The sequence below is a fragment of the Periplaneta americana genome, chromosome 2 (assembly GCF_040183065.1).
Source record: "Periplaneta americana isolate PAMFEO1 chromosome 2, P.americana_PAMFEO1_priV1, whole genome shotgun sequence".
NCBI lineage: Eukaryota > Metazoa > Arthropoda > Insecta > Blattodea > Blattidae > Periplaneta > Periplaneta americana.
The window spans coordinates 8,890,498-9,027,739 of NC_091118.1; the positions used below are offsets into that span (position 1 = coordinate 8,890,498).

Consider the following 137,242-nt stretch of genomic DNA (forward strand, 5'->3'; position numbering starts at 1 on the left):
TTAATGAGTAGGTGTACTTTAATGACATGCATTAAAGGACTGCTACCAGGTGTATAATTAGTACATTTCGGCATGGTCGAGCATAAAATAAATTTAAAAATCTATTATGCGTTTTATAGTTAAGTGCATGGTTAATGACAAAATTAGGCAGTGTGCCTGCGTAGTTTAGCAACAGCGCATCGGCGACTCACATACGAATATACACACGAACTCAGTCTGAATAGCAGCGTTCCGTCCCTTAGCCATTGCAGCAGGGTTGCCAGACTTCCTAATGGAAGGTAATAACGATACGTATTAATCTTTTTATTTAATTTGCAAGGAAAACGTCCATTTTATTTAAAAACTGCAAAGGAATAAATCATTTCTTGTCAGTTTCTCCAATAATGAGTAAAAATCAGAATCATGCGGATAGAACTTATGAAGTAAAACAGTGTTGACATTTAGGGGAAAGTATTTTTCTTGACAAAAGTATTAATTTGGAAATAATATTTATTAGAATTTTTTTTGTTCTAAATTTATTCAAGAAAAAAGCTGTTAAAATCTGTGCAATATATTACTTCCACCCTGTATATACTGTATACAGAATGTAAGCGATACATCTGCAAATATTTTTAGTGGTAAATAGTGGTGACTTGCTTGCAGACTCTCCATCAATCCTAAACAGATGGAAAAACTATTTTGCGCAACTACTAAATGTACATAGGCCAAATAGAAATGATCGGGACGAAATTGAAATACAAACTGCTGAGCCATTTATACCCGAACCCACGCTTTCAGAAGTCGAAATTGCGATAGAAAATCTGAAAAAGTACAAGTCTCCAGGTATCGATCAAATTCCAGCAGAATTAATACAAGAGGGTGGAAGTGCATTATATAGCGAAATTTATAAACTTGTACTTGCTATTTGGGAAAAGGAAATTGTACCAGAACAATGGAAGGAGTCCATAATTGTACCTATTTTTAAAAAGGGGGACAAAACCAACTGTGGTAACTTTCGAGGAATATCACTTTTGTTGACGTCGTACAAAATTTTGTCCAATATTCTTTTGAGGAGATTAACTCCGTACGTAGATGAAATTATTGGGGATCATCAGTGCGGTTTTCGGCGTAATAGATCGACTATTGATCAGATTTTTTGTATTCGGCAGATAATGGAGAAAAAATGGGAGTATAAGGGTACAGTACATCAGTTATTCATAGATTTCAAAAAGGCTTATGACTCGGTTAAGAGGGAAGTATTATATGATATTCTTATTGAATTTGGTATTCCCAAGAAACTAGTTCGATTAATTAAAATGTGTCTCAGTGAAACATACAGCAGAGTCCGTATAGGTCAGTTTCTATCTGATGCTTTTCCAATTCACTGCGGGCTAAAGCAGGGAGATGCACTATCACCTTTACTTTTTAACTTCGCTTTAGAATATGCCATTAGGAAAGTTCAGGATAACAGGCAGGGTTTGGAATTGAACGGGCTACATCAGCTTCTTGTCTATGCAGATGACGTGAATATGTTAGGAGAAAATACACAAACGGTTAGGGAAAACACGGAAATTTTACTTGAAGCAAGTAAAGCGATCGGTTTGGAAGTAAATCCCGAAAAGACAAAGTATATGATTATGTCTCGTGACGGGAATATTGTACGAAATGGAAATATAAATATTGGAGATTTATCCTTCGAAGAGGTGGAAAAATTCAAATATCTTGGAGCAACAGTAACAAATATAAATGACACTCGGGAGGAAATTAAACGCAGAATAAATATGGGAAATGCGTGTTATTATTCGGTTGAGAAGCTCTTATCATCCAGTCTGCTGTCCAAAAATCTGAAAGTTAGAATTTATGAAACAGTTATATTACCGGTTCTTCTATATGGCTGTGAAACTTGGACTCTCACTCTGAGAGAGGAACATAGGTTAAGGGTGTTTGAGAATAAGGTGCTTAGGAAAATATTTGGGGCTAAGCGGGATGAAGTTACAGGAGAATGGAGAAAGTTACACAACACAGAACTGCACGCATTGTATTCTTCACCTGACATAATTAGGAACTTGAAATCCAGACGTTTGAGATGGGCAGGGCATGTAGCACGTATGGGCGAATCCAGAAATGCATATAGAGTGTTAGTTGGGAGACCGGAGGGAAAAAGACCTTTAGGGAGGCCGAGACGTAGATGGGAGGATAATATTAAAATGGATTTGAGGGCGGTGGGGTATGATGATAGAGACTGGCTTAATCTTGCACAGGATAGGGACCGATGGCGGGCTTATGTGAGGGCGGCAATGAACCTTCGGGTTCCTTAAAAGCCATTTGTAAGTAAGTAAGTAAGTAAGGTAAATAATATGCTGAACCACATTATGTAAAAAAATTGCTTAATTTTCGAAATTATTTCTTAGACGTGAAAAAAAGAATACCATGTTTTAGATTCGAGCTTGCCACGAAGGTCGTTGTGCAGTAACAGGTAAACAAATAATTTAACGTGAATCCAAGCAGAAACAGACCTTATGATACATTTTTATGTTACCAATTGGGATCAAATTCATTATTAATTTTGTATATACTGCACAAGTTTGAATTGAGAGTACAGCTAGATTTTTAATTTTGTAGGAATGGTAGATTGCTATTAAATAAAAACATTTGAAGTTATTGTTACCCAAGTGATCAAAATGCTTTTAAAATACTTTACGAAAGATGTGGCGTTCATCTAAACAAAAGAAGGAATTAACAATTAAAATTATTATTAAAATAAAAGTGACACAGGAAAACAAAATTACAGGTACCTCTCAATTATTAACAGAGAGTATTATTTGTTTAACCAGTATAGAAAATTATTAGGAAAGTTCAATCACTTTACGAAATGAATCAGCATCAAGTTACAATCCAGGATTCTCGTTTCGAGGACAGAGATTCTATCCCGCAGTCTTTGGTACACAGCAACGAACGACGTTTGTCTATTTGGAATCCCACGATTTGTAAATCGTAGCCAACAGAGATCCCTAGCCACAATTGCGGATTCTCTTGCTGTTACTTACATTAAATTAATATCGACTAATTCAGCATCAGAGAATCCTTCATTACGTTAAATATCGGCGAGTTTCCTGTAAGGTTAATGACCTTCAACTCACTGAGACAGAATCGAGCTGGATAACATATGATCGAAAGACGTGCGTGTAGTCTAAACTGAAGGCGTTTCACATCTGATGGTAAAATCGTAACACATTTATGGAAAAACTATTAAAGCTAGGGAATAGTAAATAGGGTGTTGTTTTACATGCATTTCCCCTGAATAAATATATTTGCTCGTATACCCCTTACATTCCGTATACATTCATGTGTGTACCTATATAAAATTATTCTAAAGTTAGTTCTCAGTTTCAAATGGCTGTATCTTCTACATATAACTTATTAACAGTTTTATTCCATACTAGCCGTACCCGTGCGCTCCGCTGCACCCGTTAGAAATAAATATAAAGTAATTACATAATTAAAATAGGACATTTGATCCAGGGAAGATTCGTGTTTGATAGAAGGATAAATCGTTTAATATGTTACTTAATTTAAATTGTATTTAAAATATTAAAATGCGATCATTTTGATCCCGAGACCAGTCATTTGGTGCAATGACAATTCCTTTAACATGTTTTTTAATTGTTATTACCAATTATTTTTGGAAAAGCGAAAATTAACAGAAAAATTTTGGCTACAGATTTATTATTATGTTTATATTATATTATGAAAAAGTGTGTTGATAACGGATGTACTCGAATTAGAAAGTTTTTAATTTGTTGTGGGAGCTCTTGAATCTCAGGAGGAACAACTTTTACAACATAATCTGCTTGGCTCATTACCCAATTTTTTTTTGCATTGCATTTATTGCATATGTATTTTATATATTTTAACACGATTTAATTGAGCATAGTTAAAATTTGAATTATAAAATAATGGATTGCTAAGCTAATGTTCTATTACTGCATACTAAATCAATACACTCTCGTTGTTCGTTAATACTCTGAGATAAAAATGAATATGTTCATAAACATTATTATAAGAAATACAGGAAATGAATATACAGAATAACCTATCAAGTTTTCTGTGCATAAGAAGCTATTTTAATCTTACCTGTCCTCAATTCACTCACAAGTTACTGTAATAACATTATAGCATTATGTCCATCCAGAGAAACTACACTTTCCAATGATGAAATAATAATTAATTATACAAATCGGTTAATTTAGCTTCCGATATTACCATACAAACACAGAAACATTGTCTGCAGGCTATGTTTCATAGCTTTCGATTGTTGTGTCCAAGGCCCCTTATAGACGAAGTCATTTGTTTTTTATTTCAATACACCGCCTTAGATGGCAGTTATTTTAATTTTAAAACTCATTTATCTCATTAAATATCAGTCCTATCAAAATGTTTCAGAGAATAAAACTTATCAGAAATCATTTAAAGAAACTTTTGTCATGTAACATATTTCACAAAAATCAATAATAAGCGAGATATTTCGATTTATTTAATTCAGGCCCCCTTATAACCCCCCTTTTAAATAACGTATTTTGAATGCCATATAGCCTATAATCTAAGTTACAACGAACTTATTTTATATTCCAATTTTCATCGAAATCGGTTCAGCCATTATCGCGTGAAAAGGTAACAAACATAGACAGACAGACAGACAGACATACAAACAAAAATTTCAAAAAAGCGATTTTCGGTTTCAGGGTGGTTAATTATATATGTTAGGACCAATTATTTTTGGAAAATCGAAAATTACCAGAAAAATTTCGGCTCCGGATTTATTATTAGTATAGATTATATTCCATTATGTTTTGGAGGGATTGGAGTTTTTCTTTTTTTTATACGCATATCGTTCCTATGGCAACTGTGTCACGTTTGTATAAACAATTGCGGTTCAGAATACAGACAGCAATAATTTTTACAATGGCTTTGCTTTTACGAGATCGTATCGGCCTCGTTCAGTGCTATTACGAATACAATAAGATAATATCCCAAAGCTCTGAGAAGATTTCTAACGTTACATGGATTGGGAGATGGACCCTGTTCTGTAAAACCATTTCATAAACTGAACAAATTTGAGGAAACAGGTGCAGTTGTCGTTAAATAGCGATCAGGTAGTCATATTTAAGTTTTATGCTCGACCATGCCGAAATGTAGTCATTATACACCTGGTAGCAGCCCTTTAATGGACCTCATTAAAGTACACCAATTCATTAAAGTTCAGGTGTTCCACCTATCAGAAAATACCGTTGTAGCAATATAAAAGCGCAAGTATCGATTATTCTTGGATATGCAATCGAAAGACAACTAGCGAAACGTCACGGAGGCTGGAAATCCAGTACTGTCGCAGAAGGTTATGTTCTGTTACTATAATAATTAGCGTTAATTGTAAATAATATTCCAATAAATTCAATTTGTCATCTCGTTTTTCAATGTCTAAATCAATTTCAAGGTTATATCAAGATTAATGTTTATTTTACTCTCTAGATTATATCAAGGTCAATGACATTTGTTCCTAGGAAAAAAATCAATACTTTCGCGTCTGCGCACATCTCACAATTTACGAGATATTGCACAAGGTCAGTTCCGTTCCCCAGTCAGATAAGAATAACATGAATACTTGTGAATAATTTCAAGTTAGAAATATGGTCGAGCATAAAAAGTCGTATGAATCTTGCCTATAATGGTACTTAAGACGCTCGTATGAAAATTATGAAACTCGTTTGCGCTCGTTTCATAAACATACTCGCGTCTTAATTACTACCATTATAGGCTCGTTGCATAATGTACTATTTTGTTTCCTCTTTGTTATAATAAGCTCTCATTTCTTTACGAACAAATCAGTGTTTTTATTTTAGCACAATCTAAAAATTTGCCACAGTTATGGCCATTTAAAAGCAGAAACTTTACAGTAACTATATATACAGGGTGTAACTAAAAAAACTGGGCAAAACTTAAGGTGTGGATTAAAGAGGAAAAATGGTTATATCATCAACGTGGATCCGTGAATGCTTGGTTTCTGAGTAGTGCTTGCACTATTACCGTAGTGCATTCCAGTACGTTTGGAATTATTATGATGCATTCTGTTTACATTTTCTTACACGAACTGTTCAAAATGTCCACCTCCTGCCTCGTCTCACTGAGATCCGAACATGCTCCCAATTCCTGGCATAGTTTTTATTATCTAACAGCCTCGGAGAATCTGCTGACAGAGGGTTCCCTCATTATCCACAGGAATCGAATAGGTACACCAGCAGCTTTAAGTGCCTCCACAGAAAGAAGTGCAATGGGTTCAGATCTGGTGAGCGTGGAGGCCAAGCATTATACCTCCAAACCAAGCAACAATGCTTTCAGCATAGATAAACTTTGAATTTCATGTAAATTAAGTGTTTTAAAAAAATAAGTATGTTTCCATGACTATTACACTTTTACTACGTCATACTACTACTGACCAATAAAACGGTACGGAATGACATTTTTCAATCAATCATAGCTGCTTATCCTACAATTTTTTCCACCTCCCTAGCATGTGTTTGTTTTTATCACCTCTCTAGCATTTGCTTCTTTGTTTGCCAACATTATACTTTCAATAATTGTACCTTTTAAAATGATTCATGTTTATTTCATCATCCTTAATTAAAACTTTTCTATTATTTATCTTGTTTATATTATTTAGGTTATGTTATAGCTTCTGTTGTATGAGATTATGGATAGTCACGTATCAGAGATTGTTTAATATATAATTGATAACTGAAATGGAATGCAACTGTTTTAATAAAAATGAAACTGAATCGATACAGCTTTCTTGACTAGTAATCATACATAGAGTTTAATGAAGATTGTATAGTTGGCACAACTGGTAACAAGAGAACAGCTGATCATAACACACTACTGCCATCTGGAGGAATATTTATAATGATGAAATGGTACAACAATAGAGTATTTTAGTAAGGCAATATTTTATTGTATTAGAATAGGCCTACTTTATTTCTTATAATATTTATATACTTCCTTCTAATCATGTAATAATCAATTAAATCCCAGTCGAGTTTTAATTTTCTCTAGATAAATCAAAACCTATACTGAGATTACTGTAGATAAAATAGTTTCATGTTAACATAATCTAGCATGTTCATTGCAGACATACTTCTTTTAATAATAATAATAATAATAATAATAATAATAATAATAAACTTAATAATGATGACATTTTCTGACTGAAAATTTTAAATATAATAAATAAATACATAATTATTACTATAAAAATTGACAACAAAATAACAGAAAGGCTATCTTATGAAAAAGGAAGCCATTTTCTTACATAAAATTCGTTTTATTGTCCCACAATGTTACAAGACCAAAAGTAGAAATATCGAATCCGTCATGCTGAAGAAGCTGTTAACATTATTTATTTTTTGTTTGTTTTTTTATTGTGAAAATTTTACAGCAAAATCGTGAACGATTGAAAAATATTACTAAGAATAAAAAATATTACAAAAGAAGTCTTTGAAAATACTGACTATGACAATAAGATGAGTATTTTCTATGTTTTCATCTACCAAAGACATTGATAATTCTAATAAAAAAAAAAAAGACAGTTGAATAACTAAAATTACACTCAAAGGCATTTATATATACATACGATTAAATGGGCCTTTGGAAGTGTGTACATTAATTCAAACTGTAAATTTTTCTTTTGTGACATTTCTTCAGCCAATTGTGATATGTAAGACTGAACAAGCCTAGTTTATAAAAACTTTAATTTGAACTAAACCCACCTTTCTACAACTGTTTGAACTTCGTTATGCATTTTACTACATATTTAGTAATGACTCTAAAATCAATAAGCTTCATCATTTCTGTACTAATTTCTCTTTTGTTTTTTCTGTTGTCATGGTTCACATATTCTTTACCGATTACTAAATATTATTAAAAAATAACATGTTAATATTTCTGAATGTAATTGTACTGACAACGCCCATGACATACTCTTTAAGCTCACTAATGTAATGAGGTTCTTAAATTTTTATAGATTAATATTTTAGTTATAAAAAAGACTAATACAGCATATTTATCCAAACACAGTACGAACATGAATCTAAGATGACCCCGCCTTTTAAAACATCGTTCTTTAATATTTGAAGAAAAATAAAATTTTTGTACAAAAATTGCTTGCAGAGTAAATAAATCAAATTACTTGTGTGTTAATTATAACACCAATTAAGAAAATTAAAGCAGTTCTCATGAGTGAAAAATTGTTATATTGTAAGCTAGAAATTAAACAAAAAAATAATAATGGATTTCAGTTACTTGGGTGTAAACATTTATAACATTTCATTCGCCATTTTATCTTATATTATAGTATGTGCCAAAACAAACAGTACTAAAATTATCACTCGGTTACAGTGCATGTCTGCCTAGCAATCAAGTATTTGTTAAAATATTTAGACATATTGTACATCCCATGCTTGGATTAGCACTGTAATTATAGTTCTCACAGTACAGAAAAAAATCTTTATTGTTGTGTATTATATCCATTCATACGGACTTGTCCACACCTGTGGAGTAACGGTCAGCACGTCTGGCCAGGAAACCAGGTGGCCCGGGTTCGAGTCCTGGTCGGGGCAAGTTACCTGGTTGAGGTTTTTCCCGGGGTTTTCCCTCAACCCAATACGAGCAAATGCTGGGTAACTTTCGGTGCTGGACCCCGGACTCATTTCACCGGCATTATCACCTTCATTTCATTCAGACGCTAAATAACCTAGATGTTGATACAGCGTCGTAAAATAACCCAATAAAATAAAATTAAAAAAAAAATTCATACGGACTTGGACGTACAAATGACACAAGTTTGAAACACTCTTCAGTTGGCTGTGTGAAATGTTTCACAAGCTTTACAGAAAGCAATCTCACCAGCCAGGCAACCATAAACACATTCGCTTTGTTCAAGAAAAACTTTGGGGAACGTATAATTTCCCTTGGAACACATTTTCCTTATTCACAGCATCCACCTGGCCTTGCATCACTTGATGTCTGCTTATAGGGTATTTTTTTAAATTCATTTTACGACGTTTTATCAACTGAAATGGTTATCTAGCATCTGAGCGAAATGAAGGTGATAATGCAAGTGAAATGAGTCCAAGGTCCAGCACCGAAAGTTATACTGCATTTGTTCTTAATGGGTTGAGAGAAAACACCGGAAAAAATCTAAACCAGGTAACTTCGAACAGTTTACTTGGGGGGGGGGGGGGGAAGCAAAACCATAGAATCCCCATACAACGGGGTTATGGGGGACATCATTTGCCTCCTCCCCCGTTATAGCTTGACCGTGGTACAGTATATTGGAATATGATCATTTAATAAAAGTATTTTCGAGGGTATGTTTCTTACAGTGTTACATACATATCCGCGATGTTTCGAACCGAGTTGTATAGGGCATGAACTGTTGGTCTACTACAAATTATAATAGGGCATAACTTAAAACAATCTCTCTCTTTTTCTCTCTCATACATCAATAAAACTACGTAACAGTGCTAACAGAAACTTTTTTATATGAAGCTTACATTCCTGAAGATATCATATGAAATGTAAATTCTAATTATTTTATTTAATCTCGTCTGTAAGTTTACACATTACACCGGGATCATTTTTCTTTTTTCTGCATTGTTGTGCAGTATGTCATTCATATTTCTCCAAGTAGCGGCCTGAACACCTGCATACTTCTAACACATGAGTACAGGCTGTTACAAAAGAAACATTACAGTGCTTCCATTCTCCCAATGAGGTATAGGAATTCTTATACATTCAGAAATTTAAAATAAATATTATAGTCCAGACACATGATCTGAAGACATTAATTCCTACATTTAAGCACAGAAACTTAATCCTAAACTAAAGCAAAAAATATATTTCGAATTCAGTACTTTCTGATGTTAATAGAAAAAAAAAAAAAAAAAGAGGTCAGACAAGTTTGAGGGGGCAGTGCACCCCCATGCCCCCCAAAACTCCGCCTATGATTGTCAGATATGCTGTTACTCCTCAGTGGTGGACTGAGGTATGTTGAAAGGACATTCACATTAAGGACAATGAAAGTAATAAGTTAAGTGAACTTGTGTCATTTGTACGTCCAAGTCTGTATGAATGGAGATAATACACAATAAAAACTTTTTCCTTTGCTGTAAGAACTATAATTGCAGTGCTAAGCCAAGCACTGGATCTACAATATATATAAATATTTAAGCAAATAAATACTTGGTTGCTAGGCAAACATGAGCTGTAACCAAGTGATAATTTTAATACTGTTTGTTTTGGCGCATACTGTATGGGAAAAATAATGGTACATATTAATTTCTCATAGAGATTTTAAACTGCAGTGAATGAAATGGTAATTTACGTCACTTGGTAACAAATGACTAGTTCACAACGTGCAACTGACATGATCGCCCACCATTTCAATACAATTGAAGAGTTCGCGAGAAAAACGATGAATTTCAGTTTTCTTAAGGTTGATGTCATTATCTAATTCAATGGATCACTGCGAAATTTAATGTTGTTCTTATGAAAAATGGTAAAAAGGAGAATTATCACTACGAATACAGTAATCCTTTCCTTTATTTTCTATAGAAACAGCACTACATCTTGCAGTTATAGACTCAATTAGATCATTATCTAATCCTTAACAGAAATGTGACATTCGTAGTTTTTCCCGCGAACTCTTCAATTATACCACAATAATGATTTCAGTTGAACACGAAAGAAATAAATCTTGCAAGGGAACTGTTAATCAACTTACATAGAAACTTCACAATTATAATATCTCAACAGCAGATGGGAAATACAAAACAGCTGTCCATACTGACTAAGTTTCAGAAATTAAAAGCTTCAATAAAATATTGGAGAAATTTGACAAGCCCTAAGCTGTAAGTAGATAATACTTACCCAGAAAGTAAGTTCATGATCTCATCTTGGTTTCAATTCTTCATTGATCAAACCAAATTCATGGCATTCATCAGCTTTCTATTTAAAACTCTCCATTTATATTATTTTATAATATTCACTTTTTCTTCCATACGTAAAACTTTTCTTTTCTTTGTACATTTCTGCATGGAACACCTGTTTGCAAACTGAATGTCTGGATTACAGTACCTTACACAATTTGGCTGCTATTGTTTCTAAAGGTTGTTGGCTCGAAAGAAGAAAGAGCTTGGTCTACCCCACACTACATCCTCTTTTCTTGAAATTTCAGTTTTTGGTCCATAAAATACTTGTCACAGTAACTAAAAATGCTATTGGTCACTAATGACTAGGGCTAGGATTTTCATGACCTATAAATCCTAAGTCCTAAAACAATGCAACTATGACCTAAAAATCTCTCAAAAATGCCCTTAAAATGCCCTAAAAGTTGTTCTTACATAATTGGCTTAGTAGGAAAAGAGGTTTTATACTACTTAATATTTAGACTAGTAATTAAATTAAATTCTACGAGTAGTACCAACATTTAAGTTTATTTAATTTTACATAATTTTTCTAAGTGGTACACTTTAATTATTTTACCTGATGTAGTTTCCATGTAGCCCATCACAAGGCCACTCTTATACGGAATTAGCAGGTATAGAGGAGTCTATATTGATGGAGTGGTTGGAGTGTACTACGTTAAAATGGCAATATTTGTGTAGAAAAACGATTAAAATATTATACAAAATAACGGGTATTAGCCATAGGCGTAGCTTGGTGGGTTAAGGCGCTTGCCTGCTGATCCGGAGTTGCGCTCGGTCGCGGATTCGACTCCCGCTTGGGATGATTACCTGGTTGGGTTTTTCCCAACTGTAAGACAAAAGTCAGGTAATCTGTGGCGAATCCTCGGCCTCATCTCGCCAAATATCATATCGCTATCACCAATTTCATCGACACTAAATAACCTCGTAGTTGATACAGCGTCGTTAAATAACCAAGTAAAAAAATAATGGTATTAATGGACAAAATATGTAGACAAATATCAAAGGAAATAAACATTATTTTACATTAATAATGGGGATTTGTGGCCGAAATTAAATGAAAATGCCTCAAAAGTGTCCGAATAAAACAAAAGATGCTCTTATGAGTTGAAACAGGCAAAAAATGCGAAAAAATGCCGTAACAAATATGTTTTAAAACACTCAGTTTATCACATAACATATAAATACTAAAGCGGCTATGTTTCTGGCTTACTAGAAAAAAGATGCAATTTCATCAAAATCCTAGCCCTACTAATGACATTATCAACTACCTCTGAAGTTCTCTCAACAGTTTCTGTTTAATGTACAGTCTTGGAAAAAAGTTTTGTCGCACAGATACTTTTGTAAGTCCCAGAAAGGAGGCACTGTGCATGATCAGACATACAACGAAACAAAACTAATTTGATTACCTCAACTAGTCCTTCTCTTGTAAACCAGGTCGCTCGTTCTATGATCATTCTGGGACTTATAAAGTATCTATGCAACAAAACATTTTTCTAAGACTGTACATATAACATGACATTTTCTAAGAATTTACACTATTGCTAAATATCATAAACGAGGTGTTTATTAAAGATACATCATTATAAAAATTAAAAAAAAAAAGTCAAATTTGTTTAATACAGATAAAAACCTTACTTCTTAATGATTACCATTGTAGCAAAGGTGGCTATAACCAAGTTCAACTGTATTAACCAAAGTTTTTTTAATTAGTAATTTATGAATTCCTCAAGGATCAATATTAGGTCCCCTACTTTTTCTAGTGTTCATAAATGATCTTGCCTCCCTAATGAAAGATGTAGGTCATCCCATATTATTTGCAGATGACACAAGTATAGTAATTACAGCCAATAACTCCAACACATTCCAATCTTCAACAGAGGAAATTCTCTTCAAAATATGTGACTGGTTCTCAGCCAATAAATTAGTATTAAATTGTAACAAAACTAACATAATTCAATTTAAATCCTGTTAAAATTCAACCTCGCAAATTTCTAGCACAATAATTAACAATAGATCCCTATTAGAAACAACAACAACCAAATATCTTGGCTTAAAAATCGATAATGTGTTAAATTGGAAAAATCATATTAAAGGAATTACCCCCAAACTAAATTCAGCTTGTTTTGTTATTAGAACTATGCAAAAGATAGTAAATATCAATACTTTAAAAACAATATACTTTGCATACTTCCACTCGGTAATGAGTTTTGGAATAATATTCTGGGGAAATTCCACAGATAGTAACAGTATATTCCTGCAACAAGAAAGAGTAATTAGAATAATAGTAGGTGCCAAATCTAGGGAATCATGTAGGGCTATTTTCAAAAAACTACAAATAATGCCCATGGCTTGTCAGTATATCTTTTCATTAATAATCTTCCTCGTATGTAATCGTGAAAACTTTGTAACTAATTCAACAGTTCATAGCATAAATACACGTCAAAAAATGACTTTCATACTCCATCGGCAAGTCTATCGTGCTATCAAAAAGGAGTGCGTTATATGGCAGTAAAAATTTTTAATAGCCTTCCTAGGAATATAAAAAATGAAACTCAAAACATAAGATTATTTAGGGCCAAATTAAAGAAGTACCTAATTTCTCACGCCTTCTATTCTGTAGATGAATTCATGACATTCAATAACGCTTCATGAAATTGATACTAAAACTTTGTGTTGTACTAGTAGACTATATTGTAAATCTCTTCTGTATATATTTGATCTAGACTGTGACTATAAATTAAGACTTTATAACAGTATTAAGTTTTTTGACTTGTTCCATATTCTAGCTGTAAAGCAATGTATGAATACCATGGAATGTTAATAAATACAATACAATACGACACTTTATCAATTGCTATGACTAGCTAGTGTCTGAATGTGATGAAGGTAATAATACCAGTGAAATGAGTACAGGGTCCAGTGCCTGAAGTTACCCAGCATTTACTCTTAATGGAAAGAGGAAAAAACCCCAACTTGTCCCAATTAGGATTTGAACCCAGGCCCATTTGTTTCATGGTCAGACATACTAACCGTTACTCCACAGTGGTGGACTTAACCAAGGTAACAACAGTTTTATGTAAATGAAGGCAAGGATGATCAAACACAGTAAAAACACTGTAAAAATTATTTTTTTTTTTTGCTTAAAATTAGTCTTTAATACTTTTGAACTGTTAAGTTATTTGAATAAATAAATAACAACTTCACTGTGCTAAGGTTATAAATTTTAGTGTTATGTTACCTAGTCTTTAACGTGTGAGAAACAATTGTGTAACTTTTCATGCATAAATTGTCGCTTTTTCTGCTGTTTTTCAGATATTTTTAGGGTACCAATCACAGTGGTTTTTAATTGGCACAGACCCTTGCTCCATCATACTTCATAATATTACGTTAAGTTTGTTTTATTCTAGGGAAAAAAAAATCTTTTTCCACAAGATATCACAATATTTCAGATTGACAGCATCATTAATTTTATATTTCTTGCAAATGGATAAAAGAATTTCTTGTTTTTTTTTTTTTCTTTATATACTAAGTCAAGCATGACGTGAAACTTTAGGAGAAAATCCACGAACGATTAGGAAAAACACGATAATTTTACTTGAAGCAAGTAAAGAGATAGGTTTGGAGGTAAAACCCGAACAAACAAAGTATATGATTATGTCTCGTGACCAGAATATTGTACGAAATGGAAATATAAAAATTGGAAATTTATTCTTCGAAGAGGTGGAAAAATTCAAATATCTTGGAGCAACAGCAACAAATATAAATGACACTCAGGAGGAAATTAAACACAGAATAAATATGGGAAATGCCTGTTATTATTCGGTTGAGAAGCTTTTGTCATCCAATCTGCTCTCAAAAAATCTGTAAGTTAGAATTTATAAAACAGTTATATTACCAGTTGCTCTGTATGGTTTTGAAACTTGGACTCTCACTTTGAGAGAGGAACAGAAGTTAAGAGTGTTCGAGAATAAGGTGCTTAGGAAAATATTTGGAAGTAAGAGGGATGAAGTTACAGGAGAATGGAGAAAGTTACACAACACAGAACTGCACGCATTGTATTCTTCACCTGACATAATTAGGAACATTAAATCCAGACGTTTGAGATGGGCAGGGCATGTAGCACGTACGGGCGAATCTAGAAATGCATATAGAGTGTTAGTTGGGAGGCCGTAAGGGGAAAAGACCTTTGGGGAGACCAAGACGTAGATGGGAGGATAATATTAAAATGGATTTGAGGGAGGTGGGATATGATGGTAGGGATTGGATTAATCTTGCTCAGGATAGGGACTGATGGCGGGATTATGTGAGGGCGGCAATGAACCTGCGGGTTCCTTAAAAGCCATTTGTAAGTAAATAAGTGAAATAATACACATTCTGTAATACATACTATCAGTAATAACTTTCTGTAGGAATGATTCGAGAATCCAGGTACGTAGCCAAAAACCATGCCGTAATGTTGTGAGAAATCAAGGCAAACTGTACAGAGAAGTTTGTGAAGTAATCATTTCAGGGAAAATACTTACTTCATTTTCATTCACTGATTTATTTATTTGTTTTTTATGCAAGGTAAAGCAAGCTGCAATTTTTTAGCCCAGGGAAAATAATTCTCTTTATTCACTGATCAAAAACATTACTCATTCTTACTTGATATTTTGTTTGTTTTCCCTGACCTTTGGTTCGAGGCTCGACATGCAATGACCACAAATGCTGGAACAGTTTGCTTACCTGTATTCTAGAGTTTAGAATTTTTTGGTGTGTAAAACATGTGTATAATAATAATAATAATAATAATAATAATAATAATAATAATAATAATAATAATAATAATAACAATAACAATAATAATAATAATAATAATAAATTAAACTCAAGTCAAGAGTTTTCCAGAATGGGCAATATACAGGTCTAAAAGTCTCCAGTATTTATCTTCTACGAAATGGACGTCTTAACCTATGTACACACAGTTATTACAACTAATATTTACATCGGAATATGTATGATAAGACTTTCTTGTGTTAAATCTTAACGTACCTTGTTTACATGTTTCGACCTGTTTATGGGTCATTTTCAGAACTGGTCGTTGTTGGTCTTGGCGCCTCTTGTTTCCTGTGTGGGTGCGTTCGTAGTGTAGAGTCAAAGAATGTATGTGCTTTGAAATTGAGTTGTGTGTTGAGAATTTCATTTGGATGTGTTTTCGTGTGTCTGTATATTTCATATTGTTCTAGTGTGTTGAGTTTCTGGCTTTTTGGTTGGATGTGCAGTATTTCCATGCCTGTGTTGATGTCTCTGTGGGTGTGGTTAGCATTTGTGATGTGTTCTGCATATGTGGAGGTGTTTTGTAATTTTGTTATGGCTGTGATGTGTTCTTTGTAACGTGTTTGAAATGATCTGCCTGTCTGTCCTATGCAGAAGTTGTTGCAGGTGTTACATTTGAGTTTGTATACGCCTGTGTGGTTGTATTTGTTTGTTTGTGTGTTGAGATGTTTTTGTAGACCACAACCACACCTACAGAGACATCAACACAGACATGGAAATACTGCACATCCAACCAAAAAGCCAGAAATTCAACACACTAGAACAATATGAAATATACAGACACACGAAAACACACCCCAACGATATTCACAACACACAACTCAATTTCAAAACACACACACTCTTTGACTCTACACTACGAATGCATCCTCACAGGAAACAAGAGGCGCCAAGACCAACAATGACCAGTTCTGAAGATGACCCATAAATAGGTCGAAACATGTAAACAAGGTACGTTAAAATTTAACACAAGAAAGTCTTATCATACACATTCCGAAGTGATACAGTGTTAAAAGTTGTGTAATCAAGATGTATAATATTTACAGCAGAAATTTGCTGACGTATGTGGAACTGAGATCTTTGATAAATTATACAATGTCTGTTGTTGCAGACTTTATCTTCCCAATACCTGTATTAATTCTGAGGCATGAAAGTTTCCAAACAAAGCTCGATGTAAAAAATGGGCGTCATCTTAAATCCATACTGCTAGGTTAACATTTTTACATAATTTACAATACCAAGAAATCTTTTTTCTTATAATATTATAGCATACTGTGGTCAAATACGTGAACTTGTATATCAATAATTCACTGAAATAGGGTTTTAACAAACTTTTAATTACATAAAACTGTTCATATCCAATAATTAATTACAAACAATTCTGCAGTTGGGATTGTTCATTTCGTCATTACATGGCGAGTATTGACACAATGTTGCTATTATCATCATCATCATTATCATCATCATCGTTATTTCTCATCATATTTAATGTTTGATGATACAATTATGAACAGAAACCACTAACCTAAGAAGTAGACATTTGATGTTCAATTTATTTGTAAATTTACTAGGCAGTAAAAAGATGGGTGTCAAATACATGAAACTTTTCTTACAAACAAGTCATCTGTGCCAACATAACAGAAATTAGGGTTGCCAGACGCTTTGTATTTACAGGATGTCTAGGTCTCTGAAAGCATATTTCCTTTGTCCTACAACAGTTTCCACAGGACCTATAATAATTATTCTGTATTTGGCTAGTAGCAGTTATTTCAGAAATAACTTGACTTAAAAAACAAAAACGAAACAAATCCGTTACTATGGCAACTAAATGTTTACCAGTATGTAAAAAAAGGAACATCTGCTGCAATGCTTGTAAAGAGAGAGTTCATATTTTCAAGAATGCATTACAATTAGCGAAGTTTTGAGCAATTTATATTATCTTCTAGATTTGAAAAAAAAATTCGTAAATAAAATACACACCATTTATAAAATATGAAAATAATATAACAATGTGAATATGGTTATGTTAAGAAATAACATTATTACGTATCTGTTTGATTACGTATTGCATGATTTCAGTCATGGAGAGTATTGGTACTTAAGCTAAACCATAAGTGAAATTTGGAAGTCTGAGACTATTAATCCAATCCTTTTTAAATTCTTACCACATATTCTTAAAAATTACAGTAAAAAGCTGACATTTTAAATCTGTAGGCTAAATACTTTGTGTCATAAAGTAATTTATACATTTTTTTAATTACGTCACAAAAAAATCCCCTGTGTTATAATTTTTTGTGTGTTGATTTTTAGTGAATATATTTCCCAAAGACACAGTTTTCAAATTCGATATAAATTTTGTATGTGTCTTGATTAGTTTGGCATGTAGAATTGTTTCTTCTCTGATTTTTTATAATCAAATAACAATAATCATACATAATTAAACATATGAAGTGTTCATTAAACTTTGCAACGAAACAATATATCTATTCTTCTTCCTCACACTTTTCTTAACTTGGTTACAAAATTTTATCTCAACAGGACTGAAAGTATGACACCTGAAACTTTTTACATGATGCAAGACTCAGAAATATTTTTAATAAAAAAAAAAAAATCATGCATATTGTTCAAAACTACCCTGTTGTATATTATGGCCCCTTACACTTCTTTAGACATTTTCTGAAGTGGGCATATGTAGCACTTTTTAAGACAAACCAAGTAACTTGAATTTTCAATAAAATTTAGCCCAAATTTCACTCATGGCTTGCCTTAAAGAATTCAACTCAGCATGGCTTCCATTTAACAACACAAGTACAAAATATTCCTCCATATTTTTAGTGCACCTCGAACCATTCATTGAAACTGTCATTTTAGGCACAATGAGCTCTTTTATCAAGATGATTTCACAACTAATGATTCCATGTTTCAGGCTGTCATAAAATGTGTTTTATTCAACAATAGCAACTTTAATTTTTTTGTTGTGACTAAATATAGTCAAATGCTATAACGACCTGTTAAAAACTGTAATTTGCTTTCAATTTCCTACGCTAATATTTACTGAATTAATAATTATTCCAAAGTAAACTAAAATTACAAAAGATGCTCCACAAGACAAGATAATTCACTGAAACTAATGCCATTTATGTAGAAAAGAAATTTCTTATTGTTAAAACTGAAATCTGGCAACCCCATTTTAAACTAAACTCATGACAAATAACTGACTGTATAAATGATCTTAATACATTAATTTCATGCTTACAAATCTCCACTCCTATTGTTTTTCAGTCATATTTTCTTACATGTGAGTTTTATTTGTATAAAATTCATTCTCTAACAACCAAAATATTATTTCATGGACTACATTTCCATTACTCAAACCCAAGTTCCTTTTGATCATGATACCTGTTACATTTCATTCAGAGAGATAGTAAATTGAAAGGATATGCAATATAATTTAATCTAGTGTAGAATTGGTCGGAAGTGCTTTATGCCAGTTTTTTTATAACATTTGGTGTCAAAAACTAGAGTCCTTTTATAAGGATAGTTGAGACATATGACTAATCAATTCTGATTGGTTGGACCAAAAATCATTGCTGACTTTAATTACAGCATAATCTATCACGAAATTAATTCACAGATGGCTTTGTAAATTACAAAGCTTTAATTAAAAAAATACTAAAACAAAAGAACAACATAATGTTGTGAATTTTTCCTGTCATGTAATAAATAAATAATAAATTGTAATAAATTAGTTATAAACACGTTTCTTTTCACTTAGTATTTACAGGATTTAAAGTTCACTGAGTTTATGCTAATTGGCACATACTTAATAGATAAAGATGTGTTTTGTTACATATTATGTTAAAGGTATGTTTCTGCATTTTTTTATAGATTTTATACTTGGCCTAACTGTATTTACATCCTCATAATATTATATTATAATATGTCAATAGTTTTCTCTGTTTATATTTTTATTTTACTTGCATAATTTAAATTCTTACCTTGTTTTCTGAAGTTATATTTATTTAAAATTATATTTTTAAAAGTTTATAACAAATAATTCAAGATAACAGTATTGTTATGTTGACTGGCCAGGTTCAAACTAAAACTGGCTTCCTGGGCATCTGAAATATTTATAGATAATCACATGAGATTAAAATGTATATGATATCCCATACCTCAGAGGTGAAACAAGAAAGTGGCAAAACATTGTCAATTTTCTAGCTACATAATGGTTAATTGATTGGAATAGAGTATTGCGAAAGTACGTCGTTATTTTATTTATTTTTCGTACAAGTAACATTTCTTTAAGTATTTATTTTCCTTTGTACCATCAATAAAAAAACACGTATGCTTTTAATTTTTTTTAAGTTATAAGTGGCTGTATGCAAGTACTTAAGCGGTATTCTGAAACTCAAATAAAATACCATTTCGGATTCCGTAATAAATTACATACATCAATACAATAAGTCTTGAGCATACGCACTTACTTTTATATAAATTAATATCGAAAATGTACACGTGGCAATGAGACCAAAGCACTGAAACGTCAAATGTCATGCCTTATTTCGCCTCTGACCACCTTCACTCAGCGTTGCCAAACATACCCATGCTTTGGCTTGTAACTGAAGATGGCTCTGGTTTCAACCAATCATAGTTGCTTATTGCTACAATTTTATCACTTCCCTAGCATTTGTTTTTTTTGTTTGCCAACATTTCAAACTGCAAATTCTTTATGGTACTATAAAACATGCTTTGCAATCGTCATTTGTTTCATACACAGACAGTCGACTGAAAATGGCAGCTCTTTCAAACGTTTTGGTGAAGGTAACATTAGTGAAATAGAATTTTAACAAGTCAATTAATATCTATTTTATTGTATTAGAATACTTTATTTCTTATAATTTTTATATACTTTCTTCTTTTTTTTATCACCTACCTACCATTTGTTTCTTTGTTTGCCAACATTTCAAACTGCAAATTCTTTACAGTACTATAAAACATGCTTTGTGATTGTCATTTGTTTACCGCATAGGTAGTCAAATGAAAATGGTGGCTTCGTTCAAACATTTTGGTGAAGCTAACATTAGTGAAATAGAATTTAAGTCAGTTAATATTTTATTGTATTAGAGTACTTTATTTCTTCTAATCGTGTAAAAGTCAATTAAATCCCACTCGAGTTTTGATTTTCTCTAGATAAATCAAAACCTCTAGTGAGATTACTGTTGATAAATATATCACATTGATTATTTTTATCAATGTTTACATCGTAATTTTCTCTTACATTCATGAGCATGGAAATTCTCATCTAGTCTTTATGTTATGCACATGAAAATAACAAATAAATTAAATATTTGCTCACAGCTGTGAAGTATATTAGTTTAAACCAGACTTTCAGTTTTTATCGTTCAAAGCACATCAATTATTATTGTTGCAATACGAATATTTTTATACCTCCATTCCGACACTATCTCTGACGTCACTCATTGCCCCAGCATGACATATGAGAAAGACAGGCTATGATGGAAATCCAGAGTCATATGGTTATCATTGGTCTAGTCATGGCCATCTTGACAATCGCCTAATATAAATACATGTTCAAAGTTCTAAAAAAACAAAGGAATTGCTATATTAAACTCAAATTAAACGTGTATTTACATAATATAAGCTTGTTCAATGTTGGCCATGTCGCATCTAAGCCTGTCTTTCTCGTTTGCCACATTTCCCCAGTAAGTACACATAAATGATTCTGTGCAAGAGCACAACAATATGCCGACCAATTCTAATAATGTGTGTATTTTCTGCAGAATAGTTGTTCTCTTAATGATATAGCAGTATTTGTCGCAAACAGTTAAATAGGTTATGTCAAGTCCATTTTAGACACATCCTTTACAATTTAATATCGACATTTCCACTTATTAATACATGATTGAATAAATTTTCAAACTTATGTGGAAGTCTCTGCAAACAGAATGCTGATCTTTGATTGTGGTAACCATGGTTACTAGTTATGTGTCACAATATTAAAATGTAGCCTATGTTATTATGAAAGACCAGTATGATATCAAACAACTCAGTTCAATGTTGTGTCATTAGATTGCAAACAAATCCGAATTTTATAATTCTTCTGTTAAGCAGCACAATTGCCGGCATTTTTGGACTAATTAAATAACTGAATGATAATCTACACATCATATCTATATCAATTCTTTTCTTCATTTATTTTCGGAGTCCACTGTAGCCTAATTACAGTGAAATCTCAGTATAACGAACTGGAGGGGGTACTGTAATAATTTTCGTTACAGTAAAATTTCGTTAAACAGAAAATTGATTAAATCTGCTTACAAATTATGCACATATGGGCGAATCCAGAAATGCATATAGAGTGTTAGTTGGGAGACCGGAAGGGAAAAGACCTTTGGGGAGGCCGAGACAGGTGGGAGGTGGGATATGATAGAGGAGTGATGTCAAAGCAAGCGCATTTTTTCTGACCTTGACGTCATGCTCGGGCAGCAAGCGCTAAGTATGGAAAGAGCAAGGGTTGTGTATATGAATAAGCAACCTGTTGGATTAAGAAAACAGTGGTGCACAAACTTCCATAACAAAACTCTTATCGCATTATGCTTTTAAGGTAATATTGATGAGCAACTTCCTATCATCAGAATATTAAATTATTTTCTCGAAATGTGCTGAAGCTATAGAGCTGACATTTTCACAACACATGGGCACGTATCTTTTGCTTATGATGTAACAGTAGTTGCTTTGTTAATTCATTTCCTTACAAACAATTTTCATGCGAATATTATCAAAATTTTCAATACACCATCTTCAGTAATATGTATATACGGTATATTAGATTTACGAAAACATTCTGTAAGGCTACTAAATAAATAGGCCTATAACTGAAAATTTCACTTTTCTATAAAAAAAAAAATTGAGAAAATATTTCTTTTGGATAAAAAAAATTAAACTTGTGAAAAATGAGCATTAAAATTAAAATGGATACAGTTTTAATAAGTTCTCTTCCCTTTATCCATTGAATCAGTGCTGGCCATAACTGAATATAGCTCGTCCAAGCTCAGGCTCTCCTGAGCTCTAAAGCGCGCACTTGCTCCTATGGGCATCAATTGACATGACTGTGATAGAGACTGGATTAATCTTGCTCAGGATAGGGACTGATGGCGGGCTTATGTGAGGGCGGCAATGAACCTGCGGGTTCCTTAAAAGCCATTTGTAAGTAAGTAACAAATTATGTCCCATATTATGTATAGGGATTGACTTCAGAATACCGTGTAAGTATATAATGTTGTAATTCTTCTTCTTCTTCTTCATGGAATCAGGCCTTTGACCTGTTTCCACATCAAGAGATTGTTTCTTTCCATCTTGTAATTGGACGTCCTACTTTCCTTTTGCCTTTAGGTTGATACTGAAGTGTCAGCTGTGGAAATCTATTATGTAGCATCCTTTCAATATGTTCTAACCAGTTAGTTCTTATTTGGTTTATTGTGTCATTTAGGTTGTATATATTTAATTGTGTTCTTATGTCTTCATTATGCTTTTTGTCTAAAAGTGTATAACCTGCTACGGAACACAAGAACTTCATTTCAGCTGTCTCTATTTTTCTTCTGTCTGATCTATTAAATGTCTAGTTCTCACATACGTTAACATAGGTACTGCCATTGTTTTGTAAAATTTTTGTTGAGTGGTTCTTAATGTTGTATTTTTTTATGTTCTTCTTATTGTTCCGCACATATTATAGTATCTATTTATTTTTATATTGATACCATTCTTTTGGCAGTAGGATACATTACATCCCAAATAGTTAAAGTTATTTACTTGTTCTGTTATTTTTCCGTTAATCACTATTTTGCATCTCAAGTGCTTTGTCCCTTCAAAAGCCATAATATTGTTATTGCTTTACTGAATTATTTGTTTTGGTCCAGGGGAAATATCTTTTTTATGTACTTATTTATTTATCTACCCTTGTGCCATCAATAAAAACACGTGTTTTAATTATTTTTAATTTGCACAGTCTTTGTACATAAGAACTTACGCGATATTCTGAAGTAAAGCGAAGTAATGAAATAACAGATACTGTACCTGGGTTAGGTTATACTGTATATCCATATTATATTGCAACTTCAATTAGAATCGGTACCATAGGCCTAATGATAATTATGCAGATTCGACAAGAGAATAATTATTCTTGCACATTTCACAATATTTTTCATTCATCATGGCCTTGTTAGGACAAAAAATTAAGTTTTACACAGCAAAAAGTACGTTGAACTTTTGCGACTTAGCTTTTCTTCTCTGTTCTGTTTACTTCTTCAATGATTTTTCTCTTCTCATCTAGCAAAAACTGTTTTCTTGTCTTTTTTTCTGCCATACCTGCTTCTTTACTTCTTCCCTCAACAACATTTAGAAACCAAGGGTGACCGTTGCCTAGCAATAACTCATTTATTTTATTTTCTTTCGAATTAATTTTAAGTAATTTTTAACAGCTTATTAGGCCTAATTTCGTTAAAATAACATTTTTTTTTTTTTTTTGGTATCGGGATGCATTATTATTACGTTAAACTGAATAGTTCGTTACTTATGCATTCTTTAAACTGAATATTTTTTACATGTAAATTAATAGCAAAATGGCTGGGACTAAAAAGTTATTTCGTTATTCTGAAAAATTCGTAATTGCGGCATTTCACTGCATTGTGCCTCCATTGAATTGAATTGAAAGAGGAGAATTGGGAGGACAAATTTAAAAGGTACGCAAAACGCGTCCTTGCAAGGGGTTCGGGGCTGTAAGAAACTAAATATGTGAGCTCCAAGCCTGTTGGCCACTTGTCTCACTCCGCGTTACGCTGCTCCACTGAAGGAGTTCTAGAAAATTTTGAAGGGGAAAAACCGAGAATGGACGTAACCTCTTAAGTACCACATTTTTTTTTGCTTTATTTTTATCTGCTTCGTCTGTCACAGGCCTCTACCACATCAACACACACTGTGCTGTAGGAACATACTGTCTACTAGGCAGAGAACTACATAGAATTCGTAGTTCAGAGTAGACTGTAGAAGTCATGGGTTCAAAAGCCATCTTTGTCATGCACACGGTTATTTTAATTGCAGAATCCCGAACTTTATTTTCCTTCTAAAAAAAAAAAAACTCAAGATTTTGTTCATCCTGGATACACTGCAGACTATTGGTTTTACTGCGCTCTCATTTTCTATCATGCATGTATCCTCTTGTCAGTCAAGATGCTTCCATAATCTAATGCATTTCATTTTATTGGGTTATTTTACGACACTGTATCAACATCTAGGTTATTTAGCATCTGAATGAAATGAAGGTGATAATGCCGGTGAAATGAGTCTGGGGTCCAGCACCGAAAGTTACCCAGCATTTGCTCATATTTGGGTTGAGGGAAAACCCCAGAAAAAACCTCAACCAGATAACTTGCCCCGACCGGGATTCGAACCCGGGCCACCTGGTTTCGCGGCCAGATGCGATGACTGTTACTCCACAGGTATGGACAAATCTAATGTATCTTTTTTGTACAGAGACATCTGTCTGCAAAGGATAGAATTAATTGTTTCTTAAGCTCTATTGAGGACAAGGTTACCCACAACATTGATCTCTCATTTTACTTTACTTAAAAATACATCCCATGCAAAAAAAAAACCTTTTGTCGCTCTTTAATAATTCTCAACCAGACTTGAACCACAGTTTAAACTAGAAAATAAATAATTGTCGCAAAAATGCACATATGAGAAATTGTATTTTTGCAATTTGCGAAAAGCTTGTGCAATATTCTGAGTAATTGTACAAAGAAGACAAAATTAATAAGGTTTGCATAAACAAAAAGTTATTTAATTTGTTTCTTGGAATTATATTACTTTCAATCCATCTTATCACACTCTAGACATGCTTATATAAGCAAATCATTACACGTAATATGTTTAGAATCAATTACTGCTGAATTTACATCACACTAAAATACGTTATTTTATGGGCACTCTAAACATTGAAATTCTTTACGAGTAGGCCCTTCGAGATTTATTGTTAGCAGAGTGCTAACTCTTTTTACTGAAAGCCCATTTCTAATTACAGTTTTTACAAGATTCATGTTAACTAAATCCTAGTTCACAATTTACAGTATGCGATAGAATTGTATACTTCGGAATATGTATGATAACAATTTTCTTGTGTTAAATTTTTTAACATGTTTCGACCTATTTTGGGTCATCTTCAGAACAGGTCTTGGCGCCTCTTGTTTCCTGTGAGGGTGCGTTCATAGTGTAGAGTCAAAGAGTGTATGTGTTTTGAAATTGAGTTGTGTGTTGAGAATATCGTTGGGGTGTGTTTTTGTGTGTCTGTATATTTCATATTATGGCTGCAAAAGGGTATCTGTCGGATACAGGGGGGAGAGCCATTAATCATTCCCATTGAAGGCTTTAAGGAACCAACCTGGACAAATACCTAAATGTCCCATCCCTACCTTCCCGTGGTGCAGCTGTTAGTAAGCATAATTTACAAGGGAGGGGCTACTCATCAATTAGCACTGGTCAGCTTGATGAGTTAATGACCGAATTTGGTATAATTTTCCTCTATTCAATACCTAACTCCCTCTTTACCCTTTCCTATCCAGTCCTCTGACTGAACTCTTACTTTATTCGACCCCGACGGCATCAGAGCATTTGAGGCCTAGGGGTTCATTTCCCTTTCCTTCCTCCTCTTTCTACTTTTCTGTTCCTAGTGCTGACCTCTATGGCACTAAAATCGTCCTCCAGTGGCTTAAGGAGGGAAAGCTGGTGATCAACAAGATCTCCCAGCTAGGTCCAATGGACCCGTCGACCAACAGCAGGTGTGGTCCTCCAGACATTCTGGGGGTTGTTTGTGAATGAAGTAGCCACCAAAATGTTAAAATATGGTGTTCACTTAAATCGGCTACAACTTGCCATTTAATCTCAAAATCTGTGCTTCAGTGGCTGGCCATGATAATATCTTTGAAAAATATTGGAGTGCAAGAGGTCAAATGACTTTATTGTCAAACGCCTGGCATTAGAAAACAACAACATATTTCATATTGTTCTAGTGTGTTGAGTTTCTGGCTTTTTGGTTGGATGTGCAGTATTTCCATGTCTGTGTTGATGTCTCTGTAGGTGTGGTTAGCATTTGTGATGTGTTCTGCATATGTGGAGGTGTTTTGTAATTTTGTTATGGCTGTGACATGTTCTTTGTAACGTGTTTGAAATAATCTGCCTGTCTGTCCTATGTAGAAGTATGGTCAAATAAAATTATACGTTTTAGTTTTATTCAGTCTTGTTGCTATGGAAACAATAGATTCAACTGTTATTTAGGAAAAGACATCTACTGAGGAACCTTGTAACCACATGATCCTATTGAAAATCTGATTTCAGTTTTGCATACACTATCTTCATCATTTTCTGGCCTTGGACAGTGACATAGGCTACACTGCAAACTCACCAATTTCCTGCACTGACATACTTTAAACAGTCTACAATCCACAATAAGAAAGTAACTTTATGAATATGTGACTCAAAAATGTTTTCATATAAAACATGACATTCAAACTCGATATTATGCCTTATGGTAAGCTTAAAAAAAAAATGTATCTGTGCAGAAATGTTGTAATACACATCTAATTCATGTGACAATGTTGTGTGAAGTTGAGGTTAGAAGATTTTATTTTTCCTTTTGATTTTTATATAGTCGTCTTAGATTCCAAAGTAGTCTTGCTTTTGAAAAACAAGTACAAGATAATTTTCAACATATCAAAAAACTTTCGTACTACAATACATTAGTAACTCTTCTCAAAACTTCACAAGTTTGAGAAAATTAAATCTACCTTCATCTCACCTAAAGTACAGAGATTTATTTTAACATGATAACACACGGGGAATGTTTTTTTATACTGTTACCAATTAACCTTTCATGACAGGTTTGTTTACTGATAACATTCAAACTGAGACAACTTACGTCATTACTTGTATAAACAGAGACAAATGTACATCACTTCAAGGTACCAACAAACCTTCACGCCACTAATTGACAATGCAACAATTATTACTTCAGAACTGGCCTTAGTACTTACATAACAAATGAACAAACATCTCCAGTCTTGTTTTGTCTCGCTTTAAATAAAGACATCAACAAAAAACATAAATATTACACTTTAAGAATCAAAAGCACCTGAGCAGAAAGTGTTTCTGATTAATAAATTAGGCTATAGAACAATAATTGTGATATATTCTACACAAGAAATGTAAATATCTCTCGTATAATAAGTTAAATTCAATATAACTGTGATACAATATCAAGAACCTTACAAAGAGAAGAGAAAAAACAAAACTGAAATTGCGTACTGATATCACTGGTAGAGTTATTAAAAAAACAGTTGAGATCACAATATTTCTTTTCAAATGTTTCATTTGAGTTGCTTTGACGACATTTACTCCGAAATACAACAAACAGATGAAAACCACAACAAACAGATGAAAACCAATCTGGTGTGGCAATTCAGGTCTACCAACTCTCCCAATCATAAAGCATCAGTATTCGAATCTCACATTCAGGGTTTTTTCCATGTGTCAACAAATTACTCTCGGATCAATTTTATGGGCTTAAATAGGAATAAATAAATATTTTACAATGAAAATCGTTGAATTTCAGTGAATTATGCCATGATTATTGAACATTCCATGAAGCCAAAGGGAAAGTTTGTTAACGCAATTTTATTTAAATATTCGTTGTTCACAATAATGCATCTGAAAAGTGAAAACTGTGTATCACTGAACCGACCTGATACTATAATTCATACAAAAATTATTAATATTAATATTAAAGGAGAAAAATTCGCTCCGGCACCAGGGATCGAACATGGGTCCTTGGTTCTACGTACCAAGCGCTCTCACCATTGAACTATGCCGAAGTCCAATCCTCAGCACCGGATCGAACTCCCCTCCTAGTGTTTTTCCCTTTGTGGCCTGACTCCAAGTTGGGCATGTATGTAGGACCAAAAAAATAATAATCTTTAGTATATTAAAAAAATATATTATTTATTTAATGATGCTCACAACTGCAGAGGTTATCAGCATCGCCGGTGTGCTGGAATTTTGTCTTGCAAGAGTTCTTTTACATGCCAGCAAAGCTACTGACATGAGCCTGTCGCATTTAAACACATTTAAATGCCATCGATCTCGGCTGGAATCGAACCCGCAACCTTGAGCACAGAAGGCCAGCACTATACCAACTACGCTACCGAGGGCGACTACTTCATACATGATTATGATATAAGATGTATATGCACAGACCTGAAGTATATTATAATATACCTGCATTTGTGCCCTAACTGTAACCTGCAGAATTTTTTCAATATTTTTTCTCATATCAGTGACTTTTTTCGAAGTGTAGAATTATTATTATTATTATTATTATTTATTTTTTATTTTATTGTGCTTCCTCAAATTAGAGGCTGCCATTAGACAAAGCATACAAAACAATATAAATGATGAAAGATAACAGAGTAAGAAAAAAAGTAAACAAGTACACAAACAAACAAACAAACAAACAAACAAACAATGGCAATTTACAGAATAAAAAAGTTACAATTACAGAAGCAATGAAAGCTAATAAGAGAAAGAAAAAAGATATAATGTTGCGTTAGTTTTTCAGTACACTGAATTAGACTCCATATAGGTGGTTTCGTATTATTACTATTACTATTATTATTATTATTATTATTATTATTATTATTATTATTATTATCATCATCATCATCATCATCATCATCATCATCATCATCATAGGATTAACTGATTTTGTTAATATGTAGATTACAAGGATAGAATAAATCTCTACATTTATAAGCAAAGTTACAATAAACAAGTACTATTATTATTATTATTATTATTATTATTATTATTATTATTATTATGCCCGCCGAGTTAGCATGTCTGCCTCCAGACTAGGCAGCCCGGGTTCAATTCCCGGCGGGGACATATATTTCTTGTAAAATTTCTACCTCGGGACTAGGAGAGATGGCACTGCATAACTTCTAATCACTAAACTGTGCACCAAAATGCCTGGGTTAAATCCCAAATCTCTCCGCAGTGCATATGTCACAGTTGATGGTCAGTTGTCTGTCGGATGGGGACATTAAGCCTGGAGGTCCCCTTGGTGCTATTCGACAGGAGTAGGCTATGTGCTGGCATAGGGTTTCCCCTTCTCCCTTCCTCACCTTCATCATCATCCTCATCCATTCCCTACACTACACTTACACGAACACTTAACACACACTCGCTCCTTCTCTTGTGAACCAGGCCGTTTGTCCTCTGATTATGCACACTGTCTCCTTTCTGGGACTTAATAAAGTATCTGTGTGACAAAACTTTTTTCTAAGACTCTACATATGTTGTTGTTGTTTTCTAATGCCAGGCATTCGACAATAAAGTCATTTGACTTCTTGCTGCAAAAGGGTATCTGTCGGATACAGGGGGGAGAGCCATTAATCCTTCCCATTGAAGGCTTTAAGGAACCAACCTGGACAAATACCCAACGTCCATCCCTACCTTCCCGTGGTGCAGCTGTTAGTAAGCATAATTTTACAAGGGAGGGGCTACTCATCAATTAGCACTGGTCAGCTTGATGAGTTAATGACTGAATTTGGTATAATTTTCCTCTATCCAATACCTAATTCCCTCTTTACCCTTTCCTATCCAGTCCTCTGACTGAACTCTTACTTTATTCGACCCCGACGGCATTAGAGCATTTGAGGCCTAGGGGTTCATTTCCCTTTCCTTCCTCCTCTTTCTACTTTTCTGTTCCTAGTGCTGACCTGCTATGGCACTAAAATCGTCCTCCAGTGGCTTAAGGAGGGAAAGCTGGTGATCAACAAGATCTCCCAGCTAGGTCCAATGGACCCGTCGACCAACAGCAGGTGTGGTCCTCCAGACATTCTGGGGGTTGTGTGTGGATGAAGTAGCCACCAAAATGTTAAAATATGGTGTTCACTTAAATTGGCTACAACTTGCCATTTGACTCTACATATGTAATATTCAATTGAAGCATTGGACCAAATAATGGTCTACATTACAATTTTTCAAAATCAACATTTTAGTCGAATAATGCTCTATATAGTCTCACACAGCTGTCATAAAAATTGTTTTTCAATATCTATATCAGAGACGCTTCTACACGAATTACAACCATGACTTTCTTGGTTGGAATAACGGTCTTTGTTCCTCCTGCACAGTTAGCAGATTGTAACATACACCGTTATTCAGTCCAACGCTTCAATTGTCTGCCTCAAAATCACCAATCAGCATGAGATCACTCTCTTTCAATTTCAGGAGAGAGCTATAATCTTTTCGCTGTAAGAAAAATCCTAATGTAAACAATAGCACGTGACTGAAGTGAGGCTTCATTGGCCACTGTTTGGCGCCATAGATTCTCAGTATGTGTTCCCGCCTACTGTTGTACATCCTGTTTCATGTTAAACACTTCCCGTTACTCGTCAAGTAGGCCTAACCTCACTACTATGCATTCGTTTGCTTAGGAAACATTTATTTTATAATTACTACAATTCAATTATTTTTAAGTCTTATGTTTTCACAATGTACAGTTGAGGATGCAGAAGCCATACTTCAGTACCACGTGCTTACGCGAAAAACTACGAGCTCAAGTGACGCCAGCTTGTTACATGAACAGACTACCTCGGTATTACTGTTGGTATTCATCCGCGTTCGTAGTACATAACAAAATATAAAAGTAGCTTTATTTTACACAGCGTTTTACACATGAGTGAAGTTAAATGTTTCATCGTATTTAACAACTAGAATTCAATTTTTTATTTTCAAATAATACAAGATTGTGGTTTCCAAATACGAACTATATTTTCCTGCGTCATGTGAGTGTTTCGACTGGGAGCCAATCACGGGTATGAGAGCAACGTGCTTATGTTTACATTAGGATTTTTCTTACAGCGAAAACAGTATAGAATATTTGTATATTTACAATGTCTTTGTATATTTTTGCAGCAAAAAATTATTATTATTATTATTATTATTATTATTATTATTATTATTATCCATCCGGCTGCTATGAATCATGTTATTTCAACTGATTTGTTTTAATGCTTTTCCAGTATTCTCGCATTTGTGCCCTATGTGTTTCTTTTCTTTCTTCAGTCCACATGCTACCTGTTTTCAGTTTAGATTTTTCCTGGAAGCTTTGAAGTGTTCAAGTTTCTTCTTAAGGGTTCGTGTTCTTGGATGTCCTGCTGAGTAATCCCCACCTCTTTGACCCAACTTCCTTTAGTTTTCTTACTCAAAAAGAAATCAAAGATCCTGTTAGTTAACCTCTCTGCACTCGTTCGGGCCATATGACCATAGAAAGTGATCCTTCTTCTGATTTATCAGTTATCTTTTCCATGTGTGTGTACAGTTCATGGTTATGTCATCTTCTATGTTCACCATTTTCTTTAATCGGCCCAAAATCTCCCTCAGGATTTTCTTTCCTTTCTTTCTTCATTATTATTATTATTATTATTATTATTATTATTATTATTATTACTACTACAGTAGAACCCCGATTATCCGTCAACCAATTGATGGATTATTCGACTGTCTTTCTCTTGCCTCCTCCTTTCTTTTCACATACTCTTTCTCTCTCTCTTTTTTTTTTTGCTACAGAAATATATGAAGTAGGTACTGCATATTATATTAGCAAGTTTTTCTAGACGTGTTATTACAAACACAGTATGGTCTACTGTTCCAGTTGTATTTCATAGATCCTATACCATATATATGAATTATTTTTCACGGGTATGAAAAGAAATCGTGTTGTGCTAAGTATCGAAAAATGTGCAAATCATTAAATGGTTTGGGGAAAGAGAAACTATGGTCCATCTCGTATCAGAATACCAGAGTTACAGCTGTGTGCAATTTAATATAAAATAAGGATAAGTGTATAAAGTATGTAAGTCTTCAATATGAGACCTCCACTATTCCTATCTTTCCATAAACAGCCATTACAATGAATTTCCCTGCCCCTTAAAAACTCGTTGTTGACAACCTGACTTAAATTAGTGAACTTCTGATCCTCTACCTACCGTGTTAAATACAACATCATGAAAGAAAATACGAAAGTGTAAGTATTATTTACTAAATTTGCGAAAATCTTTTATGGTATGGATTATCCGATTTTTTCGATTAACAGTTCAGCCCACTCCCCTGATTACCACGGATAATAAGCATTCTACTGCATTATTATTATTAAAATTTATTTAAAGAGGAAACACTTCTAGATTTTTTATTGATTTCTCACACATAGTATTGGAGCCATTTTGTATGAAATGATACCACCACTCTTGCTTGTAAATAGTCAATTCACTGATAGCCAGGACTGAACAATTCCCAGGTGCCCTGTTGCCATGACGACAAAAAAAAAATTGACTTGACTACTCAACTAGGTAATTTACTACTTAATTTTCATTTTAACATATTATGAAAGTTGTTATTATTAAGTGATACAAAAATGTTAAAAGTGTGTAATCAAGATGTATAAAAAAACTGAATTTGGTGCCTAAATTATTCAATTAGTGATTGCTAAAATTCCATTCTAATATTAATCCAATGTAACATTTATTTATTAAGTCTTCAAAACATTATCGCCACTAATAATTAAGTATATAATTAATACAAAATTATTTTGCTGACCTTTTACGGATATCAGTGATAAAAATTAGTCCTTCATAGGAACCTACACACTATTTTATGTTTCATAGGAGTAAAGGTGTATACCTGGTAAATCTTTATATTATTTGTACATTTCACAACGTAAAATTATGTATAGCAGTGCACTGTTAATTGTATTTTTGTTGGTAGAACAACTGTCTATGAACTGAAGGTTCTGGGTTCAATGTCAGATGATGGCAGAACTTTTCTTATTGCCAAAACTTTCAAAACAACCCTGGATTCAACACATCTGCTGTCAAATTGAGTACTGAGTCTTCCCCAGTTGTAAAACAATCAAAGCTATCACACCACATCATTCTAGTGCCAAGATCATGACAGCATGTGCTTCTACTTTCATGCAAATTCATGGCATGATACCTTTACAGTAGTGCATTATGTTGTAGTCTGTTTGTCCCTTCATTTTCCTGTACCGGTACCCATTGTTTGTCAATCTACAGATTATCTTATGATATCCTAAGAATAAGCTATAACGCAGGAATATGTCCCATGACAGCTGTGTTATATAGTCCGGGTCAGCTTACTTCATACCCTAAGAGTGAAACCTAACCATTTTTCCCCCATTACTACATATGCTAGTGGATTGTGGTGATTTTCTAGTTTGCAGGTTGAATTTTCTTTTGCCAACTTCGTTTCGAATTTCAATACTGACAAATACTACAAATGGTAGTGATTTTGTAACTAGTATCTTGGCAGCTGAGACAAATATCAACAATATTTGTCGGTACTGGAGTTCCATGAAATTGAAATTGTACTAGATTTCTGATCCTGTTACTGGAAGCTAGTGAAATTTGAACATATTAATAATTAATTAATATCAGTATTAATATTAATGCATAAGAGTTATTTTATGTGTTATAATTCAAACTATAGTCAGGTAAATTTTCGGAGTTAGTACTAATAATTTCATGTGGTCAAACAAAATACATTTTTAGGTTAGGTCTCGTCAGTCAATTGTTTAGTCAAACCAAAGAATTTCGTATTGCCAGACAAAATAATTGGCATTTTGATCCCTTTCTCAGATAGTTTGCCAACGAAAGTATGTTACAAATTATTGAATTATTTAGAATAACTTTCCAACATAAAGTATGGTAAGTAAATAAGTCATTTAGTACGAAGGATCGTGTGATATCTGGTAACAGTTGGCAACACTGACAAGACGGCAATATTTGCTGTATAGGAACTGTTCTTATGTGACCCTCACTATAACAGGCTTCTAGTATATTTCACTTGAACTATGATGTTTTTGGGTTATATTTGCCTCTCACGATATTACATAATGTTTCATTAAGGTACAAGGTAAACGCAAAGAACAATTATGCTGTTATGTTTATGATTAAGTCTGATTGTGAACAGAAATTACTGAAAGACCCACTACATAATAATAACCTCCACATGCATCAAACAAAGCTATGAAAAATTTATATCATATTAAAAGTAAAATCTGAAAGTCTTTTCTCTCATGTTGTTTTGGATATATTTATGTTGGAGTATTAATCGATTAAAATTCAAACCATGCAATTTTCAGGTTAAACTTGCTCCAACTTGACCAGGTTTAATTTTCATCATGGCAGACAGTCATGTAAAAACCTTGTGTATATGCGAGAAACTATACTGATAGCTCGTATGTTCCACGTTATATACAGGGTGATTCACTGCGACTTACGGAGCATATTCCCAAAGACATTTTAAGCAAAAAAAATGTCACATGAACATGGATCCTATTGTCAATATTTTCAGAGTAACACTAATTTAAAGTTGTTAAAAAATGAATTTTTACTTTATTTTTAAGGGTAAAAGAATATTACAAAAAAAGGAATGAACTATTCAGAAGTATAATTTCTTTAATTGGTTAGTATTTTGAAGCTAAAAATGTGTAGTTGCTTTCAATTTAATTTTTACTTGAATTTACTGATCTGCCAACATCGTACATTATATACTTATATATAGAACTCATGTTACAATACCTTATTACATCTGTTTATTAATACTGTTAAAAGTTAAAATATTGATAACATATAAAAAAATATCAATTCTATAGTTCATACAAATTTTTTTTTTTCAATTTTAAACTACAAAATTACATTTTTCTTACGCATTTATCACAACAAATATTGTTACAAATCATGTCACTCTTGTAAGCTCTAAAATAAAGACTGTACATTAGGATGAAAAATTCAAGTGTAAAGAATCAAGTTGCTAGCAGTCGTGTGATCTGTAGCAATTGTTGTGAAAAGTATGTAAAAATAATGTAATTTTTAGTTAAAAATTGGGAGAAAAAAACTCTACAAAGCAACTAAGGAATTAACAACACATTTTTAGCTTCAGAATAATAGCTAATTAAAGAAAGTATACTTTTGAATAGTTCATTCTCTATTTGTAATATTCTTTTACCCTTAAAACTAAAGAAAAAGTATTTTACAAACTTCAAATTACTGTAACTCTGAAAATAATGAGACTAGAACCCATGTTTGTATGATAGTTTTTGCTCAGAATGTCTCCAGAAATAAGTTCCGTAAGTGGCAGTAACTCCTGTAAATCACCCTGTATATATGATTCTCTCATTATGAAGCGAAATTACAGAAAGATCTACTAAATGAATCACATCTCTCACATACATCAAACAAAAACTCAAAATAATTGTACATCATTTTAAAATGGATATCTGGAAATACTTTCAACATTTGGAATTTGGCCAATATGTTGTAGTATCAATTCCTTAAACTTTGATTATATAATTTTTGCGTTACATTTCTTCTAGCCTGCGCTTAAATAATTTTCATCACTGCAGAAAGGGGTGTACAAAGTCTCACAATAATCTGAAACTACTTGTAGGAGAATCATAGTAATTAAGGCCAGCACTGAATGTAATCTGCTCTACCCACTGTCCCCACTGATACCTTGACGAACCTGAATGCCATACCTTCTGTGGCACTAATACATCCTTGAGGAGCCATGCGGGTGATGTCAGTCAACTGTCATTGCACTCACCACTTCAGTCTTGTTTCAGTCTCACTGTGGGCTACACCGTCTTCTGCCACGGCTTCCTGTCGATGCCTTTGTTCTCCGGGAGGTGCTTATAGCGACATTTATTGCCAAATGCACATCCTGTAGTCCTCCAGAAATGACATTCATCTCCGTTCACTGGACCTGTTAGCTTTGTCTGGCTGGCACTGCAACACATAACACATCTTCAACAATTCAATTCAATTTCATCACTGATTAACTGCTAAGGTATCATCGACTCTAGAAATGTCAGATTTCTTCAAAATGTCGGTAAGTAATGTGTTTGCGTCATCTGGAAGCTCATTTCTTCTAGTTCTATATTAATATTTATTCTTTTTAGCCTCATTTTTTTTACAGGGTGATTCAGACCACCCATAACAGTAATTTATTTCGGAAACTAATGCATGAAAATTTCCGACACAAAAATATTTATAATTAAACCACATGTGGACTTTCACTTGAGCTTGATTTCACCAATCAGCTCTAACAGGAAGTAGGGTCAGTGGCGTAGCACTTTAAAATTTCAAATGGGAGTTGGGGTCAAATAGGGTACCATTTGATAGAGCTCTTCAAAACAAACAACTTTCATACGAAACTTTTTATTAATTCCTACTCTGCCAGTCACTTGACCACGCCAAAGTATTAGGAGTCACTGACAGTGTTAGAAGAAGAGTACAGGTGTGTGCTGCTCAGATAGTTTGAAAATTTATAAAAAATTAATGGAATTGTCAAGCTTTTCAGTAGCATGTCAACATTAATTGTCTTGTTTACATTTTCGTCTTTTAACATTTCTCAATATTGATGACATTATCTTTTTGTACGTTTTCTCATTGAAAGAGTAGCAATTGATAAAAACGTTTCCTATGAAAGTTGTTTGTTTTGAAGAGCTCTATCAAACAGTACCATATTTGACCCGACTCCCATTTGAAATTTTAAAGTGATACGCCACTGACCCTACTTCCTGTTAGAGCTGATTGATGAAATCAAGCTCAAGTGAAAGTTCACATGTGGTTTAGTCCTAAATATGTTTTTCTCGAAAATTTTCATGCACTAGTTTCCGAAATAAATTACTGTTACAGGTGATCTGAATCACCCTATATTACAGAGAATGGATTTTGCTTCTACATTGACTGACACCATACTTCAATCCTTTTTCAATATTAAACTTGACTCTGATTGACTGGACGGTGTGACTTTTGGTGTTCCAAATAAGTACTTTAGTACAATTCTTGGCATCTCTCAGTGCAGTCCCTACCCGGAGATCCGATTGAGGGACTATTTTACCTCCGGAGAATTTTACACTGAGGGACTCCATGAAGGGAGTTATTTCAATGGATACCTAGTCATTGTGGTATACCTGGAAACGAGGAAGTCGATAACATTGCAAAACAGGCAACATATTTGCAACCAAGACCTCTTCAAGTGATATCTCTATCCAGTGCTTTTGCTTCAGTAAAGTCTCATTTTACAAACCTATGGATCAATAATTGGCTCTCTTCTGACAAAGGAAAAATTTTACAGTCTGTACAAAAGAAACCAAATGACCTGGAAATGTACAAAAACTTGCCCATACATGTTCAAATATTTTTAACAAAAGGGTATCTGTCGGATACAGGGGGGAGAGCCATTAATTCTTCCCATTGAAGGTTTTAAGGAACCAACCTGGACAAATACCCAATGTCCCATCCCTACCTTCCCGTGGTGCAGCTGTTAGTAAGCTAAAGGGAGGGGCTACTCATCAATTAGCACTGGTCAGCTTGATGAGTTAATGACTGAATTTGGTATAATTTTCCTCTATTCAATACCTAACTCCCTCTTTACCCTTTCCTATCCAATCCTCTGACTGAACTCTTACTTTCTTCGACCCCGATGGCATTAGAGCATTCGAGGCCTAGGGGTTCATTTCCCTTTCCTTCCTCCTCTTTCTACTTTTCTGTTCCTAGTGCTGACCTCTATGGCACTAAAATCGTCCTCCAGTGGCTTAAGGAGGGAAAGCTGGTGATCAACAAGATCTCCCAGCTAGGTCCAATGGACCCGTCGACCAACAGCAGGTGTGGTCCTCCAGACATTCTGGGGGTTGTGTGTGAATGAAGTAGCCACCAAAACGTTAAAATATGGTCTTCACTTAAATTGGCTACAACTTGCCATTTTCACAATATATCAGTCCCCTAACTGCCCATTGTGCAACTCAAATCAAGAAATGGATTCGGAACACCTCAAAATCTGTGCTTCAGTGGCTGACCATGATAATATCTTTGAAAAATATTGGGGTGCAAGAGGTCAAATGACTTTATTGTCAAACGCCTGGCATTAGAAAACAACAACAACAACGACATTTTTAACAAGAGCCAGAACAGGTCACATTGTCACTCAATTGTACCTACATCGATTTCACATTTCTGATACTCCTACTTGTCTGTGGTGTAATAATCATGATGAAGATCTGGAACACATTCTTCTATACTGTCCATCCATAAACCACAAAAGAAGTAAATTAAAATCATCAGTACCAGTTGCAGAAGACACAGCCCTGCAGTGTATATTGACTACACCCCACCTCTGGCTACTAGCAACAGGCATCTATAGTGAACACCGATCAAAATACCCCTCACTTCTCGTGAAAAACAACAACTGAATAGACTACAGTGGACTTTATGTTGTCAGCAAACAGCTGGATGCATTACGAAGACTGAACTGAATTCTACAGTTCTATATATAACTTGTACCCATTATCTCAAATAATTTCATAATTATTTGGGCATTTATAATATAAGCGCACTATACTATTTCTTACACCATCTTCAGTGACTGTTTTCTCCTATTTCACATTTTCCGACATAAGTTTCATATCCACGGTTCAAGAATTAAAACAGAAAATCAATACCCCAAATTTAAAAGAAAACTTACAAATTAAACCAAACCCTTTAACTCTATTAAATATAGAATATAATCTAAATTTAACAGGAGAAATACTGAAATCAGAAGTAAACATTGAAATAATGAAAGAATTGTCTTTAGAGACAATTAATATTAGGTACCCTCCACAAAACTGGCTTCATTTATACACTGACGGATGCTTGATCTCCAGAGAACAAAGTGCCGGTGCAGGTGTTACGTGCTGTCTCTTCTCACTTTATAGATCTCTTGGATATGGAACAACAAGTTTTGATGGAGAAATCATTGCAATAAGTGAAAGACTCAGGAATCTTCTATGCCACATCAATAAATTTAGGAATGCAGTTATATTGTCAGACTCCAAAGCAGCTATTCTATCAATAGTCTCTAAACACACACCTTCATCTCAAACAGCAGAAATAACTAAAATGCTCTCTCAATTAATATCACTCAATAAAAGAATTGTATTCCAATGGATACCATCCCATTGTGGAATCCTGGGAAACGAGAATGCGGATGCTTTAGCAAAGAAGGGCAGCACTGCTACTTACAGACCTGTTACTAAATCTACGTATTACTCTGTGAAAAGATTTATTAAATATACATACTTAGACTTAAACAAACAAAATTTGGTAACACAATCTCAAGGGAAAAAATGGAACTCTCTGCATCATAATCCACAGTTAATTCCCGATTTACCACGAAAATCGTCTGTAGCTGCATTTAGATTGGCAACAGGCCATGATTGTTTGGCCAAACACCTGCATAGAATTGGAATATATCAGTCCGCTAACTGCCCATTGTGCAACTCAAACCAAGAAATGGATTCGGAACACCTCAAAATCTGTGCTTCAGTCGCTGGTCATGATAATATCTTTGAAAAATATTGGAGTGCAAGAGGTGAAATGACTTTATTGTCAAACGCCTGGCATTAGAAAACAACAACAACATTTTCCGACATTTATTATCCTTTCGGACAAAAAGTAGACTTCCAATTGGACAAAAGACTTCACTGAGGTACCAAATTGAAGCTTAAACATGTGGCTATGTTGTAAACTAGAATTATTACTATTTTAGCTTTCAGTATTTGAAAGTCCTCATTCTACTTGTAGACTCTTCTGTCTCCATACTGTTCACTCTTACACGAGCTGAATCTCAGAGAGTATCGAACATATACCAACTCTGTCCAGCATGTTACTCACCCTGGAGGCACCGTCTTTTTAAGCACTATTTGCTCAGGAACTGGGTTGTTGGGGTAGCGGATCAGGAGGCGTTCTCCCCCCATGTCCTTGCCTTGCAGATGCTTCATGGCTGGACCAGGTGCTGACTTGTCCCGGAAGTTGATGAATGCACAGAACTTCTCTGGCAAGAGCCGTACACTCAACACCACACCAAACCTGTCCAATGGGCAGAGCTGGTTAGTATCATATTTTATCTGACAAACACATCAAATTAGGTAGATTACTTTTAAAATTTTAATTGCACAAACTTCTGATTCTCAAGTGATGTATCTTTGGAACAGATGCATTACAGGACCAACCCTGAGTATTCCATAGTATCGATTATATATTGTATATTTTCGATTATTATATCAAGTATGCCATCTTAACAATACTAAATACATAGTACTATAAACATGTGTAATTTAATGAAACCAACAATAATGATATTAAGCTCATATTAGTCACCTCTGTTATACAATATATTAAATTTTATTCAAAATAAAGTTGAAGAAACAAACCAAAGCCAAACTTTAAACACAGTAACATTAAACTTTCAAACAATACAACATTGGGATTAATACAACAGTGAAATTGAGTTCATATTAGTCAGCTTTATAATATATTATAAAATACTAATTCTACTCAATGTATACTGCATTTTTAGTCCAGGGAAAATACTAGTCTTTCACAAAAACACATTTTTACTAGTATTCCCTGGACCAAAGAATTAAAAACAAAATTGGTGTAAAATTAGCATTTTACCAAGGACTTCACTGGAGATGTTCCGTTTCATCTTCTCCGTTATCCGAGTGATTTCACAAAGTGCTACGCTACGGCGTTATATTACCGGTCGTTCTGTATGGTTGTGAAACTTGGACTCTCACTCTGAGAGAGGAACATAGGTTAAGGGTATTTGAGAATAAGGTGCTTAGGAAAATATTTGGGGCTAAGAGGGATGAAGTTACAGGAGAATGGAGAAAGTTACACAACACAGAACTGCACGCATTGTATTCTTCATCTGACATAATTAGGAACATTAAATCCAGACGTTTGAGATGGACAGGGCATGTAGCACATATGGGCGAATCCAGAAATGCATATAGAGTGTTAGTTTGGGAGGCCGGAGGGAAAAAGACCTTTGGGGAGGCCGAGACGTAGATGGGAGGATAATATTAAAATGGATTTGAGGGAGGAGGGATATGATGATAGAGACTGGATTAATCTTGCACAGGATAGGGACCGATGGCGGGCTTATGTGAGGGCGGTAATGAATCTTCAGGTTCTTTAAAGCCATTTGTAAGTAAGTAAGACAGTTTATTGTAAAAGAGAATAATTTCTTTTATTAAGTAAAAATTAAACCTATTCTACGCAGTAAGAAAATGCTTAATAAGTTTGCTTTTGAACGCTACTAAATTCCGACAGTCTCTGATGTCACTGGGTAGGGTATTCCACAAGCGCGAGAGCGAGATTGTGTATGATGATGAATACGATGATGTCTGATGTGTTGGTATGGCTAGTATGCGGCTATTTTGCGTGCGTGTGAAGAGATTATGATATGATGACAGGTAACTGAAACGGGAGGCAAGGTAGGTAGGTGTAGAGGTGTGAAGGACTTGGAAAAGGAGAACAAGAGAACGAAAAGTTCTACGTTCGTTAAGCCGTAGCCAGTTCAGAGTTTGGAAGGATGGGGTAATGTGGTCAGCGCGACGGACATCGCAGACGAAGCGAACACAAGAATTATGAACACGTTGTAATCTTTGCAACTGGTTGACATTGAGGTCAGTCGGTAGAAAATTACAATAATCGAAGTGGGGCATTACTAATGTTTCCACTAGTATTTTCTTCAGTGATAGCTGAAGGAATTTTCGAATGCTGTTTAAGGAATGTAGTATGGAAAGCACTTTTTTGGTAATATGGGTTACTTGGTTATTCCAGTTTAAATGCGTATCAAAGTAAACTCCAAGGTTTTTAACACAGGAAGCAAAAGTTGTTAATCAACAGTTAAAACCATTGTTAGTTTCTCTAAGAAGTTAAGGCCAGGACAACATTTTATAAGAATTATAAGGTGTCCCTAAACTTTCTAGCAACACTGTATAATAGTATAAAAAACTCGTTACATAAATTTCGAATCTGTGGCAATAAAGAACTATGCAATTCAGATTATATGCTTTGTAGTAATAGTATTCAGAAGCAGACTTCCAATATGGACACTGGTTGTGAAAGACTTCAATGTACGAATGTTAGCAAGCCATGGAAGTATGCATTAAAGTACGTATAAAAATCAATACATACCTTGAGAACAGTTCTATGAGTTGTTTTTCTGAAACATTCTGTGTAATGTTCCCAACCCAGAGAGATAAATGGCCTTCGGGATTTGAGGGACTGAAAAGAAGAAAAACAATTAAACGATTAGAGACATTTAAAGTAAAACAGTCAGAAGCAATGTTCCGTCTAAACTGTGCACAAACTTGGGAGAAAAAAACTGTGAAGTTCTAAATTTATCTTGTGAAAATTTTACTAAATCGACTTAACTCATTCTTCCTATCAGTCATTCCAGACAAACTGGGTATTCCAATGAAAAGCTTTTTTAGAAATATTTATTATTAGTGTAAGACATACGAAATGGAAATATAAAAGTTGGAAATTTATCCTTTGAAGAGATGGAAAAATTCAAATATCTTGGAGCAACAGTAACAAATATAAATGATACTCAGGAGGAAATTAAACGCAGAATAAATATGGGAAATGCCTGTTATTATTCAGTTGAGAAGCTTTTATCATCCAGTCTGCTGTCAAAAAATCTGAAAGTTCGAATTTATAAAACAGTTATATTATCGGTTGTTCTATATGGTTTTGAAACTTGGACTGTCACTTTGAGAGAAGAACAGAGGCTAAGAGTGTTTGAGAATAAGGCGCTTAGGAAAATATTTGGGGCTAAGAGGGATGAAGTTACAGGAGAACGGAGAAAGTTACACAACACAGAACTGCACGCATTGTATTCTTCACCTGACATAATTAGGAACATTAAATCCAGACGTTTGAGATGGGCAGGGCATGTAGCACGTGTGGGTGAATCCAGAAATGCATATAGAGTGTTAGTTGGGAGGACAGAGGGAAAAAAACATTTGGGGGAGCCGAGACGTAGATGGGAAGATAATATTAAAATGGATTTGAGGGAGGTGGGATATGATGGTAGAGACTGGATTAATCTTGCTCAGGATAGGGACCGATGGCGGGCTTATGTGAGGGCGGCAATGAACCTCCGGGTTCCTTAAAAGCCAGTAAGTAAGACATAGATAAGGCTCTAAATTTAAACACTCTAATGTTTTATTTTCAAAAGGAAAATATTTTACAGTTTCATAGGCATTGAATCTAAGTGGTCTTGGATAGGTAATAAGTATCTACTTTTTGTTTTCCAAAGTTTGAAGCACTTACTCATAGAGAAATCATGTATGTTTTTCAAGAAGCTACTGTTGAAGAAATATTTTGAGAGGTTGCACTGTTAATGCCAGAGCTCCAGGATCAAGGAACTTTTTACTCTGTACTATATTCTTTCTGCCATTTATTTTAAGTAGATTGGGTTAATAACAATTAGCACTCTTACAGTTCAAGCGAATATTCTGACTTAGAAATGTCACAGTTGTTTTGAAACTGGAAAAATGGAAGATATTAACTCATCTGTAACATCCGTGACATGAAGAAACAGCTATAAAATATTTACCGATTATGTTTTTGTAAACTAATTGGATGCCATGAGATTTGCATGAGTTCACATGGACACTATGAGAATGAATCTCTTTTTGCTTGAGGCAGAGACCTGACTTTTACACTTTTTGTTAGTAAGGTGTGAAGTGAGTTCACAAATCTTGTAACATCCATGACGGAACATTTTCAAACAGTCACAGATATTAACTGTCATAAATATATATATATACAACCTAGTCCTTTACACTCAACAAAATATAGACAATTACTCATTAATAGCCAATATACATGATCATGAAATTAGAAATAGTGAACAAATTAATATTCCATACTGTAGATTACATAAAACTAGTACAAATTTTTCTGTCATGGGGATGAAATTATATAATAAGCTTCCCAGTCAATATTATAAGTTACCAACCAATAGTTTCAAAGCTAGATTTTATAATTGGCTTTTAATTAATCCTTTCTACTCTGTAGATGAGTTTCTTAACATAAATTCATACGAAATTGTTTTTAATAAATAAAGTTATTTAGATTAGTTACAATTATTACATAAGAGTGAAGTGTTTTCATTAATTTTAGAGTTTCAAAATGTTTTGTGTTTTCAATCTAATTACTGTTTTCAATTATATGTGTATTTTCAAATATATGTTTTTTTTTTTTTTTGTGACGAAGCCTATCACTGTTTGTTTAATGGCTTAATAAATTGAATTGAATTGAATTTATTTTCTGCAATAATAATACATTTTATTCAAACAATATTTTTTCTGTAAAATGATAATGATCTTCTACATTGATTCTAATAATAAAAGTTGACAAAAGTCATTTCACTTCCGAAATATAGAGTTTGAAAATAGTAAAAATGTAACATCCGTGACAACTGAATGGCTGCCATATAATCTTCAAATGCTATTTCAGATGTTATTAAATGTCATTTTAGTTATGTTTTTCTCACCTGTATTTTTTTCTACAAACCTCCATAAAAATGTATAAATGACATTTTAGTGTATAACAGCATTATACTGGGAAGTCCAACAACAAATGACAGTAAAGATCTAAGGATTGAATTACTACTATATCATTAAGGAACATTCGACGCTGATATAAGTGTGAATCACACATTGAGCAGGTACGATGCATCATGACTTACTCCATTTTGTTTGTTTTCCCTGCTGCTTGAGAATTCTGTGCCGTGCGGGGTGCAGCCGCTGCAGAGGACACAAAGTTGTCCACCTCGTCGTCTGAGTAGTAGATCTCACTGTTATTGGTAAACGGAGTGACTGGGATTTCAGCTGTCAGCACCTCCACAGCTGCCTGCAATGTAAACCACACTCAGATGTGCACTTACTCTTTGCTTAGTACGTGTTATTACTTGATATCTACCTGAGTATTACAAACGGAACTGTAAATAATTGGTTCTGAATTAAGAAAACTAATTATTGTTAATATCATTAACACACATCAAAAAATTTGGGAAATGTTACAAAAAAAAAGCAGTTAATATGATCTGTGTAGTATTACCCGTGATGTAATAGGAAGCCAAGATGGCGTGTGTGTCTAATTTCTATCACAGTCACCGTGAAAGCCTAAAAATTCATATAACAACTGAATGGCTGCCTAGAATAACGTTATAAGTCACTTTCTACAGATTGTCAGGAAATTAAAATATGTTTATTCCATACCAACATTGTTAAATATCACAAAATATGACAGTGTGAGGTCTGTATTAATATTCCCATAAGTATTCACACCATTTATATACAGGGTGTATCTAAATTGGTGTCAAATATTTCGGGGACGTGTTCCTAACACCAAAACATTACAAAAAGTTCATATGAACATTGGTCTCAAAATAATTTATTTCAGAGTTACAAGACAAAATTTAATGTTACAAAAATAGCTCGAAGTGGCTTCCTTCTGCTTCAATGTGTCCCCTAAACCTGCGTTACATGCTCTGGCGTGCTCTGTTGAAAATTCCTGGAGTGTTTCGTATTTCGTGAAATCCAGTTTGGATACGCTCTCAGAATATCAACATTAAGTACAGGAAGCGCATAAACCAGGGACTTTAAATGTCCCCAGACGAAGAAATCCATTAGATTCAAATCAGGCGATCGAGCAGGCCATGCAATGAATTCCCTTCGACCAACACATCTTTGGGGAAATCGATCATTAAAAAAATTACGAACTATCAGACTGAAATGAGCTGGAGCAGCATCGTGTTAAAACACATTCATTGGATGACGTCCAGAAGCACATCTTCAATTAAATGATGCAAATCATTTCGTTCTGTTCGCTCACAGAATACATTTTCTTCTGATTTCTTTGCTCAACAAAATACAAACAAACAAAAAACCATCAAACAATCAGTGGTCAATGAAGGGACAAATCCTTTAATAACTCCCTAAAGAATGGTTTTCAGACCCATGGTCTTATTAACTTTTTTAATTGTTTTGATGTTAGGAACACGTCCCCAAAATATTTGACACCAATTTAGATATACCCTGTATATGTATTGCCTTCATCTTCCAAATGACACAACTTTTATAACATTTACAGTAGAAAAACGTTGTATGTCAATCCAGAAGAACAACGTTGTAAAGCAAAGAAACTTAAATACTGTCCATATTTCCTGGTAAATTCTTTATGGTTGTTACATTTGAGTACATTAAATAATAATAATAATAATAATAATAATAATAATAATAATAATAATTTATTTATTTATTTTTATTTATTTATTTAATGTGCTGTACAACAGCCAGTGGCCAATTACAGTTCAGCACAAATATAACAAAAACATAAAACAAAAATAATTATTACACATAAATATAATTACAATTAATTACAGTAATGACGATGAATGGATAACTAAGAATACTATGAGAGAATGTTGAGTATAATGCCTAAAAGAATACATAAATGATAAATCGTTGCCAAGAGCAAACTAAGTCTATACATTGAAGGGATCGAATTCGCAGCCATGCATGTTGGCATTTTTAATGCATCTGGAGACTGGTGAAAGAAATTTCGAATTTCTAATATAGAAAAGTTTGTGGGCTCTCATATCTTTTGTTGGAATACGTAAGGTAATATTGTTTAAGAAAGAGTCACAGGATATATCACCTTTGAGGACTTTACATAAGAGCAGGTAATCTAGCTCATGGCGTCTAGCATATAGATTTTGACAATTAAAATATTCACATTTTCTCTCATAACTATACCCGGAATTAATGGGCAGAAATCTGAATGAACATAAGGATATAAATTTTCTTTGTATATTTTCTAATTTAGCCGAGTCCGTAGTTGTAATCGAGTTCCAAACTACAGATCATATTCGAGTTTCGATCGCACCAATATATAGTATAGCATTAAAAGAGAATCGGGCGTGGAAAAAGAATAAGTTATTGACCGTATTATTCCTAGCATTCTGATTGCATGATTGTAAATGTAATCAACGTGACTATGAAAATACAATTTACTGTCAAAGAATATTCCCAAATCTTTTACGCAATCCGTTCTGTTAATTAGTACATTATTTAGATAATAATTAAATTTCAGTGAAGAAGTTTTTCTAGAAAAGGTTATTACATTAGTTTTGGATACGTTAATTGTCATACCATTGTCTTCCGACCATTTAGTGACTGAATTAATGTCACATTGAAGTGATTGACAGTCAGTACTACTTTTGATTGTACGAAAAATTTTTAAATCGCCTGCAAATAATAAACAGTCAGAACTTATTCTTTTGCATATATCATCTATGAATATAATAAATAGGAGAGGTCCTAAAGTAGATCCCTGCGGGACTCCGCAATTTATATTATAAGAATAAGAGTGTATATTAAACAGTCTTACACATGAAACTCTATTACTTAAATAATTTTCGAACCACTTTACGTAGCTTACAGAAAGGCCAATATTTCCTAACTTATCAAGAAGGATATAGTGCGGAACTACATCAAAAGCTTTGCTGAAATCAAAATATATTGAATCAGTTTGTCCCTGCGTTTCAATTATTGGTACAATTTGATTTAGATATGTGACCAGGTTAGTGACAGTGGATTTAGTTTTAGTAAATCCATGTTTGAAGAATTGAGCTTGTTTTTCACATAAAACGATATATGTCTGTGAATAATGGTTTCAAAAATTTTTGAAAAGTTATTTAGGATCGAGATAGGTCTGACATCATTTCTTTTTCCGTTTTTAAATATAGGAATAATTGCAGCTTGTTTCCATAGTGAGGGAAATTCACCATTTTTCAAACTAATATTAAATATGTGGGCTAAAAGAGGAATAAATATATTAGAGCATCCTTTAATTATAAAATTTGGAATACCGTCAGTGCCAGTTGTTTTTGTTGGTTTAAGTTTTTTAATTGCTTTACGAACGTCATCATGTGTTACTTTAGGTATAGGTAATGAGTCTGTTATATTCGTAATAATGTTTTCATATGTATGGCTGTGTTTAGTCTGAACAGATTTGAAGTGATCAGCAAAAGCATTGACAATGTCTAACTGATCTGTGATGTGTTTATCGTTAAGAATTAATTCAGAGGGATAATTATCTGTCTTCCGAAATGATTCAACATATTTCCAAAACTTTTTTGGTTTCGTTTTAAGATTTTCATTAATATTTTGAAGCCATGATAATTTATCCGATTTAATTTTAGATTTCACAAGTTTTCTATAGTAGGAAAATGTTTGATAATAAAATTCAGTTTTGAATTTTTTATATTTTTTATGTGCATGGTCTTTCTTTCTAATAAGTTTACGTAAGGTGTTAGAAAACCATTGTGGATAACTAGACCTTTTGACTCGAGTGACAGGAACTGCCTGGGATATGACACTATTAACTACTGAACATAGTGAGCTAGCTGCATCGTTAACATCGACAGCTTGGTAAACACAGGACCAATCGTAATTATATAGACTCCAATATAAGTTCAAGTAATCGCCTTGAGAATAATTTGGGAAAGAATTTTGTTGATTCTGGGGAGAAAAATTTAGTGTGACTTCAAGAGTTATTGTTAAGGGAGGATGATAGTCATCCTGCAAGACTAGCGAGTGAGTGGCCAGATTGACCTCGGTCTCGGTTAAATTTGTAAATACAAGATCAAGTAAGTTTTTGTTATTAACTGTTGAATTTACTTGTTTCAATCCAAGAAAGCAAGAAGATGAAAATAACTCTTGAGCCTTAATTTTGGAGTAGTAATGGATGTTATTAGCACAACAACCAGATGACCAATTCATACCAGGAGTATTAAAATCGCCGAGAAAAACTACTCTATTATTGTGTGTATCGAGATGATTTTCAAGAAAATTTAGATAAGATTTTAGAAACTTTGGATCAGTATCAGGTGGAAAGTAATGATTACCAATTAACAAATTGAATCCGTCTTCCATAGGAATCTGAATCCATACACACTCGCTAATGAATTCTAAGTCATGTCTCCGGTATACTACAGGTATTTGATTGTTGACAGCTATTAAGACACCACCACCACGGGTTTTATTGGTATCCTCAAATTTTCTATCACCACGAAAAATGGTATAATAATTAGGGAATAAATTATTATACTCAACAAGCTCTTGAAGCTATGTTTCTGTCAAACAGATAATAGTGTCAGCATTACTAACAACATTTCCGAAAAATTCATCAATTTTAGTGTTTAATCCTCTGACGTTTTGATAATATATTTCAAGATGATTGCTTGAACTATACATCGTATATCAATGGTAAAACTAAGAGGCATTCCCGTTGGATCCCTCAGGTTCTCTAGCAGTAGAAGCATAGTGTTGCTCCGGTTTCAATTTACCATAGAAAGGTGCGATAAGACACCCGACTGGCCAGACACCAGTGTTGTTAATTAAGTGGAAATCTTTTTCCTCAACCGAGATATGGAAAGAGGAATAAGTTTCATATTTTGTCTTTAATTTGGTTACTACCAGAGAACTTAGCGTGAGTTGGTTCTTTAGAGAATCCTCAATACTTTTACCATTAACTTTCGGACTGAATCTAGAAACAAAAAGAGATTTCATTTGAGCTCTAACTGGAACTGTTTCCAGCACACTAGATGTTAACACACCCTGAGTGACTTTACGAACTTTACGCTTTTTTGCAACAACTTGAAATCCCTCACCGTCAATAGGAGGTGAAGGGGATCCGACCTCATTAGCCGTAAGTTGCGTAGTCACAACATTTGATGCAGACGCTGACTTCGCAGTACCTGGATTACTTTGTTTTGATGACGCAGGTGCTGATTGAGACAACACCTGACTGTATGATTTTCTGATGCAACTAGCATTAACCTGCTGAACTACTTTCGGATTTGATTGATCCGAATTTGTAGAGCAAATTCTTTTGTCCAAAATTTCGGCCATCTGAATTTTCAGTGCCGCATTCTCATTCTTAATTTCTAACATTTCATTATGAAGACTTTTAACATAGTCCAATATGTCACTAAGAGTATCCAATATGGTCACACTATTTAACCTTACAGTCTCTACCTGGACAGATAGAGAATCCACAGAAGGCAGAGAAGGCAGCTTGAGTTCTCTTGTAGGCGAAATAACTTTTTTCACAGGAGAAACTAGTTTTTTAGAACCCACAGGAGTTTCATCACCACGCGACGTCTTCGAAACACTACTACAATGCTCACAATTATAGGATGAGTTGCCTCTCTCCATGTATAAGTCATACTCTGCATCTCCCAAATTGATGCAGTCAAGATGATATCTAAAGCCACAAGGCCCCGCACACTTCAAGAATTTCTGCCTTCCGAAGAACGCAGCACTACAAGCCGGGCAGGTATCCTTGCTTGCCAGCATACTGATTTTCACCGTATAACAATATGTAGGCCGACTGACGCAACTATAAACACTGTTACCAGCGCAGCTACGAGCAAACATGTCTACCCCGCATGACAGTTCGTAGCAGATAATAATAATAATAATAATAATAATAATAATAATAATAATAATAATAGTAGTAGAACAAATTTATATCATAAGAACTTGAAATAAATTACACAACTTAGATTATATGTTTAGGGATACAATATCAATATTACACACACAAAAATCCTTTTTTTCTTTATTCTGTTATTAGGCCATGGTAGAATTCAGAGTAACCATGACCAAGAGGAAGAAAACTTGACATTGCAATCAGATCATTTTTTTTTTTCCTTTGTGATTGGAATAGGGCCATGATAAAGATGAGGTAAGTTATCATGTGAAATATGATTTACTGTCTTATTTTTTGCACACTTGCTTTTTTTTAGAGAATATTTACACTGTCCATGATAACAATATATCATGGAATTTTCTCATTTTCATAGACATAGGATCGTCAGAACTGAACTGAAACCAGGCAGCTGTTGTTATCTTGAGGTCTGGATCCTTCATTATTGTTTGCTCTGCTAGCCCTATATCCCTAAAGTATTCTTGTTGCATATGAACAACCTCAAAGGTTTGCTTGGCCTTGCATTAGCAATAATCTCTACCCATGTGACACGCTACAAGTATGATTGTCCGCCATTTCATTTGCGTTACGTTATTCAGCTCAGCAACACAATCAAAATACTACAGCTCTCGAAGTAGTGTGAATATCAGCAAGATGATGGCAGCACATGATGCAAGATGTGCGATACAACATTTTTCAGCTGAAAACTCAGTTTGGTAAAAAACGGACTTACAACGTTATTCTAGGCAGTCATTCAACTATCTTCTTTAGAATTCAGAACATTTTTCGCAATTATGATCTCATCAAACAAGTGAGGTTCAACAATATTTGATCTGGTAGCAGTTTACTCATAATATGAACTGGTTTAAGAACATTGTAGGCCTATATGTTCAATTAGAGTTGCCAACCCTCCCGTATTTCCCGGGATCTCCCATATTTGTCCCAAATTTTTAACAGTTTTCCCAGCTCCTGTATTTTATTCTCCTGGAGCATTTTTCTCCCTTATTTTTGAGTAATGTAAAAATCTTTAGTCTAAACATTTAATTTTGCCGTGATTGATGATGTATTATACAATGAATTAATTTTATTGTTTAACAAATGCATTAAAATGTGCTGTCTTTGTAGAAAGTAATGCTTGCCACAAATGGAATTTAGTGCTCACCTGTTTAAAATCAAACCATGTTAATGTTATAAATTAGGAAAAACTGGCTAGTTTTATTCTAAGCATACAAAGTAGTTAGTAATGCTCATACAAAGAGGATGTTTAATCTCATGAACAATAAATGGACAGATGTTCGAAACAGGAACACGACACGTCTAACCAAATCAGAGCTGCAAACTGCAGTTGACTCCAACTAATACAAGAGACCAAATGTGTCTCAAAAGGTCTTAATTTAAGCCTAGCTGCCAAAGTTTAGAATACAGTGTGTTTTAGTAACTGGACGGAATAATTTGTCAATTTTCTATGTGAAATTTTCTTGTTTCCTTAGTCTCCCATATTTTCTTCAAAAGAAGTTGGCGATCATATGTCCAATGTTGCCAATGTAGCAAATTCCAATATCACCAACAGTGATGGAGACTGATATTTATAATTAAGCTGCGGATTTATGCCTATATGCCTATTTTAATCCTTAAACCAAAGACGGAAGATTTTAGGTTACATATCCATTTTAAGACATTGTGAGTATTATATGCGAATTCTATAGTGCCTATAATTGCCTATTTCACTAATAAATGCCTATTTGCTCATAAATGCCTAAATATCCGTATTATATATTATACTTGAATTTACTGACCATTCTATCGACATTTTTTGAATCTGTAATTTGTTTCTTTTTTATCTAGCGGAGGGAAGTGATATGTTGTTGTTGTTTTCTAATGCCAGGCGTTTGACAATAAAGTCATTTGACCTCTTGCACTCCAATATTTTTCAAACATATTATCATGACTAGCCACTGAAGCACAGATTTTGAGGTGTTCCGAATCCATTTCTTGGTTTGAGTTGCACAATGGGCAGTTAGGGGACTGATATATTCCAATTCTATGCAGGTGTTTGGCCAAACAATCATGGCCTGTTGCCAATCTAAATGCAGCTACAGACGATTTTCGTGGTAAATCGGGAATTAACTGTGGATAGTGAAGTGATAGGGAAGTGATATAGAACTATCGATAATTCTGTGTGTTACGTTTTACTGCCAGCAGAGCGCGGAAAAATCGAATAATTTAAAATCAACCAATAAGGAAAAATGTATTTCGAAATCGACATGAATCATTGTGGTAGTTGACTAGGGTAGTTGTTTTAAACTGTGTATCCATTTTGTGAGTTTGTGAATTGAGTATGGAGTTGAGTTTTCTGCTGTAATACGTGAAGTATGCCGTGGAGATATGCCAAAGCAAAAGTCATCAGAAGCACTGATTGGAAAATACATTGACATTACTGCGTTCCCACTGGTTTGGTCCCCAGCTGAGATTGGATCCCTCAAGTATTGCCCCATCACTTCATGTGAAATGGAAGGGAGTTTCTCCCAATTTAAGAACATTCTTACAGACAATAGACATCAGTTCTCATTACAACATTTGGACGAATATTAATTATTCACTGCCATAATGACATTCCTATAGAAAGTAGTGTATAATTCTATGCTATGGTAGTGTTAGCCATTAAGAATTAGAAATTTGTTAGTGCCTTTTTAAATGCCTATTTTAGAATTTTGAATGCCTATTTTGCCTGCCTATTTCAACTGTTTTTAGTGCCTAAAAATCCGCAGCTTGTTTATAATAAAATAACAGCTGATATTCACTGATTTTATTTTTGCAGCTACTCATTTTCAAATATGGGACAAAGTATGTCTCGAAAACCTCTTTCAAGGCAATGGAACGCATTAGCAAAAAAAGGAATGTTCCTGTATTTTACGGGATGTATGGGAACCTTACTCGTTCATCACTCTTGTATGTATGGGCGACAAATTCTTTATCTATGTGGCACCCCACAAAACAAGCAAAGACCCACTGCCTGTGTCCCTGGGCCATGCACATACCTGCACTGAGGTGTACTGCTGGATGGCAGCATATGCCTGGTCCTCCGCGAAGCCCATCTCCACCAGCTGCTGGATTTTCACGTTTTCCAGCTCTTGCTTCGCGTCATCGCAGTCTTCGTCCAGTTGGACCACCCGTTCAAATGCCTCCTCTGCTTGCTTGTATTGCTGCAAAACAAATTCGGCATCAAAGTAACTCCTGAAGTTGGACAATATAATTATAAGCACAGACGTTTGTTTTTTTTTAATTAGCGATAAAACCACATGTTGCATTTATGTAGTCGCAATGGATTAATAATTAATTAGTAATACTAGTAATAATATTAATATCAATACATAATTCAGTTCTTTTGCACTGTGATTCCAATTCAACTCTATATTCAGGTAAGTATAATTAAATAAGATACAGCGGCGGATTTTCAGGGGAGGCCTCCCCTAATATTTCACCAGAACACAATATGGCAGTAATAATTTCAACTGAATTAAGATCACAGACAAGTTACAGCAAATGACGAACATTTTTCCTTTTATATTAATTTTACTATTCACTACGACTAAGATGTACTGTAAGTTACGTGAAGTCGACCACATCCAGTTGGTGATGCCCGCTCGCTATACTGTAGATAGTACAAATAATTCGTACTGAAAAATAACAGATAGCGCTGTAACCTGTATAGTCGACATCTAGGAGCCTGCAGTGTCTATGCGAGAGCGGGAGAGAGGAGTAGGCTACATGACGCTACTCCCCGGTAACCATGACAACAGCAGTTCGACCAATAAGATAGCTGGTTAGCAGAGTGTTTAAACTTCGACTAGAACACACAAAGGGAGCCGATTTGGAGACGTCCTACCCACCGCTGACAACTGTACTGCTTATAGTCACGGCTGGTTTTGGCTGTATTGGGAAGCTCTCTCTCTTTCTCTCTTCTTGCTTTTAGAAAATTGAGTTACGTGTTGTTAGTTTTCTCTCCCTGTGTAAAAGTTTTCATTTATGTTGTTAGATTTTCTCTTGTTTGCGGGTGTTCTTGTTATTTTATTCTTTTGTGTTACGAGATGTATTTATTTATACAATATTTTAAATATATCGAGAGTTTAGAAACAAATGCAGATTTGTCTCTAGCTTCTTCTAGTAGCAGTTGTTCAGTATGTTGTGACCTAATTGATCAGTTTGAGAAAAAAGACGATCGTCGAGTTAATTTGCTGTAAAATTAGACTAGACTATGTAATATTAATGAGCAAGCTCCAGATTCTTAGGTTCGAATCAATTTTGTTGCTATTGCCTTACTCTCAAAATATTGCTTTTCATATTCGTTTTATGTAGCAAAGCATAACATTCTTAAATTCAATATGACCTAAAAAGACCTAATTCGTATGTTAGGACTTAAAGTGTCCTAAAGAGAGGCAATCTTTACCAAGCCGTTGTAATATATTAATAGTATGTTGTTTATTTTTTTTTTTTTCCCCCCGTAAAATCATATAAATTCCTAAACATAAGATTTAAAATCCTAAAACATAAATTGGAAAACCTAATTTTAATTTCTTAAAGCTTATAACTTCTGCCCTTGGTAATGAGGTACGTCACAGGCCTTATATTTTTATATTCTCATCAGTCACGTCTTGGGCTCCCCAACTTTCAAACCCACCATCTGCTACAGATAAGATATAATATCGTATAGCTCTATTTGCTATGAAACATGCACGTAAATGGTATTTCACATTTTAATGAATTTCTTTCTTGTTTAGATTATTATTAAAATGTCCAAGAAAGGAAATATCGTGGTAGCGACTTCTCCTACAAAGAAAGTGGTTTTAAGTATTTTAAGTAGGCTACCCATTTGAAACTGGTATTCTGTTTTCGGGATTCACACTAATCATTTCACGTGATCAAACTAAATACATTTTTATGTTAGGTCTCGTAAATCGTAAACTGTTTAGTCAAAGCAATGATTTTCATGTTGCCAGACAAAATAAATTTTAATATTAGATCATACTAATTCGAATTACCAACATAATATGCAAGAAGTCCAGGAGGAAAATATACTATTTCATAAATTATTGAACCATTTAGGAAACAACTCCCAACATAGATGAGATGTGGTAAATAAGTAAGACATTGTTATTGTTAATTACTATATTATTATTATTATTATTATTATTATTATTATTATTTCACTATGTAGCATTGTGATTTACAGTTATATTACGGTTGTTCTGTATGGTTGTGAAACTTGGACTCTCACTTTGAGAGAGGAACAAAGGTTAAGAGTGTTTGAGAATAAGGTGCTTAGGAAAATATTTGGGGCTAAGAGGGATGAAGTTACAGGAGAAAGTTACACAACGCAGAACTGCACGCATTTTATTCTTCATCTGACATAATTAGAAACATTAAATTCAGATGTTTGAGATGGAGCATGTATGGGCAAATCCAGAAATGCATATCGAGTGTTAGTTGGGAGGCTGGAGGGGAAAAAGACCTTTGGGGAGGCAGAGACTTAGATGGGAGGACAATATAAAAATGGATTGGAGGGAGGTGGGATATGAATGTAGAGACTGGATTAATATTGCTCGGGATAGAGACCAATGGCGGGCTTATGTGAGGGCAGCAATGAACCTGCGGGTTCCTTAAAAGCCAATAAGTAAGTAAGCATTGTGATTTTACCCTTTGGTGATATGTGGTATTAATTGGCAACACTGAAGAGATGGCAACATAGACTTTTAGGAACTACACTTACGTGACCCTCACTTGACTACATTTTTAACTGAGGTTGGTGCACATAGCCATTAGAAACACAATGGAGTGCAAGTTGCACATGTTTATGCAGGAATTTACCTTTAATCCCCGAAGGGCTTCCCCTCTTCGATAGTAACCCTTTGGACTCTGTGCAGCAAACGTGATTGCTTTATCTGCATCTTTCAGTGCTCTGAAACAAAATAATACAGAGAAACATTACAGACTGTTCCAGCAATGGCTTCTTGTCTAGGGATCAAGGTTTGGTTCCAGGCTCTCTTATGAATGAGAAGGAGTTTCAGAAACTTCACAAGATGCTGCTTCTCAGAAAGCCACTCCAGTATTCCTCATCTTTCACTGTTGCTACTTCTCGTCACTGGAACTCTCTGCCGCCTTAAGTCAAGGGCTGCCGAACATTGAAATCTTTCAAATCCAAGTTAGAAAATTATCTTATGACGAGTTATATATATATATATATATATATATATATATATATTTTTTGATGTACCGAAGTACATATGATATTTCCATGCAGATATTCTGCGTTCAAATCCCGGCGCCGGAGAGAATTTTTCTCTGTTCCATCACTCTTTCATCATGTGATGACGCAGAATATCTGCATGGAAATATCATATGTACTTCGGTACATCAAAAAAAAAAAAATATATATATATGATATGCGTAATAAATCACTTTGTGATTTAAGACGGCGCCCATACCGTCAGATCCCGGCCAAACAGTCACTCATCTGAGTGCACCTCAACACATGTATGGACTTCGGTCCTGCGTTCATAGACATCTATGACGTAGTGCAGAGGGCGGCCACTAGAGGGAACCCAAGAGATGGAGCTTAATCTGAGACGATTCTAAACGGCGTCGGGGTTGTATCCGGCGTGGCTTAGTGGTTAAAGCATCAGCACGTAGAGCTGAAAACCCGGGTTCAAATCCCGGCGCCGGAGAGAATTTTTCTCCGTTCCATCACTCTTTCATCTTATGAAGAGTTGCCAAACTAACTTACTATTATGACAAGTGTTGTATTGCATGTTTTCACGTATTCACATTTGTTTTATGTTCTAGTGATATTTAACTTATTTTATATTTTTGTTTTCATATTTCCCGATAACGGTATATCTATAATGTGATAAGTTGAGCTGTATATAATCATAATTTTCCTTACTGTGTGTACTCAAAAATATTGTATTCATTGTATGCTTTGTACTGCACTATTTTATTACTACTATTAGTATTATTATTACTATTAGGCCTGTTATTATTATTATTGTTATTGTTATTATCATTATTATTATTACTATTCTTATTTATTATTATTATTATTATTATTATTATTATTATCAATAATTGTCTTATTCTTTTATACTTTGTATGCCTCATTTATTTTTGACCTGCTGTTCACATTTTATTATACTTTTTTCTTTCTTTCTCTATGTTATATATTATGTCTGATTTCTTCTTACTTGTTGTTTACATTTTATTATTATTATTATCATGTTCAGTTTTGTGTGTAAAATTGTAGTGTACTTTGTAAATTTGTAGTGTTTTTGTAACGCAGTTTTTACTCCTGGTTGAGTGTAAGAGAAGGCCGTATGGCCTTAACTCTGCCAGGTTAAATAAATCATTATTATTATTATGGTAATAGGCTGTGTAATTATTAAAATATTAGGAGTAATAGTAGCAGCTTCCAGTGACAGTAACAACAGTTCTTTTCTAACACTGCACATATTGGCATGAAGCCATTTGCACTTCTGCCTACTTTTTCGAGGTTAGGATGACACGACTATGGAAGTAGGCAGGATGGATGAAGATGAAGGTAATAATGAAGATAAAATGAGCCCAGGATCCGGCACCAAAAGTTACCCAGCATTTCACAGCTTCGCTTGTTCTCTAAACATTGACTCGTACAATAAAGATAACATTATAAACTTGTTTCATAATACAGTAAAACCTCCCTAAAACAAAACGCGATCGTTCAAGAATTTTTTTCTGTTTTAACGAGTTTTTGTTTTACAAAGGGTTGAGTTCTGGCAAAACTAAGAATAGACTACTGCAATATGCTCGCTGTAGGAAGAACACAATGAAGAAATAATTTGAAATAAAAGTTACTGCAGTACAGTACATGCAAAGTGAATTTTATTTTCATAATTATTAACTTACGTAATTGCAGCCTCTCTCCGCGCCCTAGTTCCTTGGCCCTCACATTTCTTTTAAAGTGCATTGCCGCGACTTCTTTTTTGAAGGGAACGTTGCAGGATTTCCTTCACGTCCTGCATCAATTCAGAGTGTAAATTGCACCCTGACCCATCGGTTGTGTGACTGAAGTTGTGTTTGATGGAAAATAGATTAACTTCACGTTAGACAAATTAATCCTTGGATGGCAGGTAGCTTTGTTTAGAAACAATATGACCTTACGACCTTGACGTTTCATTGCTCCATTAAAATTATGAAGGCACTCTTCCATGATAGAACTGGTCATCTGGACTTTTCTATTAAATCGCACAGTTTTACTTTATTGGCACTATTATTTAACACTGTATTGGCATATTAGCACAAAACTCAGAATAAATAAATGGGAATGTGAAACTAAATTGACACTACACTACAATTATTCAGTTTTATTCTACTCGCACTGTCCTTTATCACTGTATTGGCTTGTTAGCACAAAAGAGAATAAATGAAAGAAAATGCAAAAGGGCTGGAAGAAGTAATGGTACAGGAGGTCAGTAACCTGTCTGAGTCCTTGACAGTAAGCATGAATAGTGACATGGTTAGAGAAGCTTCACCCCCCAACGTCTGAAGAGAATACCGGAAGTCTTCCAGATCATTGCATATAATATATAGTCACACAAAAAATTTATGTTATGCTTCGTACAGTATTATCGCAAAAGTAAAAATGGTTTGAAAGAATTTAAAAACAGTTATGCTTAAAATTATCCGTTTTAGTCAGGCTTTTCATCTAAATGGTGCCCAAAAATGATTCCATTTTTGCATTAGGTACTTTTCCATTTTAAAGTATTATTTTACATAGGAAATCATATCATTCCCAAATTTATTTTTCGTTTGTGCAGGTTTCCTTTTTATAGAGGGTATGTTTTAGCAAGGTTTTACTGTAATACTAATATACTGTAATTACTTATTTTATTCATTAAAGGTTCTTGAAATTAAATTTTTTATGGGTAGCTCAGTTGGTAGAGCAGCTGGCTATGGACTGGAAGGTCCAGGGGTTCGATCCCAGGTGGTGACAGGATTTTTTCTCGTTGCCAAACTTTCAGAACGGCCCTGAGGTTCACTCAGCCTCCTATAAAATTGAGTACTGGGTCTTTCCCTGGGGTAAAAGGCGGTCAGAGCGTGGTGCCGACCACACCACCTCATTCTAGTGCCGAGGTCATGGAAAGCATGGGGCTCTACCTCCATGCCCCCCAAGTGCCTTCATGGCATGTTACGGGGATACCTTTACCTTTTACCTTTTTGCTCAAATAGCAGCACAGAGGTATACAAAATACATCAACTGTGCAAAAAATGGAAACCTCCCTAAAATGAAAATAAATTTCTGAATCCGAGTACTTCCAGTTCAAACGGGTTTTACTGTATGAAAACAAAGTAATGTCACAAGCACTGAAAATTAACTCCGTATCTTACTTATCGTATTGTCCTAATTGGCAATAGCAGAAACTCCGGTTGCCATAGAATCTGTGGTCATTGTTCACCAGACGTATTGCTTTCGTGAAGTACTGTACAGCTTCTATGTACTCTTCTCTGCTCGCAGCGTTGTAGCCTTCCACTGCTAACCTCTCGCTCTCCATCACAACTATGTCTTCTGCATCCTGCAACACAAAATTCAAACACTACCAAAAAAATGCTCAACACAGAAGTAAAAGCAAATTTGTGGTCACTTTCCAATTCCTCTAGGGGTCTACTTCACAAAAGTACGAAGTACAAGTTACATATGAAAGTTCTAGTGAGTACAAAGTCGGCATTTTCTGTTCTACTAAAAACACAATCCAGAAAACTATCTAGTAATAACCAAGATTTACTATGTTGTTGTTTTCTAATGCCAGGCATTTGACAATAAAGTCATTTGACCTCTTGCACTCTAATATTTTTCAAAGATATTATCATGACCAGCCAATGAAGCACAGATTTTGAGGTGTTCCGAATCCATTTCTTGAGATTTGAAGGGTACACGGGAATAACGAACAAGGTCCATTTTAGAAAGTTTCGAGAAAAACGAATTTTAAAGTTTAAGCACTTAATGCTTTCTTATGTGTGTATTTAATAGAAATTGACGTAGTGGAATGTCAAGAACGATTATTTCTTATTACTAGCTAGACCACATGATAGTACTTCCTTTCCACTATAATATGGGATTATTAACTCAATTTCGATTTTTGATGGACCTTGATCGTTTTTCCCGTGTACCCTTCATTTACTATTATTATTATTATTATTATTATTATTATTATTGTTGTTGTTGTTATCCAAATATTGAAACCCTATTTTACCCTTTGGTATATTAGGGTTGTAGTTTGTTACATGCAAAATACTGTACATTATGTAGAGATAATATACAGAGTGATTTATATAGAACTGACACATTTCTTTCTTTAATTATTCCGTTGGAAATTCATTCAATGACCCAATTTTAGCACCAAATTAAGCAGAATGTTCTGGAGTTTCGATTCCTTGTCACTAGATGCGCAGATGTTTATGTTTTATTCCTACTGTTGGCAGCATTGACCCAATTTTAGCACTAAATTAAGCAGAATGTTCTGGAGTTTCGATTCCTTGTCATTAGATGCGCAGATGTTTATGTTTTATTCCTATTGTTGACAGCTGTTTTCGACATTTTGCGTCAATGTGAAAATGCAGTACACATTAAATCCACGACTCTTCCTTGTGAAGCAATACTGGATTACGAATTCAATTACAGCTACTCAAAGGGCATACCAGAAAGAATTTGGTGTTCGCAATCCTTCCAAAAGAAACACAATACTGGGACTGGTAAACAAATTGGAAACAACTGGATCTCTGGTCAGTGAAAAGGGCAAGCATTGTTCATCTAGGCTTCCCACGGTTGTTGTTGACGTAAGAGCACGACTGGAGCAGTCACCCAAAAAATCATTAAGACGTTAGTCGCAGGAGACAGGGTACACCTACTCAATGTGTCAGAGAGCCTAAAGCCATATAGGGTTACAGTTGTTCATCAGCTACAGGAACCAGATAAGGATAAAAGATTGAATTATTGTCGTTGGTTTCAGACGTTCATGTGCAAAATCCTGCCATATTGTCCATCACATGGTTCACAGATGAAGCATGGTTCCATTTATCTGGTTATGTGACGACCGAATAATTTCCAGGAACCTGTGGCCACCGAGATCTCCGGATTTGACAACACCGGACTTCTTTCTATGGGGTTACTTAAAAGACAGGGTTTACGCCACACGTCCCCAGGCATTGGACGATCTGAAGTACATCACACAGGAGATTCAAGCTATTGACAACAGAGTCCTCCAACGAGTGGCCAGTAACATGGAACGACATGTTGAGCTGTGCCTTATGCAGGATGGAGGACATTTTCAACATTTGCTATAGAGGTAAATAATCTCCCAAAATTCCTCTACATTTTAGGTATAATAAGCTGTCGCTAGCACAATTCATTTTGAAACAATCAATGAAAGAAATGTGTTAGTTCTATATAAATCACTCTGTACAATTTTAAAGAAGTAGTAGTAGGAAGTCCACACCTGTGGAGTAATGGTCAGGGCATCTGGCTGCGAAACCAGGTGGCCCGGGTTCGAATCCCGGTCGGGGCAAGTTACCTGGTTGAGGTTTTTACCGGGGTTTTCCCTCAACCCAATACGAGCAAATGCTGGGTAACTTTCGGTGTTGGACCCCGGACTCATTTCACCGGCATTATCACCTTCATATCATTCAGACGCTAAATAACCTAGATGTTGATACAGCACCGTAAAATAACTCAATAAAAAAAAAAAAATTAGTAGGAATGAATCATAGTTACAATATAAATACATTAATTAATAGACAGTAAATAATACTAAATACATTATACAAAAATTACGTTGTTAAAAAAAATTAAATAAATAAATTAGAAATTATAAACGAAGGTGTAGAGATATTGGAAGAATATGACATAAATTTGCAAATTTATACATAATTTTAAACAATAATAAAGAGATAATGCACAAAATTGACTAGTTACAAATTAATCACCTAATATGTAGGTAGTAACAACAAACAATAGGAAAGAATACCGAAATGACATTCAGTTGTTTTTGATTATATAGAAATACATTAATTAGAAACATTGAAACAATAAACAGCAGCAAAAAAGATGACAGAAGAAATAACTTAGTTACAATTTTCGATGCATAGTTTGCGATAGTAAATCAATCAATCTTCTTAATGTATCCAGCTGTTTGCCGACAACATAAAATCCACTGTAGTCTATTCAGTTGTTTTTCACGAGAAATGAGGGGTATTTTAATCAGTGTTCATTATAGATGCCTGTTGCTAGTAGCCAGAGTTGGGGTGTAGTCGATATATACTGCAGGGCTGTGTCTTCTGCAACTGGTACGGATGATTTTAATTTACTTCTTTTGTGGTTTATGGATGGACAGTATAGAAGAATGTGTTCCAGATCTTCATCATGATTATTACACCACAGACAAGTAGGAGTATCAGAAATGTGAAATCGATGTAGGTACAATTGAGTGACAATGTGACCTGTTCTGGCTCTTGTTAAAAATGTTTGAACATGTCTGGGCAAGTTTTTGTACATTTCCAGGTCATTTGGTTTCTTTTGTACAGACTGTAAAATTTTTCCTTTGTCAGAAGAGAGCCAATTGTTGATCCATAGGTTTGTAAAATGAGACTTTACTGAAGCAAAAGCACTGGATAGAGATATCACTTGAAGAGGTCTTGGTTGCAAATATGTTGCCTGTTTTGCAAGATTATCGACTTTCTCGTTTCCAGGTATACCACAATGACTAGGTATCCATTGAAATGATATTTCTTTTTGGAGTTCTTTTAGTTTACTTAGTTGTTTCTGAATTGGATTAATTCTATGTGAGGTTAAAAAGACAATTGAAGGATTATTATGCTTATTTCATTCTTTTTCAGAAGTCGATTCCAACGATTCAATCACATATTATGAATCAATTCTAACAATTCCTTCACGATTCTTCCCAGTCTGTGATTCCAACTACTCTTTTGAATCGTCAATGAATGACTCACAGGACACTTCCCTTTGCACACCACGGGTAGAAGAAAAATGTTCTACATCTCTCGCATAGATGGCATGAGAGGTGAGACACTGTATGGTCTCTTTCTGATTGGCTGGAACCATTCATCATGACCTCCATTAGTCTACAAAATTATCCAAGATAGTGCTTTCTAATTTGCTATTGTAGGCAGAGTCCTAGATGCTTCTACAACAGCATGTGAAGATTTTGACGCGTTTCTTGGAACAAATTGAGGGGTTTGGGGGGAAAAAACCAGGCAGCTCCAATTTTTGTCATTTTTGAGTTATTTATGCACAGAGGACAAAAAAATACACTCTATCGTTTGGTTGAAGAACCAGGTAGTTCCAAGCATTACATTCACAGTTATAATGCATTTTGGAGCTGCCTCTTCTGTACATGCTTATTGTTTGGCGGTAAGTTTTTCTTCATTATCTCGGAAAGTTGTTGTTGTTTTCTAATGCCAGGCATTTGACAATAAAGTCATTTGACCTCTTTCACTCCAATATTTTTCAAAGATATTATCATGGCCAGCCACTGAAGCACAGATTTTGAGGTGTTCCGAATCCATTTCTTGGTTTGAGTTGCACAATGGGCAGTTAGGGGACTGATATATTCCAATTCTATGCAGGTGTTTGGCCTAACAATCATGGCCTGTTGCCAATCTAAATGCAGCTACAGACGATTTTCGTGGTAAATCGGGAATTAACTGTGGATTTTGATGCAGAGAGTTCCATTTTTTCCCTTGGGATTGAGTTATCAAATTTTGTTTGTTGAAGTCTAAGTATGTAGATTTAATAAATCTTTTCACAGAGTAATACGTAGATTTAGTAACAGGTCTGTAAGTAGCAGTGCTGCCCTTCTTTGCTAAAGCATCCGCATTCTCGTTTCCCAGGATTCCACAATGGGATGGTATGCATTGGAATACAATTCTTTTATTGAATGATATTAATTGAGAGAGCATTTTAGTTATTTCTGCTGTTTGAGATGAAGGTGTGTGTTTAGAGACTATTGATAGAATAGCTGCTTTGGAGTCTGACAATATAACTGCATTCTTAAATTTATTGATGTGGCATAGAAGATTCCTGAGACTTTCACTTATTGCAATGATTTCTCCATCAAACGTTGTTCCATACCCAAGAGATCTATAAAGTGAGAAGAGACAGCACGTAACACCTGCACCGGCACCTTGTTCTCTGGAGATCAAGGATCCGTCGGTGTATAAATGAAGCCAGTTTTGTGGAGGGTATCTAATATTAATTGTATCTAAAGACAATTGTTTTAGTATTTCAGTGTTTACTTCTGATTTCAGTATTTCTTCTGTTAAATTCAGATTATATTCCATACTTAACAGAGTTAAAGGGTTTGGTTTAATTTGTAGGTTTTCTTTTAAATTCGGGATATTGATTTTCTGTTTTAATTCTTGAACAATGGATATGAAACTTTTTTGAGTTTTCAATCTACAGAGAGGACTGTATGAATGCCAATTGTTTCCTGGTAATCTAATAAGTTTTTCATATTGAATCAGTGCTTTTTCTTCTATTGTCATTTTGATGCTGTTAATATTAGTGAGGAATCTCATAGAATCTATTGGAGTTGTTTTGATTCCACCAGTAATGAGTCTGAGAGCTTGGTTTTGAACATATTCTATGTCGTTTATGAAAGGTGAAGTAATAAAAATTTCTCCGCAGTATGTCAGCACTGGCTGTATAAACATTTTGTATGTAGTGTTCAAAGTATTCCTAGAGCATCCCCATTTCTTTCCTGCTAGTCCTTTTAGAAGGGAGAATCTTTTACGAGCTTTTTCAGAAATGTATTTTCAAATGGTTGCTCCATGTTAACTTACTATCGAAAATAACTCCAAGATATTTGGATTCATAAGTCCTAGGAAGGTGTTGGCCATTGTATTGGATATTGAATTCTCTTTCTTTTTTACCAACAGAAAATATTTGGTAGTTACTTTTGCTTAAATTGAGTGTCATCAAATTTGATGTATTCCATTCATGTAGTTGATTTAGAGCTTTGAGAGCAGAATTTTGAATTTTGTCTCTATGTCTGTAAGATCCGGAAGTCCACAAAACTATATCATCTGCAAATAGTGCTGTTTTCATGTTTGATTCCTCTAACAGGGAGGGTAAGTCATTTATATAAATATTGAATAAAGTTGTGCTGAGGACAGTGCCCTGAGGTAGACCTCGATATGTTTGTCTGTAACTAGAAAGTGAGTTATTGAATTAGTGGCAATGAATTGTTGACTACGGAATTCTGATATCCATCTGAACATATTGCTGGAGATACCTAATTTCTGGAGTTTTAGTAATAATTTATTTCTCCAAACAGAGTCATATGCTAGCTGAAAGTCAATAATTATTGCCAAGGTATCTTCTTTCTTGTTAAAACTGTCTTTTATTTCTTGGCCGAGGCGTATGACTTGTTCACTGGTAGAGTGTAGTTGTTGAAAGCCGGCTTGTCTTGGTGATAAAAGATTTTGGGATTCTAAATACCAAGTTAATCTGTTGGAGATCATGGACTCCATGGTTTTTGCTATCATGCTTAATAGTGCTATTGGTCGGTAACTATTAACATCATGAGCAGGTTTCCCTTTTTTGTGAATTGATACAATGATTGTTTTTTTCCAAGCTGCAAGAACTGAGGTGTTCCATGATAAATTGAAAATGGATAAAAGTACAGACTTGGCTTTTTTCCCCCCACATGTTTAAAAAATTCGGAATGAATGTTATCGGGGCCAGGAGATTTCTTGGTTTTTAAATTTTGTAAAGCTAGAGTTAATTCTTTGGAAGTAAAATTTTGATGAAATATTTCAGGTTTTGTACTAGTAATATTGTTTTTATTATTTTTATGTAATTCTCTTTTGATAAATTTGTCAGTTTTTTTGGTATAGGGATGTAATCTGTGAGAGTTTGAGTAGTGTTTACTAAATGCGTTTGCTATATCTCTACTATCTGTTAGTGTTTTGTTATTATGAATAAATGTTATGTTTTATTTAACGACACTCGCAACTGCAGAGGTTATATCAGCGTCGCCGGATGTGCCGGAATTTTGTCCCGCAGGAGTTCTTTTACATGGCAGTAAATCTACTGACATGAGCCTGTCGCATTTAAGCACACTTAAATGCCATCGACCTGGCCCGGGATCGAACCCGCAACCTTGGGCATAGAAGGCCAGCGCTATACCAACTTGCCAACCAGGTCGACTTATTATGAATAAATTATCTCGAAAAGTACTGAATTGGAACCGCCTGGTTTTTCCCCCAAACCCCTCAATTGATATATTTTTATTTAGTTTTGAAGTACATCATTATGTAGGATTAATTTCTTGTCAATAGAACACAAATTACAGTTTTTTTCCTCCTAAAATTAGGGTGTGCATATTATTCGATGATGTGGAGTATTCACGTAAATATAATAATAATAATAATAATAATAATAATAATAATAATAATAATAATAATAATGATTTATTTAACCTGGCAGAGTTAAGGCCATACGGCCTTCTCTAACACTCAACCAGGAGTAAAGACTGCGTTACAAAAACACTACAAATTTACAAATTACACTACAATTTTACACACAAAACTGAATAAGATAATAATAATAATAAAAAAATAAACAACAAATAAGAAGAAATCAGACATAATATATAACATACAGAAAGAAAGAAAAAAGCATAATAATATGTGAACAGCAGGTCAAAATAAATGAGGCATACAAAAAAAAGACAATTATTCATAATAATAATAATAATAATAATAATAATAATAATAATAATAATAATAGTAATAATGATGATAATAATAATAATAATACTAATAGTAGTAATAAAATAGTGCAGTATGGTAGTATATGAAGTGAAACAGAACAAAACTGATGTCCAGTGGCATAACAGTTTTAAGGAAATTGTGAAACTGTTCGGTATGGAAGTTGAGCAGACACTTACTGCAGGCTTCTTGACGTTCCTGGTTCGCTGGCTGCGGTCCATGTGACTGATAGCTGTTGTGCTACAACTTCGCTTGTTCTTACTAACAGCTATGGACACGAAGGCAGAGTTTGGGTCCAGGAAGTCATCCTCGTCCTCGTGATCATCTTCAAGACTCGCAGACACACTCTCCCCGTTCAACTTGCTGCTGGGAACAAACGACAGTCAGGTTAGGGTACAGCTGGATGCTGTGTTAGAGAAAACCATGCCCATAAGGGGCAGCTAAGGGTGATGCATGCAAGACGTGACATTTAAAACAGCAGGGATATACAACAAACATTGTTACTATTCGTACAGCTTACTATTACAGATAAGTTACCAGAATGTGGGAAAGAAGAGCGGGGAGAGAAAAGGTAGAGGGAAAAGAGAGAAGAAAGAAGAGGGCACAAAAAAGGACAGCAAAGCAAAGAGGACAGCAGTGTAGAAGAAAGAGAGGAAAACAGAAATGACAGATGAGGAATGGAGAGGAGAAGAGAGGTAAGTATGCAATTGCTGATGGTAATTTGTAATTACAGAATATTTGTCCTCGTGGAAGAACATAACCTACAAACGCTGTTGCTATTAACTGCATCCCTTCAAAAACCGTGTGATTACTGATAAAGGATTTTAAAAATAGTATTCATAGATACAGGGTGGCACACGAAATGTCATACCATTTAATTATCACATAAAAATTTTAATATTCTTGTTTCGATGTTTCTAACTGCGCTAGTGGATGCCAAAATTCATGGAAAATCCGATAGGTAGCATCACAGTTTGGATGTAACCATAGCTACGAGCACAAACATCAATTTTTGAAATGGCGGACAACGGGCGATTGACTGTTGGACACAAGGTGAAAGTTATTCTGTGTTGTGAGTAAATAAAACGTTCGATTATGGGCTAGGGAACTTCCTCGCATGCTGCATGAAAAAGAAATGTTTGGGGCAAAAGTTTCTGTATGGGCCGCAATTTCGATTCACGGAATCATCGGTCCAATTTTCTTCGATGAAACTGTCAACCAAGTGCGATACAAAACCATGTTGGAAAGCAGATTTATCCCCCATCTCATGGCAAAAGGTCTCACTATGGAAACTCAGTGGTTCATGCAGGGTGGAGCCCGTCCACACACTGCAAACATTGCTCTGGATTACCTGCACGAGATGTTTGATCTTCGTGTGATGTCACATCGACATGGGTGCGGCAAAATGTGGCCGCCTCATAGGCCAGACATTAATCCATGCGATTTCTTTTTATGGGGATTCCTAAAAGAGAAAGTGTACCAAAGGAGGCCAGAAAATTGGTGCAGCTCAGAGCCCTTCTAGTGGAGTTGTGCCGTGCGCTATCTGAAGACTTGTGTCGAAAAGTGGTGACGAATGTAAGGGTTCGTTTGCAAGAGGTTGTGAGGCAAAATGTTCTGCAGTAGAGATAAAATTCCAAATCCTAATTATTAATTCTGTATAATTTTGTAAAGCTTTAATACAAATCAATAGGTGTTACGTGTAAAGTAAATGGTATGACATTTCGTGTGCCACCCTATATTTTATTGAATACTATTTTTAAAATCAGAATGTAGTACGAAATGGAAATATAAAAATTGAAAATTTATCCTTCGAAGAGGTGGAAAAATTCAAATATCTTGGGAGCAACAGTAACAAATATAAATAATACTCGGGAGGAAATTAAACGCAGAATAAATATGGGAAATGCCTGTTATTATTCGGTTGAGAAGCTCTTATCATCCAGTCTGCTGTCAAAAAATCTGAAAGTTAGAATTTATAAAACAGTTATATTACCGGTTGTTCTGTATGGATGTGAAACTTGGACTCTCACTTTGAGAAACATAGGTTAAGGGTGTTTGAGAATAAGGTTCTTAGGAAAATATTTGGGGCTTAGAGGGATGAAGTTACAGGAGAATGGAGAAAGTTACACAACACAGAACTGCACGCATTGTATTCTTCACCTGACATAATTAGGAATATTAAATCCAGACGTTTGAGATGGGCAGGGCATGTAGCACATATAGGTGAATTCAGAAATGCATATTGTGCTTGTTCAGAGACCTGAGAGAAAAAGACCTTTGGGGAGGCTGAGACGTACATGGGAGGATAATACTGAACTTAGTCCTAGTGTCCCTTAAGGGGAGGTTGTAAATTGATTTGGATCAAAATTAACATTTTTTGGTTTTTAGCTGAACTAATAAATTAAGAAAAAGTCGGTAGCTTAAGGAAGATCACAACTACAGGTGTGCAAATTTTCATAGATGTAGATTGAATAGTTTCTGAGATAAGTGTACCTGAAGTTGCTAAATTTAACACGGCGAGGATAGGGCTTACAACCTCCCCTTAAGGGACAGCAATACAGTACACTGGGTGGCTGTCTTTGAACTTACCTTTTACTATTTTTACTAGTTGATTTTTTACTATTTTGTGAGGCAGTCTCTTTTTTACTAACATTATTATTGTTATTGTTTTTATTTTTATTTGTAGAGTTCATTTCCTTCTCTTCCCGCTTCTTCTCTCTTCGTCTCTTCTTCTTGGCTTTCCTCTTCTCTGCCCGCCGCTTCTCGCGCTCCTCCTCTGCCACCAGCTCCTCCGCGTTCTTGGCGGCCAAGTCCGGGCGCAATACATGCACTTCTCGCTCGTTCATGCCTGCCAACACATACAGCAACCTCAGTCACATTGACTACCTCATTTTAACTTTACACGATGGAGTTCACTAAATAACCTGAAACCAAGCTGGAAAACATAATACACAGCAAGGATGAGAAAGTAAACAAATGAAGCAATAACTTAAAAGTGAGCCATGTTTAGAATTAGCAGGCTTTGACAATTTGTAAAGCAAGAGAACATTTATGGTTGCTAAGTCAATGCCTGATGTCCTCTTGTTTTACAAAACAAAAGAACATTATTTATGGTTACTAAGTCAAAACCTGATGTCCTTGTTTTACAAAACAAAAGAACGTTATTTATGGTTACTAAGTCAAAACCTGATGTCCTTGTTTTACAAAACAAAAGAACGTTATTTATGGTTACTAAGTCAAAACCTGATGTCCTCGTTTTACAAAACAAAAGAACGTTATTTATGGTTACCTGAGAGGATAAAAAGAAAGGAGAGAGCGATCCAAGGGGAAATGCTTGCAAGCGAAGGGACGGATGTGACGTGAAACTACACCTTTTGTCCCATAATTCTCCGTGAAATACCGCCAAGTATTTAATTTTGCTACAGGCTGTTACGTCACATGGCGAAATTTAAATGTCTAATTCAAATTTTAATAATGGTTAGTTGTTGCGTTTGTGGTGTAACAGCTAAATCAAAATCTTCAGGAAATGCCGTGACCTTTCATATTTGAGCATTATATTGTTATATTTATGTATAATGAATGGAATTCATATAATAGTATGTAGGCCTAACCATTATGGCTTACGTTCTTTACAGATTTCCAAAAGATTTGTCGTAAAATTGAATGGCTAAAATTTATAAATAAGCCAAATTGGCAGCCAACGGCAAGAAGCGTTATTTGTTCGCAACATTTCCTGGAAGAATGTTTTGACAGATCCTCCTGCTGCTCTAGTGTTAGACTGAAATCAAATCCAGTTCCAACTTAGCACGTGGAAAGACTTAAATATGTAAGCATATTGTGACAGCGACGTGAGATTCGAACTCACGACCAGCGTCCCGCAAGAGAGCATATCGCGCGGGCTTCATGAAGCATGAGGGACGGCGCGACGAGGGGAAAGGGAAAGGCCCACGCGACGAGGGGAGAGTGCACGCGCAACTGCTGCATGCGGAGTAAGGGGAAATGGACCTTCCCGACCCTTCCAGAAATGCGTCGAAGTGGAGATATCCAGATAATTCTCTACACACCTGTAGAAATTTCTCGCAACTATGATTTTGCTATAAAAGAAGAAGCGCCAGCGAACTCGAGCAGTTTTTCAGTTATTCAGTCAGTGAGTAAGCCAGAGCAAGCAAGCCAGCCGGAGTTCGACTCGAGTGTGCGTCCGCATCTGCGTCAGCATCCGAAGGCCTGAGTTCGAGTGCAGTGGACCGCAGTTGGAGGGACCTGAGTTCGAGTGCAGTGGCCGCAGTTGGAGGGACCCGAGTTCGAGTACAGTGAACTGTCTCTGAAGGTCTGTGGTTCGAGATACTGTGAACTCGAGTGACTGAGATATAAGAACTGTGAACTGAGAACTGATAGTTCTGATTTGTAAATAGTGCTTTGTAAATATTAGTTAAGATTAACAGTTCATTGTTGTTCGTACTAGTCCAAGTAAATTGTCATTGTCGTCGGTGGAGTGCTATAACGAATACTGTGTTAAGTGAAAATCCAATTGTTGACGAGAGCGTTTAAGGCGAATTGTAGAAAGGAATTATTGTTGTGGCGAATAAATTACATTGTTGGTACTAATAAAATTCACAATATCATCCACCTATATATATATTTAGAATTTAACAATGATGAAGTACATTGCATTTAATTATAGTCTATAAGATTTCATATACAAATTAGTCTAGTTTTTTTCTCTTCCCTTTGAGGTTCGGCATCATAATCCAGAGACTCTAAAAGAAGTTCCTTATACAATTTGAACATCATCAGAACTGCCATCAAACTCTGACACACCAAGAAAGTTGGGCGAAAAGGAGGTGAAAAACGGCATTGGATAGTAATCACCTCCCAATCTGTTATAATTCTACACAGAATTCCAGCACTTTTTTCTCCAGAAGAAAAACACTGGCTATAGCCTATGCAACAAATGCACACTTTTCTCTTTTTTCTGTAAATTTAGACGTGATAAAGTATATACAGTAGCGTGCAAATTAATCCGAACACGACATATTTTTACATTTTCTGTCATTGTTGGCCTCACAGCTGCTCATATCGCTTTAATTGACATCTGTAGTACGTGTAATTCCATTGTTGAAGGTCTATCATTATTTTTTTTTTTATAATATGTGACATTTTGCCTGTCGTTTTGTACTTATAAGCATTTCAGTTGTGTTGAAGACTTAATATTGCAATCCTTTGTACATTCTGTCTTCTTCACAAATGGATACAACTCCACGAAAACGGTCTAAAATTATAACATTAGCAGAGCATTCTTCTATGACACAGAGGCAAATTGCTGCAGAATGTCACATCGGTTTGGCTACTGTTAATTCGATCATAAAACGATACAGGGAGACTGGACCCATCACACCCCAGAAAAAAGGAAACTGTGGCCGGAAAAGGAAGACTTCACCTGCAGATGATCGTTTAATTGTCAGGAAAAGTAAATTAAATCCTAGACTAACTGCTGTTGACTTAACCCGCGAGTTAATGGCTACCACTGGGGCGAATATTCATGTCACAACAGTGCGGCGTAGGCTTTTGGAAGCTGGACGAAGGGCTCGTAAGCCTATTAAGAAGCAACTGCTAACCCCTGTTATGTGCAAAAAACGCTTAATGTGGGCAAAATTACATCAACACTGGACAGTGAATGACTGGAAGAATGTACTTTTTTCCAATGAGTCTCATTTCGAGGTCCACGGCCACCGTGTTTCTTACGTATGGAAAGGATCAGAAAAAGTAACAGCAGCTCATCTCCAACAAGTACCCAAATACCCCCCCTAAAGTAATGTTTTGGGGTTGTTTTACACATGAAGGGCCTGGAGCATTAATACCTATCAAGGGAATGATGAATTCTGACAAATATATTCACTTATTGGGAACCAGAATCGTACCCCAGCTGCAAAAATCATTTCCGGATGGCAGAGGTGTGTTCCAACAAAACCTGGCACCATGCCATACGTCTCGAAAAACTACAGAATTCTTCAACAAGAAGAATATTCAGGTACTCCCCTGGCCAGGCAACTCACCTGACATAACCCCATTGAGAACTTGTGGTCAATTTGCAAAAGAAGAATGCAAAAAATGGATTATTCTACAAAGGAGAAGATGATTTCTGCCCTCATTGGTATATGGTTTCGCGATGAAGAAATGAAGAATATTTGTGGGAAATTAGTGGAATCCATGCCAAATCGTTTCAGACCTGTTATTAGGAACAAGGGAGGCCACATAGATTACTGAGGTATGTCTTAGATCCTTTTTTATCCCGTTTGAGTGTTTTTGCATAAGTAATTACATTGTTCGGATTAATTTGCACGCTACTGTAGCTATATAACTTAGTATTGTGTTAGGCCGTATAATGGTCCATCTATATACAAGATAGGCCTACTACATAACCTATATAAAAATGTGGCCTACACTTTTCTGAACATTTATTAATAAAACAATTGATCATTAAAAATGTAATTTAGCATTATAATAGGACTGTATATATTCTTTGTACTATATATAAAAATGTAAAATATTTTATGGCCTATATTTAAAAAATAATGTAATTTACCAGTATTAGGCCATGTAGCAACTACATAATAAAAATAATAGCCTACACTCTTTGAAAATACTGCAGCCTATAATATTTTATTGTCGAAGAACCTTATGTAATTATATTTGTCATGGTTGACCTTAACCCTGCACTTTTCTGTGTAGTAACTTACGATACTTTATAAAGCCAAGTATTTAAAAAATTAGACTCAACAGCACAATATGTCCACCTATGCTCTATCTAACATATGAAGCTTCAAAAATTATATTTTGTCTTACGTAAATGGCTTAGAATGGATGTGGAGAGAATAGGAGTAAATTAGTAGATTATTATATCAATGTACATTTCACTGTAGCTTTATTAAACGTATTATGGTTGTTACATGGACTGAACACTTCATTTCTACTTTCTTTTATTGCTGTTCACTATATTCACCAACAGAAAAGAATATTAGCTTTTATAAAAATAACACCCGCTGAATTTTACTAGACTTTCAAAATATTCACAATACAAAACAGAAGTCATAATCGTAATACTACGAACATAACAGCTGTTTAACGTGCCGGAAAAAGAAATCGACTATGGGTAATTTGGCGGCCATACTAGTACAGATTTTTGTTCCACCGTTTCAAGCTTATAGCCCGGGGTTGATGGTTACTGATGTTCTCTTGTTTTACAAACTGTCAAACCTGTTAGGGTAATTTCTAAACTTGGCCCACTGATTTAAGTTGTTTCTTCACTGTTTTTATCCACACATTTCTTATGACAACATTATATTGCTTTGTCCCATAACCAGAAAATCAAACGATATAAAAGGTAAGAGTTGGAACAATGCCTACAGCACTTTCTGGATCATTAAACAATCAATGTAAACTTGAGTTGTCCTAATCTCAAGGGTTTTTCATGGTTTTCTTGAGTAACAAGGGCAAATGCTGGATTGAAAATTTACATACCATGATTCATCACCATCTCAATCACCAATATCATAAACATTTAATCAAAATCTAAAATAAGTTACACGGACACAAGCCATCTACAACACTCACACAATAGAAACAGGAACTCAACAATAGTAACAATGGCCAACTGATATACTCACAGATGCTAAACACATGATAAGACCACAGATGTTAAAGCGTGTATAAATCAACTTAAAAAAACTCTTACTTATTGTATAAATAAAGCAACTTTAGTAAAATAGATATTACAGGGTGAATTCTGTTATTTACTATGGAATTATGAAGTTGAATAATTTTCTTAAGTAATTTAATTTTGCTTTACCATCAGATAATTATTATTTATTATCATTAACCTCCTGTTTGGAACATGGGAAGAGTGATAGTAGGAGGAAGAAGAATAAAGTGCATAAGATTTGCTGATGATATGGCGTTGTTAGCAGAAGAGGAGGTGATACTAAGAGATATGCTACTGGAGCTAAATGACAGCTGTGAGCAGTATGGGATGAAGATAAATTCCAACAAGACGAAGACTATGATCATAGGAAGAAAAATAAAGATAAACCTACAAATTCGAAATGAGGCAGTAGAGCAAGTGCACAGCTTCAAATACTTGGGTTGTACTATTTAGTAATAACATGAATTGCTGCCAGGAAGTCAAAAAGAGGATAGCAATGGCCAAGGAAGCTCTTAATAGAAAAAAGGAGCATCTTCTGCGGACCTCTGGAAAAAGAACTAAGGAAGAGACTAGTAAAGTGCTTTGTGTGGAGTGTGCTTTGTATGGCGGCAGAAACATGGACATTACGAGGAAGTGAAAAGAAACGATTAGAAGCATTTGAAATGTGGATATGTAGAAAAATGGAGCGTGTGAAATGTATAGACAGAATAAGAAATGAAGCTGTGGTAGAAAGAGTATGTGAAGGAAGAATAACGCTGAAACTGATCAGGAAGAAAAAAAAAGAAATTGACAGGGTCCCTGGCTGAGAAGAAACTGCCTACTGAAGGATGCACTGGAAGGAATGGTGAACGGGAGAAGAGTTCGGGGCAGAACAAGATATCAGATGATAAACAACATTAAGATATATGGATCATATGAGGAGACTAAGAGGAAGGTAGAGAATAGGAAAGATTGGAGAATGCTGGGTTTGCAATGAAAGACCTCCCCTAGTGCAGAAAACTATGAATAATAATAATAACTTTCCACCTTTCAACTTTCAAATTCAAATATCTTGGGAGCAACAGTAACAAATATAAATGATACTCGGGAGGAAATTAAACGCAGAATAAATATGGGAAATGCCTGGGACTGAAGCTGGATAGTCTATGGCGAGTCCTCGGCATCACTTCATTACCCCCCTTTGATTTGATTACCTGGTTGGGTTTTCCGAGGTTTTCCCCAACCAAAATGCAAATGCCAGGTAATATTTTGGCGAATCCTCGGACCTCACCTCATCTCACTACATCTCGCCAAAATATTGTAAAAAATTGTAAAAATTGTAGAAAATTACTAAATTGTAAAACTGTAAAAATTGTAAAATATTGTAAAAATTTGTAAAAATTGTAATTGTAATATTGTAAAATTTTGACTTGTTCCACATCTTAAAGCTTCACTGCTCATGTAAGATCTATGGAATATAATAAATGAATGAATGAAGAAGAACAAATACAGAGATTCAGAGGAAGGCAGAAAATAGGGAAAATTGGAGAATGCTGGGTTTGCAGTGAAAGAACTGTCACAGGTCAGAACACTATGTCACCAGCCTCAACTGATAATGTCTTACTTTTCTTTCTCCTTAGACCTCTGTGGAAGCTGAGCTTGTCTTCGTGAGCATGGGCGTGAGCTGCCAGCAGACGCATCATCATTAACTCACGGTCATCGAACCCACTGCTGGAGCAGGACGAGCTGCAGTAATCGTCCTCATCGTCCTCTTCCTCATCGTCTGATATGTCGGAGAACACTTCAGTGCAGGCTGCAGACAAGACAATGATTCAGCTGCAGGCAACTCAACAAATTCAACAAAATTTCAATGAAATTCTTCAATCTACTATCACTAAGGCTCAGATTTCTATGATACGTCATATTTTTATCATGCTCTCGTTTTACAAACTGAAGTTAAATTAAGCTTTCCTGAACACGACATGGTTTTTATAATGGTCACAAAAAGTATATTTTACCATATTTTATCATTTAGTCATATCTGACCAAGAAATAGTAGAAAAGCATGCTTTTGTATGTATGTATTTATTCACACTTCAAATGGGTATATACCCAGTGGCAGTGGTAACTAATTACACTCAATAATGACAATTAATAATAAACACAACTAATAAAAAAGCAATAATTAACAATAATGATAAATAATAATTATAATTATAATAATAATGAGCATCCTAAGTTAAATGACGCATGATCACTTAAAATAACATTTAAAGTAAATCTAATTTGTATCTTAATCCTAAGTTCGAACTAAGATCCACGAGTGTGACAGGTACCTTTCGGCACTACACTTATTTCGCTGTCAACTCACTCACTGCACTGATTCTACCTGATTTCACTAACACTTCAAAACCATTTCACTGTTCAAATACTTTGCACAGCCACTTCACTGACACAACACACTTCCTCACTGATACAACACTTCAAATAACAAGATATCAATTACACCCTTTAAGTAGTGTGTATAATATACTACCGTCTATTAGTAAAGTCCTTAAGCCTATTTTTAAATACATTTTTGGTTATAGTAAAGCCTTTAGTGAGTCTGCAGGTAAAGCATTCCAGTCCCTGATAGTACGATTGAGAAAAGAAAACTTTCCAGTGTCCGTCCTCTGTCTTCTTTCCCTCAATTTATATGAGTGGTCGTTCCTTGAAGAGTAATTAGGCAGCTGCAACCTATTTTTTATTTCTCTCCAGGCAGGCTCACCTCTGTATGTTTTGAACAGTGCGCATAATCGAATTCGCGTTCTCCGGTCCGTGTGTGTGTCCCATTTTAATGGTGAATTATTACAAGACTTAAGAGCCCGTTTTTGAATCTTTTCCAGTGTCTTAATATGTTCTAATCTGTAAGGATCCCAACATGCAGCACAATATTCCATTACTGGACGAACTAGTGATTTATATGCAATCTCTTTGGACTTATCAGAGTCTTTCCTTAGTACCCTCATCACAAAGTGTAATGCCCTCCATGTCTTTCCTGCTGTGTCAGTAATGTGTTCCCTCCAGCCAAGATCACTGCTAAATGTTATCCCTAGGTATTTACATTTGTTAACTTCCGGAATGGTTTCACCCCCTGTATTTCATATTACAATGGTTTTAACATTTTTCCAAGTATTATTCACATTTTTTTTTTTTTTTTTGGTTATTTAACGCTTGGGTCAAATTTTGTATCTGGGTCTGTACTTAGTATGAATTTTATTTATTAAATCTTTTATGGTTTGGATTATCCGATTTTTTTTCGATTAACCGTTCAGTCCATCCCCTTTATTACAATGGATAATGTACACGTGCGCGAGCGCGCACGCACACGCACACGCACACGCGCACACACACACACACACACACACACACACACACACACACACACACGAGGAGTTGGGAACGAGAATGGCAAGCTACAAACAACAGAGCCGTAACAAAGAAGTATTTTCCAAGCATCGCAGAGAGACTAGTTACGAAAATCCCAATTACATCGGGACTCATGACCATGCTCATAGGACACGGAAGAATAAGAGCCTACTTCTGTAGATTCCACATAACGCCAGATGCAACTTGTCCCTGCGAAGGAGGAGATCAAATCGTCGACTATCTTCTGCTAGAATGCTCCAAATACAACATGGAAAGGCAAACACTGCGGAGAAACATAACAACCAAGGGAGGAATTTGGCCACCAGATAGAAGAGACTTAGCAAAAAGATTCTTAAAAGACTTTTGCAAATTTGTGAATTCAATTGACTTCACAAACAATTAAAGTAGAATAGAACGCAGAGTAGTAATAAGCATATATCTGTACATAGTGTAAATACATAAACGTAGATTAGGTAAGACAGAATAGGATTATTAAGAAGAAAAAGCCAAATTGTACGATGAAAGAGTAATGGAACGGAGAAAAATTCTCTCCGGCACCGGGATTTGAACCCGGGTTTTTAGCTCTACGTGCTGATGCTTTATCCACTAAGCCACACCGGATACCCATCCCGGTGCCGGACAGAATCGTCTCAGTTTAAGTTCCAACTCTTGGGTTCCCTCTAGTGGCCGCCCTCTGCACTACGTCATAGATGACTATGAATGTAGGACTGAAGTCCACACATGTGCTGAGGTGCACTCGTTATGAGTGACTAGTTGGCCGGGATCCGACGGAATAAGCGCCGTCTTAAATCACGAAGTGATTTACGCATATCATATATATTATTTTAATGTACCGAAGTACATTTGATATTTCCATGGAACAGAGAAAAATTCTCTCCGGCACCGGGATTTGAACCCGGGTTTTCAGCTCTCTCCATTCCATTACTCTTTCATCGTATGACGACGCACAATATCTGTATGGAAATATCATATGTACTTCGGTACATTAAAATAATACAAATTGTACAAAGTACATTACTAAACTCAGGCATTCCATATAAATAGCGGCATAATACAAGCTTATATTGTAATTAGTCTACAATCAGGTATATGATAGCTTATCTATCATCAACTTAACACAACTGGAATTCAACTTAATATGTATCCCAGGCAATATAGATGTTGTTGTTGTTATTTTCTAATGCCAGGCGTTTGACAATAAAGTCATTTGACCTCTTGCACTCCAATATTTTTCAAAGATATTATCATGGCCAGCCACTGAAGCACAGATTTTGAGGTGTTCCGAATCCATTTCTTGGTTTGAGTTGCACAATAGGCAGTTAGGGGACTGATATATTCCAATTCTATGCAGGTGTTTGGCCAAACAGTCATGGCCTGTTGCCAATCTAAATGCAGCTACAGACGATTTTCATGGTAAATCGGGAATTAACTGTGGATTTTGATGCAGAGAGTTCCATTTTTTCCCTTGGGATTGAGTTATCAAATTTTGTTTGTTGAAGTCTAAGTATGTAGATTTAATAAATGTTTTCACAGAGTAATACGTAGATTTAGTAACAGGTCTGTAAGTAGTAGTGCTGCCCTTCTTCGCTAAAGCATCCGCATTCTCGTTTCCCAGGATTCCACAATGGGATGGTATCCATTGGAATACCATTCTTTTATTGAGTGATATTAATTGAGAGAGCATATTAGTTATTTCTGCTGTTTGAGATGAAGGTGTGTGTTTAGAGACTATTGATAGAATAGCTGCTTTGGAGTCTGACAATATAACTGCATTCCTAAATTTATTGATGTGGCATAGAAGGTTCCTGAGACTTTCACTTATTGCAATGATTTCAACATCAAAACTTGTTGTTCCATACCCAAGAGATCTATAAAGTGAGAAGAGACAGCACGTAACACCTGCACCGGCACCTTGTTCTCTGGAGATCAAGGATCCGTCGGTGTATAAATGAAGCCAGTTTTGTGGAGGGTACCTAATATTAATTGTCTCTAAAGACAATTGTTTCAGCAATATAGATGTAAACCAGAACATGTAGTATTACAAACTGTAATGGAACATGTTGTTTAATTAAGTTTCTAAAAAAAAAAAACGCACACACGCACGCGCGCACATACGAAAGAATGGAACACACCCCTCAAAAATCCCTCAGACATTTAGTGCAGGAAACTGACATAAGTAAGAGTTCTGCGACAAAATTACTTAAATTAGGGTCCTACAGAATGCAGGAAACCCACACTCCATAAACGAACTTAAGCAGAATATAAGAGATGCAATAAATTCTATCTGTGCTTACTAGAGTGACTGCAAATTTCATGAAGAGATGTCAAATGTGTGTTGCAGTAACTGAAGGACATTTTGAGCAACGAATGTGAGCTTGCAAATCAAGATTTCAGGTATAACTCCCTGTAAAGTTGATTTGAATAATTTCGAGGGAAAAATTGTTCCGGAGCCGGGTATCGAACCCGGGACCTTCGGTTTAATGTACCAACGCTCTACCACTGAGCTACTCGGGAACTCTAACCGACACCGATCCAATTTTTCCCTCTATATCCACAGACCTCAAAGTGGGCTGACAACCGTCAAGCAACCAACTTCGAGTGCACACTAACTCCGTGTGACTTAAATTGTGGTTTTCTGTTAACGAACAGTGACGTGTATTATGCAAATGTATACCTGAAATCTTGATTTGCATAATACACGTCACTGTTCGTTAACAGAAAACCACAATTTAAGTCACACGGAGTTCGTGTGCACTTGAAGTTGGTTGCTTGACGGTTGTCAGCCCACTTTGAGGTCTGTGGATATAGAGGGAAAAATTGGATCGGTGTCGGTTAGAGTTCCCGAGTAGCTCAGTGGTAGAGCGTTGGTACGTTAAACCAAAAGTCCCGGGTTCGATACCCGGCTCCGGAACAATTTTTCCCTCGAAATTATTCGAATGTGAGCTTGGTAAGTACTATGAAAGAGTAGCAGAACGGAGAGCTCTATAGTGTTCATCGTACGATGACGCAGATTATCTGCATGGAGGCATCATGCGTACTTCAGTACATTAAAATAATATATTTGGTAAGTACTGTAACAGTAAGATTGTAGACCTGAGAGTGACAGAAACACATGCATGTTCCTCGCAGTAATTACTACCAATAAACCAAATGCTTACATTCTTCTCTCAATTTTGAAAATGTTTTAAGAAAGGCTTGTTTAGTTCTTCCTGTTATCATAATATCATCTGCATATGCTATACATTATTCAAGTTTAGTTGAAATATTTCCTCTTAATTCTTGTTTAGTCAAGGATTATTAAATCTGATACTAATTCAATGTCAGAAGAATGTAAAAAAAAAAAGTTAACAATGAATTTTTAAAAAATGTTTATATAGGTTTCTTATGGCAATGTTCACAATATCTGTGTTCGTTTCGTTTGTAATATTAGAAAATTCGATCATATAACACCGTCACTAGAATTGTTGTCTTGGAATCTACTTAAAGAAAGAAGATTCTTCAACTCTCTCTTATTACTATTTAAAATCATCCACACCCTCTTACCTAGCATCTCGTTTTGTTTACCTTTCACTACCTCGAACCCGGAACACGTACCTTCTCTCTATTCCTCTGCACAGAACATCCTTCTACTCATCATCTTTCAGTATATCTATTCCACGCCTCTGGAATTCTCTCCCTGACCATGTCAGAGACTGTCGGACAATATCAAAATTCAAATTTAAATTAAAAAATCACATTCCAGTTCAATGGAATTGCTTGTTGAACACATGTTAGGTTGCGCAACTTCGGCTTAACCCATGACATATAGTAAATATTGTAACTATGCTGTTGTAAAATTGACAATTAATATGTAATGTATTTATTATTATTATTATTATTATTATTATTATTATCATCAGTTAACACTATCATCATTGCTATCTCTGTTTTTCTTTCTTTTTTGTGTTAGCTCGATGAGAGCTCTATAGTGTTCTTTTGACCCTGTTGACCCTCTTTACAATTGTACAAGCTTCAATTTAATTTGTATTATTTTCATCAGCGTCTGTATTTCTTTTTTGTATTTATATATGCTAACTGGTAAAATGGAAAAGAAGGCCTTATGGTCAGATTAAATAAATAAATAAATAAACCCGTATGTCCTATATGCAGAAAAACACACAATATACCTAAAGTAATGCAGTAGCCAAAGACTTTTGACATGAAAGGAACATGATGGTGATGGTAGTGGTGATGATGATGATGATGATGATGATGATAGCGGTGATGGCCTTGAAAGTTATTCTCCCAAATAAAAGTTTTACTTTTTTTTACAACTTACCAAACTTAATGAAATAGTACGACAACAAATAAACTGGCTGCATCAAGGAAGATAACATATTTTATATATGGAATTATAACAGTTTCAGCACGTCACATGAAGATAAGGCGCTAATGCAGTGTTATCTAATCACACACAGTGAGATTCAGGGTCACTAGTCCACAATTAAATCACGACAGTCCTAAATTCAAATATCAACTTTTGTCATTTGTTTAAATGTAAATGTTAGGTATGTAAGTGCAACACCCACATACAGTCTTCGTCTTTATATTTTTTTAAGGGGATACCTTAATTAACAATGCAGAAGCGCTTCCAGTTTTAAATTCAAGGGATCTGTGTTCGATCTCCTACAAAATGGAAATTTAACGCTTTTCACTTTTTCTGTGTTGTTTCATGTGGTGATATAGTGCTACAACAATCACATGACCAAGGTAATTTGTGAATAGCTAATCCCCATTTCAGTTTGGTTGATAGGCTTTCCCCTCTACTCCCACTCTTTACCATCCGTGAAGGGGAAGATGCTACTGTCTATCTTACTAACGTTAGACTAATTGACTTTGAACATAGTGAAAATCCTTATTATTGAAAATGTTTACCGGTAATCTATATTTCGAAAATATATAAAAAAAAAGGTAAAGGTATCCCCGTAACATGCCATGAAGGCACTTGGGGGGCATGGAGGTAGAGCCCCATGCTTTCCATGACCTCGGCACTAGAATGAGGTGGTGTGGTCGGCACCACGCTCTGACTGCCTTTTACCCCCGGGAAAGACCCGGTACTCAATTTTATAGGAGGCTGAGTGAACCTCGGGGCCGTTCTGAAAGTTTGGCAATGAGAAAAAATCCTGTCACCACCTGGGATCGAACCCCGGACCTTCCAGTCCGTAGCCAGCTGCTCTACCAACTGAGATATCCGGCCGCCCATTTCGAAAATCTATAGGCCTACTAAATCTATACTAAGCGTTTGTATTTCATTTTATCGTTGTTTATATCAACTGGCACATTAAAAAGCTACTGACAGCAGAAGATAAATGTTTTCTTCACTGCTAGTTGCTACTCTACAGCATACACAAAGGGACAATCTGCACTGTGTCACTCCCCCCAGACTTCATAACAGAAACTAATATTCCTTAATTTAATTAATTATTGGTTGAAAATATTGTAAGAACGACACTAAAATATACACAAACATGTAATTGTCAAACATCTGTATCACTGTATTTTATATTCACTTATGTACTTCATTTAATATTTTATTTTCTTGTGTGTACAACTTGGGGGGTGCAGGTATAAGAGGTAACAGCTACAGGTCTGTCACTGACGGACTCAGGGACAGTAGAAGGGGAAAGAAATACCTTAGCATCCTCTCAACTTGTATGAAATGTCGTTTAGTGTTAGTTCATAGTCTTTACAAAAGTAAAGACAGGAGAGAAAAGGTTCTGACAGCAGGTTTAATTTGGAGGATAGAACTCAACCACTGTCACCAAATCTTTTTTCCTGTGGCGAAATAAAGATAAACTCTCCAGCGATAAATATAGTTCTTTTAAGGAACGAATTCTTAACATACTATTCATACTGTTTATAAACAGGAGAGTCCTCTAAAATTTTAATCTTTCCCACTTAAAATTCTCAGAAATAATATTACTTTACAGGATAATTTTCATTTCATTATCTTTTTAAGGAGAGAGGGTGGTATTTTTTGGTGAAAAATGAGAGAATTAAAAAAAAAATTCTTTAAAATACTCTGTGATATGTGTGGAATGCATAGCATAACATTTTGTGGGTATTTGTGCCCTTATCGGATGCTGAGTCGCCATTTTTAAACTTCCTGCGTTATGGATTTTTAAATCACTCGCCTACTTTTATTGTTTCCGGTGAATTAAATTTTCGAAATTTTTTTTTTTTCTTTTAAATACCCTTTGATATGTGTGGAATGCATTGCATAACATTTTGTAGGTATTTGTGCCCTTATCGGATGTTGAGACGTCATTTTTAAACTTCCTGCGCTATGGATTTTTAAATCACATGTCCGCTTTTATCGGTTTCCAGTAACTTCATTTTTTTTTATACATTGCCAGACAAAAATGGATATAATTTCTGAACTATTAAAGATGCATGCATGAAATTTAGAACACACATTCTTTAAACTATTAGGAAAGTTTTCTCTGTAACAGAATTTTGTTAAATGATTTCATTTTAAAAATATGTCCGTTTGCTTGCAAGAAAGGAAATCAGAAAATTGTTATTAAATTTTAATTGTTTATTTTACAAACGTAGGGACTAATATCAAAATTCTGTTAGACAGTTTGTAGAACATGCTTTTGCAAATACATTGCAGGAAACTGTTTGAATCTATCTTTAAAAACGGTTTAGATAATAATAATAATAATAATAATAATAATAATAATAATAATAATAATATTTATTAATTCTATACACTTGAGCTACATTAGGCATTGCAGCCCGAAAGAGCAGAAGCTCGTGCTCGGGCGCAGTTCAGATCAGTTATACAAAATATATCACAAAATTAAGAGAGTTCATTGAGCACAATAACATTAATAAATGGTAAAATACATACAGCATGTAATAACAGAGTCTATATACAAATAGAAAATACAGAAGTACATGAATATTAGAGTAACAATTTTTAACTCAATTAGCTTAAACAATTAAATAATTAATCTGATTTGTTTCTTAAATCTATGTGTGTTAAGTGTACTTAGCTCAGGGTAAGCTCTAATTAATGTATTATATATTTTGGGTCCAAAATTTCTGCTGTGTTTTAATCCAGCAGTTGTGTGGCATTTGGGAGTATTTAGAAAGAAACTGTAGTTTTGTCTCGTCTGGTATTCATGAGGATCAAATTTAAATTTATTGTGGTTTTTATGGAAGTAAATCAGCAATTTTTGTTTATAAATTTGTTCTAGATTTGATACGCCAAATTCCTGAAAAATTAATTTTGTTGGGTAATCAAAAGGTTTATATAGACAAATTTTGATAATTCTTTTTTGGAGCAGATTTAAAGGACGGTTTTAGTACAATCCTGCATTGGGTATATTTTTTTTCAAATTTGGGCCCCCAAATATATTTTTTTTCAAAATATTTTTATGTGGTTGAGTTGCCACAGCTATGAGCTTTCTACATACAAAAAATTGATATTTTACACCAAATAGGAAAAAAGTTTTAAAAAATACCATCCTCTCCTCTTAAGTTTGAGCAGTATGGGATGAAGATAAATGCAAACAAGACAAAGACCCTGGTTAACAGAAGAAAAATAAAGAAGGTAAACGTGCGAATTAGAAATGAGTCAGTGGAACAAGTGGACAGCTTCAAATACTTGAAGTGTACTCTAAGTATAACATGAACTGCTGCCAGGAAGTCAAAAGAAGGATAGCAATGGCAAAGGAAGCTTTTAATAGAGAAAGGAGCATCTTCTGTGGACCTCTGGGAAAAGATCTAAGGAAGAGACTAGTTAATTGCTTTGTGTGGAGTGTGGTATTGTAGGAAGCAGAAACATGGACATTATGATGAAGTGAAGGGAAACGATTAGAAGCATTTGAAATGTGGATATGGAGAAGAATGGAGTGTGTAGAATGGACAGACAGAATAAGCAATGAAGTTGAGCTAGAAAGAGCGGGTGAAGAAAAAATAATGCTGAAAGAAATTGGTTGGGTCACTGGCTGAGAAGAGTTCGGGGCAGAAGAAGATATCAGATGATAGACAACATTAAGATATATGGATCATATGCGGAGACTAAGAGGAAGACAGAAATAGGAAAAATTGAGGAATGCTGGGTTTGCAGTGAAGAATCTGTCCTTGGCAGAAAACTATGAATGAATGAAGCCTACAGAGTTAGGAAAATGTTCACTCATATTTGTGTTTTCATGTATATATAGAATATTGAATATAATTGAACATTATTACTTGTCAATAAGTTTATTACGCACAATATATTTAACTTTATTTCAATCGGTAATTATGTATGGAATTATAGGATGGGGTAGCTCATTTAAATCCAATTTTAATCCACTTTATTTATTACAGAAGAAAATAATTAAAATATGTCTTCATAAACCTATTGATTTTCCATCTCAAAATTTGTTTTTAGACTTTAATGTACTTAACATAAGACAAATTTATTATATTGTATTAATAAAATTCATACATAAAAATCGAAATAATTTTGAATTGTATTCTCATAATTATGAAACAAAAGATATGAATTTATTCTTTAAGATTGTTTGAACCAAAATGCAACACTGTTACAGTATTTAATCATAGTAGTAATTTATGCCCAAGAATATATAACAAATTTATATTTAAATATCCTAATCTTGTCAATTCTAATAGTTCTAGTATTAAATTTTAAAAGTTATGTATGGATTTTATAAAAATTGAAAAATTGTAAATTTAAATTTATATATTATAATTGCATAGTAGACATAAGAGAAATTGTATTGTATAATTATTAATTTCAATTCAGGAATCCGCCCCTGAGCACGAGTTGTACTCTTTCAGGGGCGAGCTAAATTTTTTCTGTATATATTACATTTTATGTTACAATTATTAGCAAAATAAAAATATGAGAGAGAGATGATGAGAGAGAGATGGAACGGAGAAAAATTCTCTCCGGCGCCGGGATTTGAACCCGGGTTTTCAGCTCTCCGTGCTGATGCTTTAACCACTAAGCCACGCCGGCTACAATCCCGACACCGTTGAGAATCGTCTCAGATTAAGCTCCATCTCTTGGGTTCCCTCTAGTGGCCGCCCTCTGCACTACGTCATAGATGTCCATAAAATAAAATAAAATAAAATAAAATAAAATAAAAATAAATAAATCAGTGGAACCCCGATTATCCATCACCCTATTAACCGATAGTTGGATTATCTGTCTGTCTTTCTCTTGCCTTTTTTTTTTATGCTGCAGAAATATTACTATACATTGTATTAGCATGCTATTTTTCTAGAGTGTTATTACAAGCCTTTACCCTGCAGAGTATGGTGTACTGTTCGAGTTATCATATTGTATAACCTGGGTGCGAATTAAGATTTCTGATGAGAGGGGGATAGAATCCTAGATAGAGAATATCATACATAAAATTATTATTATCCTCATTCGATACGGCTCAACGCTTGGTCGCACTGAGTTGCTTGTCTTGCATCTTGATTATAATAATACTTATATCCGTGAACAGGCTTAAGATAAAATATGTAATTCCTAAGTTATTGATTGTTGTCAGCTTGCTGGTGATGATAATCTATATATATAATTTGAACTGGTAATGGAAATTACAGGAAAACGGCTGAAAGGATTTTAATAAATGGCCCCTCATTTTGAAGCTTGGAACCCAAAGTTTTTCGGAAAAATAGTAGTGTTCAGTGAAATGTCAATTTTCCTACATAATTTTCCTATTTTCCAAAATCCATCTGTCGTCAGTTTTGAGAACTAGCTAACTGCATTCAGGAGAAGCGAAGCAAGCATCAAGTCGGCCGTGTTGCATTTCAGAATAAAACAAAACACACACTACAGTAAACAATATTACACGAAGGCCATGATCTGCAAGAATGCTGACATATTTAGAGCTCAAATTAAATTGGTTATTAAAAACTTAGCTTAATAAAAATAATTTACAGGTTCGATTCTGTGGTGTGTAATTTTCTGGGTACAGCTGTTTATTGGATATTAAAAACTATAAAACTTGAGGTGGTTTGATGACATTATTACTATTAGAAATGAAATATTATTGTAGTTAATGCCGTGATGCGACTATTTTTCATTAATTATATATATTAATGCTATATTGATGATATGAAAGTGAAACGTTTTGGGGTTATATAAGTAGATGTAGAGAATAACTTAAATTAGGTTTTGATTTCTATATTTTACTGTGGCGGCTATATAGTATATATAGTATATGTTAGTGAAAGCTATAAAACTTACGTAAGATAATAATATTATTAAAAATCAAATATTTTTATAGTTATTAATCAAGTGGGGTTGGGTCTTTTTCATATATTTAATGGCGGTGTGGTGTAGATATTTATATGCGTGGTTCTCTTCAGTATTGGCTCGAGAGAGAATATCTTTCATTATTATGGAAGCAAATAACTTTCCGAATGTCTGGTATTCTTGATTGAAAATAAATCTGAAAAATGTTTATTTGAACGTGTAATGAACTTAGTTTGCAGCATTTGCTGCACAAGCCACTAGTACATCTATATTATTTTCTTTGCTTTTTACTTTATAAAGTACATACTCGTATTAAAACAATTATATTTTGTGAAGGGAGGAAAGAAGGTATCCCTGGCAGGAATGTAATATGAATTTATGAGAGGGGATAACTTTCCAACAGGGGGGAAATCAGCCCATCCCTTCCGTTAATTCGCATAAAATTCTTCTAGAGGTTTCAAAACAAATGTTGTTGTCCTAAGTATCTGAAAAAAAAAGTGCAGACCTAAAAAATTGAGTGGTCTGGGGAAAGAGAAACTGTGGCTCATCTCGCATCAGAATACGAGATTGGAGAGGATAAAGTATGTAAATCTACAACACGAGACCTCCACTATTCCTATCTTTCCACAGACAGACACTTTTCCTTAAAATGTGTCGTTGACAATCAGACTTACCACTACCTAGCGTGTTAAATACAATACCATGGAGGAATTTACCAAAGTGCATTATTCTCTGAATTTACGAAAATGTTTCATGGTACAGATTATCTGATTTTTTCGATTAACCGTTCAGCCCATCCCCTTCATTACGACGGATAATAGAGGTTCTACTGTAATAAATAATACGCCACCGAGTTACATATGTCACTTTTATACTCACAATGGAATATGTGTGGAAATGTGGAGTTTTAAGGTTAATACTCATATCTATGTTATGTATTAGGCTATGTCAGTTTTTGACGGTTTAGGCATAATATAGAAGGGTTATGACGAAAGTGTAATAAGGGCTACAGATGGGACTTGTCCCCCCATAGTATCCTATAAGAAATGTATATGGTCTTTGCTGGTACTGCAAGCATTAATAAACACGTATCATTTTAGTGCTTAACTCATATATTAATCGCTGTCTTCTAGTTAATGAATTACTAATAAATAAACAAATAGTTATAGTCCAAATCAGCTTACTTAATACCCTAAGGGTATACCCAGCTCCTTGGATGACGACTGAAATACGTAGCCTGATGTCCGAACGCGACTTAGCTTATAGAAAATACACCCACAACAAAAACGACGAATATTTTAACTCCTATAAACACCTAAGAAATAGAACGACTCAACTAATAAGAAACGCTAAACTGAAATACTCTTACAAACTTATAGAACCCAACACAACCCCTTCCGAATTATGGAAAAATCTGAAGGTTATTGGACTTGGAAGGGCTAGTGAACAAGCAGACATTCCCATCCCACTTGACCGCTTGAACGAACACTTTGTAAAGGACCCAAGCTTGAACGACACAACGAAACAAGACACAGTTTTGCCTGACTCAGTTCCCCCAACTCGAGACAAATTCTATTTTACCGACGTCACTCCCATTGACGTAATGAAAGCCATCCGACGCATCAAGACAAAAGCCCAAGGGCCAGACAACATTAGCATAATACTTATACAGAAAATACAAGAGATAGTAATACCTACGATTGCACATATATTCAATAGTTCCTTAATCACTTCAACTTTCCCTAAAATATGGAAGCAAGCTTTCGTTCTTCCTCTTCCAAAAGTCAAAGTTCCCACCGACCCGAACGACTATAGACCAATCAGTATCCTGCCAGCCATTTCAAAAGCACTGGAAAGAATCGTACACAGACAAATTACTAACTACATGAACGAACACAAACTATTCGACGAATATCAGTCAGGTTTCAGAGCTGGACACAACACAAGCACTGCTCTACTTAAAGTGACCGAAGACATTCGTGAAGCAATCGACTCTAATAAAGTAACAATACTAACACTTCTTGACCTTAGCAAAGCTTTCAACTCTGTAAATTTTGACCTGCTCACCCATAAATTGAGAAATATGTATTTGTCAGAGACTGCTGTGAGTTGGTTCGAATCCTACTTACGGGAAAGAAAACAATGTGTTGTATCCGGGAATCGAAGATCCTCCTGGCTTGACATAACATCAGGTATACCACAGGGGTCGGTACTCGGACCATTGTTGTTCACAATATATGTCAATGATATTACATCTCTTGTAAGGCATTGTAACTATCACTTGTATGCTGACGACCTTCAATGCTACATCTCTTCCCGCTTAGACCGAGTAAATGACGCTATAGATAAATTGAACGAAGACATTGACTCGATTGTGACATGGACAAAGAAACTCCGTCTTAAAATCAATCCTGGAAAGACACAAGCAATTATATTAGGACACAAACGGCAAACCGACGCTGTAAAACACCTCGACATTTCCCCTGTTAAAGTAAGTACAGTGCATATCCCTTTCAGTTCTTCAGTAAAAAATCTTGGCATTCACATGGATAATAATCTCAACTGGGACATGCAAATCACAGAAACCTGCAGAAAAGTATATTCTATTATCCATGTGCTAAAAAGGATAAATGTTCATCTCCCCTCTTGCTTAAAAAAGTCCCTTGTGCAGACACTTGCATTTCCCTATTTCGACTATGCGGACATTTTACTGACTGACCTCTCCAGCGACAACAAAATGAAACTTCAACGTGCTCATAATTTGTGTGTACGTTTTGTAAGCAATGTTCGTAAATATGATCATATTACCCCATCCCTGGAAGCAATAGGTTGGCTTAAACTAGATAAGAAAAGAAATTTACATTCACTTCTCTTTCTCTTCGAAATCTTGAACTCTTCTATTCCTTCGTACCTGTCGTCTCGCTTCACTTACCTTTCTTCCCACCATAATCTGAACACACGCTCTCGTCATGAAACAATACTAACAATACCATCCCATCGCACCTCCTCATACTCATCTTCTTTCACAATAGCCCTGCCAAGACTCTGGAATTCGCTACCTGCTAGCATCAGGGACTGTCGAAATAAAATTGAATTCAAACGAAAACTTACTAGGCACTTGGTCAGTAATTGATTACTTGTAAATAGTTTCTTTAATCTATGACAAAATATTTCAATATTCAGTAATTTCATCACTATACAATTTTGTTATTCTAGATTTAATTTGTAATTCAGTAAATATAAAATATTCTTTGTTTCTCTATGATAAATTATCTAGCTTTAATTATTCAGGTAATCTTTTCGTACTTTGATTTTATTGTAATTGTAAATTTAATACTAACTGTAATATTATTTGCAATTGTAATTGTAAATTTAATACTAATTGTAATTTTATTGTTGATATTGTAGTTGGAATCTCCTGGTAGAGGGGCAGAGAAGGCCTGACGGCCTTATCTCTACCAGGTTAAATAAATAAATACTAACTAACTACTAATACTAAGGGTGAAACCAAACCATTTTTCCCCCATTACTACATAAGCTAGTTGATTATAGTGATTTTCTTGCTCTCAGATTGAATTTTCTTTTGCCAACTTCGTTTCGAATTTCGGGTACTGACAAATACTACAACTGGAAGTTATTTTCTAACTTGTATGTTGGCATCAATAACTTCGGTTTGCAGTAAAGTAAATTGATGAAAATACAAGTACCTAGGCTTGTGACTTAATAATTAATTAGTAATACTGGTATTAATATTCTACTTGAAGCAAGTAAAGAGAAAGGGTTGGAAGTAAATCCCGAAAAGACTAAGTATATGATTATGTCTCGTGATCAGAATCTTGTACGAAATGGAACTATAAAAGTTGGAGATTTATACTTCGAAGAGGTGGAAAAATTCAAATATCTTGGAGCAACAGTAACAAATATAAATGACACTCGGGAGGAAATTAAACACAGAATAAATATGGGAAATGCCTGTTATTATTCGGTTGAGAAGCTTTTGTCATCTAGTCTGCTGTCAAAATTTCTGAAAGTTAGAATTTATAAAACAGTTATATTACCGGTTGTTCTGTATGGCTGTGAAACTTGAACTCTCACTTTGAGAGAGGAACAGAGATTGAGGGTTTTTGAGAATAAGGTTCTTAGGAAAATATTTGGGGCTAAAAGGGATGACGTTATAGGAGAATGGAGAAAGTTACACAACGCAGAACTGCACGCATTGTATCCTTCACCTGACATAATTAGGAACATTAAATCCAGACGTTTGAGATGGGCAGGGCATATAGCACGTATGGGCGAATTCAGAAATGCATATAGAGTGTTAGTTGGGAGGCCGGAGGGAAAAGACCTTTGGGGAGGCCGAGACGTAGATGGGAAGATAATATTAAAATGGATTTGAGGGAGATGGGATATGATGATAGAGACTGGATTAATCTTGCTCAGGATAGGGACCAATGGCAGGCTTATGTGAGGGCGGCAATGAACCTCCGGGTTCCTTAAAAGCCAGTAAGTAAGTAAGTAATACCGGTATTAATATTAATATCAATACACAATTCAGTTCTGTTGCGTTATGATTACAATTCAACACTATATTCAGGTAAGCGTAATTAAATAAGAAATAACGTACAGACCTACTTCGTATGAAACATGCATGTGAATATATCAGCGGCAGTTCCTCTATATGTGCACAGGAGCACGTGAACATCTTAAAAACCAACAATAATCATACGTATTAGTGTATTAATATTATTACCGGTACATCTATTACTTTCCAATGTGTAATGACGTTCCTACATTTTTCGTCTCGAGAGAATGTCCTGTTCATGTGTTGTGTGTTTTTAAATCTCCATTGGACAGGTTAACAGCAGCTCGCACAATTTTTCTCTAGCACAGTAGAATAGCCTGAGGCGAGAATATTTTCTGGTTTGGTACAATGGTTACAATAGCTCTGCTCGCACAGGTCTTAAATGTGCTAGTGACAGAGAAAGAGAGATGCTCCATCTCCCTTGGGTCTGGCATCCCGTTCCTTTCTCCCTCTTTCCTCACTTTCTCTCTTTACTCTTTCTTTTCAAAATACCGTTACACGAGGGTGCTGATTCTGTTGTCTTTTGTTCAGCAAAGTAAGAAAAATACAAACTGCATTGGTGTGTATTGAAAGTTGAAACAGAAACACCTGAAGTTTGGAGACGGACGTGTGTGAAATTGTGAGTGTGTTAAATTAAAAGAGGATTAAAACATTCCTCAGTAACACCATGACAGAAGACCGATTAAGTACATTGGCTATGTTGGCAGTGAAAAAAAAAAACTTGTTAACAACATTAGAGACCAAAATAATAAAGTTATTGATAAGTTCGCATCTCTCAAAACTAGGCCAATTGAGTTTCTGTACAAATAAATCCAGATCTTCAACACCATCTACAACAGCAGTGAAGGTGAGTCCTATGAATTAATTTTACTCTACTCTTGTTTAATGGTTTTAATTTTAGTTTCATATGCGTAGATTTTTGTGCATGCATATTAGAACTCGTTTATCTGTGACGTGTGATTCAGCTATACGAGAATATATCAGTGTGTTCATTACTCATATTTTTTGGAACATCCATTCAAGAAAGGCACGAGCCACCACTGGAATATATTGACATTCACTGAAAGCTGGATGGGTGGAAACTCTATTCTCGACACTAGTGACATCTGTGAGCTGCTCTAAAAGTTGGGGCGAATAACAAATTAAGGGTCCTGCCATTGGATACAAAAAAAAAAGTGGAAAAACGAGAGTTGTGGTAGCTCAGATGACTTTGAAAGTGAAAAGGCCGATTATGGGATTTCTTTTGGGGAGAGATTTCAAAAGTCAAGGATTTTATATGGAAATTGCCTATTTGGATTTCAAAAGTTAAGGATTTTATAGGGAAATATTTCAAGAAAAGGAAATTGTTCGGAAATGTAGTAAATTATGTGTGAAATGAGAGGTGTGTGGTAATGAAAGTGCAAACATTGTGATTTCTATTGAAGGAAAGGAATGTAGAGAAATAAAACATGCGATATGATGTAATGTGAAGAATGCAAAACTTGTATTAATTCAATAAAAACTGAAAAATAGTGAAGGACAACAAATAGTAATGAAATAGACACAAAATTCCTATATTGTAACTTCGTTTCTACTTCGGCCATTACACTGACATCACTAAGCAAAAATCTCCAGACTTCGAAAATTCTGCAGAGATTCATATATGCAAGGCATAACAAAATCCTAAACTAACCTAACATAATCTGTTACAGATTCGTATATGCAAAACATAGACTGACTATACACTAGCGTGAAACTTTTGTAATTTCACCGAAGTTATGTTGGTATTACAGAGGAAATTACTGGAGGTGTGGAAGCAAAATGGAATGGAAACTACCTCAGCACTCATTTAACCAAAAAAGTTAAGGCAAATATCAGAAGATATCATTCACTTCATCATCTATAAAACCTATGATGAAGCAAAACTCCCGTTAAAGAAAGAAAAAAAAAAATCCTGAAAAAACCCAGACCTAAACCATAGCAAAATCACGTGTCAGTTACAAAAATAAATCTGCCTTGATGAAACCGAACCTAACTTAAAGCACAGATCTACGTCATGTTCTGAATAAAGGGGCGTAGCCTTCTAGATAACTACCAAATAAATTAATAAAAATTACCAGTCTCATTCTTTCATATGTCTGATACTTTCCAATGGTTACTCTAGCCAAAATTAAAAAAGTAGTGTTGAAAAGTGTAACATGATCCACAATTATGTAATTTAGAACTTGAAGACAAATTTTATTGTATTATAATATAGGCCCCTAATATGTTAACGAAATTTAAGCCAAAGCGAAAATCACTTAGTACCAGTAAAATTTACCAATACATAAATCAAATCTATTCTGATACAACCAAACCTAACTTAAAGCATGAAAGTCATTTTCTGGATGAAGGAGTGAGGCCTTCTGGCTAATTACCAAATACATTATAAAAATATTTAATATCATTTTTGCAAATGTCTGTTAATTTCCAATGATTCAGTAATCTAGCCAAAATTTAAGAAGTGTCTAATGATCCACAATTTTTTGTGGATTTAAAAGCTGAAGGCAATTGTTATTGTATTGTTGTGTAACTTAAAAATGACATATTATTATAAATAATTCTCTTATGGTCCTAGTTTCTTTCTCGTTCCACTTACGATAAAATTCCATTACATTGTAACTACAAAATCAAGGAAAACTGGGGTTTTCTACAGCACGTAATATTGAAGGTTTTTTTTACGAAGAAGGTGGAAAAATGGTCTAATTTTTAGAGGAAAGGTAGTTTGGAATGTGAAGAATTCATATAGGACGTCAGTAGACTTGAAAACATATTATAAAATAGGTAAAAATTGGAAAGAATCGATCGGTGTACATAATCTAAAAGTGATTATTTAACACAATTGTTGTCAGCACTCGCTGAAATGGGTAATAGGTAATCAGTGCACCATAATATGCACTGTAGTGCAGCAGGAAGAGGAAGAGAGCATACCCGCCAGCAGCCACAGATGCACCATAGTGCAGTCTCTTACCAGCGAGTAAGAAGTCTGAACTAACTTAACGTCTAATCTAATCTGTCACAGATTCCCGCATCGTAGAACTTAGAAAAATGCAATTTCAGAATTTCAGTGTCGCGTGCTATTGAAAATTCGAAAACTGTGACATTCAAAGCAAGCTAATATAAGTGGTATGATTTTTGTGACTTATAACCAAAGTAGCAATTTTGCATTGATCAATTTACTCCAATAACAACACAGTCAACACTTTTCACGAGATAACACCTTGCGTAAAGTTCTCTGGACATTTTCCCCTAAAGTGAAATTTTGGGATACCTGTGTCACAATAATGAGCACTGGTACCCATCCAATAAAATTGTGCCACATAAATCGACTCTAACAATAAAATGTTGCACTGAGGTATATTATTCGAGGCTTTGGGAATTCAATCTCCTATGTATGCCTTTTAAATGAGATATTTTCTTCAACCTAATCCAAGACAACAAGCACAACTCTTCAAGTAGGTCACCAACACTTGTATTCAAATCTCTTCCTACTCATCAATTCACAAAAATTAAACAATCACCACACTCTGAAGCATTGTTAAACATAGAAACAATCATTTTTCAATGTTGTTAATATGGCAATATCAACAATAAACTAGCCTACAATCAAAACAATTGGATAGGCCTACAATCAAAACAATAGGGTAGGTCTGCAATCAAAACTGCCACAACACCAACTAATAAATATTCTTCATATTATGTACCATACATTAATAGATTTACTGAAGAATGTGCAGGAAATACTTTCCAGAAGAGAAATCCTCATTTCTAGTAACACTTTCCTTCATAACATCATATCACAATCACACACTTCACACCCATTATATACATACCATCTTTACTTTGTCCAAAAATTACTTTGAACTTCTGAATCACTTCAGGAATGCCCGAGTTTTGTGTAAATTCCTTTGCCATTCTATCCACTCCTGTAAAAAGCATAAAAATTAGTAGTAAATCAATCTAGGTTATGTTCACTCAGTAAACCTGAACATATTTTACATGAATTTAGCCGTTTTCTCCAATTATGTATAATTCTTGGGGAAAAGGTAAATTGTCACATTTTCTATCTTTAAATTCTTATAATGTACAGGTACTTATAACAGATATAATAACCGTCACGTTAAAATTTACATTTACAAAATGAACACACACCAAATGCTTTACTACCTCCTTTCGCTTCTTTCCGAGTTTCCGCAATCGTTCGCTTCGTGAAAGTTCGGTAATGTCCGATAAGTGTACAAAAGCATGACAAATAAATGGCGGTAAATTTAGTCGACCATGTCAGAATCGACTAATCATTTTTTCTCCACGACTATTGACTCTCCATCTTAGGTAGTTGCAAAATATGTTCCCATTAAATTTAATTATATCAGTATTCATTTATTCATAGTTTTCTGTCCGAGGGCAGGACTTTCATGATACTAAGTAATTAAATTACAACATACGTAACACAATAAGCCTAGCGCTGCGATGTGTCCGGAGAAATTACGGGCTTAATATATTAAAACAAAAACAATTAAATTTGTTTAGTACATTAAAATGTCACTACTGTCTTCGCGCTACGAGTTGGCGCGGGGAGTAGGTAGGCGGGACGGGGGAACGCTACACTCTGACTTGAAAACTTGGTCCACTTACTTGGCTACACGGGAACGGAGTCAGACATAAAAGATTCCGCATCTTCGGTGCTGTCGCTATGACTATCATTATCACATTTTTCAAAATTTCTGGAGTATGATCTGTCCATGATAATCGTCTGTTTATGTTCCAGCCGTGTATATTAATTCGAATCTCTCAACAAAGCCATTAGCCCCACCGCCCCCATCCTGATGGACAACAATGAGTGTTCTGGACACATTTGCGGTAGTCAAAACTCCCGTAACATTTTTATCGTGCCAGAACTTGGGAAACGTTAAATTGGTAGGCCTATCTATCCGCATTTCGTCCAGATACAAAATCGGTTTTTCCACTTTCCTAAGCTTTCTTATTTGCTGTAGATATCTTCACGTATTCTAATTTACAGAGTTTTCCTCAATTTTTTTTGCTGCACACTTCTTCCACCTGAAATTCTTTTTCTTCAGTATTCGTCTTAATGTTGTCTTTCATTTCAAATCAATTTTCTCTTGTAAAAGGGTAGACGTTTGTTGCAGCTTGGTACTATTTTTTTACTTGTTATTTAACGACACTGTAATAACTACTAGCTTCTTCAGTGTCGATTGAATTGATGATGGCGAGATGGTATTTGGCGAAATGAAACCAAGGATTCGCCATAGATTACCTGACATTCGCCTTCCGCTTGACAAAACCTCGGAAAAAACCCAACCAGGTAGTCAGCGCAAACGGGAATCGAACTCACTCCCGAGCACAACTGCAGATCAGCAGGCAAACGCGCTACCTCCTGAGCTACGCCGGTGGCCCTCTTTCTTTTTCAAATAAAAATTCTCAATTATATCTTTTTTGTCAATCTCCCGTCGAAGTCATCTACATTTGCGTTTCGGTAGTCTGGACGTTTACATTTTTTTCTCCCTCAGGTGTCGACAACGCACTTTCTTCTGTGCAGTCTTTCATTTCATTCCTTATACGCTGTATTGTTCTTGTGGATAGATTAGAGTACTTTTCTACCTTTGCTGTAGGTTTCGTAAGAGGAATGCAAAGGTACTGTTGTTGTTTTTCTTCATCACAGAATTATTTTGCACTTATAATAATATTCCTTTCTTCGCTATAGATTGTCAATCCTTGTTTCCTCTTTGTCGACATATTTACAATAAACAAAAAACTGCTATAAACCTAAATAACAGTATACAATAACATAAATTCTATTAACTATATTATTATCAACACTATTAACAAGAAAAGCAAAGGATAACTAAAGCAATACAAGATCTGTGGTATACTGAAAACAATTGTCTTGTTGAAACTAATAAAACACTACAGTAAAAACCCCACTATTATTTTCACAAAGTCGCAAAGACTCATAGACACGTGCAGTAGATGTTTGTGGAACAGGAATATTGCAGTGAACAGCGCGGTGCGCATGCGCGACTGTTTCCCCTCCGCCCCGTCTAAGTACTTCAGCCGCCTTCTCCTGGCGTGACAACTATACATAGCTTACGATCCTCCTGTCAAAATACCCAAAGTTACCACTACCACAAAATGAAGTAAACGAACATATTTAACGTATCAGAATAGGTATACGATAAGAATATTATATAAATAAAAATATAGACGTCCACACCTGTGGAGTAACGATTAGCGCGTCTGGCCGCGAAACCAGGTGCCCAGAGTTCGATTCCCGATCGGGGCAATTTACCTGGTTGAGGTTTTTTCCGGGGTTATCCCTCAACCCAATATGAGCAAATACTTGGAAACTTTAGGTGCTGGACCACGGACTCATTTCACCGGCATTATCATCTTTATCTCATTCAGACGCTAAATAATATAAGATGTTGATAAAGCGTCGTAATAGTAATTTGCGTTACAAGAGCGGTATGTTGAAGATTTCATGTTCGAGGAAAAGATTGAAAAAGCGAAACGTAATTGAGCTTTTTTAATTTCCGAGAACATGAAAACAAACATACCGCTCGTGTATCGTACATTATTTTGTGCGAAGATCGTTTATTACATACCTGAAAGAGGAATTTCTAATTAGTTGCAATGAAATCTCCATGTTGGTTTCTGTTCAATGACGGCAACTTTGGAAAACAAATATATCTATCTTCAACATTGTTCCTATAAAATGTTTTCTGTGTTTACTATACTGCAGCAGGCCGTGATATACGTCTGTCTTTTTTTTCTCCCAGTCTATGATGAGTCTGGAATCTTGTTGATTTTTTCACGGCTTCCTTAATGTTACTTGCATCACGAATGCAGTAACTTTTGTGGTGTTGTAGACTTTACTTAATTTTTGCAAATATTTAAAAACAATAATTAACAGTGCAATTTAGGTGAAATTGCAGTGGTAAGTTTCCAATTTATAATTATTACTATACTGAACGTCTTTAAAAATAATATGTTAAAAGCCTAAAGCAGTAAAATGAATATGAATCTTAAGCGGTATGAATAGGGAAATTGTTATGTGTGTTACGTTGGGAATACTGAATGTGGTATTTCACACTTACCGCGTATTGGTTGTGTGCGGAAAGCAAGCAAATACGCACGATCTCGCACAAAATAATTTACTAAAATAAATAAATGTAGACACCCATTCAGATGACTTAATAGTACTTAAACCATTCCATTACGAATATAAATGGCCAGTGTCGGGTTTGGGTGCAAGGACAATATAAAGGTGATCAAGTACAACCCAGTTACAATACGCGCAGAAATTTTTTTATAGAGTTAATATAGGGTAATTCGCAATCTTATTTTGGGAGGGGGGGCCTATGTACAGAAACTTATCAAACGTTTTGAACATGCTTGGATACAAAAAAAAAAAAAAAAAAAAATGAAAATAACCTGTAAATATTTTCTGCAAATTTCAATTGCAAGAGTCCATAATTAAAAGTTCAATTACGTACAAAAGATAACAGGCAGGGTTTGGAATTGAACGGGTTACATCAGCTTCTTGTCTATGCAGATGACGTGAATATGTTAGGAGAAAATACACAAACGATTAGGGAAAACACGGAAATTTTACTTGTAGCAAGTAAAGCGATCGGTTTGGAAGTAAATCCCGAAAAGACAAAGTATATGATTATGTCTCGTGACCAGAATATTGTACGAAATGGAAATATAAAAATTGGAGATTTATCCTTCGAAGAGGTGGAAAAATTCAAATATCTTGGAGCAACAGTAACAAATATAAATGACACTCGGGAGGAAATTAAACGCAGAATAAATATGGGAAATGCGTGTTATTATTCGGTTGAGAAGCTTTTGTCATCCAGTCTGCTGTCCAAAAATCTGAAAGTTAGAATTTATAAAACAGTTATACTACCGGTTGTTCTGTATGGTTGTGAAACTTGGACTCTCACTCTGAGAGAGGAACATAGGTTAAGGGTGTTTGAGAATAAGGTGCTTAGGAAAATATTTGGGGCTAAGCGGGATGAAGTTACAGGAGAACGGAGAAAGTTACACAACACAGAACTGCACGCATAGTATTCTTGACCTAACATAATTAGGAACTTAAAATCCAGACGTTTGAGATGGACAGGGCATGTAGCACGTATGGGCGAATCCAAAAATGCATATAGAGTGTTAGTTGGGAGACCGGAGGGAAAAAGACCTTTAGGGAGGCCGAGACGTAGATGGGAGGATAATATTAAAATGGATTTGAGGGAGGTGGGTATGATGATAGAGACTGGATTAATCTTGCACAGGATAGGGACCGATGGCGGGCTTATGTGAGGGCGGCAATGAACCTTCGGGTTCCTTAAAAGCCATTGTGAGTAAGTAAGTATTACGTACAAAAGCCGCAGGGATTGGGTTGAGTAGCCTTGCATCCCCAGCTGAGCCCGGCATACGTGGCAAAGCCTGACGATAACGGAATTCACAGCCCCCTCAACATGCTGTAGAAGAAGAATTCAAACTCAATGCCTAACGTTTATATTAAATTTATAAACACTGTTTGTATATAATACCAGTCACTCATTTTTAACAAATAAGCATTATAAATTGCATTGTCCTGTTACTAGTTATTTGTGCTATTGGTTGATTTCCCGTGCCTTGCTCGATAGAAACCGAACTGCTTTCTTTCGTGCAGTAACGGCTAGTGCGTCTGGCCGCGAAACCAAATGGTCCGGGTTCGATTCAGTGACGTCGCCAGGATCAGAGCAAGGGAGGGTGCAGATGGAGTGCGAGCTGTAAAAATGTGGTACATAAAAAATCCAAAATGTTCTTTCATACACTTGCGCGTATACTATACATCTGTTTATTAATATTAATATTAATAGTATTATTATTATTATTATTATTATTATTATCATTATTATTATTATTATTATTATTATTATTATTATTATTATTATTATTATTGCTCATCACATCCATTACGACACACTACGGGACGTAGTTGTTTTTTCACATCCAAGAAATTGTTTGTTTCTTTTTGTTCTTCAAAATAATTTATGCCTAGTATTTTGTTAATAAATTGCCCTTTGGGGTGCGGAAAGGGATGCTCCGACTTTTTATGGGGTGCTTGCGTACCTTTTCGCACCTCCCTAGCGACGTCCCTGGTTCGATTCCCGGTTTGGGGCAAGTTACCTGATTGAGGTTTTTTCCGGGATTTTCCCTCAACCCAATATGAGCAAATTCTGGGTAACTTTCGGTGCTGGACCCCGGACTCATTTCACCGGCATTATCACCTTCATCTCATTCAGACGCTAAATAACCTAAGATTACATTAATATGCATTCCACTATGTTTATTTTTATTTTATGAGGTAAATTTTATGTAACTACCTCTTTTGATCTCATTATGTACCTAAATTGTATCAGTATATAATTACTTAATTCCGATCCAGTTTTAGTTCAACTGTGTAAACAAGTTTTAATCCTGGTTGAGTGTAAGAGAAGGCCTTACGGCCTTAACTCTACCAGGTTAAGTAAGGCCATTATTATTATTATTATTATTATTGTTATTATTATTATGTTGATAAAGCGTCGTAAAATAACCTACTAACCAAAAAACTTACAAATTTCCAGGAGTCCATAACGTGAAGGGAGCCTACCCGTTGTTATTATTACTTACTTACTTACTGGCTTTTAATGAACCCGGAGGTTCATTGCCGCCCTCACATAAGCCCGCCACCGATCCCTATCCTGTGCAAGATTAATCCAGTCCCTACCATCATATTCCACCTCCCTCAAATATATTTTAGTAATATCTTTCCATCTACGTCTCGGCCTCCCCAAAGGTCTTTTTTCCCTCTGGCCTCTCTACTAACAATCTATATGCATTTCTCGATTCTTCCATATGTGCTACATGCTCTGCCCATCTCAAAAATCTGGATTTAACGCCCCTAGTTATGCTATACTTGTTTTTTTTTAAAGATGGGACATGACAGGAGCGTTGCGATCGGAAAAACAACTGAATATCACATAGCGTGGTAGGCCTGTTGCTATGGTAACAACGGTTGAGTTGCCAAACTTACAGGTCCCACATGGCGAGTGCTTAATAGCTCTCTTGGAAACGTTTATTGTGCACACAATGTTAGCATTGGTACGTTTCGTCTTTGATTCTCTGTCGATTTTTGTATTGTTTTCTTACCTTCGCGTCAATTGTCAATTAATGTTTTAACGTCAGCCATCTTAACGACAATTGCTAGCTTCCATCAGCTGGCAGCTGGTAGTCCATGTTGGCAACATGGTACTGTAGTTCCAAGCTCGGCCGCTTAACTGTCATGTCCCATCTTTCAAAAAAACAAGTATAGGTGAAGAATACAATGCGTACAGTTCTGAGTTGTGTAATTTTCTCCAATCTCCTGTAACTTCATCCCTCTTAGCCCCAAATATTTTCCTAAACACCTTATTCTCGAACACCCTTAACCTCTGTTCCTCTCTCAAGGTGAGAATCCAAGTTTCACAACCATACAAAACAACCGGTAATAGTATAACTGTTTTATAAATTTTAACTTTCACGTTTTTTGAGAGCAGACTGGATGACAAAAGCTTCTCAACCGAATAATAACAGGCATTTCCCATATTTATTCTGCGTTTAATTTCCTCTCGAGTGTTATTTATATTTGTTACTGTTGCTCCAAGATACTTGAAATTTTCCACCTCTTCAAAGGATAAATTTCCAGTTTTTATATTTCCATTTCGTACAATATTCTCGTCAGGACACATAATCTTATACTTTGTCTTTTCGGGATTTACTGCCAAACCTATGTCTTTACTTGCTTCAAGTAAAAATAATAATATTGATAATAAACTTTTCGTGTAGCGCCCTGGTATTAATTTATTTACGACTACATCCCTCACAATAACAAATCTGCAGCTGGTTTAACTTCTAACCGTACGAGGGCCGAGACGAACAGAAGGCCAGAGTATAGTAGGAGCCCTGGAAGGAAGGCTCCTCAACGTCAATCAGCGACAATTTACACAACTTGTTTCTGTAAGTTTTCAACGTCTTACAGTAGAAATTTGCAGATAATATTTACAGGTTATCTTTATTTTTTAGATATCTCAGCATCTGCAAAATTTCAGATAAAGTATGCTTCCCTTATCAGTAGAAAAATCGCTGCGCCTGTGCCAGCGACCTAGGTTCGACCCCCGGCGAGGTCATGATAGAATTTGTGGTGGACAAAGCAGATGTTGGAGAGGGGTTTTCTCGAGGTACTTCCGTTTCCTTCTAAATAAAAATTATTAATTTAACTACAATGACTTTATTATGACGACAACAACAATGATAGAAGATAAAAATACATGAACATGATAATTTTTAGTTTGTGAATTAGCAAGGGAAAGGAAAAAGCAAGAGAAGTAATGAATTTATTATAAAGACAATAATGACAGAGCAAAAAATCACAAGAAGGCAATCCTTTTGAGTTACTAAATTTAAAATAATAAAAGTATGGTTTATTTAACGACGCTCGCAACTGCCGAGGTTATATCAGCGTCGCCGGTGTGCCGGAATTTTGTCTCGCAGGAGTTGTTTTACATGCAATGAAAATTTTTAGAAACGTAACTTTAACAATTTCTGGAAAAACGAGAATTTATATTCAAAATGCAGCAATATCACTATTCAAAATTCATAAATTTAAAGGAAATCAGTGCAAAAATAATAATATTCACAAGTTTCTACAAATGTTAAGTAAAAAAGAAAAAAGAGTAAGTACTAATTTAAAATTTCTGATTTGGTATTTAAATTAGAGATAAGACGTAGAGAACAAATGCTGAATATGTAAAAGGCAGAAACAGAAAATGTGATTTTCAGTCATCCTTCAAGAAAGTAAAGACTGAATAGGGGATGAAAAATAAAATTCGCAATTTAAGAAAATGAAGCTAGATCACCTGCACATGGACAGAACAACCTGTTCTTGTCTGTCTTTCTCACGCTCGACGTGTGTGCGTGCGTTGGCCAATCGGGAAGCGTCTTGTGTGTCCGTCTGCTACATTGCATTTCGTGGACTCGGCTGTATGTTTTTCTGCATCAGTTTCATCGCCTTTAAACTGTGTGTGACTTTACAATATTACTATTGAATAAAACGTTCGTGTTAATATATGACATAAAGCGAGTGGATTTCATCAATTGGGCATAAATATATGAAGTTTGAATTAGATAGTGTATAAATTGTCGTCTAATTCGTAGGTTTTTTTTTAGGTGTCCAAAATTTATTTATTTTTATTTATTTATGTAATACTTTACACTTGATCTACATTACGCATTGCAGCCCGAAAGAGCAGAAGCTCGTGCTCGGGCGCAGTTCAGATCAGTTATACAAAATATATCACAAAATTAAAAGAGTTCATTGAACACAATAGCATTAATAAATGGTAAAATAATACAGCATGTAATAATAGGGTCTATATACAAATAGAAAATACAAAAGTACATAAATATTAGAGTATCAATATTTAACTCCATTAGCTTAAAGTAAAAAATTAAATAATTAATCTGATTTGTTTCTTAAATCTAAGTGTGTTAAGTGTACTTAGCTTAGGATAAGCTCTAATTAATTCATTATATATTTTGGATCCGAGGTTGTACCTCGTATCCGTGTGTTCATCATCATCATCATCATCATTAAGCATTATCATCATATTCAGCATAATAAGTTACCATTAACAACATCACCATCAATAATAATAATCATCAACACAGAACTCATCGCAAGATCATATGATAATTGTGACAAAAAAAAATTGAAGGGCAAGCTTCATCCGAGTTATTCTCTCTCTGTTGTCTTCGTTCATCTCGTCAACAATTGAATAGCTAAGCGGAAAAACGTTGCAAGAGCCCAATTAAAATTTCACAGAAACTGACAAAAATACTTGCCAGTGTTGCCAACTGCGGAACTACAGAACATGCTAGACTGATACCAAAAATGAGCTAAATTTCACCTCAAAGGAGCTAAATATTTTCTATCATCGACATGCCTTCGCTGAACACAACACTACAACACTACCACCACCAATAATAATAATAATAATAATAATAATAATAATAATATACCTTCAATTAATGCTTCTCTAACCGTGTCATTCCTCCCTAAATATTTATATTTCTATGCAATTGTCTTCCTCCTCTTTGTCTACCGTTTCAATCTGTCTTGAGCATCCAGTTTCACATTCTTTATCGATACTTTGATATACAACACTCGTTCCTATGCGGTCAATAACGTTATCTGGCAACTTATATGTGTAACAATTGCTGTTACTTCTTTTTAATGCATACCGTATTGAGAAAATTGCAAATAGTAAAGGAAGTTGCATTCTATTTCTTGGTTTGTTTTTCGCTACATTCAATACACTGAATACTCGTTCTATGTCCCTATTAGAGTGAGAAAATGTGTGAATATATTGACAGAGAACTAATAAATTTAATGAAATAATCGCACGAGCCTCGTTTTACGATTTGCTTTTAATTTACTTCACATTGTTGGAGTCTGGCGCGTGACGACTGCTATTGGCTAATCAGGGGATTTTAAAATATTCCTCCCCTCCCTTCTGCACTCTAACAGTGCACTATTTATATAAACACCAATGTGGTAATTACTATTAAGAAATGTCAATTGTTACGTAATTACGGAGTCATAAAAATTCACATTACGTTAAAAATGTTAAGGACTCGGACGATGGAAAAAAAAAAAAATCTAGATTTTACGCCAGATTTTATCCTAAAGAGTTAGAATGCTCGGAGGGACTTCTTCAAGAAATAGGGGCCAAAAGTGAAGTTCAAAAGTCTAGATCTAGCCCGAAAAGAGCTAAATTGGTAACGCTGCTGATGCTTTGAGTTGTAACGTTTTCTCATAACCTATAAACCTCATAGATTCTACAAGCTGTATTGAAAGTTGTACTTCCATTTTCAACCAAGTGAATTTAGGCCTACATGCAATGTGATTTTTATTGAAACGTTGCAATATGATATAAAATGTCGTTTGCAACGATTTTCCGCTGAGCTATTCAATTATAAATTACACTCGTACGTTAAAAGCATTGTTAAAATATAGAACTATCAGCTTCTGTAAGTGCTACAAAAGTATTTTTAACAGAAATGTGTGGAATTGTGAATTATGTGAATAGGAGAGACTTTGGAAGAAAGCGGTCGTGTTTTATTTTAAAGTGCTATCCAAGCATTTATTTACCTTGTGGAAATGAAGACAATGTGAACCTCAGGCAGGATATCGGACTTTGGTGTTCGAACGCCGGACCTCCAAGTGGTGGAAGTGTGATGTTGAAAAGTTGCTTTTGTCTGAAACTGTGATTAACAATGCTTACTTTCTCAGTTTTCATTCACACCAACTTGAGTTTTGTTTATCTTTATAATTGTATACATCTGTGAGCTGGGAATGGCTATGTCCATCAAGTGTGGCCACAAGCACCCCAACTTTCTTCTCTGGACCGTGGAAATGTAGCATTCGGTGAGTAACTGACACTAAAATTTAATTAATGTCACAACATGAGATATCTCAGTTCGACGACACACCTCTCATCGTACATATGACCATCAACTTAAATATTTTATACTGTGAAAAGTTAGCACCAACATATTAGAGCTAAAGTTCAATAACACTACTGAAACATCTTTAGTGATAGACAACAGCTGGCTTACCTAGGACACTGCCATTGTCGTAGATCTGGAACAAGGACTGGTCTCATGATCCAAGGCTGCGCTCGGGCATGGGTTTGAATCCTGCGCGGGCAAATTATCTAGTTAGTTTCTCCATGTTTTCCTGAACTGTAACAGATGTCAGGTAATTTCATGGCGAGTCCTCCGTCTTATCTCATCACGAATTACACTGGTACTCACAAATGATACAATGTTGTCAAATAACCTATTAAAGAAATAAAATAAACAAGCTGTACTATTTAATCGACATGCTATAAACTGTAAAGTTTGTAGTTAGTAAATAGCCTAATTAGTTTATTACTTAATTATTAGTTTGTGAATTAATAGTTATTTCATTAGTTACGGTACATAACCAATCAGTTGGTAGTTAGTTGTTACTCAGTGTTACAGAAAAACATTTATCAAACATCCTTTTTAAGATTACGGTACAATAATAATATTATGTTCACTTATTGTTTGCTAATGCCACGTTTGATTTAAATAAACGTATCAAATAAACAAAATGTGTGTACGAAAGTAGGAACAGTTTATTACTGCTCCATTACGCAGTGATGAAACTTCAATTGTGAAACTAGTAATAAAGAAATTAAACAATTTAATATACAATATTTAATAAATACACTTTGATTTTAAAAAGTTAATGTAATATAATTTGTATAGAGCCTACCTTCTTATATTTAACGATTTATATAATTTCATAGTAATAACGTTTCTAAATTTCCACGATGGCATCAAGTTTGGTAACATTGTTACATACTGTATTTTTTATGTGTGGCAATGTATCAATTCGCTGTAGACCTAATAACTACTTATAAAGTAATCCGCTTTTATATTTAATAATTATAAGAACATATTTGTTATTATCGTTTGGTTTTCGCAAAGTCGTGTATGATATCTCAATAACACGGGAATTGTATTATTAAACTGGTGAGAAATATTAGGCCTCATATTTTTTTAAGCTGTCTGACCAGTTCTCGTTCATTTCGTCGTAGTGTCTGTTCTAGTGCGGTTGATTTTAGACGCCTGCCTGTTATCTTCGATAATTTAGATAAGGTAAACATTTAGGAATTGTACATTCTCTATATCAATTAGCTATGAATTATTTCTGACGTAATTAGAAATAATAATCACGTTGTGAGGAGAATTATTTTCAGAATATACGTATTACGTTAAATTCGATCGTACGTAACTGCGAGTATGTTAGGACTAGCCTATCAGTTGCTACGTATATCTAAATTCCTATTTAAGTTCTAAAATTAGTGCATAACTCTAATTCTAATTGTTTTTTAACTCTATCTTTGATAACTGTGCTTTTAGTATGAAAATATAAATTCGGAATTAACTTGGTAAAAAAAAAATAGCTTCCGAATCATTGGCGTCACTTTGTGAACCCCGTTGCACAATAGGCCCCATATGTATTTTTTACTGCGATTTGCGCGGTCATTACGTCATAGTAGCTGTTCTTGCGTGGTTGCGATTTAAGACCTGCCTGCATTCAGTGATTTAGATCAGGTAAACATTTAGGATTTGTTGTACATTGTTTCTATCAATTAGCTATTAATTATTTCTGGCGTAATTAGAAATAATCACATTGTGAGAATAATTATTTTCAGAATATGCGTATTACGTTAGATTCGATCGCACGTAACTGAGTACTTCATTATTGTGTTAGACCTGTCAGTTGCTAGGTATGTCTAAGTTCAATTTATAAAATTTGTACGTAACGCTAATTCTAATTGTTTTGTAATTGTATTTTTGAAAACTGTATGAAAATATCAGTTCGGAATTAACTTTATAAAAAATTTGTTGCCGAGCCTTTCGCGTCATCATGTGACGTTACGCTTCTAGTGAATTTCAATTATTATTTTTATTTTTAGAGGCAGCTTAGTTATGTATCCAGAGCTATTTTCACGAATTACCCTTATTTAAATAAGAATTAAGTTTATTTTCCGTAGCTCACAAAGCCTATTCGACGAACATATTTTATCAGAATCGTATAATGCGGACTTCATCAATGCGTAGTGTTCTTTGCGCAATCTTCCATGTTGGATTTTTTTTGTAAAGTGACGCCAGTATAGTAACTCACCATTTGTATGGTAATTTACTCATTGCTCATTTGGTAGTCTATAATTTATTATTTTTTAAATATTGTTTGTATTAGGTCATTATTTTCACATCTTTAGGAGAAAGTCTCAAAGTCTTGCAGCATAATTTTCTTCTCCAACAATACGAAGCTATTTCGTCGATCTTTTTTTTTTTTTTCCAGTATCCTACATTCCTACTATCTGCCTGTCTTAACAAACTGAACTAAGATTATTATTATTATTATTATTATTATTATTATTATTATTATTATTATTATTATTATCATCATCATCATCTCAATACTTCACAGTTATAGAAAATAATTCCTAACACTTGCAACACAATTTTAGGTGCAGCGCTAATAATATGCGGATTTTCGTCGACCATTTTTAATTCCAATGTGTTTTACTGCCTTTTATCTTAAATTTATTTAGGTAGGCTAGGTGGATATAGGCTCTATATTTCAGTTATTTAATTTGTTATGAATACTAAAAATCATGTTATGAATTTGAACGTAAGCTATAGAAATTAATTTACCGAGAATATGAACTTAAATTTTAACTATATTTCTTTGTTAGCTGTTTCTATATTATTATTATTATTATTATTATTATTATTATTATTATTATTATTATTATTATTTAGCTTTTGTCGCCATGGCAACTAAATCATATTACGAAGTTTTTCAATGGCTACATTGTCCATTTCCATTACTAGCAAACAAGTTCATGATTTCGTCTGTATTTATCTGCAGCTTTTGCCCAATGTTTCGATTTGATTAGGCCTATCTTATCGGTGAAGCTTGATTCTTTGCGGGCTTAATCCACATCTTTAATTTGTTTCTGAAGGTTGTTTAAGGGTTTTCATTTAATAAAAGGTTCAAATCAGACTGTTATGATGCTTTTGAACATAGAATTCTGTTGTCATGCTTTTTATTCATTCCTTTGCTTGAAAAGTCTTGATTGTTTGTTGCAGATGTGAATATTGACTACTTTGGATAGATAGATACTCACGTTATATGTATTCCTTAGAATTTTGTACATTATGCATAAGCCTGTAATATTCTTTCTGAAGCTGAGTTTTACCATAAATATAGGCCTGTAATTATCTCGAGAATTCTGTCATTTATTTTTGTGTTGGTGAGAATAAGTGTTTTATATTTCTTCGAAGTTTTTGGTTATTTTGTCAGCAGTATCGTTACCAGGAGCATTACAGTGATTTGGCCTCCTCTGCACTGTGACATCAAGTTTTATATTTTTCGGGAGGAATATTTGTTCAGTGATGTATTCGTTCTGAATTAATAGTTACTAAATACTTAAATCTATACGTCTGAAATTTTGATATTAAACTTATTCCGGCATATAATTTTTTTAACTGTCGCATTTAATAGCCTGAGTCTGATTTTTCATCTTGGGGTGTAAGAAATCCATCTGTACAGTCAGTATACAGTCTTTATATAGTTCATTGATAATTTCTGTATTTGTTGCCCTACGTGATTAAGCATAATTTTCTTTGCCAATCTTTCAAGTAATCTTTAATTTTTACTCTTCGCACAATTCGATTACATGGCGAGCGCTTTCATTCAAGCTTTATATCAAATATAGAGTTGCCCAGACTTTCCAGTCATATCGACAATTAAACATCACATAGTCTACTTAGAAACAAGAAATCTAACCATTCGAGTTAATTGAAATAAAAATATAGGCCTAATTATGTCAAATGAACAAGAATTTAAATTTTTTATCTGTCTAAATACAAAACACGTTTCTATTTAACGTAAAAATGTTATAAAATAACTTCATGTTTGTGAAGTAAGATATTTTCCTAAAATAGTTCAATTTAATTTGAAGTATGATAAGGAACACATTATGTAACTCATCTCCAGAATTATTATCTTAAAAGATCACTTACTGAAACTATGTCTCATTGCATTAATTTACCGGATTTTATTCTGAAATTACTGCATTTTGCTCATCCATAAATTAAATTATCCATTCCTTAACATCAATTTTTTTTAGCATATATGAAAGTTTTTCTTGGTAATACCAACGTGCATTGAACAGATCATCCATCTATTAGTTACTAACAACTAATATTTCTTCTTCCTTTCTGGTTGTGGTATACTGTGGTGTGGGTTTATTGTAGTTTGTAAGTTTCTCTCATCTTATTTAGCTTTCTTTGCATGGCCGGCACAATATACTAGTCTAATACATGATCTGTTTCATTCACGTTGCTATGTTACCAAACTTTCAGATTAATATTTCCCATAGAATTTTATATTTAAATTACATCTACTCCATGAAAATGATCTTACGCATGATATATAGTAATTAATACATAAATACCTTGCTTCTAAATGCATTGGACATAATGTTTTAATAAGAAGTTTGAATATAACGCCATACAAAACTTACTTAATAAGTTTGAATATAACGCCATACAAAATTCACTAAGAAGTTTGAATATAACGCCATACAAAATTCACTAAGAAGTTTGAATATATAGTAATTAATACATAAATACCTTGCTTCTAAATGCATTGGACATAATGTTTTAATAAGAAGTTTGAATATAACGCCATACAAAATTCACTAAGAAGTTTGAATATAACGCCATACAAAATTCACTAAGAAGTTTGAATATAACGCCATACAAAACTTACCAATTGTTTTCTAATTACTTACTCCGTTTGTCAACTACCTTTTATTATGACAATTATTCTTACATACATATCACAAAAATCTCTTTATTATTGTCTGTATATAACCACTTAAATATTTCAAAGCGTGTTTACCTTTATAAAGGTGATATAAAAGTTATAACCAAATTAATAATGCGTTTGCGTTTACAAAAACACTCCCAAAAATAATATACACTTATTAAAAAAAATTGTTAAATATAAGGGGCACAAGCTATTCATTCTGCTATTGATATCGTTGGTTCAAACACCACCTACAAAACCACCACTGCATCAAAATCTTTTCCTCTTTCTCTTCGTTAACCTCCACGCCAACCTCTTTTTTATTATTTTTCATATTTGTTGTTTATTTCCTTATTTTATTATTATTTTCTTCGTAATTGTTTCTTCGTTTTTGCCTCTAGTCTATAATCTTGCTGACTATTCATTTGCGATCTTCATTTGTTACTTCCATGGAGGTTATTTTTCTTCAACGGCGTGACATAAATTTACAAGGAACATTATGTATAATTTTTATTTATTTACACATTTTTTAAATTATAAGTAACATTTATGATCATCAGTTATGAATTATTTAAAAAATCATTCCACTATCACACATGATGTCTCGTTTAAACACAAAGGGCACTCTATAAACATGATCTTAAGCGTGATATACAGTAATTAATACATGCTTCTAAATATATTGGACATAATGTTTCGATTATAAATTTGAACATAAGGTGTGCAGAAATATTACACCATACAAAATTTTCTAATTGTTTCCTTGTTACTCCGTTTGTTAAATATAAGGGGCACAAACTATTCGTTCTAATATTGATATCATTGGTTCAAGCACCACCTATGAAACCATCACTGCATCAAAATATTTCCTCCTTCTCTTCCATAGCAGCCATCCCAATCTCTTTTGTTATTATCTTTAGTATTCGTTGTTTATTTCCTAATTTTATTATTATTTTTCTTGTAATTGTTTCTTCGTTTCTACCTCTATAATCTTGGAGACTATTTATTTTGTGATCTTCGTTTGTTACTTCCTTGGAGGTTATTTTTCTTCAACGGCGTGACATAAAGGTTTACAGACATAAACATAAGGGAAAATTATGTATAATTTGTATTTAGTTACGCAATTTTTTAATTATTAAGTAACATTTCTGATCATTAGTTACGAATTATTAAAAAAAATCCTCTGACTATTACATGATTTCTCGTTTAAACACAAACGTCACAAACTATTCAAGCATTGCCATCAAAGCATTAAAATCTACTTCTTAACTTTATTATTCTGCTACTTACCTTATTGTCGTTATTGTTATTAGTCTTCTTTATCGTCCATTCCGTAATGTTCTTATTCTTCTTTATAGTCTCCTTCGTACTTTTTTACGTTTATATTTCTTTATAACCGTGTAGCTATGAGTAGGCCTATATTGTCTGTGATCATTTTCGACTTGCTTGGTTGTTATGTTGCGATGTTTCTGCAGCGATGACATAAATAAATTCTACAATATACCGGAAAACCAATTTTAGATAGGATTAACATGTACTTAGTTCCATGACTCTCTTAATTAAAAGTTACATTTCTGATCATTGGTTACGAACTCTTTCAAATTTATTTTACTGTACTTCGCAGTTGGACTCTCACTTTGAGAGAGGAACAGAGATTAAGGGTGTTTGAGAATTAGGTTCTTAGGAAAATATTTGGGGCTAAGAGGGATGAAGTTACAAGAGAATGGAGAAAGTTACACAACACAAAACTGCACGCATTGTATTCTTCACCTGACACAATTAGGAACATTAAATCCAGACGTTTGAGATGGGCAGGGCATGTAGCACGTATGGCCGAATCCAGAAATGCATATAGAGTGTTAGTTGGGAGGCCGGAGGAAAAAAGACCTTTAGGGAGGCCGAGACGTAGATGGGAAGATAATATTAAAAAAAATTGAGGGAGGTAGGATATGATGGTAGAGACTGGATTAATCTTGCTCAGGATAGGGACCAATGGCGGGCTTATGTGAGGGCGGCAATGAACCTCCGGGTTCCTTAAAAGCCAGTAAGTAAGTTAGTAAGTAAGTACTTCGCAGTTGAGTCCTCATTTCATATTTCTTCACAGTAATAGCTACGTTTAAAAATATTCGTAGTAATTAATATATTATTGTATTGTGCTATTTAGCGTAAAAATAAAAGACCCAGGATCTTCCAAACCATTATTATTATTGTTATTATTATTATTATTATTATTATTATTACTACTACTACTACAGCTGGTTTACGAGAAAAGTTGTTCACTGCACTAATAAGTATTACGTTTCAGACTGACAGGTTATTCTTCCTATAAGTGATAATAGTTTGAATTGACAGGGTGAATATAATATGATCTAATTCATTATGTAGCAACACACCAACTGATTTTTATCCTTGTTGAAATAAATTTCTGATTAACACTCAACGCCAAACACTCAAACCACCGGAATGAACCACTCTTATTTAAACAAAGAACTGACGCTAAACCTTCGGACAACTGGCTAACACCAGAAGTGGTTGACGCCAACCGTTCGGAAATCTGGCTAAAGTTCCTCTTGCTTAAATAGAGCGGGTGACACCGGACAGAAACTTTGCTGAATCCACTTCTTGTAAGAGGGTTGACAACATACATTTCAACAATTAGGAATATCTTCACTCAACATTCACACTTGGCATACAACACAAACTGATCTTCCCCAAAGAAGGATCAACACCAAACATTCAAACCACCGGAATGAACCACTCTTATTTAAACAATGAACTGACGCTAAACCTTCGGACAACTGGCTAACACCAGAACTGGTTGACGCCAACCGTTCGAAAACCTGGCTAACGTTCCTCTTGCTTAAATAGAGCGGGTGACACCGAACAGAAACTTGACTGAATCCACTTCTTGTAAGAGGGTCGACAACACACACTTCAACAAGTAGAAATTTCTTCACTCAACACCCACACATGACATACGATAATTTGAACACTTATGAGCAGAAATAATAATAATAATAATAATAATAATAATAATAATAATAATAATTATTATTATTATTATTATTATTATTATTATTACTTGCGAGGGATGAAATTACAGGAGAATGGAGGAAGTTCCACAACGCATAACTGCACGCATTGTATTCTTCACCTGATATAATTAGGAACATTAAATCCAGACGTTTGAGATGAGCAGGGCATGTAGCATGTGTGAGTGAATCCAGAAACGCGTATAGTGTGTTTGTTGGAAGACCTGAGGATAAAAGACCTTTGGGGAGGCCGAGACGTATATGGGAGGATAATATTAAAGTGGATTTGAGGGAGAGGGATATGATGGTATGGATTGGATTAATCTTGCTCAGGATAGAGACTGATGGCGGGCTTATGTGAGGGCGGCAATGAACCTCCGGGTTCTGTAAAAGCCATTTGTAAGTTGTAACTATTATTATTATTATTATTATTATTATTATTATTATTATTATTATTATTATTAGGAATATCAGTTACCGTTTTCAAGGCAGATTGCGCGTTATGCTACTAATACGTAGAGGATGTTAGTCATTATTAATTACGTAGGCCTCTGTGATGGGCCTTTACCACACAGTTTGAAATGCTGCTTCTTACGAGATAGTCGTGATTTTATTTCTATTACTTCTCCCGTTTTTAATATTCTTTTATGGCAATAATAAATTGAACAACTTCTTGCATGTAAACGTTAGAGTGACAACAATATTTTTAGTTAGTTATTTTTGACGGTTTATCAACTGTTTTGGTTATCTAGCGTCTGAATGAGATGAAGGTGATAATGCCAGCGAAATGAGTCCAGGGTCCAGCGCCGAAAGTTACCCGGCATTTGCTCTTAATGGATTGAAAAAAATACCACGGAAGAAACCTCGACCAGGTAACTTGTCTCAACCAGGAACGACAGTATTGGAATAAGACAGATATCTAGGAGAAACACGAAAGCTACACAGTTCAGGCAGCGAAGCATGTTACTTAAAACTCAGGCAGGTAGGCAAGCGTGTTATTTAGAGTAATTAGTCGTGTTAGGTAGCTCGCTCAGGCAGACGTATTGGTTGATAAAGTCGTATTAATTAACTCATACAGACAGGCGTATTAGGGAAATCTGGACAAACATGCGTGTGAACTGGAGTAGGCAGGAAATACAGGTAGGCATATTGTTTAGTTGAGACATGCAGGTTTGTTAGGGGAAACAGGCACGCATATTAGGCGAAATAGGCAAGCGTGTTAAGTAGTCTAGGTTGGGAAAGTAAGCAGATGTGTTACAGATGGAGGAATATACTGTGTTAGATGGACGAGGGAAGAGAAAAGTGTGTTAATAAGTGAAACAAATAGGAATCTTCATTGAAGGAAAAATAGCGAGTGATATGTGAAATAAAAAAAGAGGTAAGTTGATGAACTGAATCAAGCGTGTGTATTAAAATGTTAAAAGAAACAAAGAGGTAAGTTAGTGAAATGAATAAAGTGTGTGTAAAGAATATTAAAACAAACAAAGAGATAAGTTGGTGAAATGAATAAAGTGTGTATTAAAAATATTAAAAGAAACAAAGAGGTAAGTTGGTGAAATGAATAAAGTGTGTGTATTAAGAATATTAAAGAAAGTGAATAAAAGACACGAAAAGTGAATTGGTAAATGAGAAAAGGAAGTATAGCCAAGAAAAACAATCAGAAGTTTACTGTAGGTGAAAGAGGTTGTTAGATAAATGAAAAAGCAAGCGTGTTAAATAGGAGAAAGAAGAACGTGTGTTATACTCGTATAGGTCAGGCAGGCAGGCGCATTATAAATTCGTCCGTGGTCGCGAGTGAAGTGAATATTGTGTTAGTGCCTATCATTTGGATTAATGGATTACCCCTGAGGATTACTGGAGTCCAATGAAGTGAACACATGAAGCCATCGGACTGGAAAAAGGCCAGTGATAAAGTTGTTGTTCCATGTTAGCACTTTTAGTGCAGTGTTTTTAATTTTCTTTTTTCCACAGGTTCAGGTTATGTAGTAAGTGTTGTCTAGAACAGTTTTCTTTTGTACTCATGTTATTTTCTCCACAGGAACAGGTTAAGTACATTAGTGTTATGTTCATGTGTTTGTAGTGTTGCATTCTTGCATAATTATGTTTGTGTCTTTTCTCCAAAGGATACTTACTTTCTCAGTACAACTAATGCGTGATAGAGCATAGACTTTCTAAATTACGTTTGGCAAGCTCTCTCAAGGTTCGTGAATATAGCGATCGGAGTTCAGCTTTTACTTCGTTTCAAATTGCAACGTAGGTAGATGCTTTGTATTTCAGTAGTAGGATGTTACAAAAATAAATTTCACAATCACAGGCAATGAAATAATTAACGTAATGTCACTTAAATTTATTTGATATAATTCAAGCCGTTCTTTTTCACCGTTTGAAAAAAAAATTTACACTAAACAATTTATGAATGACGCTTTAATTAATAATAATCAACATAAATATTTCAATGAAGTCGCTTTGTTATTTTGTTTGATTTGAAGAAATGAATAAATATAAGCTCTAATTGCATATTAAAAATGTTTTCACAACTAGGTGCTTTTAGATATATCGGCGAGAGAAATTGAAAAAAAAAATGCGTAATAGAAAACAATTTTAGCTTGAGAAGACCAAACGAAGATGAAAATGTTTAAGGTATGTATCACAGACAGTTGAATGTTTATTCCTTAATTTGTTTTCATATTTTGCAATCTTATGTGTGTTTTTTTTTTCTTTTCTTTTGATTTCAGGTCCCGCTCTGCAGAGCAAACGATAAACCACAAACTGCCAAACTTATGTATGTGGTACATCGTAAGCCACTGAAAAATAATATATTATATTATAAAGTTTTATTCTATTTCTCACCTTAATTTAATTTTAACGTAACAAAATACCTTGTGTGTAGGGTGGGGTTTATAGTAGTAGATCACATGAAGCTATTGAGAGTAGCTGAAAACGTTGAATTTATCGGTACAGGAACCGGATTGTCAAAAAGTAGTCTTGATAAAGCACTGTCCTTGTAAAATACTTCGTCTCTCCATAAATTAAGTGCATATTACAAAGCTCCTGAACAGAAAATCCACCAAACCCCGTCTGACATCTAATTTCAAATGACTTTCACTCAGTGTTAAGTGCTGTTCATTATTGGGGATCCTATGGGCTATTGGTTCATATCCCATGACCTCGCTCAGATGAGTTTCTCAATCATCCGCTGTTATTTACTCTTAAAAATGCAGGATCTTCGAAACTACACTGACCGGCAAAAAAAAAAATGGATCACTTCGTAAAAATCGAATTATTGTCAATAAATCACCAATTTAGACTGAGTGTTATTAAATTGAGTAGGTTTTATGACTAAGGAAAGATGTATTCAACACTTCTGGAGATGAAAACGATGTTAAGAGGATATAAAATGCCACCCCATGAGCCAAGCTGTGTGCTTTATGGTTTTACAACACAGACAGCAATACAACAATTTAAGTTTTGCAGTTGCTCACAGCACACTTTAATTCTTTCATACATTACAAATTACTGGTGAAAGATGTTGTAAAGTATGAATTCTGTGGCCGGGAGGAAAAAGGTCTTAGGTAAATTTTTTGTGAAAATGAGATTTTTATATATTCTGAAAGCGGAAACAATTCTCTACAATCTGGTAAAACGGTTAAAGTCAAATAAGACTCCTAACTGGATTTAGAGAGCGTTACCAAATGTCCTAAGTACTTTTTGAATCGAGCACACACAGAATAAAGGACTTAAGAATATTTAATACTTTATTCCTTACGAACATCACATGTTTACTTTCCATGCTTCCCTATTAAAAAGGTCTAACTTGTATTTTAACCATTTCATCACATACTGATGCCCTTTACTTTTAAAACTTTAAGCACCAGGGTATACAGTCCTATAATTGTTTTAAGACCCAGTTTGCATTCCTAATAATTCACATTTCTCATTTATTTTGTCATGAAAAAGGTCTTATGTTTAAATAGTCCCTTCTACTCAGTTTGGGTTGTAGACTTAAAGGGGCTTAAGTGCGGCTATTTTTGGAAATAACCAAGAAAATTGTTAAATGAGCAACATCACCTATTTTAGAAGAAATATAAACAAATAATATCCAGGAAAAACCTTTTAATTAAAAAACTCTATAATTTACACCAATTTCAATCTTTCTATTGCTCTCCTGAAAAGTAGTCTATAAAATTTTTACTCCTCCCGTCCACGGAAGTTATGTCTTGTTGTTACACGAAATAATTAAAATCGCTACTAGTGACGTCTATATCAATAAACATACTACGTCATAACATGAATCAGCTGTTATCTTCGTGTTTCATTCATCGAATTAGGTTATGTTTGTCTCTTTGATCGTAATGTATTTTAAAGTAGATCGTACAGCAAAGATTCTTGGAGTCTGTGCATTTAGTAACCCTGCAATGTTATTTATTTTAGTTTACTTCTTTAATAAAGACAAATTTACTTATTATTATCACGTTCTTCCGCGATCTCTGCACAATATACCTTGATAGTTTTCCATATTAGCCAACAGATGCCACTAATAACGCTCTTCATCCTCAAACGTAATTGTTACGAAATTACAAACGCCGCAAAATTATTGAAATTATGTCAAAGGAGATGAAATTATTTCTTTTGAAGGAAATAGAAGCAAGAAAAGATATTCTATAGCACATATTTATAAAAATATATCAACTAGCCGTACCCGTGCGCTCCGCTACACCTGTTAGAAATAAATATAAAGTAGTTATATAATTAAAATAGGACGTTTGATCCAGGGAACATTCGTGTTTGATAGAAGGATAAATCGTTTAATATGTTACTTAATTTAAATTGTATTTACATAATTAAACTGCGGTCAATTTAGTCCAGAGAGCAATCATTTGGTGCAATGACAATTCCTTTCATATGTTTCTTAATTGTTATTACATGCAACCATAGTTCAATGAAGATTGACATATCATTTAGTTTTAATGTGTATACTTTATATTACTTGCTATATGTTTCAGAAGTTACTGTAATAACATTGTAGAATTATGTCCATCTAGAGAAACTACACTTTCCAGTGGTGAAATAATAATTAAACAATTAATTAGCTTCCGATATTACTTCATACAAACACAGAAACATTCTCTTAGGCTATGTTTAATAGCTTTCGATTGTTGTTGTCCAAGGCCCCTTATAGACGAAGTCATTTGTTTTTAATTCAGTACAGCGCCTTAGATGGCGTTGTTATTGTAATTTTAAAACTCATTTATCTCATTAAATATCAGTCCTATCAAACTTTTGTATAGAATAAAACTTATCGGAAAAAATTTTTAAAGAAACTTTTGTTATGTAATATTTTTCATGAAAATCAATAATAAGCGAGATATTTCGATTTATTTAATTCAGGCCGCCTTATAACACCCCTTTTAAATAAAGCATTTTGAATGCCATATAGCCTAAAATCTAAGTTACAACGAACTTAATTTATATTCCAATTTTCATATAAATCGGTTCAGCCATTATCGCGTGAAAAGGTAACAAACATCCAGACAGACATACAAACAAAAATGTCAAAAAAGCGATTTTCGGTTTCAGGATGGTTAATTATACATGTTAACACCAATTATTTTTGGAAAATCGGAAATTACCAGAAAAATTTTGGCTACAGATTTATTATTAGTATATATATTATGGAATAAATAGGCCTATAGCTTATTTCAGTCTCATTAGTACATGTATATATTAGTCTTCTTTCATTGGTAGAGAATATTTGACAGTTCACTAGTAAGTTAAAAATACTAGTACTTTTGTGTAACACAATCATGAAACTTCATTGATAATTTGTAAGTATGGAGTGGTAAAGTATTACAGTAGAAAAGTCTTTTGTGGAACAGAAACTCTAGTATTTTTACTACTTACTTGAGACTTTACTTGTAATGTATAACACCATACCTTTGTGGAATAGCCCCTGGTGGTCAGCCTGTCGTGACGAATGGCGGTGATGACTGATGACACAAGATATTAGGACAAGATATGCGCACAAATAGTTTCAGTGGCATAATCATGTATTAATGTAAGCCATTGCCCCAGTAACTCCATGAAATGCATTTACGGTACTTGAAATTTGGCATAAATTACAACATTTTAGAACTTTAAAATAAACTGCAAATAAAAAGTATTTTAATGATTGGAAAGAAGTTCACAGTATATATGTTGACTTCATTTTGCAATATTTCTTTGTCAATGTAGAAAAAAATAAAGCATAAGTAAAAAAATTATTAAAGTTCTTACAGAAATTAAGTGATCCACTTTTTTTTGCCGGCCAATGTATATTTTCTGGGCAAACCAATACAATTAGAAGAAACTATTACTGGACTTGTTTAGTGGGCTGTGGCATACCTTACCACCTGGATAAGTTTGGCAGGTTATGATTTATGCTCTGTGTCCTGTGCCTCATCGTGGCGAGCGGGTGAAACAAAGAATGATGCATGCCCCAAAACGATTTAGTCATTTCGAAAGATTCTTAAGAATTTTCGGTTAATTAATTTTCTCGTTATGCAAAATTCAGTATGTACAGTGTAAGCATTGTTGATTCCAAAACAAGTAATTTCTCTTAAATATTAGACCTATACGGTATCTAGTTATTGTCCTAAAAAAATACCGCACCAACATTGACCTCAGTGCAAATATTTTGTTATTCAACACTTGCGTTCTGGTTTTGAACACCGGACTCTTCCAGCACATTTTGAAGTCTGTATTATACAGAAATAAAATTTTATGTTTTGTACGATTATTTTCCCATTATTAGCATGCTACACTAAGCAAACACAATAAATCGAGTCAGTTATATTTTGCAGACATGTGGAATTATGTTTCAACCACCGCCTTCTTGAACACATCCGATGGCTGCTTATACTGCCTGCTCATAAGACCATTCTAACAATGCTTTCGCACCAAATATACTATGTTCATACGTATGTGTGTGCTCCAGACTATGAAAAAGAAAACGTTCTATTTATTTCGTGCCAGTGTGACATATGAAGTCTTCGCGGGAAAAACGATGAATGTCACATTTCTGTTAAGGATTAGATAATGATTTAATTGAGTCTATAACTGCAAGATGTAGTGCTGTTTCTATAGAAAATAAAGGAAAGGATTACTGTATTCGTGGTGATAATTCTCCTTTTTATCATTTTTATAAGAACAACATTCAATTTCGCAGTGATCCATTGAATTAGATAATGACATCAACCTTAAGAAAACTGTGACATTCATCGTTTTTCCCGCGAACTCTTCATATTGAAGTGTGTTAGAAATAATAACCGTCAGAAACTTCTGTGAGAAACTCTTGTGGATAAATTCGTGAAACCTCTACTTAGCAATGTAGGGAAGTTCCACACAGGAAAGTTTTCCAGTTATCTTGTTCATTTCAGGAGCAAAGAATGTAATGGATTAACGGAGAGGAAGAAGAAGCTAGCCTATTAGAGTCGCGAAACAAATATTTTAACATCTTGATTACACAACTTTTAACACTGTATCACTTCGGAATATGTATGATAGGACTTTCCTGTGTTAACTTCAACGCACCTCGTTTACATGTTTCAAGGATGACCCATAAATAGGTCGAAACATGTAAACGAGGTAAGTTGAAGTTTAACACAGGAAAGTCCTATCATACATTATTCCGAAATATCTTAATACAAACATAATGCATAGGACCTAGGCTATATCTACAAGTGATTTCACTGGTCGTTAGGAGCTGACATCTAGCAATATTTTTTTATATTCATGTTACAGGTTTGAACATTGAATGAGCAGGCAATATAAGCAGCCATCGGATGCATTGATGCGTTCGAGCAGGCGGTGGTTTTAATATAGAAGCTCACAATACTTTTCTGCTTCAGTACTAAATATTTTCGTATTTGTTGCATAACGCTGCACTTGAATGTCGGAGAAAGACTTGGTTAGCATGTACTTGGTTACAACTAAAAATTATATTAAACAAAAATGTCAAATTGATCGTACATAGGCGTATATTATAGAAAAATTACGTATACCTAAGCAAAATATTCTTCCCCCTTAAATTTATTTGATGTATGCATCCTTCTTTGGCTAAAACAGGATGAATCAAGCTATTACTGTATCTGCTAAGCCATGTATTATATGTATATTTATCCAACTATATAAACATATTTACCCAGCTCTATATTCCTTTTTCCTTCATTTGTCAGCCTGTTTATGTAACCACTTACATATTACATACCAACCTACACTCCCACCTAACGATCATTCATGACAATAAATTCAATGAATTAAACTTTTGTTTCCTCAGGTGTCAACTGTTTTTCTTGTAATGGTGTTTGCAGAAACATTCTCCTTGCCGAAGATTTTGTGTAAGATTGAAAAAAGGGAACCGGTATGAGGAGCAATGAGGTATTATGAAGATATGAAGTACCTATATCGCCATTATGTATCAACGAAGAGGTAATTAGTAATTTTGATTTTGTTTTCATCATTATTACCATCATCATAAAGAATTAAGCCTTCAGACGCGTTCCAGTGTATTTTAAAATTGTTCCAGCCTGCCTGAATTTCTGTTTCCCACAAGTTCGTAATTAATTGCCAGTTTAGCTGTACGATAATCAGTAATTCTGTCTTATGTGTCTCTTCCATTAAAATTATTCATGTATGTTCTTATTTTATCTGTTAATTTATTTATCTTTATTAATTACGGCCCCCCTTAAGTTGCGGTACGTTAAATACTATAGGCTTTGACAGTCCTTTGAAGGAACCAATAACAAAAGATGAGTTTAATACCACACTACAGAGAATATATGTTATCCCTGATCACCAGGCTTCGAGACTTCGGACTCGATAGAGAAGTTCAGTGGGAAATCCGCATAACGGCGTACTGAGTATAGTGGTAAAGCGTACAGTGGGTGGGGGTACTGTAGAATGAATGCCAACAAATACGCAAAGGAAAACGCTCTGGATTTGAAGGTTCTGACGAATAATTTGGTTTTCATATCAACTGTGTCTGAAACTATTACACGGTTAGAAAAGTCAGAGCAAGAGATGCCGGAAGTCCTCAAATTAATTTAGAAAATGATGCGGAGAATTAATGAGACATCAAGTACACCGGTTACTGAACGTGTAAAACAGAAGTGGAAATCAATTTTATGTAAAAAATAACGGATATGGAACATTGCGTAACATAAACAGCAAATTAATGGACATAGAGTCACCCGAGAATAAAGGACTGTCTCTTAGAGACTGCAATGATGTTAGGTTTTTTTCGTTTTGTTCCTATCACGTCTTGCGATGTAGAGCGCAGCTTTCTACAGTACAAACTTTGACAGATAACCGAAAAAGATTTACGTTTGAGACACTGAGAATGTTATCTTGTAGTAGGTACATTGTAATTCGGTACTGTAACTGCACTTCCTAAAGACGACCAATATGATGAATGAAAAAATTAAAATTGCTACATGCTTATTTCCACCATTAACACTGTGTATAATTAAACACAAATGATTATAAAAGACAGGAGAATAAATGCTTTTCACATTCTTTTGACATTGTCATTGTGTAATGTAGGGGAGACTGTTGTACCTTTAAACACTTTTCACATTTCATTTTTTTTTTTAATTTTGGGAAATGAAATTTTTTAAATGAAAAAATGCTTGAAATAATTATTGAAGATTCCTTTACAACTTCCTGTATGTATTTTCCTGTTTTACAGATCTATTAAGGATGGAAAAAATAAAATGAAGGGATATGTAATGTGTTCAAAGGTACAGCAAGATCATGTACCTTGGAACATACCCTCTTGTAAGTTGGAACACTTGGAATATAGGTGGGAATATAGCTGAAAAAACTGACAATCATATTTAAAATGTATTTTCAATCATAAACCAGAGCAGGCTTCTCTGATTGAGATTTTATTTCCTGGAGAAGCAATAATTGCTTCAACAGCTTTCTTCAAGGCATCCGAATCAATTGGGGGGCCTCTTAACTCCATACTTACTTCGTGACATGACCTTAAAATAAAAGAAAATCAAAAACCGATAGTATCGTGTAATTTGGAACATGTTCCATGGTACAAGATGTTTTGTGTTCAAAGGTACAAAGGGTGCACGTTTAAACAAATATGGCTCCCAAAACTAGAGATTCAAATAAATCGTGGAAATTAAAATATGTTATTACTCACCAGATGATAGGGAACACACTGTACTTGAAAGATATTAACAAATGCAATCTGGTTTTGTGTTAGAAAACATATATCAATGAACGAAATGTTTACTTTTGGTACTAAAAAAACTTCTTTTGTCTTCGGAACTCACACTTCGCAATAAATCAAACTGAAACTACGACCTGAGCTACTTGGCGGCTTTCTCTACAATCTACTTCATTTTGAGTCCTCTAGGTAACAGCAAAAATTAAAAAACAAAAAATGTTCAAAGGTACACTATGCTAAAGGTACAACAGTCTCCCTATATTTACTTTCAGAATGTACATATGTGAGTTCCCCCATACTACCATACTCTACTCTAAATAGCAACGTTGTTACCTCAACACATCTCTATCTACCTGCGGCGAGTCAACAACCTATAGTGCATGCACAGTAAACTTATTGTATCGGGTCCAAAGTCTCGAAGCCTGCTGATCACATAATAACAGATTGGCCATTCCCATGTTATGAAAAGGCAATATAAAATGAAAACGACCAAAGTCTCCACCGTCGAAAAGGCATATTTTTGGTAATGACCGCTAGGTGGAAGTACAGTTGTTCCATGCAGTTTCATAAGAGCTATATAACTTGACTTCTTTTGCAGTCGCTAGATGGCAACATAGTGAAATTGATAAAAGTGGTTGCCTTGAAAGTCCATTAGGCTGAACAATCTATTACATATGATCAGGGATGTTGTATAATATATATTTCGGTTAAACTAGCGCTGAGTTTGATCCTGGTCTGAGAGGATAAAAAGAAAAGAGGGAGTAATTCAGGCAAATATGCTTGAAATCGGTGGGACGGATATGCCGTCAAACTATAGTGAGGATCACGTAAGATTAGTTCCTAAAACTCCAGTTTGACCGTATCTTCAGTGCTGCCAACTAATACCAGAAATCATCAAAGAGGGTAAAATCACAATGCTATGTATTGAAATAATAATAATAATAATAATAATAATAATAATAATATAGTGTTAACAAAAACAATGTCTTACTTATTCACCACATCTCATCTTTATGTTGCGAGGTGTTTCCTAAATGGTTCAATAATTTATTTATGAAATAGTATATTTTCCTCCTGGACTTCTCGCATATTATGTTGGTAATTAGAATTAGTATGATCTAATATTACAATTTCTTCTGTCAGGCAACATGAAATTTATTGCTTTGAGTAAAGAGTTTACGATTTATGGGACCTAACCTAAAAATGTATTTACTTGCATTTTAATCAATTTGCTTTACTGTAAACCGAAATCATTGCTGCCAACACAACAGCTAGAAACTAACTGCCAGTTGTAGTATTTGTCAGTACCCGAAATTCGAAACGAAGTTGGTAAAAGAAAATTCAACCTGAGAGCAAGAAAATCACTATAATCCACTAGCATATTTAGTAATAGTTGAAAAATGGTTAGCTTTCACCCTTAGCAAGCTGATGCAGACTATACACCTTTTACTCCCCATAATCCGAAATTCCGGTACCGCCAATTGCCAAATACTAAATTGCTACTATCAGTTTTGGTCATACGTAAATGGATTAGAATGGATATGGAGGTAACAGGACTACTAGCAGATTATTATATCAATGTACATTTCACTGTATATTTATTAGAAGTGTTATTGTATTGTATTGGATTGTATTGCATTTATTAACATTTCATGGTATTCATATATGCTTACAGCTAGAATATGGAACAAGTCAAAAAACTTAATATTATTATAAAATCTTAATTTATAGTCACAGTCTAGATGAAATATATACAGACGAGATTTACAATATAGTCTACTAGTACAACACATAGTTTTAGTATCAATTTCATGAAGTGTTATTGAATGTCATGAATTCACCTACAGAATAGAAGGCGTGAGAAATTAGGTACTTCTTTAATTTGGTCCTAAATAATTTTATGTTTTGAGTTTCATTTTTTATATCGATAGGGAGGCTATTAAAAATTTTTACTGCCATATAACGCACTCCTTTTTGATAGCACGATAGACTTGCCGATGGAGTACGAAAGTCATTTTTTTTGACGTGTATTTATGCTATGAACTGTTGAATTAGTTACAAAGTTTTCACGATTACATACGAGGAAGACTATTAATGAAAATATATACTGACAAGCCATGGGCATTATTTGTAGTTTTTTGAAAATAGTCCTACACGATTCCCTAGATTTCGCACCTACTATTATTCTAATTACTCTTTTTTGTAATAGAAATATATTGTTACTATCTGTGGAATTTCCCCAGAATATTATTCCAAAACTCATTACCGAGTGGAAGTATGCAAAGTATATTGTTTTTAAGGTATTGATATTTACTATCTTTTGCATAGATCTAATAGCAAAACAAGCTGAATTTAGTTTGGGGGTAATTTCTTTAATATGATTTTCCCAATTTAACACATTATCGATTTTTAAGCCAAGAAATTTGGTTGTTGTTGTTTCTAATAGGGATCTGTTGTTAATTATTGCGCTAGAAAATTGCGACGTTGAATTTGGACAGGATTTAAATTGAATTATGTTAGTTTTGTTACAATTTAATACTAATTTATTGACTGAGAACCAGTCACATATTTTGAAGATAATTTCCTCTGTTGAAGATTGGAATGTGTTGGAGTTATTGGCTGTAATTACTATACTTGTGTCATCTGCAAATAATATGGGATGACCTACATCTTTTATAAGGGGGACAAGATCATTTATAAACACTAGAAAAAGTAGGGGACCTAATATTGATCCTTGAGGAATTCCATTATTATTAGTTCCCCATGTCGATGTAGATTTCATAGTTGTATTGATTTCAACTTTCTGTTTCCTATCTATGAGATATGAGTGAAACCATTGGTGTGCAACACCTTTAATTCCATAATAATCTAATTTATCTAGCAGCATTTTATGATTTATACAGTCAAATGCTTTGGATAAATCACAGAAAATCCCTCCAACTTGTAATTTTTTATTTACTGCCTCCAGAATTTTGTCAGTTATGGTTGTGACATGGACTGAACACTTCATTTCCACATTCTTTCTTTTATCAAGAAGGATGTTGGCATTCCTTCATAAGTTAAAAAGGATAGAGGAACATATCAACTGACAAATTTTGCAGTTGAGCGGAACAGAATTAACTTATTTATAAACAAAATAACACCTGCTGAACTTGACTACAGTTTTGAAATATTCACAACACGAAACAATTTGTAATCAAAATAATATGAACAAAACAGCTGATAAACACACCGGTAAAAGAGATGAACTATGGGTAATTTGACGACCATACTAGTACACCTTTTTGGTTCCACAGTTTCAAGCAACGAGTTAGAAAGAGAAAGATATAGAGTGGTCATTGCGCCGCCATGTTTGAAGAAAATTGAACGACCGTCGGTAATGAACTTATGCGCCCAAAACAAAGTGGGCGTGGTGATAACTGACATTAGAATCGTCAGCTGTCTTAATTTCGTTTGCATAAATCAGTTAAACTGAAGTGGAAAAACCTAGTATTTCGTCAAATACGTGCTAGGAACTTAATCTAAACTTATGTACGCTAAATTTAAAACACTTGAGCTATTCCTAGAAGGAATGCTTAAAAGAATAACCTAAGCAAAATTGTCATGCAGTATGACAAGAAGTCCTAGCAAATATACTGAAGAAAATGTTAATATTCCTAGGTTCTTTTAAATGCGACCTGCAAGATTGCCTATAAAATGAACGAGTATGATTCGGATGATTTTATTAAATTGTTTTCCCAGTCTCTACACGTTGCATTACTATTTACTATACCATAAGATATAGAATGAAAGTAGGCCCTATCTGTAGTAAACAACCTTTACCTCCAAGCTTGTAACGTGGGTGAAACATGACAAAACTCGCTTTCAGTTTTTTTTGTTACAGTAAAGTATAATTATTATCGAAGTGTGAACGTGAAGCCAACAGCCGGCTGGTCTGTCTGAGCCTTTCAAGGGCTGTGGCACCACAGATAATTATTAGTGTATAATTGAGCACCCACGTACAATAATGGGGTAAGTAGTTACGAAAATATATATTCATACTTACCCCATTATTGCACGTGGGTTCTCAATTATGTTCTTTCATGTCCTTTCAGTCAAAATACTAACAACAATACGACCTACCCCAGAGTTTTGCGTTATTTTGGATGCGAGTGTCGAAATACAATTTTAATATTTGATTGCTATTACTAGGTTTGAAACGGAATTGTAGCGGTTTTATCCGTATTTAGTTTAACTTTATTACTAGTGAACCATTTATTTGATTAATCGTTTGTCTTCGAAATAGGCCTACTTCTTATAAGCTACAGCTCATCGTCTTCTTCTATAAGCAGTAAGGACAGAAGGAGCAGAAATAAAGGATGCCGGTGTCGAAATACAGTTTTAATATTGTATTGCTATTTGTTTTTCACTGGGTCTGAAACGGAATTGTATTGGTTTTATCCGTATTTAATTTAAGTACATTACCAGTGAACCATTTATTTTGTTTATGCCGGGCGTTGTTACACATTTGTGCATGAAAAAAATGCTGCTAATTAACAAAACTATGGACTTAACTTCATAAAATTTACATTAAATATGATATATCAGTTGTCTTTTTCCTTTTGACATTGCAGTTATATGCAGCACACACAACAGGCATGTTTTTTCTTCGTTTTTTTGTGCTTCTTACCTCCGTTATACAACATTGTAAGCAGACGAATTTTTACAAAGGTGGGCGCTTAGCTCAGATCTGCCGTGTTTCGCGGTGGCACCGCAAAGAGCGCTGTACAGGACAACATGCCCACTCTATAGTCTTCTCTTTCTAACTCGTTGGTTTCAAGCCCAGGGTTGATCCTGGTACTCCGCTTCCACACCTTCAGCTGTCTTTCCTGTAATACCAACATAACTTTAGTGACATTACGAAAGTTTCACGCTAATGTACACTCACACTATGCCTTGCATAATTATACGAATCTGTGACAGGTTAGACTAGGTTAGGTTAGGTTAGTTGTTTAGTCAACTGTCCGAAGACAGATCTGGACTCAAGTGACACCAATAGGCAGGATTGCCAGATGATTCCAGACCAATGTTACCAACTGTACACCAACAATACGCCAGAAAGTAGCCAATTATCTCTGAAGTTGATAGCGAAAGGAGTAATAAACTTAAAAAAATCAACAGTTTAATCACGAACATAACCACTTATATTCATTCATAGATTTGTAATACTCTTATTGTTAACATTATTTAATTCAAATTTACAGGATCATTAAATGGCATTATCAGATATGATGTGTATCTTTGATACTTGCAGTTTGCTGTTTGTTCAACCTGTATTCTGTTGTTTACAAATATTAATCCTACTATACCTGTTTTTTTTTTAAGATTGAACATGACAGTTAAGCGGCCGAACTTGGAACTACAGTGCTGTGTTGCCAATATGGACTACCACGCTGCCAGCTAATGGAAGCTAGCAATTAACGTTAAGATGGCTGACGTTAAAACATTCATTGACAATTGACGCGAAGGTAAGAAAACAATACAAAAATCGACAGAGAATCAAACACGAAACGTGCCAATGCTAACATTGTGTGCACAATAAATGTCGCCAAGAGAGCTATTAAGCACTCGCCACGTGGGAACGGTAAGTTTGGCAACTCAACTGTTGTTACCATAGCAACAAGCCTACCATGCTATGTGATATTCAGTTCTTTTTCCGATCGTAACGCTCCTGTCATGTCCCATCTTAAAAAAAAAAAAAAAAAAAAAACAGGTATAACCTACATTAACGTATGGCATAAAAAATCTGCTCTTAATAAGTATCATGCATATGCCGTTTTGATAACCAATAGGTTGGTTGGCCACGTGCTAGGGTTCTGTAAGAAGGGAGAGCTACTGCGTAACAACAGACACCATTGTGCCCGTACAGCAATTGCCAACCTCCTAAGAAGCAGAGGATGGGAAGTACATGAGAAGATTCATTGTGTCTCTGAAGATAATTCTCATAGACGGGTGGATATAATTGCCATCAATAGAAGAACCCAGAAAGCGATGGTCTTAGACTCTACGATTTGCTTTGAACGAGACACGAATCAGGCACTGAAGATAAATGATGACAAGCGAGCTAAATATGAGCCTTGTCTTCCATACTTCAATGAAAAATATGGCATTTCACTTTACAACTGGGATGGTAATATTTATTTTTAGTAATTTAATATCTATTTATTTATTATGGCTTACTATTTGGAGCGAGGGGTTGTTTACCAGAATTTACATGTAATATCCTTAAATCCTATAAATTCCCTTTTATGAGGTTCAGAAGATTGTGATGGAAATTCTGAAGGCCTCTCTTCAAATTCTACACTATCATTTATATGTTAAGATGATAATATTGCAAAACAGGCATCATATTTGCAACCAAGACCTCTTCAAGTGATATCTCAATCCAGTGCATTTGCTTCAGTAAAGTCTCATTTTACAAACCTATGGATCAACAATTGGTTCTCTTCTGACGAAGGAAAAATTTTACAGCCTGTACAAAAGAAACCAAATGACCTGGAAATGTACAAAAACTTGTCCAGACATGTTCAGACATTTTTAACAAGAGCCAGAACAGGTCACATTGTCACTCAATTGTACCTACACCGATTTCACATTTCTGATAATCCTACTTGTCTGTGGTGTAATAATCATGATGAACACATTCTTCTATACTGTCCATCCATAAACCACAAAAGAAGTAAATTAAAATCATCAGTACCAGTTGCAGAAGACACAGCCCTGCAGTATATATTGACTACACCCCACCTCTGGCTACTAGCAACAGGCATCTATAATGAACACCCATCAAAATACCCCTCATTTCTCCTGAAAAACAACAACTGAATAGACTATGGTGGACTTTATGTTGTCAGCAAACAGCTGGATACATTGAGAAGATTGATTGATTTATATGTTAAAACATAAATGTTTGTTTCAATGTACAAATCGAATAATTATTTTACTCATTTCATTTCCCTTTATCTTTTATTTTTGTTAATTCCGGATCCCAGTAGTCAGCCTCACTTAAGGTTCGATGATTTTAAATAAATTTTAGTAGCATATAAGCTAACATTTCGAGGAGTAAATTAGGTATAAAATAAACATCCTTTTCGTAGTCGTGTGAACCAGACACTGCCCGAAGTGAAGTTGGACAAATTTACGCTACAGGTGATCGGTCATTTTTTGTGTCTAAGGCTGTACACATCAGCCAGAACCTCAGTCTAAGATAGCTGGGAGTGGATGTAGTATAAATTTGCTTTATTCGCCATTTATAGTGGCTGCTGGGAGTGGAAGGGCAGACGTCGTCGAGTGGAGAGTAAATGATTTCATTTTTTTTTTTTCAAATTGCTACTTATATATGGTACACTAGAGAACCCTGGTGGACAAACTACACATTACCAATACTTCGTGTAATTGTTAAGTCCTGATGATCAATGAATGAATTTATTATTTCTGAATTTCTTTATGCTACACTAGAGAGCTCTGATGTGCCAGTCGGGAAGACAGCTGCACCCATTTTTTTACTTTATTGTTTCCTTCAAATCTTGCAACCTTGATATTACATTTGCTTCCTTTAAGTGGAATTTTTCTATTGTATTTTTCTGGATCTTTTATGGTCACCTGGAATGCCAGTCAGATAACTTTAATTAATGAAGTGTTTCTCGCTGCTGTCAAGTTCTGAATAGCAGAAAGCTGTATGCCGACAAACTCCTGACAAACAATATTATGTTGCCACTCATCGCTGTCTATCAGCTGGAAGTTGTGAGGCAACTTAATGTAGAAAGACATTGGGATGGGTGAGTGTTCTGTTGTTTATGGAACATTGGGACATTTTATGATAAGGTTACCAAAATTTTTTTCACAATTTCTTCATCACACGAACGCACCCACACAACAGGCAGCGAAGTTCAGATGATGTCGAGACACAGAAGTCTCTGAGGATGATGCCAATTAGCACCGAAACAGCTGTAAGCCGCACATGCTTACATAATTAACGAGTAAGATCGCCATTTAATCAATTATTTATATTCAAGTGTTAAAAGTAGTGTACGAAAGATTCAATATGGACCTGTCAAATTCTTTAGATTTGTCAACAAAACATAGATATTCTGGTGTGCTATTTTCAATGGATTTCTCCACAATAGCAAAAATAGTATCTATAGTGATCCTATTCTTTCTAAAATCTTGCTGATCTTCTGCTGTTTGTAATCTCTGTAATTTATCACTTTGATGTCAACAGTTTTAAGGTAGTATCACAGTCTAGGATATACAGTCACGAAGCTTAATACTTACTAAATATGCAAACATAGACAGTTGAAATATGCATCCATAGATAGTTGCTCACCACCAGGATCGCTATTAACGCCTCATCACAGAATCTTTCCCTAGCAGACCATAAAATATATTGTACTTTCGATATCGTGTTCTTTTGAAAAAAAATAACACCTTCCTTCCACTATTGAAATATGAAATACATAAGGTTTATATATTATTTTCATAAAATATATATTATATTCTATATTCTCCTGGATCTTTCGGAAGAAGGATAACTCTAACCTATTTTTCTTACAATTTATAGTACTACAAACTTCTCCTTGTCCCATATTATTATTCAAATTATTGTATTTTAGCCATTTACATTTATTACAGCCGATAACGAACATTTCACAGTTTACATAGTTTTTCACAAAAATGCGAAATATAGCACAATCAATGCTTTTTCGATGTAGACCAGGCCGTAATGTTTGTTCGGGTTTTCTATTTCAGCCTATGGAGCCCAGTGAAATATATTATAACTTGATTGCGTACCGGTATCATTGCTAAGCTTTATTTAGTGTAATGTGTCCATAAGTTCCGTTTACTTCTTGTTGCATAATATGTTGCAGAAGTAATTACAAAACTGTGTTATTTTAATGTGAAGAGAATTTTACATGTTAACATAATCTGTTCGCGTCAACATTTCAAGTTTAGAATGGAAGATATTTTGACGTTTAATAAAAAAGAATTTTTTTTGTGATTTAAATTTAGCACATCTACCTTCCTTAATTTTAGACAAAACATTTACCATACCACTCCTATGAAATTAGTGTACGTACAATTGTGTTACTTCGTCTCTTAGGTAGTAGATAAATACAATAATTCAGTACTCAATTGTAGTATTAAAATACAGACAAATTGAATTTCTGGGGTATCATACATGACATTATGTTTAATTATAATGTATGATTGCGAATTTAGGAATATAAGTTAAATATAATAAACATAACCTATAATTTTCATTGATTAGCAAGGCATTGGAGATCACTAAATTTAGACAGAAAGGGGCAACTGGTACAGTAAACATAACCTATAATTGCAACATATCTAAATATCCGTGCGGTGCAATTGAAAATTACTGATTCGTACATAAATGAATGTACAAGAATTTCGCAATATTTAATCGAAATAAAGGCAGGTATTACACATACGAACAACGTAATTTACACACCATAAATAATATTACACCTTAACTCACAAGTGAATTATGTCTGAAGTGTCTCATAATAATTGTTTTAAATTTTATTAATGGAATTACACTACATTTTAGAGAAACATATGTTACTGTTTATGCATTCCAACTAATTTATATGGTTGAAACGCCGCCCTTCGTGATCGGGTTAAGCGAGTCACATGGTCTGCCTTACGGCCTGTATTAGATCACGATGGCTGTGGCACACACTATTGTTCCTAGTACTCACAGCGCTCCAAGCGGCTAGCAACTGTCGCGAGATTTGCAAAAAATCATCCCAAGCTTCGTGACTGTAGTAGTATCAATTAAGGTAATTCTACATAAATTGTTATTCCAGTAAAACCACAATAAGATTTTTAAGAAAACGACACTTAAACCGTTACTTATTTCAAGTCTTCATTATTATAATTAGATAAGTTGCAACTCAAGAATTTGTAACTGAGAAAACTATAAAAGGTGACCTATTGTAAAATGAAACTTCCGGAACCGTAACTTATTCTCAACTAGCTTCTAAGTTAACAGGTTCATATTCACAGTAAATGTAAAAGGTATTGCAACCTTGTGTAATTGTAACTGATACCAACTCACTGCTTTAACCAGCAGACAGCATTAGGGGTTGCAACTGAACTAGGTCTTGAGCTGAATTTTCTTTTTTGACATTGGACACAATTCAATAAACACCAGGTATAAAATTATTAATTTAATATTTATCTTACTTACTTATTGGCTTTTAAGGAACCCGGAGGTTCATTGCCGCCCTCACATAAGCCCG

General features: G+C 34.6%; 1 protein-coding gene and 3 non-coding genes across 4 annotated transcripts; 1 reads left to right on the plus strand and 3 right to left on the minus strand.

The window, feature by feature from the left end:
- Positions 1–7,330: 7,330 nt before the first annotated feature.
- Positions 7,331–98,366, minus strand: LOC138712648 (uncharacterized). The gene is made up of 12 exons (XM_069844614.1): positions 98,330–98,366; positions 98,011–98,103; positions 77,506–77,694; positions 70,793–71,051; positions 68,383–68,569; positions 60,806–60,990; positions 57,254–57,344; positions 54,427–54,591; positions 45,579–45,742; positions 43,013–43,102; positions 40,700–40,894; positions 7,331–36,769 (listed from the first exon to the last, which is right to left on the minus strand). Exons 2-12 carry the CDS (start codon positions 98,090–98,092, stop codon positions 36,619–36,621), a joined length of 1,758 nt encoding a protein of 585 aa, XP_069700715.1. The 5' UTR covers positions 98,093–98,103; positions 98,330–98,366; the 3' UTR covers positions 7,331–36,618.
- TRNAY-GUA (transfer RNA tyrosine (anticodon GUA)) lies at positions 58,039–58,110 on the plus strand. Its single transcript has one exon. It is a non-coding gene; the product is annotated as a tRNA-Tyr (tRNA).
- TRNAN-AUU (transfer RNA asparagine (anticodon AUU)) lies at positions 81,753–81,824 on the minus strand. The gene has a single exon. It is a non-coding gene; the product is annotated as a tRNA-Asn (tRNA).
- On the minus strand, positions 88,255–88,326 carry TRNAS-GGA (transfer RNA serine (anticodon GGA)). Its single transcript has one exon. It is a non-coding gene; the product is annotated as a tRNA-Ser (tRNA).
- Positions 98,367–137,242: the final 38,876 nt, after the last annotated feature.

Bases quoted from the DNA above. Each gene is read 5' to 3' on its own strand.
- LOC138712648 (XM_069844614.1), bottom strand. From the start codon at position 98,092: ATGGCAAAGGAATTTACACAAAACTCGGGCATTCCTGAAGTGATTCAG. The intron at 71,052-77,505 runs GTAAGACATTAT...ATGTGTTGGCAG, and splicing joins AGGTCTAAGGAGAAAGAAAA to GCATGAACGAGCGAGAAGTG. The intron at 40,895-43,012 runs GTATGTATTGAT...CCCATTGGACAG, and splicing joins CTCATAGAACTGTTCTCAAG to GTTTGGTGTGGTGTTGAGTG.